Consider the following 144,179-nt stretch of genomic DNA (forward strand, 5'->3'; position numbering starts at 1 on the left):
GCTTTGATTTGCCAAATGAACGTTTCCAACACATTCACGTAGACATAGTAGGACCTTTGCCACCTTCAAATGGTTTCCCATACCTACTGACGATCATCGATCGATTCACAAGAAGGCCTGAGGTCATCCCCAGAAAAGACATCCAAACAGAAACAGTGGCCAGAGAATTGTTTGCGAACTGGATAGATCGTTTTATGTCCAGCTCGAATTACTACGGATCGTGGTCGGCAATTCGAATCAGCACTTTTCAAAAGTTTGGTTCACCTGTTGGGCTGCCAACATCTTAATCATGCCATTTGCTTGAGCATGGTACGGCGTGGTTTTGGATTGGATTTTTGATTTTTTTTGGCGCAAGGACCATCTAGGTCAAGCTGCGCCAGAACAAATGTCCATATAAAATCAATACAAGAATTGTTCTTTTCATGTCAAAAGGTAAAAGTATGCATAAAACGTGAAGCAATGACATGAATTGTAAAACTATAATTTGTTATAAAAACCAATGGCTTTGATGAATTTAAAAATGCGAGATGCATCGCAATGGTCAGATAAAATGTCACGAAGTGAAAGATGATTCTGACCAAAAGCGGTTGTAAAATGATGACGATGATGTGAACAAGTAAAAGCATGGGCAATGGTCAATGGACTTTGACAATGAGGGCACTGCGGTTGACTCTCTCGTAGTAAAAGATATGATTGTGTGATGCGACTGTGTCGTATGCGTAACCGGGCAAGCAGAACTTCCTCCTTTCGGTTAGTTCTGCAGCTCGAACGCAAGCAGCCAAGTGTGGGCTTGATGGAAAATAATTTGTTATTTATCTGATTGTTCCAATGATCCTGCCAGCGGCGATGCATCACTTCTCGGAGGATTGAGAAGTGGTCACTGGCAGGAACCAAAAGGCTACTATCGATGTTACTTGTTGTTCGAGCTGCGTTGTCTGCTTTTTCGTTGCCCGGTATTCCTACATGACCTGGTACCCAGTAAAATTTTACTGTGGTACCATGATGAATGAGGTAATGTAGTTCATGAAAAATGGAATGGATGAGTGTGAAACGTACAGGAACTCAGTGCTTCTGAGAGAGTCGCTATAGATGATGCATCGTCGGTGGCGTTTGCGTCGTATATGACGTAGAGCCTGAAGGATTGCGTACAGTTCTGCCGAGTAAATAGAAAATATGTCGGGAAGTTTGAAAGATGTCTCCTCACAGCAGATGTAGGCACAACCGACATGCCCAGGGCTCTTGGAGCCATCGGTATATATGGGAAAGTACCTATTGTACCTACCCTGTGCCTGAAGAATATCTGTCGATATATGACATCTGCTGTGGTGGCTCTAGGGTATAATGATAACGAAAGAGAGACATCTGGCAGAGACTGCTCCCATGGTGCCAGTTGCCAAGCAACTGGGGCCACACGACTGATGTCTAATTCTAGTTCTTCCACAAGTGCCCTCATACGAAGACCGTAAGATGGAACACATGAACCCGAGAGATGTGAGCTTTTGAATGAGTTCGGCTTGTTTGGGAGTGTTCGTTCAGGAGACATTCTCGTCGAAACTGAGAGCCTTCACTGATTTCAGAGTTCCAACTGCGCCATAGAGAGCTTTATCTATGAAGAATGGCGATACTTTTGACAGCTGTTTATCGGTATCAGAACTATGCAAAAAGAAGAATGAGACAGTAGATAGATTTGAAGAAGCGGTTTCTGTGGCAGTTCTTTGACGTTTTGGTGCATTTTTTGTTTTTCCCATATTTGAATGGGTATTGTTCCACTCTCACCCACCATGCCCACCATGGAGCCCTACGAGGGGACGCGCACACGTAACCGGTGAAGGTTAGTAGCAACGTCAGGTTAGGTGAGAGCTCTACACCACCGAAACAGGCGAGCAGACGCGTTCAAGATCCAAGATCGTCGTGAAGCAACCTCAACGACGTCCGGCCCCTCTACCTACCCAGTAGTGTAACCCCTTCAGCCACCGAGGCGACCACAGCCGATTGACCTGGACGGGGCTAATCCAAGCCTCCCGTTTCGGCTGAATCCGAGGCCAAAGCTAGCGCATCAGGCTAACCAGGATCCCCATCTCCAGCCTTACGGGTCTCCACGCACGGCAAACACGCAGGTAGACAGCGTCCCGGATGGAGCATACGCTAGAAGCAATGCCCCATCCGGGAGGACCCCTCCCCGCCTGAGCGGGGCCCACAATGGGTTGGACACAAAAGACAAAAACATGTACAGGACAAAACGAGACGCGAAGACATGTACTGCAAGATGTGTAGAAATAAACATGTAATTTGGGCTATTGAAGGTGAAGTATAAGAGCACAAAAAGCGATGACAATGACGTGTGATAGATTTGGCGTTACCCAGGGTGCACCACGAGGAGGCCTATCACATTACACCCCCCACATTTGGGGGCTCGCCCTTTCAAGCCAACCATCCCCTAGATAAATGACGAGTGTAGAGACATTTCCTAAAAGCGACGAGAAGCTGTCCAACGCGAGTGTGATACTGTGTGTGTGCATCTGGATTATTTAGCAGACTTTTTGTTTTCATCAGACGGGGTGAGTTTTTTTTTCTCATAATGGAGATTTCTCTCGGAGAAATTCCATCTATTGCTCAAACTCTAAAATTTGCGAAATCATCAACCATAAAGCTCTTAAATGACATCATTTTTGCAGAACCCTTCGATCGAAGCAGCAGAAAAAAGCTTTCAAGGGATTTCCTTGGAATGTTGATGTTCTCGAAAGAAAAAAAATAGTCCTAGAACCATTTAATTCGTCCCAGTTAATTTCAGTCGGAAATGTCCTGCATTTGGAAATTCCCGAAACAAAGGAACAGATTTGCGACGAAATTTTTAATTTTTTGTCGAATGTGCAAGACTTTCACAATTGTAATAGTAATAATAATTCTTCAGAGGATGACAGTGATGATGATGATGACGCCAAAACCTCCATATCGCAGGCTTCAGTTCATGGAAAGAAAAAAGAACACCCCACCACATATCCACCCTCACACTAAGCAGAACAGAGACTCGTTCACCCCACGGAATCCCCTGCATGTAAACAAAAATGCTGTAGTGACGACGATTCCGAACCCTCCCTTCGAAAACCATCGTAGCTGTCAAGACGGAAGTTATTGGCTGGTTTTGAACGACTTGAAAGAGACGATGAGGTCTTTCTCGGGGAAAGATACTTATGGTGTGAATGCTTTCATCGGGGACGTGGAGGAGAATTTTTCGCTTTTTCCCTCCCTAACTGAACAACAAAAAATCATGCTCGTAAGCCCCGCGAAAATGTTCGTGCAATCCCAAAGAGAGCTAACCACTTGGAAAGCATTAAAGGGAGCACTATTTGAGGAATTTAGCATGAAGATAAACAGTGCCGAATTGCATAGACGACTTCAGCAACGGAAAATGCGTCCGTCGGAAACCCTTTCCGAATATTTTATAGCTATTCGAGAATTAGCTAGCCATGGCAATGGTATTATCGATGATTCGTCAATTATAGACTATTGTATAAACGGTATTTCTGATTTACCAGCAAATAAATTTCTACTGTATGGGTGCCAGACGATTGCCGAATTCAAAACAAAATTAATGTATGAAAAAGTCTTTAATGAATCAAGCCGTAGCCGATCCTCAACTGGATTCCCATCATCCAACTAATACTCTTGACGCAAACAGTTGGTTCCACAAGCGTGACCCGAAATTAAGCAGTCAAAAGTCAAACCCGAATTTCGAAAACTTTCATACACCTAGGCAATCGAAGCAGATCACGTGTTTTAATTGCAATGGAAATGGTCATATTTCTAGACTATGTCCAGAGAAACATCGAGGACCAAAGTGTATTTCTTGTTCCGAATTTGGTCATAAATCTGACGCGTGTCCACAAACCATCCAAAAATCCGTGCATGACGCCACTGATGTAAATAATATCTACCAAGCTGCTTCTCTAGATAAAATGTGTAAAGATGTTCGAATCATGGGTGCTAAAGTTAAATGCCTGGTTGATACAGGAAGCCAAATGACTCTTATGAAAGAAAATGCATGGATCCATCTGGGATCACCAAAGCTAACAACGAATATTGGTGCTCTAACTGGATTTGGTTATTCAAAAATTCGTGTCATTGGTTCTTTTCAAACGACGCTTTCCATTGATGATCAGAACCTTACTGCTCAGATACACGTTGTGCCGAATCCCTCCATGATATTTGATATTATCCTAGGATGTGATGTTTGGGGGAAGATTGGCAACGTTCGAGACGTTTTTCATCGCCGAAAGTTGCCCTTGCGGGTGATTCTGTGGGTGGGAACAAATCAGGTAGGAGCGAATATTAGTGAGTCTCTGTCAGAATACCGGGATTTACTATTATCCGCTAGGGAGGGGGGTTCAGATGTGGCAGTGATTCCAGTGCTGCCAAGGGGTAGTAGGGGATATAGGAGTAGGATCCACCAATTCAATATAGGCCTGAAGGACATTTGCTCCTCACTTGGGGTCACGTTCTTGGAGCTTCCCGCATTTACCGATAGGTGGCTTCGTTCGGATGGGATCCATCTAAATAAGAGAGGGGTCTGGGAGGTTTACGATAGTCTTAGGTCAGGTTTTTTACTCCCAGACCACGTAGTCGGGAATGCGGGTTAGTTAATGATAATCACAACAGTACTGACGGGGAATTACCCACCTCTGACTTGGATGGCTTCTCGATTGACAACAAACCACCGGGCAAATTAAAATGTGTGTTAATAAATGCCAGGAGCTTGGGTAACAAGAAAGATTTTTTAGAAACTATGATAGTTGTGGAGGACTTGGATCTTATAGCCATTACAGAATCTTGGGCAAGCGATGGGGATGAATCTTTCTTACACATCTCCGGATACGATACTTTTTTGAGAAATAGATCTGATAGGAAAGGGGGTGGAGTGTTGATATACGTGAAATCATGTTTGAAGGCTAGAGAGTGTAACGTGCAGAGAAGTGATATTGAAACCATATGGGTTGAACTTGAGAACAAAAGACGTCATAAGCTTATTGTTGGGGTTTGTTACAATCCACCGAATAGGGATCAAAACTATATCGCCAAAATGCATGATGAAATTTCCTACATGTGTAAGCGAAAGAGGGTTCTCATACTAGGGGATTTCAATTACCCGGGTATTGATTGGGAGAACCTTTCATCTGGAAATCAGTATGAAAGAGACTTTCTTAAGTTGGTGCTCGAAAATTTTTTGTATCAGCATGTATCAGAAGCCACTAGGGGTACTGCTATTTTGGATTTAGTTCTTACTAGTTCTGAGGATCTAGTTGAACATGTTTCGGTGGGGGAAGAGTTTTCTTCCAGTGATCATCGTATCGTCAGATTTCTCTGTAACTTTTCCTCGGGTAAGGTTGATAACAAAAGACTGGTTCCTTGTTTTCGGAGAACTAACTTTGATGTTTTGCGAAGAAGGTTAGCGGAAGTTTTCAAAGACCGGTTGGAATCAGTAGGGGTGGTAAGTCAATGGGAAGAATTTAGTACGAAGCTGTCCTCTGTTTTGCACGACGTCATACCCTTTGTTCGAAAAAAGCGTGTTTGTACATCACACCCTCTATGGTTCACGGATAGCGTGCGGAACCTTTATCTTGAAAAGAAAAGAGCATTCAGAGAGTATAAAAGTGGACGAGGTGACCTATCATTGTTTACTGATAAAAGAAGACTGTTGAAGAAAGCGATAAGGGATAGTAAAAAGCAAGTTGAATCTAGGTTGGCAGATAACATTGGCTCTGACCCAAAATCATTTTTTCGATACGTCAATAATGGATGTAAGGGGACAGTTGGCCCCCTCTCGATAGGAGGCTCAAAAGTAGAGAGCAATGTAGGCATGTGTAGTGCTTTCAATGACTTTTTCGCGTCGGTTTTTAATGGAGATAATGATATTCGATATACGGGTGTTGCATGGGGTAATAAAACGCTCAACGATATTCAAGTGGAAGACGTGGAGGTCCTAAATCTTCTAAGAAATGTATGTGCAAGCAAAGCACCAGGACCAGATGATATCTATCCCAGGGTTCTCAGGGAAGGTGCTAATGAATTGTTGGGGCCAGTCGCACAGATATACAGGAGTAGTGTTGCTGAGGGTATCGTCCCGAGAGATTGGAAACTGGCTAACGTTGTTCCGATATTTAAGAAGGGTAGTAGAGAAGTGGTGTCTAATTATCGTCCAGTGAGTTTGACGAGCTCCCTCTCGAAAATTTTGGAAATTATCATCAAAAGGCAGTTTGTGAAGTGGATAGACGAGAATAATGTATTGTCGGATAATCAGCATGGGTTCAGGAAGGGGAAGTCATGTGTAACTAACCTCCTTTGCTTCTATGATTACGTGACTAAGGCTTTGGGTAAGAGCAAAAATGTCGACGTTGTTTACCTTGATTTCCAGAAGGCATTCGATCGGGTCCAACATGGCAAACTCTTGAAGCGTTTACACGAGATTGGAATAGGGGGCAACTTGCTGAATTGGATAGAATCGTGGTTAAGAGACAGGTCGCAACGAGTTATGGTGAACGGGGAATTCTCTGGTTGGACAGACGTCACAAGTGGAGTTCCTCAGGGAAGTGTCCTTGGCCCCATACTTTTTTCACTTTTTATCGATAAACTCGATCAGGGTATCGATGGAATTACTAGCAAATTCGCAGATGATGTGAAGCTAATGGGGGTAATCGGGAATGAAAGCGATAGGGAGTTGCTCCAGACCAACTTAAACAAGATTGCAGCATGGGCAAATGAATGGAGCATGACGTTTAGCGTAGATAAGTGCATGGTCGCTCATTTTGGTTCGAACAACCCACGGTTCTCTTACGAGTTGAATGGTGTCACTATCCCGGATGCAACTAGAGTCACCGATTTGGGAATTCTCATTGACGAGCGACTTAAGTTTTCTGAACATTGTTCAGCGGTTGTCAAAAAATCGAATAGAATGCTTGGTCTCATTTTCAAAAAGGTCTCTTCGCGTTCTCCTAAAGTCATTCTTCCGCTTTTTCGAGGCTTAGTTCGTCCTGGACTGGAGTATGCTGTAAGGTTTTGGAGACCATACCTACAGAGGGACATAGACTTGGTTGAAGGGGTGCAGAGAAGAGCTACGCGTGTCCTTATTGGCACACAGGGCTTGAGTTATGAAGAGAGACTTCATTTTTTGAATATGTTTACATTGGATGAACGCAGGTGTCGAGGAGATATGATCGAAGTGTTCAAAATTTTCAATGGGATGGATAGGATGGACCATGAACTTTTAGTACACCGCCAATCGACTGCTTTTACAAGGGGACACCAGTATCGATTGGTGAGGGACAATGCAAGGTTATGGTGTCGCAGGGAATTTTTCTCCAATAGGGTTGTTAATAAATGGAATAGCTTACCCCCGGAGGTAGTAAATTGTAACACAATTGACACGTTTAAAAAGAAATACGATAAACATGTTGGGGTAAATCGAGAAGCTATCCATTCTTAGAATAAGACAACCATAAGTATTCTTTATGGGCATTGTATAATATTTTATCATGTGTATATATTGTTTGTAATTTGTGTTAATTGCATTTTTAATTGGGTTGCTGTATTTTTGAAACATATGACAACCATATTTTTATGGGCATCTTTTTATCAGCCACCTCGTTGGGCATTTTGCCTGTTGTGGCGTTGTATTTGTATTTGTATTTGTATAAACCAAGCCGAACTGACTATTACACCCTAATTACTTTCATATTTATGTATAAGATATTGCATGCACAACACATTCTAGTTACGGAAATGATTTTTGGATTTCATTGGATTGCATTCGACATACAGGCTCTCCATTGGGAACGTCCGGAAAGCTCCTGAACAAATCCAGAGGGCAAGATGGTGGACGGGGTCGAACACACTCAAATAGCTCCTAGGTGCTGACCCATAGTCGAGCTTTGATCTTATTAGAACTTTATATATGTGGAGGAGCGACTAGCGGTCTGCTCCCCACGATGTAGAAAAGATGACCTACCTTCAAAAGGTTCATCGTCTTCGTGCAATATGAGGTTTAAAAATGAGTTTCTTGTCGAATGTGATGCCGAGGAATTTTGTGTTTTCTACAATTGATATTTTACTATTGTTTAGAAACAATTGTGGGTCATCGTGAAGGTCTCGAAGCCGACAAAAGTGCACAGCGACAGTCTTGTCGGCGGAGAAAGAGAAGCCATTATCGTGAGCGCACTTGCCGATCTTGTTGAGAGCGGTTTGTAATTGTCTCTCGGCTGTCCTCATATTCACTGATTGATGATCTGTTGATATCATATCAACGTAAAGTGCACCAGTAACAGACAACGGGAGTTGGTTCAACACCCCGTTGAGTCTTAAAATAAACAGTGTAGCACTTAAAATGCTACCTTGAGGTACACTTTGTTCCTGAAATTGGAGCGCTCATAATGTGCTTCCAATCTGTACCCGGAAGCATGGTCAACTTGCCCATTTTCATTAAGAACTGTCTTGCTCGCCTCCATTTGTATGACACCGGATTATGATAGGTTCTATGTTTTTAGTTGAGTATAATTGAAATTAAATGAATTCGGTTTTCTTTAGATTAAGAGTTAATTTATTGCAATTTAGCCAATTTGAGATCATTGAAATATCAGATTCCGCTGATTTTGAAATCTCAGATTTTGGATGAAGTTGATGAATTGATTCCCGTAGTAAACTTTTGCCATGACTCGCTTCGAGCCTGGCGCCCGATTCTTCTCCCTATCGCCTTTGCTTTTAAAAATACCAACTTATTGTTATGGGTACGATACCACCGGAACCTACTCCATGCTTTCTTTTGTGCTTCCACCAAGGTTTAGGAAGTTTCGAGGAGATTTTCGGAATTGTTTCATTTGCTGCAGAGATGATACAACTGGTCACAATGGTCGACGTCGGGTTGCGAAACCATACCCGCCGTGATTTCTGCCTTGACCGTGAATCCGCCCATCGGACGGCCACAAGCTTCCACCGAGGAGGTCCCTCAGGTATGCTATGGCTTCGATCAAGGCACTTAACCACTAGAGGAAAATGATTGCTCCAGTGGAGGTCCGGATCAACCGACCAGAACCAGTTCGGTTCTGGTCGTATGAGTATGTGAACATAAGGATAGATCTATTGCAGTGAAACTATTGTTTGGGGCATGGAAATGAGTGAAACTACCATCATTCATGATGGCGAGGCCCATATCGTCCAACAGTCGTTCAACCATTTCCTCACGAGGGGTGTTGCTGTTAGAACCCCAAATCATATTACGTGTGTTGAAGTCTCCAAGAACAAAAAAATGGTGGAAGTAATTGTGATCAATCAGATTCTAGATCTCTGTGTAAGTGTTATGGAGAATGGGAAAAATGCAAGGTGTAGTGTTTTTATTTTTGTGATTAGTATTTATTATACTCATTCTTCATATACACACACGTAAATACTCCCTATTCATATGTGGCCCACACGTAAAAACAAACACTACAGTCACTAATTACTCTTATTAATTATATGTTTCAGCGAGGCTGAAAATTTTATTATTTTTTATATATTTTAAAATTGTTAAATCCCTCTTAACCCTGTTCGTCGACGCAGCGATTGGTCTCGTTCGACGGGGAATTTAATCAAGAAACCTAATTCAAGATCTCAGAACTCTCAACTCATAATTTCTATCATGATCGTGTTTCGACATGAAACTTTGCTTGCTCTCCCTTCCCTAGTCCCTCCTCCTCTTCCCCCCCCAGGGATGAGTCACCATTTTCGCGCGTTTCCATCGAGAGGACATGACGTGGCTATCTGGTGACCCCTCCGCCTCTAATCGGAAGGCCGGAAAGTTGAAGGTCCAGAGAAGAGTTGACGAAGACGAGGCTGGGTTTTGGGGACTGAGAGAGGTTGAGGTAGGACGTGCACTCCTGAAGCTGCGTGGTCTCCTCGCCACCTACTCCCCCGTAAGTCCGGACAATCCTCCTGCCCACGACTGAAAAAAAAGAAGCTCCCCTCCCTCAACCATCCGGGAGGAAGTTGCGAAAGCCGGTCTCGCCATGGGCCGTGTCCTTACTACCTGCCAAGACGCCGAGCTCCAGTTCCAGACATTACCAGTAAACGACTGAAAAGAGCGACACATCCCGACGAACGATATCAGCCAGCCACCGGGATATCAACGGTCAGCCACCACCATGGATCCGTCCGTACCGCTCCAGTGAGTGACACCTGCCTTCCAGAGACAATTCGCATTCCTCACGAGAATGAGCTGAGGTCTTCATCCTCCGTGGGACAACAGTTCGGTAAAGTACTCTAAATTTACCTATCTTTCGGATACCCCCCCCCCCTTTTTGTTGGCTCCGTCATCTGACGATAATGTCCAATCCTGGATCTTCGCCCAGGGATGCCGCCGTTCGCGGTGTGTCCATGTACAGCAATTAATATCTCTGTAATTTCGTTCCATAAGGGGCCCCTAGAACCAATGTTCCATTTTTTTAAAATTAAATTCTTAATTATTGAAATGTTGTCTTGCTTGATTCACTGTATCCTGTCATTTGTTGAGATAGCTTTTCTTTTTATTTTTGGTAATAATATAATCTCAGAAACTATAAAAGAACCTGGGTTATTCACCCCTTTCCCCCTCTTATCACGGCATTCCTCTATTTAAATTTGGTAATGGTAAAATTAATGCACTAAGAGTTAATCTAAATAAACCATATAACATAAGATGGTGTCATTTGGTGGCAAATAAATAGAACAGGTGATAATTATCAGGCCTGTAGAGATTTCCACCGCGATGGCTTGCAGGTTCGTTCGCAGCGTTAAAACGCGCGACGACACGTGATGTGGAACCAGCAGAGCAACACCGCGGCAAGCCAACACCTCCTATAACTACAAGGCCTTCCTTCCCACAGCTAGCTGCTACGTAAGTGACGTCATCAAAAGTCGTCGACTCGGTGTGCGTGTAGAAACATGTTTGATCGTGAAAGCGCCGGGTTTGAAAGGCGTCCATGCTTTTGACGGCCTCTCTGAAAATAGTAGAAATATTTGGTCATTTGTTTTTTCGCTAACCAGAATATGCCTCATAAATACGTTGCTCCAAATTGTCGAGGCAATTATGACAAAAGTGTCAACTTTCCAAATCCCAAAAAATGCTAAGCAACGCAAACAATGGATTCAAGCTCTCAAAAGAAAATATGACTTCATACCATCTACAAGTTCGAGGGTAAGTGTGGAATTTACGTTTGCTTGATTTTTTTTATAATTGAGCTAAGATTAATTCCTTAAGTGATTGTAACATTCACAGGTCATATTAGCAAATAATATTAAAATGTATTAAAATAATGAGATATGTGATACATAGCCTAAAGCAAGAGCTTACCAAAGCCGGACATGTTTTGTCAAGTAATGACAAAATTTTGAAATGATTGTTTAATTCTAAATCAATATTCATGTATCCCCAATCATTTCTTATTGGGCTTTGCCTGTTGAGATGTTGATGATTAATAAATAAGCATTTAGACTAGAAATTAACTAACAATTAACGTTTATTTAGATATCTATAGAGAGGATATAAGCCTATATATTATCAAATGATGTGCCTCTGAGTGTCCCTTATTTAGAGGTTCTGTCATGTATATAATATATACGGGGTGATTATAAAAAAACTATCCCGACATATGGGCCCCTAACTATCATACCATTCACAGAAACTGAATGAAATTTTGGCATAAGGTATTTTGAGGTATGCGCTCAAGAATGATATGGAAAACAACAGTGTCACTCTAACAGTTACGGTTACAGTGAGAAAATTTCGAAAATATCAAATGGCAACACCAAGTTTTTTGTATTGGAATGTGATCTCCATACTGAAAAACACTAAATAGCGTTGGAATGGCACCTGTAGCACGAAAATCCCCGGAGCTAGGCAAGGAAAAAGTAAAAAGGACTTTGCCGTGCACCAGAGCATTAATGTTTGTTTCATTCGTCACACCGTTTCTTCGGCTGAGATCCCAGCCTGATTAGTCCTCCACAAAACGAGAAGAAGAAACCAAGAAATGCAAATTTCGGGTTCTACGTAAGACAGTCATGACTGACGTCGTCACGCTAGGTGAAAGAAAAGGCACTGCGAAATGCGAGCCACGTATGTTGCTTTCTGCCATTCCGAACAAGATGCCGCTTTCAGGGAAAGAACGTGGGGAAATCGTAAAGATTTATTACCTGAATGGACAAAATGCCGCAGAGACATTGCGTGTTTACCGCAGAAACCATGGATTACGGCGAGGCCCGTGCACTGTCAAAGCTGTACGGGACTTGATTCATAAATTTGAAGAAACTGGTTGCACATGCGATCGACCTCAGTCTGAACGACCTTCCGTTCCCGTGGAAGCTGTTGCAGAAGTTCATCAGACGATAAGCACAGTTCGTCCCGCAAGTGCACGCGGTGTTTCACGCGTTCTGAATCTGCGAATTCAACTGTCCGCAAGATTCTGCGCTCTGTTCTAAACATGTTTCCGTATCAATTCCAGCGTGTCCAGATGTTGAAAGCGGGAGATTATCAATTACGGCTGCATTTTGCGAATCAATTCCTTATCCGGTACGATGAAGATATGTTAGCTGGCCTTTACGCATTCTGTGGACAGATGAGGCGCATTTCTCGTTAACTGGTAACGTAAATTCGAAAAATTGTGTGCACTGGGCAGACAATAATCCACATGATGTGCTTGCACGTCCATTACACGAGGAAAAAGTGACTGTGTGGTGTGGTATAACGAGTACATTCATCCTCGGCCCTTACTTTTTTGAAGAGGTTACTGCCGGTGATCTGCAAACATGTACAGTAACGAGTGCTCGCTATCTGGACATGTTAACTCGTTACGCGATTCCCGCATTGCAACGGCAAAATGCTCTATCTGAAGTTGTGTGGATGCAAGATGGCGCTCCTCCACATGTAGGGTCTTCAGTCAAACGTGTCTTAAGTCAACAGTTTGGTGACAGAGTTATCTCCCGTCATTTCCCGTTTCCGTGGCCACCAAGGTCTCCTGATCTCACACCAACGGATATCTGAAATCCAAAGTGTATCAGTTTCGTCCGCAAACTGCATTTGAAAGATGCCATCAGAACTGCGATTCAAGAGATTCCTATTGCCATGGTACGTGCTGCAGTGCTATCCACCATCTGCCGCATGCAAAGTGTCATCGTGTGTGAAGGAGGTCATGTGGAAAATTTGTGAAACACAATAAAATGCTTTATTTTATGCTGCTTCTGTCCTTATTGGTTGTCCTCACTTTTAGCCTATCTACCACCGGTGATTTTCATGCTACAGTTGCCGTTCGAACGCTATTTAGGGTTTTTCACAATGGAGATCACATTCCAATACAAAAAACTTGGTGTTGCCATTTGATATTTTCGAAATTTTCTCACTGTAACCGTAACTGTTAGTGACACTTGTTTTCCATATCATTCTTGAGCGCATACATCAAAATACCTTATGCCAAAATTTCATTCAGTTTCTGTGAATGGTATGATAGTTAGGGGTCCATATGTCGGGATAGTTTTTTTATAATCACCCCGTATATAATTATTAATGTACTTGGGGAAAGATTTTTTTGCATGTGTTATTAAAAGGGAGATTTTTTTATGACTTACAAATCTCCTAGAAATATATAAACATTTATGACCTGAAAACAATTATGTGGTCTTAAAGTTTAAAAATATGATTATATTATTTCATATTTTCCCTCATTTTATTGCTCCTTAAATTATTCAATTAAAAATAGAAACTGCATTATAATTTTTAAAATCAAATTTGATTAGAATCAATTATAAAAAAAATCATGTGAACAAAAAAAGAACCAAGATCAAAGATCCCATACTGGTTATTACAATGAAAAAAATTTTTAAATTATTAATTTTAAATTTTTCATAGATACACTTTCAAATATCTTTAAATTAAGACTGTTGGATTTTTATAAGCAGTTTTTATTTGCCTTTCTTAAAATTCCAAAATTTTTCTTACAGGTATGTGAACTACATTTTATTCCATCAGATGTCATAAGGGAAGTCTCTCATTATGATGAATATACTGGAGTGTTATTGAAGGCACCTCTGAAGTATCCAAAATTGAAAAAAGGTGCAATACCGAGAGTGTTTCCAAATACTCCTTCCCACAGAGAAAGCCCGGAAAAGAAACGTTCCAGAGTGGAGATGGCTAACTTACAACAAGCGATAGAGGAGAGCAACACCAGCAAAACTGAATTTGATGTAAAACATAAGTGCTTAGACCTTATAGCTTTGAAACAGAAACTCCATCTCATTGAAGTCGGTATAAGTTAATCCACATTGTGCAAAGAAGAATGTGTCATTTTTTTTCAGATGGATTTTTCCGCTGCTCCCAAAATAGTTCGTTCCTTAGTTGTGAATAATTTAATGGATATTACTTATTATTTTCAAGATGTACCAATAAAATCAATTGGTAAGTTCGAATTTCCTTTTAATATCGATAGCATTTTACTCATTGATGATGTTTTGAAATGTATCAGTTCAGCTGCCATAAATTCCAATACATGCAATGAATTAATTGCTCTTTGAACAAGTTACAAAATTAATTGCGTGTTAAAAGGAAATGTAGTATAAATTTCATTATAGAACAGATAAGATTATTTCTCTTGGAAAAACAAAAATTTACATATTCTCCTGAGTTATTGATGTTTTCTTCTTCGTTGTATTCAATATCACCTCATTCTTACAAGTATTTACGTAACTCAAAATTAATTATATTACCGCATCCTAATACCCTCCAAAGATTATGTAGTTCATTTAATTTCAATCCTTTGTATGAACAGTTCGATGCAAATTTTCATTCTTATACCAAACAACGTTATGGATCTCTCACTAACAGTGATAAAATAATTTCTCTGATGATAGATGAGATACATATTAAGCCACAAGTCGATTACAAGGGAGGAAATATTGTTGGAGCTGTTGGGGAGAATCTGAGTGCAACAAGTGCATTTGCATTCATGATCCAAAGCTTCCTATCTTCTTAGAATGATATTATTCACATATTACCTGTTTCGAGTTTAACTGCTGAGGTTTTGTTTGAAATGATAAAGAAAGTTGTGATTGGTTTAGAAGAAATAGGTTATAAAGTAATAGTAATTTGCACTGCTAACAATGCTATAAATGGGAAAGCGATTTCATATTTCAATGATCCCCCCTAAACTATCTATTGTTTATAAGCATCCATGCAACCAAAGCAGACCATTATTCTTTATATTTGGTCCTGTTCATATAATTAAATGTGTCAGAAACTGTTAAAGAGAGAGGTGCGAACAAGGCGATGTCAGGAAGAAGACTGTTTATTATACAAGAGAAGACACAATATACAAGCACATACACACCTACGCAGATAACTAGAAACGACCGGTTGATGGACATGCAGCGTCATCTATACACATACATATATAACATAAACTAGTGCGATTACATTTCTAACAGAAACAATTGGCTGAACCAAAAGAATGCAGGTAAATGGATGTTCTATTTGGATTGTGACAATTTTACTTGCACCAGAACAGCATCATTTGAAACATTGAGAAAACTTCACTCAGTTGAAAGTGGCAATTTGGTGAAGTTCGCATATGGGTTGTCTGCTAAAGCTCTTTCACCCACTAATTTTGAGAGGCAGAATGTTAAGCTAGTGCTCCAGATTTTCAATGAGCATGTCATGAATTGTATGGATCACTTAGGTGAAATAGAAGGTGTTCTCCATGTTTCAGATACATCAAATTACATAAATATCATTTACAAATGGTGGTGTATCATGAATGTTAAAAGTAGATTCAAAGGGGAGCATAAAAGGGATCCTTTTCAAAAACCATTAACAAATGACAAACAAAAAGAAAACAACCAGTATTTGAACAAATTTTACATTTGGTTGAAAGCCTGGAGGGATTCAAAGTACTCAACTGGAACTCTAACTCGGGAAACATTCATTAGCCTACTACATACAACATATGGTATTCTAGAACTGTCTGAGTATTGTTGTACAGAACTGGGATTTTCTTACTTGCTGACAGGTAAGATCCAAACTGACATTTTGGAAAAAAGATTTGGAAGTTTCCGTCAGCTAGCAGGGTCTCAGTATCTGATTTCTTTCTGAGACAAAATGAGGCTACAAAATTTTTCTGTATTTGGAGAAATTGATGTTAATCATGAAACAATGTGTGCTGACATCGAAGAGTGGAAATACAGGTCCAGAAATGAATCTCACGATTTATTTAAAATGAAAATTGAAATTAATGATAACTATATTGATCAAATTTCAGAAAGCATTCCGGTTTTAACATACATAGCTGGATATTGTGCTTGTGCCACAATTAAAAAATTAAAATGTTGTTTCTGTAAAAATTTTTTTATCTTGTGTGATGTTGACAAACCAGAAAACTACTTGATTAAGAGCATAGATAGAGGTGGATTATCATATCCTCACCCAGATGTGCTTAATGTTATTATTTATATTGTGGTGCAAAAGCTTATTTCAAGTAATTTAGAAGCAATATTTTTAGGAGTGACCAATCAGAGACATCTTGTCTGTGATTTAACCATTGATGTTTAATTAGAAAAAGAGTTGATGCTAAATACTGAATGCCCTGATGGTAACAAATCAGAAAATATTATTAAATATCTTGTGATTGCTGCAGTAAATACTTTTTTAAAAAAATTACTGTCACAAAAAAAATGAAGGATATCTTTTGTTAAAAGCTAAAGAGAAGTCTGTCCGAAAAATAAGTAAAAACAAAAAACTGCAGATGGTGCTTGTTTGAGATTTTTTTTTTGTGAATTATATGTTAGGTTTACTAATGTTTTTAAGCGCATTGATGATTCTGACCAATTGGTGATTCTGTCATAAAATTATGTTTCTTTTCCTTATGCATATGTTTCATGTTTTAATGCAACGATGATTTTTAATACTATTATTTTTGCTGTGAATAAAAGCAATGTTTTCTTGAGTTTCTTTTGATTTTATATAAGATTTTTTTGAGAAGCATTTATTGGAATAAATAGTGGAGTATATAATCACTTGGAAATTCGTTACTTTTAGGTAATTTTTCACAATTAGAATATGTATTGGATTTAAATATAAAAATGTAATGGAAGAAAGAAAAATTGAATTTAACTTTCAAATTTTTAATGTGCTATTATAATAATTTTGAACACTTTCCATTTTTTCTCTGCATGCAATATTATGCAAAAACAAATTAAGTTTTAAATTTTACAGTGAGAAAAATCTATTTTTAAATGAAACAGTAATTCCCAAATTATTTCATCAAGATTTTTTAAGTTTTTGCTGAATTCACCAGTAAAATCAACAACAGGCAGAAAGAAGCTATCGCTCGCATCTGACGACCCTTCATGACGTCAAAAAGCAGTAGGGAGGCCTTCTAGCTATAGATGGCGTTGGGCAAGCCCTACTCTCGTCATCGTAATCAATACGGAACAGGGAATGTCACCTGATGTTCCATGTCTCCGAGGGCTACATAAAAGTTTCCTGGAGTGTCACGCAAAACAGGATGAAATTGATTGATCAAATCCTTGAGATCTTCGTAATTGGATCTAAGACCACGAATGTTCCATTGGATTATGTTGGCCATAAATTAAAGAATTAAGTAGAAGAGGACGGTTCAAGGTTTTTGAATTTCTTCTGGTCTAGTTTATGGCGAGTAGTACTGGAATCGGATTTGCTGTCCAGTTCCGTGTCATCAATTAGTGACACATTCTTCGTGGATAGATATTTCAGCGTTCTCTGTATAGCTATTCGTGAATATCCGGTACTGAATTATTTCCTTTTAGGTTTAGTACCTGTAGACATCTTTGTGTTCGCTGTTGCTTTTCCCGCTGCTTCAGAGGTAGTGGACACCCTCCGGAACAACAGCAGCCAAAACTATTACATGGTTGGTTAGATGAAGTTTTAGTTGATGCGTCAGCTATGGGTTCGGTCTGAGTTGTTACAGATATTTTGGTGACATTGTTAGTCTTATTGGCTGATGATGGATTTGTTGTGTTGCCATATTAGAGCATGATTTACTACCTGTTGGAGCTTGTTAGATGTTATACAACGGCGTGTTTCGATATAAGAAATGTTATCGAGGACCTTGATCTTCTGAATCTTTTTCTTCACTCCATTTCGGCCATTTTCGGTTATATCCAAGGTGTTCGCCACCGCAATTGATGCACTTGAATGGTGAGGTGCAGTTGTCCGAAATGTGGTCCTTCTCACCCCATTTTGCACAGGTGGTTTGACTTCGGCACGCCGTTCGTGAGTGACCGAATTTCTGGCAGTTAAAGCATCTTACAGGGTTAGGAATGTATGGCCGGATTTTGAGGCTGTAATAGCCAATCTTGACATCTTTCGGCAACATTGATGATGAGAATGTGAGAATTATATTACGTGTTGGAGCTGGATTGCCATCTTTGCGGCTCATAATATGCTTGGCAGATGTTACGCCTTGAGATGCCAGCTCTTCTGTTAATAGTCCTTCATCCATGTTAATTTAGTACCTGAAATGACACCACGTGAATAATTCAACGTGGGATGGATTTTTACTGTTATTGGAATGCTTCCATATATGGGAGCTTTTGAATGAGTTCAGATTGTTTGGGAGATATCGCCGTATGGATGAGTCAAAGTTTTCTTGTTCTTGCATGGTCGAAAAGCTTCCTGTACGTGTAAAAAAAATAGGATTCTTTTTTTTTTCATTTCTATATATCTCTCGTCGTTCGTACCCATTGAATATCTATTTTTGAAAAGCCGATTTTTTGTCTACAGCATATTCTGAGTCGATGTGATTAAGAAACATTTTTGAGACCTGTGAGTCTTCCAATTTTAAAATTTAATTTTTTCCCCCTATTCCTTTTCTCTCTACTGTTTCCAATGCTTAAAAAAAAATTTTGTGTTGTAAAATATTGTGAGGGAGAGAAACTTTGTGAAAATGATTGAAATTGATGTGTTGAATTTTTTTAAGATTTTCCTTTGTCTAGATTCAAATTTTTCGGCATGTCATGAAACAAAAATATTTACATATGATGCCGGATATCGTTGGAAAACTTGTTATATTTCCCAAATTAAGGTGATAATTTTAAAATTTTATGATGTAAAATGTGTGATTTAATCAAGGTTTTTGAAATAAAATTATTTCTTTGCTTAGACTACATTGCCTGCACTGTTGTGCAAACAACTTCAAAAGTAGGAATGATGTTTTCTTGCGCATCCAATGGTCGAGTGCGGTTCCTTAGATACTGCCCCCTTTATATAGTCGGGTTTCGAATCGTAGTTTGCGATGGCGGAAATGTCTCGTTTGAAAAAGAAAAAAAAAACAACTATGCCTTCTAAAACTAGGCAGTCTTCACTTTTTTTTAGATGAAGCCCTGACGCCAGTACCACAAATTATGTCTCCACACCATAGTCGATGGATAGTTTTGGGTACGGAAGGCGCTTAAAAAAAGTCTCTCGTTATGACTTTTTCGAAAAAGGTTTCTCCGCTAGGTATTGTCTTCCAATTTCACTCCACTGTGGTTGTCTATGTAAAATTGGACTCTTTCGACCAGGTATGACCAGGTAAATCAACCCGTCCTAGTGATCGCCTTCCTCACAAATTTTCGGACTGTGTAACCGCCTTCATTTCAGTCTTTCGGACAGTGGCAAGAAGTAACCGAACATCCATCGTCAGACCCCACCAAAGTCGACCGGTAGTTTTTCGTTATCTACACTGCTCAAAACAATTAGAGGAGCACATGGTTTTAACAAAATTACGCAAAGATGTATACCGATAAGTAACATAAAATGAATCATCCATAATTTAAAGCCTAGCAGGAAACTGAAGTATTCCCCAAAGTCTGATCGATAAGCTCATCGCATCCATGGCAAACAGGTGTGCAGCAGTCTTAGCTGTTCGAGGAGACCACACGCCCTATTAAAACTCATGCATCATGCCTAAACAGTACTTTTTTTTATCGTTTACATGTAACCAAATTGTTGCCCTAAATCATCTTTTCATGTTTTTTCCATATTTTCAAAGAATTAAAGCTTAATTCCCATTTTTTTACGTCTTTTTTCTGTATTGCGCATTGATACGCGTGTACTATCCATTGTATGCCAATACGTGGCTGTCTCACACGGTTTTTTTCACTTTTTTGCTTGCTCCCCTACTTGTTTAGAGCAGTGTATGTATCAACTGCAGATCCTGTCTGTTATTCCGTGAAAATGGTCATCTAGTTGTCATCCTGATATTCAAGACTTTTCCCATCACTCGTCCAAGTGTGCTTATTTGGTCAGGAGAATTACTCACCGTGGTAAAGAGCTGTTGCGGACATGGCAACAATGCAAAAATTGTATCCCCACTAATATGATCACTAGGCCTAAGTTTATTTTTGATAGCCTTATTTACTCGGTTTTGAACCATTCAGTCAGTCATTACTAGTACTACACACTGAGACTGTCATTTCTCAAATAGTGCGTGAACAATTTTTTTTGATCTGTCACAACTTAAATGGTGATGTTACTTAACCCACCACATAAATGCTGCTGTTCTACTCAAATTTTATTTCACATAAAAAAGAGTGACAAAACACACCTCTTACATTGGTACCCTGTGACCAAAACGGAAAGACTTTGTTTATATATATTTTTTGTAGAGAAGTTTTCAACAAATTCACCCCAACAATGCAAAGTGAAGGAATATCTCTTGATGTTGAGATTTTGTTCATAAAAGATTTGGTGCAAGAGATGCAGCATTGACGAGATTCGTAGGCAACTATACTCCAAGAAGCAAAAACAGTTGCTGAGGCTGTGGGATTGAAAACTAAATTTCCCGATAGTCGAAAAGCTAACGCTGAGCAAGAATTTTGCTCAGTACTTGACTTCATTATCAATTGAGCCGGAAGCTACGGAAAAGACGCTAGAAAGAATAAAACTGTTGCGTTCACTTTCGGCGAAAGCAACATGTGATGCATTCTTGCAGGTGTTCATGAGAACGGGAATCCCACAAGTTATTGCGACCGACAATGGAACTAACTTTACATCAAAGTTGACTTTGGAATTTTTGAAACATTTAGAAGCGGTGCCCAGATTTTGTACTCCAGCTTGAGAGTACATAAGTAACGAGCTAGTTGAAAGGTATAATGGATCAGTCAAGAACATGCTGCACCATGCAATTAGAGCGCACGGCAAAGACTGGGATCGTATCTTGCTATTTCTACTGTGAGCAGGTAGAGAGGTCACAAACGAGATTACTGGGTTTTCGCCATGGCTCCAAGTGGACTTCTAGCACTGCTCAAGACCTGCTGAGAAGGTGAAACAGTAATACCAGAGGGCATTGGTCCCGAAATGACCGTCTACTTAGAGAAATTGAGAGACAGATTGTGGCATCAGCATCTAAAATTGCAGCGTCGATAGCTGATATAAAGCAGTCCGATTATTCTAAAAGATATAATTTAATATCCTCTAATACACACTTTAGAATTGGGGAAAAAATGGTGGTATTAATCCCAGATTCCACTAAAAAACTATGTTCAAGGTGGATGGGACCGGGAACGATCAAGGATCAAAGGTCTGAACACTCGTTTATGGTAGATGGGAGTGTGAAGCCCTTACATCAGAACAAACTTAGATCCTATATTCAACCTGTTGTGACTATAGGATTGGTATACAAAGCAGACGAAGAGTTTGGAGAAATTCAACACACTCCTGAGACCGGGAAGAGGAAAGGTGAGGAGACTGTATCAGATAAAACCCAAAATTTAGAAGGAAAACAAAGGCAGAATTGAGAAGAATTTTGCAAAACCACCAACATTCTCCACAGGGGAAGTGAGACCAGCGAAGTTGGGGAATCATGGTATTAAGCTGAAGCCTGACGTTGAACGGAAGCAACCTCATATATACAGGGGTGTTGAAAGTGGAAGTAAATAGACAAATTGAGGAACTTCTCACGAAAGGGTTGATAGAGCCATCCACTGCGGAGATTGTGTATCCATTGGTGTGTGTGGCAAAGAAAGACTAGTGTTAGATTATGCGTCGATTATAGAGGGTTAACCTTTTAACGGCCAATGTTCCCAATTGGGAACATACTTTTGATTAATTCAAAAAAAATATTTCTCTTTAACGAAAATAGCTGATTTTTTTTCCCTGAACATATAAGGTTCTGAACTTAATTTAGAAAAGACAAAAGTTATTCGATTCAGCTCTTATCATATCAATTTATTGTTCTAAAATCACCCATTTTCAAGGGAAATTATCTGTAAGTTTATGTTTTAATTATTAAAATAGTTTTTGTAAACATACATGCATCTCAATTTTTTTTTAATTGTAGAATATTGCCAAGAATGATAAGAAATGCTCAATGAAAGAAAAAAAAATTTTGTTTGAATTCCAGGGAACTTTTCCTACGATTGTTCCCAATTGGGAACATTGGCCACTACTGACTATTCTAAAGTGCAATGCAGAGGAGTGGCATTCCGAAAAAACAATTTATTGCTTTTTCCTTCTCTCTGGTGTGTCTCAAAAGGAAGGAAAAGTATCAAATTTCACATTCCGATGTTTACATGCAGCACCCCCTTTTTTCTGTGACTGACTTTGCCCCCCCCCCTTAACCTTCCCTCTACGTTTTGAGTAATTTTGTTGGTACGTTGGTCTTTCAGTTCTCAGTTGATATCTGGTCTTGTGACTTTCTACACTTCTTTTTCCCATCTTTTTTGTTATACTAGTAGCTTATTAGACTGAGTTTGAGAGATTCTGATATATCACATCTCTCTGATGAACAATTCGAAATGTGCCAGCTACTGCCTGATGAAAATGAGCGGGCTACAGATGAGGAAGATATCGATGACAACATGCTTGGCCCGGTCGTTCCTGCAGATGTTTGTGGATATCTGTGTTTTAAAATCACCACGTAGTTCATTTGTGGGTGAATTTGTAGATCCTATCAACATGCCTTCTACATCAAAATTGCCTTAAAGATCAGATAATTACCCAGTCAAAAAATAAGAAAACATCATGTGTCAAGTGCCAAAAGACTAAAATTCATGCAACCGAAGTAGAAAAAAAGTACTGCATTCGACAAAAATATAAGTGAACCTACTGGAGCAATCAGTCATAAGTTTCCTGAGCTAAGTGCAAGCCGACTCGATTGATATTTTTTTTCAAATTTTTACCGCAAGAGTACCTCAGTTACTTGGCTGAGATGACAAATATTTATGTCGCACAACATGGATCGAATTTGAAAATTGAGTGGAAAAAAATCGCAAAGTTTTTTGGATTGGTTTTGCTAAGTGGGTATCACAGAATACCAAGTGAAAATGATTACTGGGGTACTTTCAGTAGACACAGCAGTACCGATTGTCCCCACTGTTATGCCAAGAAATAACTTTAGAGACATAAAAAATAACTTCCATTTGATGTCTTCCACTCTTTGTTACAACCCGGTGATAAGTTGGCTATCTATGATGAATTAAATGAAAAATTCACACACATTCGGTTTGGGTTGTTCCATGATAAACGAAGCATCGATGAATCAATAGTACCGTATTACGCTCATCATTCAAGTAAGATGTTTATATGGGGAAAACCGATTCGCTTTGGATTTAAAATTTGGATGATTTGCTCAAACAATGTGGTTTCCCATATAAAATGGAAGTATATGCTAGTAAGCAGTCATCGGAGCCTGTGCCTTTAGGTACCAGAGTTGTAAATAATATTTTCTCTCTCTTTATATTTTTAAATAATATCTTTTAACTTATCAAGGGATCCATACAAAAACCTAAATCCGTATGTATGTATTCTTTTGTGAATTTTAGACCAGCATATCAGCTCATCATAAGCTCTTTATTATAATCCAGATATACATGCCTTTTGAGTGTATTCGAGAGAAATTTATTTCCATCATTTTTAAAATTCTATATGTATATTCTTTAATTTTTAAAATAAATTTATTAAATGATGACGAATTTTGCATCATCCTGTAAGATGGCTTCACTGCGAAAATTATGTTTAGTCAGATCCGGCCAATGTTCCCAATTGGGAACATTCAAGAAAACGCATAGGGAAATTTTTTTTCTTCAATTTCTCGATTGATATCTCTTAACTAAAAAATCAGAAGGAGAAATTAACAAAAAAAATAATGAAAATCACTTGGAATCTGAATTCGGCCGGTAAAAGGTTAAACATAGCAAGCAAGGTAACTCCATTTCCCATGCAGAACGCTACTGATCTAAGGTACAAGGCAGGGACAGCGAGGTATTTAACAACATTAGATTATCCCTATGGAAAATGATAGTAAGGAACTCACCAGTTTTGTTGGCCCGAAGGGAATTTATCAATGGAAAGTAATGCCATTTGGTCTCAACGGTAGTGCCACAACCTTCCAACGGACCATGAATATAGCACTCAGGTCAGCAGAGATTATGCAGACAGCTATATCGATGACATAATTTATTCTAAAACGTGGGAAGAACACATAAGACACCTTGAAGCAGTATTGGAAACACTAGAGCAGTTGAACTTTTCGGCTAACTTGAAAAAGTGTTACTTCGTAAGAGAAAAGGTAATCTACTTGGGTCATGTAGTGAGATCGGGGAAACACGGTCCAGATCCTGATAAATTGAAACTCATAGAAAGTTTACAGTGACCCACAACCGAAAAGGAGTTAAGGTCAGTTTTGGGAATATGTACCATGGTTTGCAGATATTGCAATCCCATTAACTGCAAACAAGGTTCCGAATGACATTCCTTGGTCTAACGAGAAAGAAGCGTTTAGAAATTTGAAGAGCAAGTTATGCAAAGCGGTAGACTTACACACTCCTGATATAGGCAAACCATTCGTTATTGCGTGTGACGCGTCAGAAATGAGAATCTGGGCTTCGCTAGGGCAAAGAAACGTAATGGAGTATAATGCCTATCACTTTCGCAAGCCAGAAATTGACCCCTACTCAAAGTCGCTGGGCAGCAGTTGAAGGCATATGCAGTAATTTGAGACATGGATATTTGGTTCCACCATCCAGGTCCACAGTGATCATAACCCTTTAAGATATATAACAGAGAGTGCTCCACGCAATGCCAAATTGCAACGGTGGTTGTTAGCGTTAAAAAGACACGACGTTGTAATAAATTTTAGACCGGGCTCAGCAAATGCAGATTGTCTGTCTCGTCTGAGAACACATAGTGACGCTTCAAAAATGAAAAAAAGTGATAAAATTGAAAAAACGTAACAATTAATGTGTTATAGGATTGCTATTGTGTGTATATATCTCAGTTTTCTTTATTTTCTTGTTTGGTTTTTTTTTTTGTCAATATAACCATGATGGTTATGAAAGGTGGAATATAGTATTAGCATATATTATTATTATGTATCCTATATATCTTTTGAAGGAAAATAATTGCATTGTGTTGTACTTGCACATAGTATGTTCATATTGGAATGAGTGATGAGTGTAATTTTATTGTTTAAACTATGTATCTTTCATGTGATAGTTCGACCCCTATTGATGGTTTGTAGGGTAAATAGATTCATCAAAACACAAGGAACTGCGGCTGGGAATTTGCATGAAGAACCTGGAAAGCTTCAAGCACTGAGTCCAGAGCAAAATTAGACCGACATATCACAAATGGATGAAGATCCGGCAGTGGAAGAAATAGGAGGAATCATTGTACCTGATGCAGATTCTCAGCCTGTGAAACTTCCTCACTAGAACAAGTTCATCTCCTCTGAAACGGCACATAATCCTCTCAGTCCAAGGCAGAACGCAAAAAAAAACGTGAACAATGACAGACATGGACAAGCTTTTTATGCACTTTGTCCGAGCAAAGACAAAAACACTTACAGGAATTTAAAATAACAGTATTGACAAGAAAAAAATTTTTCTTCTGCGCCTGTTGCTGGATTTAAAACCCATGACGAATGCAGTCATTCAAGCGCAAAGTTCTGGAACTTATTGACACTATCGTGAATTCGGAACCATATGCCAACGAAAATGATACTTCGTAGTCTCATTTGTATTCAAATTGTGTTCACATCGTATAAATTTTTTTTGTAATAATGGGTAGGAGAATTTGACTTACCTCAAAGTAATCAGTAGTCGCTCTTTAGGGCTCATAAATATGCAACAATGAGGGAATGTGTAAGATATGGCGGGAGTTATCAGATTCTTCAATCCAGGTAAGTTTGTTTCTTCATTCTATAGAAAGCGAGGAATTTGGTATCGGATTCTTGCAATTCCTTGGCCGCAACGAAATGTCTACACCGAATGTTTCTTTCAATATAGAGACAAACCCATAGTTTTCTTCTATTTCCTTTTTTTTATATCGAAGGATAAAGATAATATCATCTTCATCTTCGATGGAATTGAACATAACTGATTTCTTTCAAAAAAGCTGTAAATTTTGATTTTTCCAATCCCAGTTAACAAGATAGTACCGGAAGATAAGGAGAACTATAGAGTGCCGTTTTTACTCAGTTTCCCGAGCTTTGAATGTTTTTAGGGGCGCTGTATGAGGGAGAACGGGCAACTTCACTCGAGCTCGATTTTAGTTTTCCCGTGTGAGGAAGGCCTAGTAACTTCAGTTTTATATTATTATGGAGGTTTTTTTCTTTTCCCCGTTCAAGCTCATGTTCCGTTTGATCTTTTTACCTCATCATTGTTATCAGTTGATAATGTGTTTTTCCCTTTTTCTCCCCCTTTTATTTTCAAGCTGGTTCTTTCCATTTTTTAGTCGCTGGCAAGATTCCAAGGTTTGGTGCTTATGTTTAAGTTGGTTTTACTCCCCCCATCTTATCAGTGATCTGTCTTGGTTTTCTTTCCTTATCAAAGATAGATAACATGGTTAATTGCTAAAAAAAAAAACTGACTGTTCTTTCACTTTGTTTTCGCTCAAGTTGGAATTTTTCGCTTCTCTTTCATCAGAGGAGAATTGATCTAGCGATTTTGCTTTAATTTTCGCTGTTCTTATTTGAAGCTTGAGCTCATCTTGCTTTGCTCAGCAGAAGCGCAAGGATAAATAGTTTGTTTCCTTTCACGCTTATCAAAGGATTTTGAAAGTAGTGAAAGATGGAACGCTCACTAAAAACAGGCACACTTTGCAGGACAAGAATAAATGAAATCGTAAGCAAAACCAAATTTACCGAGGTCCTGGACGTGCAAATATTCGTCAAGTCCTCAGAAGAATTTTACCAGGTAATTTATCATCACCGAAAATTATACTTATATTATACCATTCAATGTATTATATAATTTCTTACTAATGTATTTTTTATGTAGGTGGTGTTCAAGACGGCCAAGAAAGACAAAAAAATATTTTTGTAGCTTCATGGCGGACACTACGACCTGATAACATCTCCCAAGGGCTTTCACGCATCAAAATTATATTGTCCAGACTGCGACAAAGCATGTCGCAGTCTGGATTGACTGCACATGATTGCTCATGTCACACTATTATGATCATGTTCAAAAACACAAATGTGCAACGAGATGCAACACCTGTTTCAGCGATGCATATATCCCCATCGACCCACAATTATGCAAGAATTGCCATACGACATGCAGGTCCACCGACTGCTTTGCAAAGCACAAGTCTTGCAGGCAAGGATAGCACCTTTTGTCAACAATTCTACGAGTGCCCGTCCTGCAAGAGGTTTCTTGTGGAAAAAGTGAGACCTCTCTCGTGACAAACACCTCTGCGGGGAAAAATATTGCTGCAACTGCGAAGTTTTCCATCATGACGAACGACACCTATGCTCTCTCAAGACGACGACAGTGAAAGCCTCCACCGACAAGCTCATCTTCAATTTTGAGACAGACCAGTCAACGGGGGAGCATATTGTCAACTTTGCAGTTGCTCAATATGCGGACGGCCAAGAGACGGTCTTCAGTGCATGGCTCTTCCGCAAGGAACACAGAGGATACACCGCAATCGCCCACAACATTAAGGGATTCGATCGCCAGTTCCTGCTCAAGTAAGTTTTTTTTCCCACTATTCGAAAATGTTTACATAAATACCATGTTACTGTTTTTTTATGTGTTGTTCTTTTTCTTTGTAAATATTTCCTAGACCAAAGAGTAAAACCATCAGTTTTGCCGTGCGGATCGAAGATTATGGCTTTGCGGCTGGACACCCTAAAAATCCGGGTTATAGACAGCCTCACCTTTCTCCCGATGGCTTTGGACAAACTGCCAAAGACTTTCGGTTTAGAAGAGTTGAAGAAAGATTCTTTTCCCATCTCTTCAACAGACCAGAGAATCAAGATTACGATGGAGCCCTTCAGGAGAAAGCTTTGTATAACCCGGAAACATTCGGCGTCGATATGAAAACGAAATTCGATAGCTGGTACGAACAGAGAAAAAACGAGACATTCGTGTTCAAACACGAGATGTACGAATACTGCAAGTAAGTCCTTTTCTATTATGTTTCATTTACTGTTCTATAAATTCTTCACTATACTTAACATTTTTTTAATTTTTTTAAGTCAGACGTTACTATTCTTCGACGGTGCTGCTTGCAGTTTCGTGAGGAGTTCCTGGAGCTAACCGGTGTCGACCCATTCTAATACCTCACCACACCATAGCCTCAGCCTGTATGGCAACATTCAGGTTGAAGTACATTGAGGAGGGGTTAATTGGGATGGTGCCCGTCAACGGTTACGAGAATCAAACCAACAGTAGCTACCATAGTATCGAATGATTGTCATACCTGGGTGAGAACAACCTGAACATTCACCATTCCAGAAATGGACCAGGAGAGAAGCGAATTCTCTGATTCACTGTGGACGGCTTCTGTACCGAAACAAACACGGTGTATCTGTTTCACTCATGTTGCTTTTTATCATGAACAGTTTTAGTTTTTGACATGACAAAAGGACATTTTTCTTATTTTTATATTTGTTTTGGCGCAGTTTGACCAAATTGGTCCTTGCGCCAATAAACCCAAAATCCAATCCGTATCTGTTTCACGGTAATTACTTTGCGGATTTTATTTTCAAAACTTATTTTTTCATGTTCCTTTTTTTCTTTTCAGGATGCTATTGGTAAGGCTGCCAGCAGTGCTTTGATAGGGACTTGGTGAATCCTAGTACGCAGATATACATGTGGGAACTCCACAAGAAAACATCAGCACAAGAACAAAAGATTCGTCAAGGCGGATACAGGCTTGAAGTCATGTGGGAGCATGACTTCCATGAAAAAAAACGGACGGGGGTCTGAAAAAGTTCTTGATGGATTTCCACTATGTTGACAGGTTGGCACCCAGGGATGCATTTTATGGTGGTAGAACCAATGCCACCACGCTGTTCTACCAAGGAACACCAAATACATTGACTTTACGTCATTATACCCGTGGGACAATAAATACTGCAATAAATCTTATATTTAAAGTACTTAATAACTTAACAAATATGACTAACATATGAAATGTTTTTAAATGAATTTTCCTTCCGTTGCAGATATCCGGTTAGCCACCCCCGGATAATCACTGAGAACTTTGGGGTGCTGCGGTCATATTTTGGTATCATAAAGTGCAAAGTCCAGCCACCAAGAGGACTATATCTGCCCGTACTGCCATACAGGTAAATGGAATGATTTTTTTCTTATTATTTGTGTTTTCATATCATTATAACGGGTTTTAATGAGTTACATTTTTTTCTAGATCCGGCGGAAAGCTGACCTTTCCCTTATGTCGTTCGTGTGTGGAAATACTGTCTAACGAATGCCACCACAACGACGAGGAAAGGTGTATTACGGGAACATGGGTAACAAAAGAGCTCAAGAAGGCAGTTGAAAAAGGCTACGTTGCGAGGAAGGTTTACGAGGTATTTTTTTAATCATCACTTTAATCTCATCACTTTATTACTCTAGCAATATATTGTGTAGTCATGTTTTAACTTCTGTTCTAGGTTTATTATTTCGAAGAATCTCGGGAAGGTCTTTCTACCCCATACATAAACGCCTTCCTGAAAATCAAGCAGGAGTCCTCGGGTTGGCCGTCTAACTGCATCACAAACGAGAAGAAAAACTCATACGTGAAGCAGTATGACCAGGTTGAAGGAATCCAGTTGGAGCCAGGAAACATTCATATTAATCTCGGATGTCGACAGGTGGCGAAGCTATGTCAGAATAGGTAGCCATCAATTTTTGCAACACCTTTATGTATTTTTTAAAATAGAGTAAAACAAACTATTCTTTTTTTTTAGCTTCTGGGGTTGCTAGGGTATGCAGGAGAATAAGTCGCAATTGACTAAAGCCTCCGATTTTAATAAGATGATGAACGACCCTGCGATAGAGGTACTTTTTTTTAAAATAATAATTATGTGCTATATGATTTTTCATAAAATTTTCTAAAATATTTAAATCACACATTTTTTTGCAGGTCAAGGACTGCCAACTGAGAACGTTGCTGCAGTTGAATGGCAGTAAAAGTCGGATTTCGTACCCCAGACCGACAGGACCAATGTTTTCCTGACTGCCTTTACAACAGCATGGGCTCGCTTGAAGCTGTACTCCGAGATGGAGAAACTAGGCAATGCGCCTTGTTGTACTTTGACACGGACTCGTATCTATAAAAAAAAAATTTATGTGAGCATCACAAGGATGGGTCGTGTGTATTTTGCGGAGAACGAGCGGCAAGAACATATTATGTACACTCATGTCCATAAATTAAGGATAATTCAGAATCACACAGAAATCGAAATCAAAAGTAAAAATTTCACCTGTAGAATTATCACACACATCAGTAAGAATGATATGCAAATTTCAGGAAGTCACCAGATGATGACGATAGTACGTCTCAATGACGAGAATGTAAGAGGGTGGTATATAAGGAATGGTGGCAAAGAAGTAAAACTGTTCACAAGAGTTCTGTAAGGCGCTCAGTGCATTAAAAGAATAGTTATGACACAGAGGACGCATGTGGATGATTTTTTACGTGGTAGAATTATCGGCCGCCTGGAATGTGGGCGTACTCAGATGGAAGTATCCGAGGAACTTGGAATTGCCCAAAGTGTCATCTCTAGGCTTTGGCAACAATTCCAAGATAACGGAAATGTCAGTAGACGTTACAGTACAGGTCGCCCCCGAGTTACAATGCCGAATGAAGAAAGAAGCAGACGGAGACGTCAGCTATCTGCAGCCACGGGTACCACAGTTTCAAGGCAAACCGTGCACAGACGTTTGGGAGATATTGGTCTATATGCTCGCAGGCCATTGCAGAATCATTATTTTTAAAGATAGTAAATCTGTTCTGTTAGCTCTGAAATCATTTAATTTCCGTTCGCACACAGTTCATCTTTTATGCTCATATCCACATTTCGCAAGCTCCTTCCCCGAAAAAATATCACATATCTGGGTTCCAAGCAGGGTTTAAGCTACAGTCACGTTTTTTGCAAAATGCGAAAGAAAATCTTACAATGCGAAAGAAGTGGTAGCCACTTTCGCAAAAATGCGTACAGCAGGTACGAAACGAGTAGACATCCAAACATCAATCATTAGCATTGTAGCATTTTTGCTAAAGATTTTTCCCCCATTTTCGCTTTTTTCCTAAAGGAATTTTTTATCTAGCTTAAACCCTGGTTCCAAGTCACTCTGGTATTACCATTAACAAACTAATTGATAGAAGTGTTAGACTCATAGCTTCTTCATCAAACTCGCCATCACCTTAAAATATCTATCCAGAAGATCTCGTGGCTATTTTACGTTATAAATTCAAGAACTTTGTTTCACTCAATCTCAGAAGTGCATTCCCACATTTCACATGCTTAGACAACTCAAGCAGACATTATTCTAGGCTCTCTTCATCCCGGAAATGGGAAGTAACGTTTTATAAACTGATCGTCAACAGAGCACTACTTGACAAATACCTACATTTTATTATGCTCATCTTCGTAATATAACACTCCACAGATGTGAGCCTCATAAAAAAACTGGAAACCTTTTTGTGCTGTGTCCTGAAAGATCAAAGCTCAAGTTCTCCTCGAAAAATTTTTGTCGTCGTGCGCCGCGCGTTTTGCCCGACGTTCCCTCTTTATTTATGTTCTATAACCTTTTTATTTTTGGACTCGCATTCATCCAGAGACTTCACGTCTTTCTTCATATGTGACCTTCCCATCGCGAGCTTATATTACTAATATTACAAAATTTTTTCATTCCTCTCCAAGCTGACTTAGGCGAAGGTCGTGATTGTTGACTGATCCGGGCAATACTCTTCAAAGACGAAAACTGCACAAATCTGGATGTTGGTGTGGTAGCAGGAGGAAAAGCTTACGTCCCCCCCTCGCCTGCAGCTCTACTGGTCACTCCACGTAGGAACCTGTAAAGGTTGGCGTAGTTGAATATTCGGAGAAATGACGATGGCGGTCTCACGATAATTCACCGGCTCGGCTGATACTGGTAAAAGGTTTTACCCACTTGAAACGCGTTTTTGTCGCATCGCGAGTATCATAATCAAAAGTTTCTTTTGTTGTGAATAAGTAACCTTTACCAGAGGACGCCGATAGGAAGCTGGTGGTAAGTCTTTTGACTGCATGTTTCTCCATTATTTTGGGGGTAATTGACAATGGCTGCCTTAATAGAAATCTAATGTATACTTGGCCCTAAAAGACCCAAGACTGCTGTGATGAGTTGGCAACATGCCAGAATGATGGCCACAGTAATTAATGAAAAGACTCCAAATGGTTTGACCCACTTCTGGGAGACATTGCAAGAGGCAATCACAACGGCTGAAATAATGCATCCGGAAGGAATACTTCTCTTCTTCCCCAAATGTCCAAATGCATTAACATTTCACCAGTTGTATAAAGATTACACCTATTTTTGCAATGAACACCCCGAAGAATTAACCCTAGAGAAAGGGGACTTAATGACTAAAAAAGGCTTAGCATTCTTCAGGTCAGAATGCAACCACACTGCAAATGGCGGTAAGGATAATGTAAAAAAGGGCAGGAAAGGGAAAACCCCAAAAAAGATAACAAAACAAAATAAAAATAACTTTAACTTTGAACTCTCTGAAACCAGCGCAGAAGAGGATGGTTATGACACCGCTCTCACCGAAGAACGCCTAGAATTCCCAACAACACCACCACAAATGACTAAAATAAAATCAAAAAAATAATGAAAAAGACAAAAAAGAAAAAATACTAATGGAATTAAACCAAGAACTAAATATCAGTGAGTCGGATGAAAATGACAATAACAGTGATAACGATTTTAATACGGTTGTCACAAAAAAAACCAAATCCTTACTCAACAAATTTAGAGGTATCCCCCGCTGGTTCTGACAAATGTCAATGACTGGGGGACACTAAACGAAGCACTTGCTGGCATATGCCAGCAAGAGTACTCAGGAAAAAACGCGGGACCAAATTTCAGACTGCAACTTAATTGCAGAGATGACTGGGTAGCAGTCACAAGATACTTCAAAAACAATGAAATTGAATATCACACATTTAACGACGCACCAAGAGAAACCTTTAAAGTGGTAATAAAAAACTTACATGCATCTTGCAAAACTGAATTAATTCAAGAAAAATTAGAAGAGCACAACATAGAAATAATATCTGTAGCACGAATGACCAGCTTCAAGAATAAAAAACCACTCTCAATGTTCATAGTGGAGACTCCCAAAAATGAGACTAATGAAAAAATCTTTCAACTTGACAGACTACTTAACATTGAGGTAACTGTTGAAACCTTCAGAAGAAGGGGACAAACTATACAGTGTTTTCGCTGCCAGAGATGGTACCACGGGCAATCACAATGTTTCAATACACCAAGATGCCTAAAATGTTCATTGCCACACTTCACGTACACGTGCAAGAGAACCAAAGAAGACGGCCCAGCAACATGTGCCAACTGCCTCGGACCACACATTGCCAGTTACGTAGGCTGTCCAGCCCACCCAAGGAACAAGAACACATTAAAATTTAGAACTAATAGACCTATGTCGAAATATGACAATGATGTTGGAAATAATGATAGATACAAAAATCTCAGACAAGCACAACCTCAAATAGGCTTACAAAATAGCCTTGTGCAGAATGAAAGAGTACCGAGTAACTTTTGCAACGAAACAGAAAACATAAATAACCAACATGATCAACAACCAGGGACCTCCGAAACGGCAGGCACACTGAATGAAACCAATAAATCTAAGGAACAAAATAAAAAGGATATAACTGGAGATAAAGAAGAAATTATCAAGATAGCAGGGAATTGTTTACTGGAAATTCACTCAAACACATCATTAGAAACAAAAATTGACGCACTTAAAGAAGCATTGCTTAATATAATACAAATTCTCAAACAATAAGTAAACAACAATTAAATAACGGCCCTAACGGGAACTTTTCAATTAATCATAACACATCAATAAATACTCTCAAACAATACACAAAATATATATATATATATATATATATATAAATAATAATAATAATAAATAAATAAATAAATAAATAAATAAAAAAAATTCAACTGGACAATGGACAACACAAAACAAATAACAATATTCCACTGGAACGCAGATGGAATAATAAATGACTTGCCAGAATTAAGAGAAACTCTCACTGATAGAAAAATTGACATAGGACTTGTCAGCGAAACATTTTTAAAACCAGGTAAGAATGCTAAAATTGCTAATTACACATGTATAAGGAAAGACCGGGTAACTGCAGCTAAAGGTGGTGTAGCAGTCTATATCAAAAACAACCTTAAGTATAATATAGTTCAACTACCTGAATCCAACCATCAGCTGGAATTTTTGGCAATAGATGTTGCCTTCCCAAGATCACTAATAATTAGAGTGGTAGTTGCGTACAAACCACCAAATGCTCAGCATGACTTCGAAACACTAAAGAAAATTTTTGATACACCTACACCATGCATACTCATGGCTGACTTAAACTCGAAACATGAATACTGGCACTCTAGGCTAACAAACAGAAATGGTAAACTGTTAAAAAATTTTTGTGACAAAAATCAAATTCAGATAATAGGCACTAAAAAATATACACATCATCCCAAAAATGAAAATCATAGAGCCGATGTACTTGACATAACACTAACTAAGAGAATTAATCACAACGTTAAACCAGAAGTTCTAGATCTGTTAAGTTCCGATCACCTACCAATAGAAGTCACGTTGGACATGTATGTTGAAACGTTAGCTCAACCACTAAAGGTTATTAACTGGGAAACGTACAAACAAAAGCTCAGGGAACTGCCAATAATTGAAACCAAATACAACACTCAAACAGAAGCAGACGTTCTAACCAAAATACTAACCAATAACATACAAAATGCACTAGAACAAGCAACAACAGAAAAGCCTCGAAACATCAACCCACTAAAGCTCCCATTATGGATCAAAGAATTGATAAAAAGGAAAAACAAATTAAGAAAGTTATGGCAGAACACAAGGGACCCCGAATTCAAAAGGCAATATAATCAACAAAACAAAATTACAAGAGAGGAAATCAAGAAATTTCAAAATGATAGGTTCTCTGCTTGGGTAAAAGAGGCTACTGCCGAAGACGGCGCACTATATGGGATATACAAGAAAATGAAAACATTTAAAAGAGGCATTCCAGTAATACACAGCCAACATAGCGGATTAATATTTGAAGACAATGAAATAGCAGAGGAATTCTCAAAAGACCTTGAAAATCAATTTACACCTAACCCTAGCTCAGCACACAGTAACACGACACAAATCACAAGAGAAGTAAACGACTTTTTAAACGCACCTAGACTTGACTTTGAAGAATTAGAGCCAACAGATGAAGAAGAAATAAACACTGTAATCAAAAAATTAAAGCCAAGAAAAGCGCCAGGCCAGGACGGTATAACATCTCACGCCATAAAAGTAATAACACCTAACGTCATAAAATCGCTAGTCAATATATTCAATCTTCTTCTGAAAATATCATACTTTCCAAACATGTGGAAAAATGCTATAATTAAAATGATACCCAAGGCTGGAAAATCACCAGAATTTACAACAGGGTACAGACCTATAGCACTACTACCACACATCTCTAAGATATTCGAAAAAATTTTCTCAAACAGACTAAACAAATTCACACATGAAAACAATTTGGATAGAAAGGAACAGTTCGGATTTAAAAGAGGACACGGTACCATACATCAACTAGTAAGAATAGTAAAACATCTTCAGGAAGGTAGAACACACAAAGACTACTCGGTTGCAATACTACTAGACTACAGTAAGGCATTCGATAAAATATGGCATGAAGGCATACTACACAAAATGATTCAAAGAGGATACCCCACAGCAATGATTAAATTCTTAAAATCTTACCTAAGTAATCGTACATATCAAGTTAAAATTAATGATAAAACCTCTCAGAAAAGACGTATTAGATCAGGAATCAATCAAGGTTCCAATTTAGGCCCTACCATACACAATATTTTCATGTCCGATTTTCCAGAAGTACCAGTAGGTATACTAGGGAAGTACGCAGACGACATTATTGTAATTTCAACTAACAGAAAAGCTCAAAAAGCCTTAGATAACTTACAAGAACTAATAGATTACATTGAGTTATGGAATCAAAAAAACAGAGCATTACTAAACGTCGAAAAATGTGTCATGATCTGGCTAACGAACAGAAAAATACCTGATGACTCATATGTAATGATTAATGATCAAGAACTCACCCCAGTACAACAAACAAAATATCTAGGAGTCATAATAGACACACAACTAAATTTTCACTCACACACAACACAACAAATGCACAAAGCGCAAATAGCCACAGAAAGTTTAATGAGATTTTGTTACCCCAAGTCGGCACTGAGCCTAAAAAACAAAATGCTCATGTATACTCAAATAATTCGACCAATACTGACATATGGAGCTCCTGCGTGAGCATTTGCTAATAAACAAAATATTTACAGATTACAAGTATTCCAAAATAAAATGCTCAGAAGATTCTGGTGCACCCAGGTTCTTCAGAATAAAAGATTTACACAAGGAACTAAAGGTACCATCCATGTTTAAACACTTAAAAGACCTAACACGAAAACAACTTCACGAGAGAATGGAAGACTCAGAATTTGAAGAACTAAGAGAAATAGCTAACTATAATGAAAACGAGCACTTAAGAGCTCCCAGGCCACGAAATTTCTTAACATACAGATTCCTAAAGGAATTCTAATGTTTTTACCAAGAGGTACAATACAATAAAAATTCAACAATCCCGAGACACAAATAAAATAAACAAACAATGCCTTCCTAAATTTGATAGTTAGGAATAAGTATCCTGACGATACAGACTTAAGCAGTCAATTAAATATTGCAAAAATAAACAATTTCGAGAATTGTTAAGAATAAAAACACTTACCTCAACAGCCAATTCAACGTTATCGATAAAAGTCCCATCAATCATCTCACAAACGTATAATCATATATATATCCAAAACCGTCACAGTTCAAGAGGGCACAGATGCTATAAGACATAAACGGAAACATCAAAATACTTAAACTCACAATGAACTCAATGACTTAAATCAAAATTAACTCAATGGTCAAATTAACTCAATGACATAATTCAAAAAGGGAATAAAAGAAAACAAGTATATTAGGAATAAGTATCTCGCTGATACAGGCTTAAGCAATCAATTAAATATTACAAAAATAAACAATTTCGAAAATATTTAAGAAGAAAAACACTTACCTCAACAGACAATTCAACGCTATCAATAAAAAGTACCATCAATCTTTTCCCAAACGTATAATCTTATATATATCCAAAACCGTCACAGCGCAAGAAGGCACAGATGCTTTAAGACATAAACGAAAACATTAAAATACTTAAACTCGCAATGAACTCAATGACTTAAATCAAAATTAACTCAATGGTCAAATTAACTCAATGACATAACTTGAAAAGGGAATAAAAGAAAACAAGTATATATAACATATTAAACAAATATTACTTGTCAATCTTACAAATATAACACAATGAGAATATTAAGAAAAAAAAAAATAAATAAAATTAAAATAATAATAAAACAATTCTTACATTGGTAGTTACCTAAAACTCATATAGATGGCGCCTAAGGGATGAAAGATACACCTGAGTAGATTCTAAGACTCGTCACGTTTTCATACCACGAGGCATAACCTGATAATTAATTAAACTGTTGAAAACATAACAATACTCCTCTCGATTATTATATAAACTGAAGCTACATAGCAAACAAATTCAAATAAATTTTAAATCATAAACAATAAGCAAAACAAGTATAAAATTACTTACCAAGATCGAAGTTGCTCGCGTATGAAGAATAGTCGAGCATCAATGAGCAACGCAATAAAATAACCTTAATTATATTAAAACCGTGGATGCAATTAATTAAATCCAATTGTATGGAACATAAAACACATCTATAAATTGAAACCGACTGATAACTGAAGACGTGCGGAGCGCGAGAAGAAAGCGAGTGCCTGAAAAGGATGATTTTTCTTATTTTTATATTATCATTTGTTTTGGCGCATTCATGGATCACGTGATATCTCCGTTCAAGTTGGAAATTTAATTTATTTTGAAAATCTCCATGTTATCTTTGGTTTCAAATAAAATTACCTGAAACATATGCCTTTTTGCTGATAACGATTTTCATTTTATTTACTTTAATTGTCTTAAATTTTTTCTTTTCGAGGGTTTTTTTGAATCAAGCTTGGATAACAAGAGTAGTGTAATTTTTTAATTACTATTTTCATTATTTTCTCTTTTTTATTGCCCTTATGCTCGAATTCAATTTTTTGGTTATTTATTAATGTAATTACTTCTCGAAGATCCTTTGAGTTATTGAATTTAATTTGTAATTTATCCCGGAGAATTGTTCCTCGATAAGGAAATTTATCATTTAATTCGGGCCAATCTTTAATATTTTTTAGCAAAATACTTTCATTATTAATATCACTTGGACATGTAGGTCCGTCAGTGTTTTCTGCGTTCTCATTGGCTGATTGGAAATTTTCGTCCAATGGCGTCGTTTCGTTCAGAGAACAATTTTGAAAAATTCTGGAAATTTCATTTTCAGATTCTGATACGGGAACAATGCTCCTTCATTCAGCCTCAATTTATTATCAGTCATTTACTTTCTTTATACTTATACTTTTTTTCCCTATTATTTCCTGCTTGCATTAAACTGCTATCTGATTCCTCTCCTGAGGTAATATTTTCCTTATGTTTACACTGAAATTCTACAATCTGCTTACCATTTTCGATTATGATATTGCTAATTTCAGCTTTAGTTCCCTCATCACTGTTGTTTTCGATCTTAAAAAGATCAGCGTTATGCTTATAAATATTTAGCATTATTTTTTTCTTACCACAATTACTTAAACAATTTTCTTTATTCATCGCCGAAGTTCCCCCGGAAAAATAATTTTTCACTTACCCCGGTACTCCAGAGTCCTCAAGTCGAGTGATAATCAGCTTGGCCCGTCGGCTCTTTGGAGACCACTACAATTGCGACAAGGATTCTCTGAGTATCGAGGTAATTATTGCGAGACCATCATCTGCTTGGGTGCTTCAGCTAGGATTAGCGAAAGTAATCCGTGGCGTGGACATAGTCTTGTGATTCAACTTCCCGCATCGTTGAGAGTTCAACGGCGTTGCGACCACAGCTCGTCCGGGAGGAATGCGTAAAGGTTATTCGGATGCCCGTCTGTTCTCTGCCCTTGCGGAACTCAACCTGAGCGACCTGCTTCTCTGACTTCACGAAGAGGAATGTAGAGAATGCCCTGACAATATACCAATACCATGAGCGTGTCCGGAAAATTCACCGCCATGCAATTCACCTCTAGGAAAATTCACCGACAACAGTTCAATGCGAGGGAGTGAGCGATTGAGTTACTGAGTGAGTCAGTGACCGAGTAAGTAAGTGATTGAGCGGGTGATCCAGTAGTGACTGAGTGAGTAAGTGATTGATCGGGTGAGTGAGTGACCCAGTAGTGACCGAGTGATTGAGCGAGCGAGTAAATTGGTGAGTGAGGGAGTGAGTGAATTGGTTAGTTAGTTAGGTTTTAACCTAGTAGTGTCACAAATGATTAAAAAATCCGATTGTTCCGAAAACGTATTTATGATGAAGTGTAGATTTGAACACACTTGGATCGAGCGTCCTCTTCGTCGTGGTGGTTGTCGTCAGCCGCGCTTTGACATCGACATTCGGAACTGCTTTCAAGGAACGCGTAACGATTTCCCTAATACCAACAATTCTATAGAAGGATGGCATCGAGCGTTCCAACAGCAATTATCTGCTCACCACCCAGATATATGGAAGTTCATCGGTGCCATAAAAAGAACAGAGTTTGAATGAAGTTCGGATGGAGCAAATTGTAAGTGGACAAAACCATCACATCGATTAACGAATTTAGTTGATAAGTATCATCAAGGATGTGACATTAAAGACGATTTGAGAGGTATAGCTCATAATGTATCATTTTAATTATTATATCAATAGTTGTGAGAAATGAATATTTTTCTCCCGTTTTTTCTTACATTTGCGTGTTATCTGTTTTTCTAGATTAGTAGATTGGAACCCTTTAATTATAAATATGTAAGGAAGAAAATCATGTCGAAAATTGTTAAATAAATACTGTATGTTTTGAATGAAAATTATGTCAGATATTACTAATTAAATGTTGCAGGTTTTGATTGAAAATTACCAATTAAATATGTATGTAATGAAAGCTGTGTGAAAATTATCCTTCTAAAATACTCCTATAACATTGCCCAAAAAGAATGCCATTTTTTTATATCGTTTCTTGAAGCAGTGGTTCAGTGAGTTTGTTTTCGAAAGAGTTATTTGTCACGATAATTGCATACGATTTTTGAACTCACGCATATAACTTTAAACAATATGAGGCTATGGCTTTCTTTTACCAGTTTTGCTGATGGAGAAAATCAAACTTATCTTTATATTCACTTTATTTCATTAATTTTTTTTCCAGCATCAGTAGTAGGACATAATTATATGGCCTCTACAAAACGAACTGCGTCGTAGCGAACTAATATGAGGTGGGGATCATACATAATCACCGGTAAATGTTAGAAAATAACTAAAAGAGCTCTAGAACAATATTCTAAAAGTGAAAGCAATACAGCCAGACTCGGTTATAACGCCGAAATCCCGCGGAATCTTCGATGTCGTTATAACTGAGTTTAAAATACTGGTTTTAATAGGTGTGGCATCATCAACAACTAATTTCAATCCACTGCTGGATGTAGGTGTCCTCCTTAGATTTTCCCCTCAAACGAAATGCGATATTTTATGAAATTTTCAGAACTTCTATATGGTAATATTGCAACAACAAATTCAAGAAAACTTCGACTATAAACGAGTAAAACCGTGACATTTTTGAAAAAGTCTGGATGGAGAAAAAAAAACAAAACCGGACTGTCACGGAAAATACGAGACAAAATGCAGGACATGTGGTCACCGATGCTTAGACTAGATTTTTAAAATCACCCCTACCAACAGCGAGCTCTAAATCCACCCCCGTCTTCAACATATAGGCTTGTGTCATCTGCGAATGAAATTATTTTACCGTTCTACTTTATTTTACATAAATCATTAATATAAACTAGAAATAATTATGACCCAAGGGCCGATCCTTGTGGGACTCTTTTCATTTCAAATGTGCTGAGTGGTGTAATGTGATAGGCCTCCTCGTGGTGCACCCTGGGTAACGCCAAATCTATCACACGTCATTGTCATCGCTTTTTGTGCTCATATATACAAATACACAAATACAAATACAAATACAACGCCACAACAGGCAAAATGCCCAACGAGGTGGCTGATAAAAAGATGCCCATAAAAATATGGTTGTCATATGTTTCAAAAATACAGCAACCCAATTAAAAATGCAATTAACACAAATTACAAACAATATATACACATGATAAAATATTATACAATGCCCATAAAGAATACTTATGGTTGTCTTATTCTAAGAATGGATAGCTTCTCGATTTACCCCAACATGTTTATCGTATTTCTTTTTAAACGTGTCAATTGTGTTACAATTTACTACCTCCGGGGGTAAGCTATTCCATTTATTAACAACCCTATTGGAGAAAAATTCCCTGCGACACCATAACCTTGCATTGTCCCTCACCAATCGATACTGGTGTCCCCTTGTAAAAGCAGTCGATTGGCGGTGTACTAAAAGTTCATGGTCCATCCTATCCATCCCATTGAAAATTTTAAACACTTCGATCATATCTCCTCGACACCTGCGTTCATCCAATGTAAACATATTCAAAAAATGAAGTCTTTCTTCATAACTCAAGCCCTGTGTGCCAATAAGGACACGCGTAGCTCTTCTCTGCACCCCTTCAACCAAGTCTATGTCCCTCTGTAGGTATGGTCTCCAAAACCTTACAGCATACTCCAGTCCAGGACGAACTAAGCCTCGAAAAAGCGGAAGAATGACTTTAGGAGAACGCGAAGAGACCTTTTTGAAAATGAGACCAAGCATTCTATTCGATTTTTTGACAACCGCTGAACAATGTTCAGAAAACTTAAGTCGCTCGTCAATGAGAATTCCCAAATCGGTGACTCTAGTTGCATCCGGGATAGTGACACCATTCAACTCGTAAGAGAACCGTGGGTTGTTCGAACCAAAATGAGCGACCATGCACTTATCTACGCTAAACGTCATGCTCCATTCATTTGCCCATGCTGCAATCTTGTTTAAGTTGGTCTGGAGCAACTCCCTATCGCTTTCATTTCCGATTACCCCCATTAGCTTCACATCATCTGCGAATTTGCTAGTAATTCCATCGATACCCTGATCGAGTTTGTCGATAAAAAGTGAAAAAAGTATGGGGCCAAGGACACTTCCCTGAGGAACTCCACTTGTGACGTCTGTCCAACCAGAGAATTCCCCGTTCACCATAACTCGTTGCGACCTATCTCTTAACCACGATTCTATCCAATTCAGCAAGTTGCCCCCTATTCCAATCTCGTGTAAACGCTTCAAGAGTTTGCCATGTTGGACCCGATCGAATGCCTTCTGGAAATCAAGGTAAACAACGTCTACATTTTTGCTCTTACCCAAAGCCTTAGTCACGTAATCATAGAAGCAAAGGAGGTTAGTTACACATTCCGACAATACATTATTCTCGTCTATCCACTTCACAAACTGCCTTTTGATGATAATTTCCAAAATTTTCGAGAGGGAGCTCGTCAAACTCACTGGACGATAATTAGACACCACTTCTCTACTACACTACCCTTCTTAAATATCGGAACAACGTTAGCCAGTTTCCAATCTCTCGGGACGATACCCTCAGCAACACTACTCCTGTATATCTGTGCGACTGGCCCCAACAATTCATTAGCACCTTCCCTGAGAAAGATATCATCTGGTCCTGGTGCTTTGCTTGCACATACATTTCTTAGAAGATTTAGGACCTCCACGTCTTCCACTTGAATATCGTTGAGCGTTTTATTACCCCATGCAACACCCGTATATCGAATATCATTATCTCCATTAAAAACCGACGCGAAAAAGTCATTGAAAGCACTACACATGCCTACATTGCTCTCTACTTTTGAGCCTCCTATCGAGAGGGGGCCAACTGTCCCCTTACATCCATTATTGACGTATCGAAAAAATGATTTTGGGTCAGAGCCAATGTTATCTGCCAACCTAGATTCAACTTGCTTTTTACTATCCCTTATCGCTTTCTTCAACAGTCTTCTTTTATCAGTAAACAATGATAGGTCACCTCGTCCACTTTTATACTCTCTGAATGCTCTTTTCTTTTCAAGATAAAGGTTCCGCACGCTATCCGTGAACCATAGAGGGTGTGATGTACAAACACGCTTTTTTCGAACAAAGGGTATGACGTCGTGCAAAACAGAGGACAGCTTCGTGCTAAATTCTTCCCATTGACTTACCACCCCTACTGATTCCAACCGGTCTTTGAAAACTTCCGCTAACCTTCTTCGCAAAACATCAAAGTTAGTTCTCCGAAAACAAGGAACCAGTCTTTTGTTATCACCTTCAATAGCCCAAATTACATGTTTATTTCTACACATCTTGCAGTACATGTCTTGCGTCTCGTTTTGTCCTGTACATGTTTGTCTTCTGTGTCCAACCCCTCATTGTGGGCCCCGCTCAGGCGGGGAGGGGTCCTCCCGGATGGGGCATTGCTTCTAGCGTATGCTCCATCCGGGACGCTGTCTACCTGCGTGTTTGCCGTGCGTGGAGACCCGTAAGGCTGGAGATGGGGATCCTGGTTAGCCTGATGCGCTAGCTTTGGCCTCGGATTCAGCCGAAACGGGAGGCCTGGATTAGCCCCGTCTGGGTCAATCGGCTGAAGGGGTTACACTACTGGGCAGGTAGAGGGGCCGGGCCTGCCGGACGTCGTTGAGGTTTGTTGGTGCTGCTTCACGGCGATCTTGGATCTTGAACGCGTCTGCTCGCCTGCTTCGGTGGTGTATAGCTCCTACCTAACCTGACGTTGCTACTAACCTTCATCGGTTACGTGTGCGCGTCTCCTTGTAGGGCTCCATGGTGGGCATGGTCGGTAGGGGCCGAACACATTATCTCCAAAATGGGGAAAAATCAAAATGCACCAAAACGTCAAAGAACTGCTATGAGCGAAACTATTGTCACTGATCCTGCTCCTACTGTTTCATTTTTCTTCCTACATTGTACTGACACTGATAAACCGCTGGCCAAAGTGTCACCATTCATAATAGACAAGGCTCTTCGTTCAGGAGACCTTCTAATTGAAACTAACACAGCCAAACAATCCGAACTCGTTCAAAAGCTCACATCTCTCGGAGACATTCCAATAACAGTCAAAATCCATCCCACGTTGAATTATTCACGTGGTGTCATTTCAGATAATAACTTAATTAACATGGATGAAGAACAACTAACACAAGAGCTGGCGTCTCAAGGCGTAACATCTGCCAAACATATTATGAGCCGCAAAGATGGCAATCCAGCTCCATCACGTAACATAATCCTGACATTCTCATCACCGACATTGCCGAAAGATATTAAGATAGGCTATTATAGCCTCAAAATCCGCCCATACATACCTAACCCCGTAAGATGTTTGAACTGCCAGAAATTCGGTCACTCACGAACGGCGTGCCGCAGTCAACCCACCTGCGCAAAATGCGGTGAGAAGGACCACATTTCGGACAACTGCACTTCAACATCATTCAAGTGCGTCAATTGCGGTGGCATTCACCCCGCATTTGACAGGAAGTGTCCGAAATGGAATGAAGAAAAAGAGATCCAGAAGATCAAGGTCCTTAATAACATCTCGTATATCGAAGCACGTCGTCGCATAACATCTAACCAAGCTCCAATAGTTGGTAAATCATACGCCAATACGACTTCACAATCACCGACTACTAACAAGATTAACAGTGTAACAAAAGTTTCTATTACAACTCAGACCGAACCAATTGCTAACACATCCACTCAAACTTCATCCAATCAACCATGCAATAGTTGTGGCTGCTGTTGTTACGCTGGATTCCGGAGGGAGTCCACTACCTCCGAAGAAGAAGCGGGAAAAGCAACAGCGAATACATTCAAAATATCTACTGGTACCAAACCGAAAATTAGTTCTGGAAATAAAACAAAAAAGAAACCTTTCAAGACGGGGTATTCCAAAAAAGCCATACACAGAGCTTTGACACATCCCACCATTAAAAATTTGTCACTTATCGATGACACATCGATTGGTGACATGGATTTTGACAATACTACAGAATCCGGTACTACCCGCCGCAAGATTGACCGGAATAAATTCAAGGACCTTGAACCGTCTACTTCTATTTGAAATTTAAATTTATGGCCAACATAATTCAATGGAACATTCGTGGTCTTAGATCCAATTATGAATATCTCAAGGATTTGATCAATCGATACCATCCTGTTTGCGTGGCACTCCAGGAAACTTTTACGAAGCCCTCGGAGACATGGAACATCAGGCGACATTCCCTGTTCCGTATTGATTACGATGACGGGAGTAGAGCCTGCCGCGGTGTTGCTCTGCTGGTTCCACATCACGTGTCGTCGCGCGTTTTAACGCTGCGCACGAACCTGCAAGCCATCGCGGTGGAAATCTCTACAGGCCTAAGAATTACCATCTGTTCCATTTATTTGCCACCAAATGACAACATCTTACAGAGAGATCTAGAAGATCTGATTGATCAATTACCTCCACCATTTTTTCTTCTTGGAGACTTCAATGCACATAACATGATATGGGGTTCTAACAGCAACACCCCTCGTGGGGAAATGGTTGAACGGCTGTTAGACGACATGGACCTCGCCATCATGAATGATGGCAGTTTCACTCATTTCCATGCCCCAAACAATAGTTTCACTGCAATAGATTTATCGTTATGCTCACCTTCACTCTTGCCCAACTGGTCCTGGTCGGTTGATCCGGACCTCAACGGGAGCAATCATTTTCTAGTGGTTAAGTGCCTTGATCGAAGCCATAGCATACCTGAGGGTCCTCCTCGGTGGAAGCTTGTGGCCGCCCGATGGGCAGACTTCACGGTCAAGGCAGAAATCACGGAGGATATGGTTTCGCAACCCGACGTCGACCATTGTGTCGACCTTGTGACCAGTTGTATCATCTCTGCAGCAAATGAAACAATACCCAAAGTCTCCTCGACACTTCCTAAATTTCCTAAACCTTGGTGGAACCATGAATGTAGTCTCACGATTAAAGCACAAAAGAAAGCATGGAGTAGGTTCCGGCGGTATCCTACCCATGACAACAAGTTGGCATTTTTAAAAGCAAAGGCGATAGCGAGAGAACGAGGCGCCAGGCTCAACGCGAGTCCTGGCACAAGTTTACCACGGGAATCAATTCATCTACTTCATCTAAAGTCATTTGGGACCGGATCCGAAAAATCAATGGTCATTATCAGTCTCATCCGATCACTATTTTAAACACCAATGGCACTATCATCAGCGATGTGAGGGATATTGCGGATACCATCGCCGCCCATTTCGCCACTGTCTCCAGTGATGCGAATTATCCCCCATCGTTTCATCCCATCAAATCATCGGCCGAACGTACATCGTACACCTTCCGGCCTTTTACACCGGAGGGGTACAACTCATTGTTCACCCTTCATGAACTGACGACGGCCTTGCAGCGAAGTCCTGACTCAGCTGTAGGGCCCGATGCCATTCATTATTCCATGATTCGGCATCTCTCATCTGAATCACTCTCACATTTACTTATTTTATTCAATCGGATCTGGGTCAGCCATTCATTTCCTGACACCTGGCGAGCAGCCATTGTTCTTGCATTCCCGAAGCCTGGCAAAAATCCTCAGCAACCTAACAGTTACAGACCTATTGCTTTGACCAGTTGTTTGTGTAAGCTCATGGAACGCATGGTCAACTATCGCCTTATGCACTACCTTGAGGTTAACAATATTTTATCGAAACATCAAAGCGGCTTTAGACGGTTCAGGTCCACAACATGTAATTTGTTACGCCTTGAGACATCAATAAGACAAGCATTTGTGAAGAGGGAGCATATGCTAGCCATATTTTTCGACATAGAAAAGGCCTACGACCGTACTTGGAGGAACGGAATTCTTTCCGACCTCTATAATAGCGGCTTGCGGGGCAACTTGCCTATTTTCATTAAGAACTTTCTCGCTCGACGCATCTTCCAGGTACGGATCGGAAGTACATTATCAGCTCCCCAAATCCAAGAACAAGGTGTACCTCAAGGTAGCATTTTAAGTGTAACACTTTTTATTTTAAGACTCAACGGGGTGTTGAACCAACTCCCGTTGTCAGTCACTGGCGCACTATACGTGGATGATCTGTTGATATCATATCAATCAGTGAATATGAGGTCAGCCGAGAGACAATTACAAACCGCGCTCAACAAGATCAGCAAGTGGGCTCATAATAACGGCTTCTCTTTCTCCGCTGACAAAACCGTCGCTGTGCATTTTTGCCGGCGTCGTGAGCTTCATGATGACCCACAATTATTTTTAAATAATAGTCAAATACCTATTGTAGAGAATACAAAATTCCTCGGCATTACATTTGACAAGAAACTTACATTTAAACCTCATATTTCACAGTTGAGAGCTCGTTGCATGAAGACGATGAACCTCTGGTCATCTCTTCTACATCATGGGCAGCAGACCGTAAGTCGCTCCTCCACTTATATAAAGCTCTAATACGATCAAAGCTCGACTACGGTTCCATTGTATACGGGTCAGCACCTCGGAGTTATCTGAGTGTGCTCGACCCAATTCATCATCTCGCTCTCCGCATTTGCTCTGGAGCTTTCCGAACTTCTCCTATGGAAAGCCTCTATGTCGAATGCAACGAGCCATCACAGACATCAAGACGCCAACAACTTTCTTTGAAATATCATATCAAAATGAAGTCTTTGCCAGGTCATCCACTTCATAATGTCATTTTCAATCCGTCATTTCATAGACTTTTTGCTGCTCGACCTTCATGTGTTCCATCTTACGGTCTTCGTATGAGGGCACTTGTAGAAGAAAAACAAATAGACATCAGTCGTGTGGCCCCAGTTGCCGACCTCTATAATTGCGGCTTGCGGGGCAACTTGCCCATTTTCATTAAGAACTTTCTTGCTCGCCGCATCTTTCAGGTACGGATCGGAAGCACATTATCAGCTCCCCAAATTCAAGAACAAGGTGTACCTCAAGGTAGCATTTTAAGTGTAACACTTTTTACCGTTGAACCAACTCCCGTTGTCTGTCACTGGCGCACTCTACGTGGATGATCTGTTGATATCTTACCAATCAGTGAATATGAGGTCAGCCGAGAGACAATTACAAACCGCACGCAACAAGATCAGCAAGTGGGCACATAGTAACGGCTTCTCATTCTCCGCTGACAAAACTGTCGCTATGCACTTTTGTCGGCGTCGAGACCTGCATAATGACCCACAATTGTTTCTAAACAATAGTCTAATACCAATAGTAGAAAATACAAAAGTCCTCGGCATCACATTCGACAATAAACTCACTTTCAAACCTCATATTGCGCAATTAAGAGCTCGTTGCATGAAGACGATGAACCTCTTGAAGGTCATCTCGTCTACATCATGGGGAGCAGACCGTAAGTCTCTCATTCACTTGTATAAAGCTCTAATAAGATCAAAGCTCGACTACGGTTCCATTGTATACGGGTCAGCACCTCGGAGCTATCTGAGTGTGCTCGACCCAGTTCATCATCTTGCTCTCCGCTTTTGTTCTGGAGCTTACCGGACTTCCCCTATGGAGAGTCTATATCCATCTATTACAACAAGACGCCAACAGCTTTGTTCGAAATATTATATTAAAATGAAATCTTTGCCAGGTCATCCACTTCATCGTGTCATTTTTAATCCCTCATTTCATAAACTATTTGCTGCTCGCCCTTCATGTGTTCCATCTTACGGTCTTCGTATGAGGGCACTTGTGGAAGAACTAGAATTAGACATCAGTCGTGTGGCCCCAGTTGCTTGGCAACTAGCACCATGGGAGCAGTCTCTGCCAGATGTCTCTCTTTCATTATCATTATACCCTAGAGCCACCACAGCAGATGTCATATATCGACAGATATTCTTTAGGCACAGGGGTAGGTACAACAGGTACTTCCCCATATATACCGACGGCTCCAAGAGCCCTGGCCATGTCGGTTGTGCCTACAGCTGCTGTGAGGAGACATCTTTCAAACTTCACGACACATTCACTATATATTCGGCAGAACTGTACGCAATCCTTCAGGCTCTACGTCATATACGACGCAAACGCCACCGACGATGCATCATCTATAGCGACTCTCTCAGCGCATTGCAAGCACTGTGTCCCTTCACTTTTCACACTCATCCATTCATTCATGCCATTTTTCATGAACTGCATCACCTCATTCATCATGGTACCACAGTAAAATTTTACTGGGTACCAGGTCATGTTGGAATATCGGGCAATGAAAAAGCAGACACCGCAGCTCGAACAACAACTAACATTGACAATACCCTTTTGGTACCTGCCAGTGACCACTTCTCAATCCTCCGGGAAGTGATGCATCACCGCTGGCAGGATCATTGGAAGCATCGGATAAATAATAAACTTCATGCCATCAAGCCCACACTTGGCCATTGGCGTTCGAGCTGCAGAACTAACCGAAAGGAGGAAGTTCTGCTTGCCCGGTTGCGCATAGGACACAGTCGTATCACACAATCATATATTTTGTTACGAGAGAGTCAGCCACAGTGCCTACATTGCTCATGCTTTTACTTGTTCACATCATCGTCATCATTTTACGACCGCTTTTGGTCAGTCATCTTTCACTTCATGACATTTTAAATGACCATAGCGATGCATCTCGCATTTTTAAATTCATCAAAGCCATTGGTTTTTATGACAAATTATAGTTTTACAATTCATGTCATTGTTTTATGCTTTACGTTGCTTTTTATCATTTTAGTATTTTGACATGACAAAAGGATGATTTTTCTTATTTTTATAATTTGTTTTGGCGCAGTTTGACCAAATTGGTCCTTGCGCCAGAAAATTTAAAATCCAATCCAATCCAATAGATCACTCACTCACTAGATCGCTCTCACTCACTCACGGACTGACTTACTCGCTCATTGAAAATCAGTAACCCACTCGCTCACTGAATCACTTACTCACTGGGTCACTCAATCGCTCATTCCCTCGCTAACTGACTCGCATCGAACTGTCGTCGGTGAATTGCATGGCGGTGAATTGTTGGTCGGTGAATTTTCCGTAAACCAAGAGGAACGGGGACAGGGAATATTCTCTTGAAGAACTTACCAGAGAATATTCTAATAGAAAATAATAATTATAAATAACATGAGAATATTCTCGAGAACTTTTTTTACATCTCTCTATAGAGCCGTGAGGTTAATTTGAATTAGAAGTGTCTCTCTGTGAGCATCTTTGTCTTATATGTTTTCTTTGCTATACTTCCATGTGCACGTGGAACAAAAAAATGCAGATTATGACTTGGAAAGAAAATTCAAACCTTTGCGTTAAAAAATTAGATTGCAAAAAAATCGTTGAAATTTAGTTTTTGATTCTTTTTACAATAAAAACACAATGGCTCACCTTTGCCTTTTCATTTACAAAAGCTCTCCTGCTTTTCGCACAGCATATTCAGTGACATTGAACTCTTCAGATTTTTTTTCCTTGTTCCCCTTTCCTAAAGCAGGGGGCCAGACTTAAAATTTACAGTTTTCCCCTTGTTGTGGTGGTTAAATTGAGTCTTATTTCTAATTAACTTTATCAAAATAATCATATCATTTGCTTTCTGTTTAATATCTTCATTAAGTGCGCTTTGAGATTCATTTTCTGGTAATTCTTCAAAAACTTTACAAACATTTGATTTTAAAGTGTTGCAAGCAGATTCAACTTTTCTTTTGGCATTGTTTGACTTGCACTGTGGAGCTACCCTATGAAGTTTAATTGGTGAACTCTTCTATGTTCTGTAGAGATGAATTTATTTCTTCAATTGCTTCTTGTTTAATAATTGACATTTTTCCGAGTTACTTATTACTATCACTGTTCATCTATTCACAGTATTCAGTTTTTTCACGTAATTTATTGTTGTTTATATTCACTGTCCTTACAGGCATGGCATATTTTTTGCCCTGGAATCCTTGTACAACCATTTAAAAGGATTAAAGCATTTTTATACTTTGAGATGCTATTTTTATACTAACGAACATTCGATTATGTTGATTTAAATATTCTAAGTCTAAGACTGTAAGTCAAATGTCAAAATTCAATCCCCCTAATAAAGAGGGGGGGGGGGTTTCAAAGGTTAAATCATCACTGAGAGTTGACGCAGAGTCCATATTCTTGAAGAGAATCTTGAGATGATGTATGTGTTCATCAGGATCTTTTGATGCGGTCGACGAATGCGTAAACCCCAGGAAGTCCTCTGGTCACATCATTGATGAATCGCTGGAAGGTTGCAGAAGCGTTGCGCAATGCGAATTGCATCCTGGTACTTTCAAACAATCCAAAAGGTGTGCATATTGCTGTTTTGTGGATGTCGTAGGCTTTTATGAGATCCACATGGCTGAAAATTATAGTACCATGCAGTTCAGCAGTGAAATCAGCAATGCAAGGAATGGGACATTTGTCTTTTAATGTTTGTGAATTTAAAGCACGGAAATCTCCAACGGGTCTCCATTCCAAGGTATCCCTTTTTGGTGGTGAGGCGTAATTACTTCTCGAAGGTCTTAAATGCCCCAGTTGCAGCATGTTGTGAAATTCCGATTTCGCTGTCACATTTACTCATTTTATTTATTCGGATCTGGGTCAGTCATTCATTTCCTGACAAACAGCCATTGTTCTTGCATTCCCGAAGCCTGGTAAAAATCCTCAGCAACCTAATACAGATTTATTGCTTTGACCGTGTAACACTTTTTATTTTAAGACTCAACGGGGTGTTGAACCAACTCCCGTTGTCTGTCACTGGCGCACTCTACGTGGATGATCTGTTGATATCTTACCAACCAGTGAATATGAGGACAGCCGAGAGACAATTGAATTGAGATTTGCTCCAAAAGATTGGCATAATTTTCTCAGAATGGATCAAGATGCCTACTCAAAGCTTTTTTTTTTCCAATTCCTTTCGGAAATTGCTTCGCAAACTGTTTATTTTTTTAACAACACTGTCGCTAGAGGATCAGTTTTCACCTGCCACAAGCATTTCTCATTCCTATGCATTTCAATAAATTCTTCCAAACATTCGCGCTGCCCGTTTCGAAGATCACTCGTCAATGTAAACCTCGAGTCGTGAAAACTAAACTCAGGTGGAGTGTTGAAATCGGTGTTTCCAAAGTAGGACTACTCAGGCTATGGGGGGTGATGGGGGAACGTGAGGAAAACATCAGTTTTCGAAAACTCAGACGATTTTACCAAGGAAGCCTTTGTAAATATGGGCCTTGGGAAAAAAAAGAAAAAAAAAAGCAACTAATATTGCACACAGAAATTCGTACTTGTTTCATCAGAGCTAAAGTGTTTTTTTTTTCTCCCTTCGAATGTGCGCTGTACATTCCAGATGTATTGTAACTGTAAATTGATCGGTAAAGCATACTGTCACAGATCTCCACATCTGGGGTCCTGCATTCCCGGGGGCTGGTTTTACTAATGAATATTGTCATTATTCGAGCCATTTGCCCCAACCCCCACAAAGATGGGATTGGCATCAGGATTCTGGTTTCAGAGCCCGAGACGATTCCAATCATTCTTTTTTCCACGTTAAAAAATTCACTATAGTGGCGGACCCCTGCGGCAGGATGTGGATTGGATTGGATTGGATTTTGGGTTTATTGGCGCAAGGACCAGTTTGGTCAAACTGCGCCAAACAAATATAAAAATAAGAAAAATATCCTTTTGTCATGTAAAAAACTAAAACTGTGCATGACAAAAAGCAATATGAAACAATGACATGAATTGTAAAAACTATAATTTGTCATAAAAACCAATGGATTTGATGAATTTAAAAATGCGAGATGCATCGCAATGGTCTGATAAAATGTTACGAAGTGAAAGATGATTCTGACCAAAAGCGGTCGTAAAATGATGACGATGGTGCGAACAAGTAAAAGCATGGGCAATGGTCAATGGACTTTGACAATGAGGGCACTGCGGTTGACTCTCTCGTAGTAAAAGATATGATTGTGTGATGCGACTGTGTCCTATGCGTAACCGGGCAAGCAGAACTTCTTCCTTTCGGTTGGTCCTGCAGCTCGAATGCCAATGACCAAGTGTGGGCTTGATGGCATGAAGTTTATTATTAGTTTGATTGTTCCAATGATCCTGCCAGCGGCGATGCATCACTTCCCGGAGGATTGAGAAGTGGTCACTGGCAGGTACCAAAAGGCTATTATCAATGTTAGTTGTTGTTCGAGCTGCGTTGTCTGCTTTTTCGTTGCCCGGTATTCCTACATGACTTGGTACCCAGTAAAATTTTACTGTGGTACCGTGATGAATGAGGTGATGCAGTTCATGAAAAATGGCATGAATGAATGGATGAGTGTGAAAAGTGAAGGAACACAGTGCTTGCAATGCGCTGAGAGAGTCACTATAAATGATGCACCGTCGGTGGCGTTTGCGTCGTATATGACGTAGAGCCTGAAGGATTGCGTACAGTTCTGCCGAATAAATAGAGAACGTGTCGTTAAGTTTGAAAGATGTCTCCTCACAGCAGATGTAGGCACAACCGACATGCCCAGGGCTTTTGGAGCCATCGGTATATATGGGGAAGTACCTATTGTACCTACCCCTGTGCCTGAAGAATATCTGTCGATATATGACATCTGCTGTGGTGGCTCTAGGGTATAATGATAACGAAAGAGAGACATCTGGCAGAGACTGCTCCCATGGTGCCAGTTGCCAAGCAACTGGGGCCACACGACTCATGTCTAATTCTAGTTCTTCCACAAGTGCCCTCATACGAAGACCGTAAGACGGAACACATGAAGGTCGAGCAGCAAAAAGTCTATGAAATGAGGGATTAAAATTGACACGATGAAGTGGATGACCTGGAAAAGACTTCATTTTGATATGATATTTCAAAGAAAGTTGTTGGCGTCTTGATGTCAGTGATGGCTCGTTGCATTCGACATAGAGGCTTTCCATGGGAGAAGTTCGGAAAGCTCCAGAGCAAATGCGGAGAGCGAGATGATGGATTGGGTCGAGCACACTCAGATAGCTCCGAGGTGCTGACCCGTATACAATGGAACCGTAGTCGAGCTTTGATCTTATTAGAGCTTTATATAAGTGAAGGAGCGACTTACGGTCAGCTCCCCACGATGTAGAAGAGATGACCTTCAAGAGGTTCATCGTCTTCATGCAACGAGCTCTCAACTGTGAAATATGAGGTTTAAATGTAAGTTTCTTGTCAAATGTAATGCCGAGGAATTTTGTATTCTCTACAATAGGTATTTGACTATTATTTAAAAATAATCGTGGGTCATCATGAAGCTCACGACGCCGGCAAAAATGCACAGCGACGGTTTTGTCAGCGGAGAAAGAGAAACCGTTATCATGAGCCCACTTGCTGATCTTATTGAGTGCGGTTTGTAATTGTCTCTCGGCTGACCTCATATTCACTGATTGATATGATATTAACAGATCATCCACGTAAAGTGCGCCAGTGACTGACAACGGGAGTTGGTTCAACACCCCGTTGAGTCTCAAAATAAAAAGTGTCACACTTAAAATACTACCTTGAGGTACACCTTGTTCTTGAATTTGGGGAGCTGATAATGTGCTTCCGATCCGTACCTGGAAGATGCGGCGAGCAAGAAAGTTCTTAATGAAAATGGGCAAGTTGCCCCGCAAGCCGCAATTATAGAGGTCGGAGAGAATTCCGTGCCTCCAAGTACGATCGTAGGCCTTTTCTATATCGAAAAATATGGCTAGCATATGCTCCCTCTTCACAAATGCTTGTCTTATTGATGTCTCAAGGCGTAACATATTGCAAGTTGTGGACCTGAACTGTCTAAAGCCGCTTTGATGTTTAGATAAAATATTGTTAACCTCAAGGTAGTGCATAAGGCGATAGTTGACCATGCGTTCCATGAGCTTACATAGACAACTGGTCAAAGCAATAGGTCGGTAACTATTAGGTTGCTGAGGATTTTTGCCAGGCTTCGGGAATGCAAGAACAATGGCTGCTCGCCAGGTGTCAGGAAATGAATGACTGACCCAGATCCGATTGAATAAAATGAGTAAATGTGACAGTGATTCTGGTGATAGATGCCGAATCATGGAATAATGAATAGCATCGGGCCCTACAGCTGAGTCAGGACTTCGCTGCAAGGCCGTCGTCAGTTCATGAAGGGTGAACAATGAATTGTACCCCTCCGGTGTAAAAGGCCGGAAAGTGTACGATGTACGTTCGGCTGATGATTTAATGGGATGAAACGATGGGGGATAGTTCGCATCACTGGAGACAGCGGCGAAATGGGCGGCGATGGTATCCGCAATATCCCTCACATCGCTGATAATAGTGCCATTGGTATTTAAAATGGTAAGTGGATGAGACTGATAATGACCATTGATTTTTCGGATCCGGTCCCAGATGACTTTCGATGAAGTAGATGAATTGATTCCCATCGTAAACTTTTGCCAGGACTCGCGTTGAGCCTGGCGCCTGGTTCTTCTCGCTATCGCCTTTGCTTTTAAAAATGCCAACTTGTTGTCATGGGTAGGATACCGCCGGAACCTACTCCATGCTTTCTTTTGTGCTTTAATCGTAAGATTACATTCGTGGTTCCACCAAGGTTTTGGAAATTTAGGAAGTTTCGAGGAGACTTTGGGTATTGTTTCATTTGCTGCAGAGATGATACAACTGGTCACAAGGTCGACACAGTGGTCGACGTCGGGTTGCGAAACCATATCCTCCGTGATTTCTGCCTTGACCGTGAAGTCTGCCCATCGGGCGGCCACAAGCTTCCACCGAGGAGGACCCTCAGGTATGCTATGGCTTCGATCAAGGCACTTAACCACTAGAGGAAAGTGATTGCTCCCGTGGAGGTCCGGATCAACCGACCAGGACCAGTTGGGCAAGAGTGAAGGTGAGCATAACGATAAATCTATTGCAGTGAAACTATTGTTTGGGGCATGGAAATGAGTGAAACTGCCATCATTCATGATGGCAAGGTCCATGTCTTCTAACAGCCGTTCTACCATTTCCCCACGAGGGGTGTTGCTGTTAGAACCCCATATCATGTTATGTGCATTGAAGTCTCCAAGAAGAAAAAATGGTGGAGGTAATTGATCAATCAGATCTTCTAGATCTCTCTGTAAGATGGTGTCATTTGGTGGCAAATAAATAGAACAGATGGTTATTCTTAGGCCTGTAGAGATCTCCACCGCGATGGCTTGCAGGTTCGTGCGCAGCGTTAAAACGCGCGACGACACATGATGTGGAACCAGCAGAGCAACACCGCGGCAAGCTCTACTCCCGTCATCGTAATCAATACGGAACAGGGAATGTCGCCTGATGTTCCATGTCTCCGAGGGCTTCGTAAAAGTTTCCTGGAGTGCCACGCAAACAGGATGATAACGATTGATCAAATCCTTGAGATCTTCATAATTGGATCTAAGACCACGAATGTTCCATTGAATTATGTTGGCCATAAATTAAGTAGAATTAGACGGTTCAAGATCTTTAAATTTATTCCGGTCTAGTTTACGGCGAGTAGTACCGGAATCTGATCTATTGTCAAGCTCCATGTCACCAATTGATTTGTCATCAAGAAGTGACACATTCTTCATGGATGGACATTTCAGCGCTCTCTGTACAGCTTTTCGTGAATATCCGGTCTTGAATGGTTTCTTTTTTGATTTGTTTGCAGAGTTGATTTTTGGTTTAGTATCTGTAGTTATTTTGAATGTGTTAGCCGTTGCTTTTCCCGCTTCTTCTTCGGAGGTAGTGGACTCCCTCCGGAATCCAGCGGAGCAACAGCAGCCACAACTATTGCACGGTTGGTTAGATGATGATGTTTGAGTTGATGTGTCAGCTATTGGTTCAGTCTGAGTTGTTACGGATGCTTTGGTGACAACATTGTTAGTCATATTAGCTGATGATGGATTTGTTACCATATTAGAATATGATCTATTACCTATTGGAGTTTGGTTAGAGGTTATACGACGGCGTGCTTCGATATATGAGATGTTGTTAAGGACCTTGATCTTCTGGATCTCTTTTTCTTCATTCCATTTCGGACACTTTCTGTCAAATGCGGGGTGAATGCCACCGCAATTGACGCACTTGAATGATGTTGAAGTGCAGTTGTCCGAAATGTGGTCCTTCTCACCGCATTTTGCGCAGGTGGGTTGACTTCGGCACGCCGTTCGTGAGTGACCGAATTTCTGGCAGTTAAAGCATCTGACAGGGTTAGGAATGTATGGGCGGATTTTGAGGCTATAATAGCCTATCTTAATATCTTTCGGCAATGTCGGTGATGAGAATGTCAGGATTATGTTACGTGATGGAGCTGGATTGCCATCTTTGCGGCTCATGATATGCTTGGCAGATGTTACGCCTTGAGACGCCAGCTCTTCTGTTAGTAGTTCTTCATCCATGTTAATCAAGTTAGTATCTGAAATGACACCACGTGAATAATTCAACGTGGGATGAATTTTTGCTGTTATGGGAATATTCCCAAGAGATGTGAGCTTTTGAATAAGTTCGGATTGTTTCGGTGTGTTAGTTTCAATTAGAAGGTCTCCTGAACGAAGAGCCTTCACTGATTTTAATGTGCCTATTGCGCCGTAGAGAGCTTTGTCTATTAAGAATGGTGATGCTTTGGCCAGAGGTTTATCGGTGTCAGTAGAATGCAAGAAGAAAAATGAAACAGTAGGAGCAGGTTCAGTGACAATTGTTTCGCTCATAGCTATACGTTGACGTTTTGGTGCATTTGTATTTTTCCCCATTTTGGAGATAGTTTGTTCGGCCCCTACCGACCATGCCCACCATGGAGCCCTACGAGGGGACGCGCACACGTAACCGGTGAAGGTTAGTGGCAACGCCAGGTTAGGTAGGAACTATACACCACCGAAACAGGCGAGCAGACGCGTTCCAGATCCAAGAGCGACGTGAAGCAGCACCAAGAAACCTCACGAAGTCCGGCAGGCACGGTCCCTCTACCTGCCCAGTAGTGTAACCCCTTCAGCCACCGAGGCGACCAGCCGATTGACCCAGACGGGGCTAATCCAGGCCTCCCGTTTCGGCTGAATCCGAGGCCAAAGCTAGCGCATCAGGCTAACCAGGATCCCCATCTCCAGCCTTACGGGTCTCCACGCACGGCAAACACGCAGGTAGACAGCGTCCCGGATGGAGCATACGCTAGAAGCAATGCCCCATCCGGGAGGACCCCTCCCCGCCGGAGCGGGGCCCACAATGAGGGGTTGGACACAGAAGATAAACATGTACAGGACGAAACGAGACGCAAGACATGTACTGCAAGATGTGTAAAAATAAACATGTAATTTGGGCTATTGAAGGTGAAGTATATGAGCACAAAAAGCGATGACAATGACGTGTGATAGATTTGGCGTTACCCAGGGTGCACCACGAGGAGGCCTATCACATTACACCCCGCGGCAGGATGTGGGTGGGGAGGAGCGGGGTGACGCCCAAGAGCCGCGACGCACACTTTGAGGAAGACTACTGTAACGGAAGATGTTTATTTTGAATCTACAACATAAGTAAAATGATGTATTTTTTTTTTTTTTTTACTCCAAAATTTTGATGTTACTAAAACCTCTCATAATGACCGATTTTCATGACTTATGAGTAGGCAGTAGTGCCTTTTACTTGCTTATCAAGAAGGCTATCCATATCTACAATATAGGCAATAAAAGAGAAATTTTGGTATCACAATCGACGCCCGATATAACGACCCCTTCGTCCCGTCGAGAATGGACGCTATATTTGGAGCAAACTCGTAGCGAGGGGGAGACTCGGGGTGTGGTCGGGCCTGATTGGGACGGTCGTTATATAAGTAAAAAGCATTTGGGACTTACCCTACCAGTCGTTGTCGCCATAATGTGAATGATCGCTATAACGTGAAGTTGTCAAAACGAGCGTCGACTGTATCTTCGAAAACAAGCATCGTTTCTCCTCTGAATATACAGATAGGGTATGATAGCATTTTCTTTTCGCGATAGCGTCAATTTAAAAATAATAATTTTTTTGACTTGAAATTACGTGGTGTTTTTCCTTGAAAGAAAACTGCATTTTCAACCGACCTCTTCCGATTAATTCAACTCAATTAGAAATTGACTTATTATTAAGCATAGTATGCATATTCATAGTATTACTCAATGATACAATTATATTAATTGCAGTGATTTTTGCTTGCTGTTTTCGGTCAAGAAAGGAGCGGGAATCCTGCGTTTGAAATTTTAAACATTAACTGACTCGTATAAACACCTGCTTGATTCCTAGGAATCTTGATTTCTAAAGTAAGTACATGTGAAAGAATACCAAAATGATCTGATGTCACGGGGCCCCTAAAATCTCCAAGAACCCTGGTTAAAAACCTCTTCTCTAAAATCCATAAACAATTAATAGTCATAGCACATTATTTGAATATAGAGTTTGTGAGTTTCGGTGCATAATTTCGGGCAAATTTATTGAAAAGAGTGATCTCAACAATGGTCGAAATATTTCTAAAATTTTATTTCGATTTTTTTATTCGATATGAAATTGTAAGAAAATATCGTGAAAATTACGCCATTAGAAAAATTTCTTTTAATTAAATAGAATCCCTCTCCAAAAAAATTTATTCAGTTATTATTGTTCTATTACATTATCAGTGAAGAAAGAAGGGCGAATATAAGAAAGCGGGAAAAAATAACTGCACAGTTATACCTGCGCAGGCCGTTATACCGAATCGAAAAACCATTCCCTTCAGGTCGCCTGTGCAGGTCAACTGATGGCCCCTACACACGTTATGCCTGCCTGCACAGCATAACTGCGCAGGTATAACTGAGCGTGTGTAGGGCCCTTTACTCCTATCCCTTTTTTATATATTATAGGTTGACGGTGCTTTTTAACCATCATTATGAACTGGGTAATGAGGTCTACGTAAAGGTGTGCAAGTTCAGATGTGATGTATTGGATTGGATTTTAAGTTTATTGGCGCAAGGACCAATTTGATCAAACTGCGCCAAAACAAATGGTTATAAAAAACAAGATTGTCCTTTTGTCATTTCAAAAATTGAAAAAGCACATGATAAAAAGCAACATGAAACGTAAAACTATAATTTGTCATACAAACCAATGGCTTTGATGAATTTAAAAATGCGAGATGCATCGCTATTGTCATTTAAAATGTCATGAAGTGAAAGATGACCAAAAGCGGACGTAAAATGATGTGAACAAGTAAAAGCACGAGCAATGGACTTTGACAATGAGGGCACTCTGGTTGACTCTCTCCTAATAACAGATATGATTGTGTGATGCGACTGTGTCCTATGCGTAACCGGGCAAGCAGCACTTCCTCCTTTCGGTTAGTCCTGCAGCTCGAACGCCAATGGCATGTAATTTGTTATTAATTTGATTGTTCCTGGTCCTGCCAGCGGCGATGCATCACTTCCCGGAGGATTGACAAGTGGTCACTGGCAGGTACCAAAGGCCTATTATCAATGTTGGTTGTTGTTCGAGCTGCGGTGTCTGCTTTTTCGTTGCCCTGATTTTTATGTGCCTATTGCGCCATAGAGAGCTTTGTCTATTACGAATGGTGACACTTTGGCCAGCGGTTTAGCATTATCTGAAGAATGCAAGAAGAGAAATGATAGGATCCGGTTCAGTAGCAATTGTTTTCACAAAGTGTTTGACGTTTTGGTGCATTTGAATTTTTCCCCATTTTGGAGATAGTTTGTTCGGCCCATGCCCACCATGGAGCCCTACGAGGGGACGCGCACACGTAACCGGTGAAGGTTAGTAGCAACGTCAGGTTAGGTAGGAACCACCGAAACAGGCGAGCAGACGCGTTCAAGATCGTCGTGAAGCAGCACCAACAAACCTCAACAACGTCCGGCAAGCCACCGAGGCGACCACAGCCGATTGACCTGGACGGGGCTAATCCAAGCCTCCCGTTTCGGCTGTATCCGAGGCCAAAGCTAGCGCATCAGGCTAACCAAGATCCCCATCTCCAGCCTTACTGGTCTCCACGCAGGTAGGCAGCGTCCCGGATGGGGCATACGCTAGACGCAATGCCCCATCCGGGAGGACCCCTCCTCGCCTGAGCGGGGCCCACAACGAGGGGTTGGATGAGGTGTATGGAAATTAACATGTAATTTGGGCTATTGAAATACACTATCTACCAATACGTATTTGGACACCAATGCATATGACGATATCTGCGGTCCTGAGATACGTCACGCCCTCCGCCGGTATATATCGTGTAGGAAACAACATCGGCATGCAAGATGCCGCGCAGTTCGGAGCTCTCTGATTTCGAGAAAGGTATAATTATCGGGTATCACAAAAATGACCGATCCTTAAGGGACATATCTAGCGAGCTGAAGTACCCAAAATCGACAGTGGCCTATGTGATTAAGAAGTGGAAGGTGAGCTGTGATTGTCGGAATTTGCCCCGAGTCGGCAGACCAACGAAACTGGGAGATATAGACTGACGGGTGCTGTCCAGAGAAATTCGAAAGCAGGGTCTGGCGTCTGCATGGAGATCTCCTTCCAGAATGCATTGTGCCAACAGTCAAGTTCGGCGGAGGTGGAATTATGGTCTGGGGGTGTTTCTCCTGGTATGGACTGGGACCCTTGGTCCCCATTCATGGTAAGCTCAACGCCGATGCCTACTGCACTATTTTGGATGACAATGTGCTTCCTACGTTGTGGCAGTTTTACGGGGTGGACCCCTGTTACTTCCAGGACGACAATGCCAGCTGTCATACTGCGAGGTTAACCAAGGCTTGGTATGGTGCCAATGGGGTTCATCGAATGGACTGGCCTGCCCAGACCTGAACCCCTGGGACGAGTTGGATCGCCGAATTAAGGAGTGCCCTACCCGTCCAAAATCGGTGAAGGAACTGACATGTCTTCTCCAAGCCGAGTGGAAGAAAATACCACTAGCCGTCACACAAGGACTTGTGGAAAGTATGCCCCGGAGGGTTCACGCTGTAACTGCCTCTCGTGGAGGCTCTACCAACTATTGATTTTGAATAAAGTTAGTTTTTCTTTTCTATCACAGGTGTCCAAATACTTATTGGTACAGGGTTCATACTCATTTTCGTTAAAAAATTTCCCTGATATTTCCAGGTTTTCCAGTCAAATTTTCAAAAAATTGATATAAATTAATTATATTATAAAATTAATAATTTTAATTTATCATAATGACATCATAATCGTAGATTTTTTTACACACATTTATGCTTTTCAAATACACCTGATGGAGAAGAAAAATGGAAGATTTCCCTTTTCGGCAATTTCAATGCCTACAAGATTTAAGCCTTTACAGTTGTTTCCTTTGTGACATAATTAGTCAAAGATGTAGTTGGTTTCATTGCAACAAAATTCTATACAGTTGGCTTGCACTCGCGTAAGCGCTAGAACCGAGAAGTTACGCAATCGGGGGTTGTTCACTGAACTCTGATTTCACGTACTTGGCATAGTTTTGGATAACTTATCTGGCCATGTTGCGAGTTTTACCGCAAAGCTGCCACCACGCTTTATAAGAGTCATTTTTGACTGCTTCGATCCAATCAGCATACTGACGATCCGCTCAGACAAGTTTTCTTACAACGTATTGTTTTCAAATAGAAATACCCACGTGGAAAATCAAAACATACCCGTGCGTCATCTGTCGTTCCTAACTGAAGTCAACTTACGAAATTATCGCAACTGCGCTTTGTACCCATGGCTTTCTACGATGCGAAGTTATATTTCTGGGGAAGCACTGTTACGATAAAGTCGTAGCAATACGATTTTCTGAGCGGACTTACGAAATCCTCGTTCCTCCTTGCAGTATCTAACGTTTTTTGCGATATATTGCAATATTTACGATGTTATCGGAATTCCCTTTTTCATCCCGACGGTCTTTTTTCCCGATCAGACGACAATCGTGACGATTTTCCAGGTCATTGTCTGAAATTTCCAGGTTTTAAAGCAAAAATGGGCCATTTTCCCTGACTTTTCCCGTCACCCTGACCCGTACGAACCCTGTGGTAGATAGTGTATGAATGATATGAGCACAAATATGCGAAGACAATGACGTGTGATAGATTTGGCGTATCACATTACACCCCTGTGATGTATATTGCCATTTGAGAAGATATGGACAAAAATATTACCCAACGAAAGATGGTATCACTCTCACATTATGTAACAGTGATGAGATGATCCGCCGATCTCTAACATGCGATAATGGTGAGTACGAAAATTCAATTAACGATCACGTAAAAGTGCGCGTTCTCGGTAAAACTGTTTTCATAGAGAAAGTCAGGGGTGTCTCCACATGTATAGTGTTAGTGTTGTCTGAAGATTAGTGGAACAATTTGATTGTTACTGAAAATAACATACTTTCTACCTTGCTAGTGCATAATGACACCGATTTATTATCGGTATATGACCCCCCACATCAAAGTTTAGAACTTGCAGAAGACCAGATTTCTATCCTCCACCAATTTGTGAAAGATGCGTTCTGTGATATTTTGTTTTTCGTATCTTATTATTCGGACACGTTGATTGGAATGATTTCACCCTCGGTGCTTCATCGAAAGACTTTTATCGTGCACGATTTCGCTTCCAAGCTGAAGGACACTATCATATCAAACAATGATGAAAATGATATAGTTGAATTTTCTGGTGACATACATGTTGCAGACTATATCGATCCAGATTTGATTAAGTAGGCTGAACGACGATTTGTCCTAGCACTGTATTCGCTCGTGTATTGATTTCATTGTATAACCTTTTTTTTACCAACCATGTGTTAATAAATGTTTTCTTATTTTCAATTGGTCGTGTTCATTTGCGTATTGTTTTTATTAAATAACCCACGGACAATTTTTTTTTTTAAGACTGAATACTTCATTTTTTGAACATTAATCGTACAGCAAAATTTTTCTTTATATATTGATAAACACCAAAATCTTTTTTTTTTTTGTTTAGTTTCTCAACAATGATTTCTACTTCTCTGTATAACAAAGAACACAGCGGATTGGATTTTAAATTTATTGGCGCAAGGACTAATTTGGTCAAACTGCGCATGATAAAAAAAGCAACATGAAACGTAAATGTTCACAAATAATAGTTTTTAATAAGGATAATGACAAACGTATGGTTGCGACTATAGCACGACAATAAAGAATGTCATTAATACGATGACCAAAAACGGCACGTTTTGTGATTGCTACGTGTGTGGTTCTTTTTTTTTTATTATACAAATGAGAAAGTAGCGGGAGAATTCCTCTCTCATCCTTCGATTGTGTTGCGTGTGTGATAATCTTACAATAATGGTTGGTCGTTGATTTTTTTTCCTTATACTGGCCCACACAAGAGCTCTCTCTCTGTTGCGTCGTCGCTTTGTTACCGAAATCCAGTATTCACTTGAATCATCTTTGTGTGTGTGTGGAGTATTCTTGCCTGAGGGTGCTGTTGGTTATAATCTCTCTTGTTATCCCATTAGTAAATAAAGTGTCAGTTACCCCTTGGAGGTTTTCTTTTTTGGGGGGTGATGATGACTTTTTTGAATAGACGACTAATGGACTAAACTCGTTGATCGTGATGTTAGTAGTTTTTACGAAGATATATTTTTTCACTCTTGGTTCCTCTTATTTTTGATTGTTTACATTTGGTTGTCTTTATTTTTATTTTTCAATAAATAATCCGAAAAATCAATGGTCATTATCAGTCTCATCCGATCACTATTTTAAACACCAATGGCACTATCATCAGCGATGTGAGGGATATTGCGGATACCATCGCCGCCCATTTCGCCACTGTCTCCAGTGATGCGAATTATCCCCCATCGTTTCATCCCATCAAATCATCGGCCGAACGTACATCGTACACCTTCCGGCCTTTTACACCGGAGGGGTACAACTCATTGTTCACCCTTCATGAACTGACGACGGCCTTGCAGCGAAGTCCTGACTCAGCTGTAGGGCCCGATGCCATTCATTATTCCATGATTCGGCATCTACCACCAGAATCACTGTCACATTTACTTATTTTATTCAATCGGATCTGGGTCAGCCATTCATTTCCTGATACTTGGCGAGCAGCCATTGTTCTTGCATTCCCGAAGCCTGGCAAAAATCCTCAGCAACCTAACAGTTACAGACCTATTGCTTTGACCAGTTGTTTGTGTAAGCTCATGGAACGCATGGTCAACTATCGCCTTATGCACTACCTTGAGGCTAACAATATTTTATCGAAACATCAAAGCGGCTTTAGACGGTTCAGGTCCACAACATGCAATTTGTTACGCCTTGAGACATCAATAAGACAAGCATTTGTGAAGAGGGAGCATATGCTAGCCATATTTTTCGAAATAGAAAAGGCCTACGACCGTACTTGGAGGCACGGAATTCTTTCTGACCTCTATAATTGCGGCTTGCGGGGCAACCTGCCCATTTTCATTAAGAACTTTCTTGCTCGCCGCATCTTTCAGGTACGGATCGGAAGCACATTGTCAGCTCCCCAAATTCAAGAACAAGGTGTACCTCAAGGTAGCATTTTAAGTCTCAACTGGGTGTTGAACCAACACCCGTTGTCTGGCACTGGCGCACTCTACGTGGATGATCTGTTGATATCTTACCAATCAGTGAATATGAGGTTAGCCGAGACAATTACAAACCGCTCTCAACAAGATTAGCAAGTGGGCTCATAATAACGGCTTTTCATTCTCCGCTGACAAGACAATTGCTATGCACTTTTGTCGGCGTCGGGACCTACATGATGACCCACTATTGTTTCTCAATAACAATCTAATACCTATTGTAGAATTTACTAAATTCCTCGGCATCACATTTGACAAGAAACTCACTTTCAAACCTCGCAATTAAGAGCTCGTTGCATGAAGACGATGAACCTCTTGAAGGTCATCTCTTCTACATCGTGGGGAGCTGACCGTAAGTCGCTCCTCCACTTATATAAAGCTTTAATAAGATCGAAGCTCGACTACGGCTCCATTGTATACGGGTCGGCACCTCGGAGCTATCTGAGTGTGCTCGACCCAGTCCACCATCTCGCCCTACGGATTTGTTCTGGAGCTTTCCGGACGTCTCCAATGGAGAGCCTGTATGTCGAATACAACGAGCCATCACTGACATCAAGACGCCAGCATCTTTCCTTGAAATATTTTATCAAAATGAAGTCTTTTCCAGATCATCCACTTCATCGTGTCATTTTTAATCCCTCATTTCATAGACTATTTGCTGCTCGCCCTTCATGTGTCCCGTCTTATGGTCTTCGTATGAGGGCACTTGTGGAAGAACTAGAATTAGACATCAGTCGTGTGGCCCCAGTTGCTTGGCAACTGGCACCATGGGAGCAGTCTCTGCCAGATGTCTCTCTTTCATTATCATTATACCCTAGAGCCACCACAGCAGATGTCATATATCGACAGATATTCTTTAGGCACAGGGGTAGGTACAACAGGTACTTCCCCATATATACCGACGGCTCCAAGAGCCCTGGCCATGTCAGTTGTGCCTACATCTGCTGTGAGGAGACATCTTTCAAACTTCCAGTATTCCACATTCACTATATATTCGGCAGAACTGTACGCAATCCTTCAGGCTCTACGTCATATACGACGCAAACGCCACCGACGATGCATCATCTATAGCGACTCTCTCAGCGCATTACAAGCACTGTGTTCTTGTACGTTTCACACTCATCCATTCATTCATGCCATTTTTCATGAACTGCATTACCTCATTCATCATGGTACCACAGTAAAATTTTACTGGGTACCAGGTCATGTTGGAATACCGGGCAACGAAAAAGCAGACACTGTAGCTCGAACAACAACTAACATTGACAATAACCTTTTGGTACCTGCCAGTTACCACTTCTCAATCCTCCGTTAAGTGATGCATCACCGCTGGCAGGATCATTGGAACCATCAGATAAATAATAAACTTCACGCCATCAAGCCCACACTTGGCCATTGGCGTTCGAGCTGCAGAACTAACCGAAAGGAGGAAGTTCTGCTTGTCCGGTTGCGTATAGGACACAGTCGTATCACACAATCATATCTTTTATTACGAGAGAGTCAGCCACAGTGCCCACATTGTCAAAGTCCATTAACCATTGCTCATGCTTTTACTTGTTCATATCATTGTCATCATTTTACGACCGCTTTTGGTCAAAGTCATCTTTCACTTCATGACATTTTAAATGACCACAGCGATGCATCTCGCATTTTTAAATTCATCAGTCATTGGTTTTTATAACAAATTATAGATTTTTACAATTCATGTCATTGTTTTATGCTTTACGTTGCTTTTTATCATGCATAATTTTAGTATTTTGACATGACAAAAGGATGATTTTTCTTATTTTTATAATTTGTTTTGGCGCAGTTTGACCAAATTGGTCCTTGCGCCAGAAAATTTAAAATCCAATCCAATCTTATTGGGTATAATGGTTATGCATGTCGAACCTTCTTGCTTACACCGTTCATCAATCCAACTGCAAGTGTTGAGCGATAAAAGTTCTAACATCCTTCTTGTGCTGTTTTGGTAAATATGTCAAGAATGAGTAAATTTAAAATACTACCCATAGCTCGGTTCAAGACACCAGCAACTCAAAAGTCCATTTGTTTGAGATAGGTCTATCAGCACGTTTCGAAGGTTAACTTTGTATGAAAGTTCACTTACATTTAATTTGAACGCAGCGTATAAGCAGTCGGGGTCTATAGTTATTTTCCACCATTTTCATGGTGTGCATAATTTTGAGTTGTTGCTGTCGAATCAGCCTGTCGATATGTTTATCAAATATAGGACCTGAAATTGTACACGTCATTCATACTATGAAAAGGCCTCTTAAAAGTGATGATACTAATCCAACACTACAAAACTGCTATGAAAAGTCTCAGTTAATCTTGTAATTATTTTCGTGTTATTTGTTTAAGCAAATTCTCAGCCTGGAAAAATTGAATTTGAATGCCTATGTTTTGTTTGTTTTACTGTGAACATCCGCAATAACCACACCCTCTGCAACTACCTGGAGGATAAGGAGATAGACTTGAAAGCCTAAGGGGCATGATGATGTCTATTCATGTGTATACATTAGATCAGTCGGCTCTACCTTTGATGCTATTACTGTTTTAAAAAACAGATCAGGTCACTAGAAATTCATGCTCGACATTAGATGTGCACTCCAGGGTATTTGGTGCACTTCTGGCTCAACTGATCCGGTAATAAATTGCCCATGGTGATAGATTGCGGTTGTACCCTGAAAGAAAATTGGGGGGGGGGGGGGGGACAGAAATATGCCCCCACTTACAAAAAAATTGCTATTTCCCTGGCGTGAGGTCTAGGGGTTACTGTGTATGTGCCACTCTACATGCATATATATATATATTTCTTGAGGCGTTGCACTTGCGATTTCTTTCTGATGATGAAATTGTGAGCAAATATGTTTTTTTGCAGGTTCACTTTCCAGAGCAAAAATGATGTAGAGCGGTCATATGGAGTGCGGAAGCAAAGGTTTTCATGCATGTCTACAGGTTTGCGCTGCTCAATGGACAATGTGATGGTCTATATTGTAGCTACTGCAATGCTGCACAACATCACTCGAAAATTGGTCCTTGCGCCAATAAATTTAAAATCCAATCCAACATCACTCGATGTATGGGCGATACGGACGGGGAAAATGTTCATCCCGTTGATCATAGGTATGATGCCTTTAATAACGGTATTGAAGAAATGCCAGAGAGAGACAGACCTTCCAGACACACATGGTCTCTAAGAGAAAATCCATATTGGCTCATTTTGTCGCAATCAACAATTGAAGATGGGTGATTCTCACGAAATCTGTTAAAATTGTGTAAGAATTTTTTTGTCTAATTGATAGTTTATTTTTGGTAATTTTGTGCGAATGACCCAGACATTAATCTCCGGGATATTGCCACTTGTTAGCAAATCATCTACTATCATTGACAGGATTGGATTGTGTGAGGTATGAGGGAGACAAACCACCCCCCTCCCCCCCACCGGAAGGTGAAAGAGATGATGATGCAAGGAACTGAACGGTGATGGGAGAGAAAAGAAAAAGAGAGAGAAAGGGGATGAGAGAAAAGGGGCAGTTGGTGTCGGGATCTGCCTGGGGCGGACGTAGGAAAAGAGAGGCTACTGGAAGTAGCGAGAAAAAGGGAAAGGCGATGGGCAATGAAACTGTGTGGTAGTTTTTTTTGTACGTATGAGTTTTGTTTTGTTATGTGGTCTGAGTTATTAAAATCTCAAAGAAAAGTACAGCGTGTTGGTGTGATGAAATAGAGTATTTTCTCTTATTGAAGAAACGGTTTCGCAGACGAACAATAGCGAAACTTTACAGATTGGATTTTGTGTTTAATGGCGCAAGGACCAATAAGGTCAAAATGCGCCAAATATCATTGACAGAATTTGCTCGGCAGTGCTAAGATTAATGAAATACACTTTCGTTAAAATCATTGTTTGATAAAACATCCATACCTACTAATGTGGTGTCATTAGGGATTAGAAAATTCGGATTGCGAAGAAAAGGCACTCATCAGGAAAGCAGCCTACAAACAAAAAAATTTTTAAATCATCATAGGACTGAACTTTAAATACTGTGTATTTAAAGTTCTTAACTTTATAATGTGTATCATGTTCCTTCAATGCATGTTGCAGATGTTCTTTACGGAAATGGCCCATCAATGGCTTTTCCATTTCTGATCATGTCGACTGCACCAATGTTTCTGCTGCAGTGGCTGACCCTGGTATGCTCAAGACAGGACGCAACTGACCCACAGGCCTTTGGAGGAAGTGCTCGCAGAGGAGGATGCTGGAATCAATGCAGAGGTGGATGGCTGCTCTATTATATACCCATTCTCCAGTACAGAGGTGGGGAGCCTCTCTGTTGAGTTTGAAACATCCTGTAATAGAACGTTGAGAGGATAGCTTGACATTTATTTGGAGACAAGATATACATATATAAATTGCCTGCATAAAAGAAATGTGTGGCTAACACAGGAATAGATACCAACACAAGTGTTCTGGAATCCAGAGGGATAACTCGAGGGGTGTACCAGATCAAAATGTCCACCCCGCTATCCTGCCATCCCACCACTGCCTGCTAATGCACCGGTGGAAGCCGAGGATACTTTGAACACAAATTCTTGGTCATCACGTTCAGACCAACTGCAGAAAATAAAGGCGATCTTCTCTAATTTCTTGCAGAAGTACGAAGTGAACTATTCAATACACTGATGGGTGAAATACAAAAACATCGGGGGTTGAAGTGGTATGTTGCAGTGTAGGTGCTTTTTTCCAGAGAAAAAATCTGGTGAAAAGGAGTATTCTGCCATTCTTTCGGTCTAAGTGTGTGATTACCCTGGCACCTGATAATGTAGATAAGATCGACCTTGCTTATGAGAAGATTTTGTGAATATGGGCAGCGGGTGGGTGCTAGAAAATGTTATAAAACTCTACTTTACATACCTCTGCCACCTACGATCATTGCTAAAAAGGCAATGATGAACGTTCAGAATGATGACATTGAAAGAGTATTTTGTAACTTCAGATTTATCCATTCAAAACATCATTTAGGTGTAGAAAAATGTGCAAAATTAGTTACATGTTATTGGATGCTACGTGGAAAAAATGAAGGAAACATTCTAATATCAAAGTTTTTCATCATTACGTTATATCCCTGTTCTATTTTAAAACATCCCAAAGCATTCATTTAGGGTTTTCACAGTTTAAACCAGTTTTTGACGTCAAAAACCCAACTCTGCCCAGAGCAGAATATAATCATATGGATGCTATTAGCATTTATGCATAATCTTGGGCATACAAAGTCATTGATGTCATAATATCCTGAAATCTCAGGGAAAATCTAAAAAAATTCCGATCTTAATGAAATCGAGAAAAAAAATTTCTTCCAAAATCTGGAGAGCCGGAGCAAGGGCAAAAACAATCTGGAGTCTCAGTCCTAAATCTGAAAAGTTGACAGGTCTGAGCATCGTTTCTCATTTGAAGACATATTTGTAATGCATTCTTTGTAAGACCAGTTTTTAATGGAACAGAAGCTGGTGAAATAAATTAATCTTTTTTATTATTTCTTTTCAATTTTTGCAGTAACAGGTTCGCAGATTTTTATACGTTGTGGGGTGGTGTGAAGGTTCAGAGTTCTATATTGAATCATACCAATACACATAATGTGAATGAAAAATTAAACATCTGATGGATATATGAAATTATACAACATGACCTAACAAATCACAAATTTATATAAATTAAATTTGTATCAAGTATTTTGATTAGAATTTTGACTCGTTATGTGCTTTATCCTATATAATTTTGAGGCACAAAATAATTTAGTAAATTTTGCAACCAATAAAATTTTTATTTACTGCCCAACGAAATTTTCTTGAATTTTGCAGTATTTCCTCTCAAACAATTTGATATGTATTTTCTGTCAAGACTTTATTTTCATCTAATTGTGCAGGAGCGGGAAGTGACAAAGTCCATTTCGGAGCAGCAAATTTAGGATTCAGAGCAGATATCTATAGATTAGAGCAGCGAAATTAACAAGAATATTTTTGTTATAACCATCATCTCTTTCCAAAATAAAACTGCACTGTCTTTTCTTACCAAACATCTTTTCATCAACTTGTTTAAGGCTTTCGACACCTTGTTTGAAAGCGGCTGTCATAACATTTTTCACACTAGTCTGTTTAAGATGACACACTTTTTGTTTACTGAGGGCACTATTTGTTGTCTGTTCCAGACAGCAAATAATGCACAGAGTTCCCACCTCTGAATTGTGTCTACCTTCGAGATCGACATTTAAAAATGATTTTTGAACATGCAAGATCCAGTGTGATGGTGCCCCGCCCTGCTGGAAAATGAAGTCATCTGAATTGATTTCTAACTGTGGGAAAAGCCAATCTTTAAAACACTGAGGTGGCAGCTGGAGGAAGAGCGATAGCGCTAACTACTGGCAACTGCGTGAAACTCAAGATTTTGCTCTTTCTACCTATACATTATTCTATCAAAATGGATTAAAAGCTGAATAGAGTTACGATTTCTTTAAATCGGATGATTGTTTTAGAAACACCCTGTATATTAATTTCTGTTTCTTTAAATCTAGATTTGTTTCTTTCATGAGTCGCGCAGGAAGCCACCATATTGGTTAATTTATACATGGTTTGTATGCCCCTCAAAGGATATATCATGTGATCCAAGAATCCTCATTGAAGAAAACCCAGGCAGCGCCAGGTATTATAGCTGGCACATATATATTCTTCCAGTGGTCCGATACAACACTACATACAACCCTTTTGTTGTATATCTCAACTTCAAGAAAAATGAAGACTGATCTAAACCTCTATCAAGATTTTATTTCCTGGTCAAACTGTCTGATGAACTAGTGTTTTCTTGGATGCTTGAAAGGCTTCAACTCCCCACATGCCTAACACAGTCAGAGACAGTATTGGAAGAACTTTAAAAATTCCCAATGCTGGACGTGTAATTGATTATGTATGACAGTCTCAACATCGGGCAAACTGATGTTTTGGGGTCAGATAAACTTAGTTGAGAATTACAGCTCACTTATATTTACATACTCACATTTAAAAATCATAGTACCCCAGATCTCATTGTGTACGGATCTCACTACTAACGGATATGAAACCCCGGGTCATGTTCACGCCCATAGGTTAACATAGGGCTGTGTTGCATTTTGAAAATAGTGACATTTCCCCTTCCCTATATTTTACTTGAAAGATTTAATTCTTCAGAGCTGTCTGTTGCCACTTTTACCACTCCTCATGGGCAGAGGCACTAACATGAAGAAAAGTTTGGGAGGGTGGGGGGTTGAAAGTTTCTGGTCGTCCCATATATATGAGACTCAATCGCATACGCAAAATGTGGGATACATTGCATTGTTTTTTTCCTAAATTATTGGGGGGGGGGGGGGAACAGCAGCAGCCCTCAAATGACCTCAGCCACTAGTTTTCCTGATCAAAATAAATATTTTGTCAAACATGTTTTTATACTCCCCCCCCCCTCCACCACAGAGGATCGCAACCCATACTTTGAGACCCTGATATACTGTATTCGTCGTTTCTACTGCTCTCTTGGTAAGTCCCACTGTTCTTTCCCCGACAAGGCTCAATACCATCCATTGTATGGAATATATACGCAGGTCTATATATTTATAACATTCCAGGGGCATATGTAAATGTTATAAACTTGCAATATGTGAACAAAATTTATCAAACTTACTAAAATGGTTTGTGATTATGCATATTTATCGTAACATATACATAGAACAGGATGTGCATTAATAGAGAGCAGTGGTTGAGAGCGGACCGCAACTAATACTTTGTAAGCTGGGGAAAACACGCATTTTGACACTTCCCTCGGGTATTGTAAAAAAGAGTAATAAACGGGGGTGAATTTCGTGCCCTCTCAAATCTAGTGACCGGAACTCTCTCGAAATGGTATGGTACCCATAGCTGACGGAATTGTCACGGTGGGAAAAGTAGGACACTTTCCCCCCCTTTGACAAATAAGCCTGACATATTTTCAACCTAGAATTGTCATGTCAAATAAGTGAAATTTGCTAAATGTAAATATAATTGTGTTTCAAGGAAACAGTTATTTTCCGGATATTATGCTGAGGTGAGCTCGGAAAGAAAAGTCATCACGTCTCCGCCAGGACTCGAACCCAGGCCCTCTTGCATACCGTCATATGTCTCCAGTGGTGTAGATGGTAGCATGCTTGCCCGGTATGCAAGAGGGCCTGGGTTCGAGTCCCGGCGGAGACGTGATGACTTTTCTTTCCGAGCTCACCTCAGCATAATATCTGGAAAATAACTGTTTCCTTGATATCTCTGGCTGAGAAAAAAGCCATCTATATCTCTCTAAATCGTCCCACCCGGGGGCCATTTCCTGAAGTTAAGAGAGGCTACTACTGCCTCTACTTCAGCGCCTCACGACACAGTGCGTGAAATTAGGAAGGCAGATTCATATGTCTCCAGTGGTGTAGATGGTAGCATGCTTGCCCGGTATGCAAGAGGACCTGGGTTCGAGTCCCGGCGGAGACGTGATGACTTTTCTTTCCGAGCTCACCTCAGCATAATATCCGGAAAATAACTGTTTCCTTGATATCTCTGGCTGAGAAAAAAGCCATCTATATCTCTATAATTGTGTTTGTCGTGTGGAAAATATTTGAGCTTCTGTCTTTATTTTATTGTGGAAGGCTGAGCTGAATCTCATGGTTATCTAGTTCCTTCCCTCTTGTGTTATCATTCCGTCTGATATTCATAAAATGCCCAAGATCTGAACCTCAGATCGTTCATGATGATACAGGGAAATAAATTGTGATAATATCCCTGCTCAATTTAACCGTAACTGCAAGTTGTTATGTGGGAACGCTACGCTGTTTTGGCGCACAAGAGGGTGTCGGTTGGCGCACAATAAGGTGTTTGGCGAGATAGGATGAGACCTTCAGGAAGAAGCCGTAACACAGAGACAGAGTGACAAGAAACCTTGAAGCGCACGGACACCTCTGCCTGACGACGGTAAGTTAATTACTGACTCCTTCCTCCTCTTCTGCTTGCCACCTCGCGTAATTAAATGAACGTGTAATTTTTAATCTGTTGAACAGTGAGATGGATACGGAATAAATGTAAGGAAAATGAGTCTGGAGTTATATGTAATTATTTTATTCATGTCTAAATTTAATTGATACAACCGGCCTTCGTATCAGTATAGAGTGGACACACACTCTTTATGCATCACACTGTATGTGTTTGTCGGAAAATATTAAATGCTTTGCTTTGACATCTCAATCATTTGAGCTCAACAACAAATTCCTTGAATTTTTCTGATTCTTCCTGTAAAATCTTGGGAAATTCTGAGTTAAATTGAACAAGAAAATGTGTGTTCTTTTGAATAATATATTCTTTCTTTTGTGAGAGAGACACACCTAATGATCCACTGATAATCAAAGATATTATCGCCATCTTGATGAGTCCGTTTTTCTTGTTCTCACACCGTTCGGTACGTGTAAAAGGAAGATAAGATTCCTTTTCTTTTTTTCTCTTTCTCTCTCACTGTTCGTAATCTGTTGTATATTTTTTTTTATACTTGAAAAGCCGATTTTTCGCTTTTTGCATATTCTGAGTCGATGGTTTTTTTTAAATAAGGGAAGCAAACATTTTTGTTCATCAAGAGTTAAATAATTTTGAGACCGTGTGAGTATTTTAATTTTAAAAATTTATATTTTTTTCCCCTTTTTCTCTCCACTGTTTCCAATGCTTTGAAGAAAAAAAGAAAAAAGGATTGTGTTGTAAAATATTTTGAGGGAGAGAAATTTGAAATAATGTTATACGCTTGAAATTATTCTCTGTCATCGAGAAAGTGTTGAATTTGAATTTTTTTAAGAATTTCCTTTTTTTGGATTTAAATTTTTCGGCATGTCGCGAAACAAGAATATTTATATATGATGTCGCATATCGTTGGAAAGCTAATTTCCCCCCCCCCCCACACAATGATGTTAATGTTTTTTCATTTTGATGAACATTTGTGCATTTAATCCGGAAATCTTATATTGAAAATTATTGTTGTCATTATAAACTTTGCTGAAAGCCGTTCATTTTCTTAAATCGACCCCGTATTGAGAGAAGATGTTTTTCTTTTGGTTTCATGTTTGTGTTCGCGCCTCGTGATACAATTGGGTAAAATTTTGGATGACGCAGTTTGCGCAACGAATTAGAGGGTGCGCTTTCTCAAGCCCCGCCCATCACTCAATTTACATATTATCACTGAAAAACTTTGGAGGCGTGCAGTTCATGGGGACCAGTTGCACGAGAAAGAGCGGTCCCGCCGTTGAAGAATCCCCCCCTCCCCCCACACGTAGCTTGAAGGTTCCTCCGAAACTTATAAGTCCCAAGTCACTCAAACCCCTATTTAGTTCTGAACTGCCAAAAGTCTTAACATTTTACTTGAAGATGTAAGCTCAAGAAAAACAGTATGAAGCATCGTCTCGTCATATCAGTTGCTCCCAACTGATCCAGGAAGGAAGGTTTATTGTCATGCCAGAAAGATGAAGCCCAGCAGCTGTCTCTTGCAGTCCAGTCCAAGGATGGTACTTCGACCACACTACCCCGAGTGGTAGTACAGATGGAGAACTTTGATGCTCCTACATCGTAAAGCATGTGCACGGACCGTCGCTTCAGCTGATACAGAGGACATTAATCGTTCAATTGGCCAAGCAGATTCGCCCGTCTAAGGATGACATGAAATAACGAACTGTCCAAATTGAGTGTTCAAGTTAAAGGGAACTGTTCATTGAAATCCGGTTGTCAAGAATGAAGTGACCTTAATATGGGAGATAGCGAGTAAATTTTCTCATTCAAATTTTGTTGAGTGGTTGGCAAAAAAAACCAAACTGCAGCGATATTTAGTTTTTTGTGTTTTGCACCAAAATAATTTTTAATTTTTCGATAAGTAAAGTAAGGTATTTCAGCATCGTTTTTTTTCTTTCTGGTATTTTGTTTATGGCAATATGAATTAAGAATTAAAGAACCTAATGTGCATTTAGACCTCTGTGTGTTGACATATTATTTTTTTTTTTTGTGACTTAATTGTTTGGGTTAAAATGCTGTAGTACATATTTATTCAGAAGAATTACTCACTGACACGCAAAGGGTTGTTGCGGACACGGTAACAACTCAAAAATGGTACCCCCACTAATATGATCACCAGGCCAAACGTTTTTTCTTGGAGTACTGTCAACTTAAATAGTACTCACCAATTTTGCACCACAACAGAATTCGAACGGATTCTAAAGAAAAATTGAAACTGGTAGTTGAACATCTTCAGTCAGAGATCCACAAGAAAGTCACAGAGCATCATGAGCTGGAGAAAGAATGGTTCCACAAAACATTTCATGGATGAAACAATTAAAAACATTCGGCAGAAGTATTAGGATTTCTTATCAAGCTCGCTTTTGATGCTTATTCATATATATAGTTTACTCTTACGGTTTCTCTCTGATCAGGCCACACACCCTCTTGCTTTTTACCTGTTTAATGTATTTTTTGCATATCTTCATGTATATATTTTTGCAAATAGTTATATTCTCCTGTTCTGCATATGTAATTTCACCTTGCTTCATTTTGTACATGCAATAATTTTCTATCTCACATTTTTTTTTCAATATTGTTTTGAATCAATGCTAGCACAATGTGTCAGCATACTTTTTGATTGCAGCACACCCTGTAAACTTCTGCTAGATTTCTTGATATGATTAATTTTAAGTTTTAAATCTCTGCCCTCCCTTCCCTGTTTTGCACCAGGGTTTAAGCTGGATAAAAAATTCCTTTCGCAAAAAAGCAAAAGGGGGGGGGGAGCTTTAGCAAAATACTACAATGCTAATGAAATGATTGATGGTTGGATATCTATTCGTGTTGTACCTCCTGTACGTATTTTTGCGAAAGTGGCTACTACTTCTTTAGCATTCTACGATTTTCTTTCGCATTTTGCAAAAAATGCGACCGTAGCTTAAACCCTGTTTTGCACATGTTATGCAATGTTTGCTCCGATTTTTTCTCTAGTATATATCATTAATATTCAAGTCAATGGGACTTATAACTCAACTGTAAGACCAGTCGTAATCCAGGCTCTGTCCCAAGAGGGATATAAGCCTTTTACCCAGAGGGTTGGACCACGGTGGCATGGAGCTTATATAGCCGTGGTGACTGAACCTAGTTTTTTTGCTCTGTTCTATTTGCTACCGATGGTGAATCATGAAAATAGTTCTTTTATTCCTTTGGACATCAGTATGAAATAAACTTAATAATTTTGATTAATTAATAATAATAATAGAGTATTAATTTTTAAAATTGAATCATTAGCAAAATTTAATTATAATTAATGAGTTTAATAACTAATAACTTTATTAGTCAATACTTTGGTAATTAATAACTTATTAATTTCACCAGCTATATCATTTGTACGAACACAATGGAACTTATTCCGCTTCGAGTGTCCTTTTTTCCTAGTGCCCCACCAGTCCAAATTTCTTAAAAAATGGACTGCAATAAGCTTACCGTTAGTAAACGATCAGCATACACTAATGTTGTACAGATCTCTCTTCAGTAAATTTGCTCAAATATAAGCCCATCCTTGAGAAAAATTAACTCATAGTTTTGATCTTGTATCATATTCACCAGAGGGCACCAAAGACCTAAAAATCATAATAAATAAAAAAATAAATAATTACCTTGTAATATCACAACAAATTAAGAAAAATACAGTACTCACATAATAACCTAGCATATTAAAATTCTATCACCAGGGAAAACGGATAGAAGTGAGTAAACAATAAAAGGAACTACACTAAACATATACAAATATAGAAAGACTACTCACACTGGAAATACCTTGAACGTGTACCAAATAAAAAGACATCAGATTAAAATAGAAAGCACAGATAACTAAAATATAATATCTTAAACAATAGCACTAATCTCTAAAATGTACAATGGAATAATTCATAAATACACACCCATTTAGAAAATTAAATTTTTTTAAACTATCTCCGACAGATGGCAACAGAGACATATCTCAATCATAATTAGCTTTATTCTCACACAAGATGAGAGCACCACGATGCAAACTTTTGCAAACAGCGCAGCTGGACTTGTTGATTATTACTCTGGAATTTCGCAATTTATATTTTATATACTCAAAAAAAAAACCCAGAGAATTATTTCATCACCTTATCTTACTCGCATCTTAATCTCAATACCTTTTTAGGACGTTAATTATGAATACAAACAGTATGAGCTACCGCCTACCATGACAATAAAAGCAGATTCATGCAACGTACATAGAAATTCAATGGTAATCATCATAATTTTATATTTATTTAATCCCCATTTACTCAAGAATTATAATATCAACTTGTAATTGCTAGTACTCATTCTATCCCCACTAGATGGCATCATTATTTCACAAACAGAATTAGCTTTTGCTTCTCGCCCAAGAAGCGAGCTCCACAATATAAATATTTGTAAATAGCACGGCTGAACTTGTTAATTATTTACTTGCATTTTCTATTTTATCCAAAAAAAAAAACCCAGAGAATTTTCTTACCCTCTCAACTATTACTCTAATTCTAATCAAGTACTATTACAGTATACTCTATGAACGCAAATAGGAGCAATTGCTTACCATGACAATGAAAGCAGATTCTCGCAATATACATAGAATCTAAATTGTTATAAAAAGAATATTTTAGTTACAATATTTAATCAAGATCATCCACTTCCTTGTCCTTCCCCTTTTTTTAAATCTATGCCCTTTTAATAATTATCAATGGTATACGGGCATGTTGATAGCCTTAAAAACTCATTTGAGTTCCAATGATGGAGAAGATGCGGCGAAAGCCGGCGCTTCGTACACAAGTTACGGTAACGGTGATTTCAATGTCAAAATACACATTAAAAAAACCTGGATTAGACGGAACCAGTGATGGTAACCTCGTCAAGCAAAATTTCCCTTTTGACTAAATTTTTCCCACACAATCCGAAAGTTTTGCTGCCATCTATTGGTGTAAATATATAGTCAATTATTTTACACTAGAAAAGCATTGTGTGTGTGTGTGTGTGTTTTGCATTTATATATTTTTTCAACAAAAATTCTTTTGTTTGATGACCTCTCAAAATTTCCCACAAACGCCGAGAAATTTTCCATGTGGACCAATTTCGGCCAATTTTTCCCACGAATATGGGAAATTTCCCACGAGTTACCATCACTGGACGGAACCTATCTTAAAGCAGTGTTTTCCTAGGAGCAGGTTTCCTGCCCCGCGCGCAACGTGATTCACCCAGCGCGACACGCCGTCCATCCACCAATAAGAAAAGCAGTACGACTGTTTTCCTACAGACCGTAATATGGCTCACGACGGCGCTTTACGTCGGGCGTGATTGGCGGACTACTGGACGAGTCAAATGCGCCGCGCGTTTCGCCTATGTTCTCTTCACCAAAGCGTATCAATAATAAGTCTTTAATACGCTTTGCCAACGGCAGTTTCGGAAGTTCCGCCCTCTGCCGACGGTGTCGCATGCCCTTGAAAGGATTGACCTTTCATCTCCGAGGAGTTATATATTCTAGAAACCTTGGAGAGGACCGGTTCCTTCATAGGAGAGAAAACGCTTGTCTTTAATACGCTTTGCTCTTCACTCTCGTGTGTTTTCTTTCCCTTCAAACAGGAGCATGCAGACAACACAGGGTAGCTGATACCAAGGCCCATATACTACAATATAGCCGTCCTGACCTGATGCGCCACGCTAGGAAAGCACAAACGCTTAGCGTGATTACGTAACACGTTTCTGACGGCGCAAAAAAAAGAACAATTTCTAGGAAAACCAGACTTTCAACGCGGAAAAGAAAATTTCACACGAACACTGCGTCCCACGACCAAAGGATCATGCAAAATGTTAAACTAATTAAATTTGGACACCATTTTCAAACTCACCTCGAACGTGTCGCGTGATCAATTAGAAGCCCACGTGCGGCGAATACGACACTGTCTTTGTTTCCAAACATCAAAGTGAGCTCAGAGATGGCTTCAGTTCTATGGTCTCTCCGCCACTCGACACTTTTCTGCCTCTCGTCCTTAGAGGAAAAATAAAATGGTTCCAACTAAAACGCCTTCATATCTATATATATAAAATTGATTTTCTATGTGTGTGTATGTTCTCTATGCAAATCTACAATTTTAGATCGATCGTCGCCAAATTTTGCATATATACCAAACTAGCTGATACACGGCGACGTTGCCCGCCCCGTAAAAAAATTATATATGTATAGCTTATTAATTATTTCTTAATCAAAAAAATTTCTGCATCAAGTGAGAAAAAATTACTTTTATTTTTAAATATTTTAATTAAAAACTTCAGGCAATCGCTTGTGGATACACAATATTTTTTGTTTTTCCACCTGGTGTGTAGATGTACAAATTTTTGGGATTACCAACAGGTGACGAAAAGCTGTCCGTGTGAAAAACAGGGCTAAAGTAGGTTGATACCAAAGCGTCCTATACAAAGCTGCATTAAGAGTACTTACAAGCGGCTTTGGTCCTATACATCGAGCTTATATTACTATGTGTACAAACCATAATGTATCACTCCGCCGAAGTTCTGACGTCGCAATCCGGTTCCTTAGCGTGGCTATTTTGGATATTTTTAACGAGGCACGCCACGTGCATTATCATATTTATTTAAATTCTTCGAGTTTTTAATATTTATTTTACTATTTACTTATTGTTACTGCTTTTTTATTTGTTGAAACACATTAGCGGAAGAAATTTCGTTTAAATAGTTGTAAAAAGGAGCCGAGAACTTCGATAATCATCTGACGACGGGCAAAAAAAAAAGGTGTAGATAGCTATTTGTACACAATTCAGTCAATACATCTGAAATATTTATTTTTTCTGACTATTTTGCGTAATTAATGTGAAACAGATATGTTCGCTGCTGTTTCGTGTCGAAATTTTATTTCCTCCTGCATTGAGAGCAGTTTTTTATCCACATTGTTTATTCATTGGAGCAAGGGCGTAGCGAGGGGGGGGGGGACTTGGGGGTCTGGTCCCCCCCCCCCGAAATGTGAGAAAATGACCGAAAAAAGGGAAAAAGACGGCCAAATCCATTGTTCTGTCACTTTGGTCCCCCCCCCCCGAACGAAATTTCTGGCTACGCCCCTGCATTGGAGCACATTTTTCATATCTAATATATAAACATTTTTTTAATATTGAGTAAATCACATTTCTCAGGTCTGTAATTAATTAAAAATGCAAATATTAATGTGCCGAGTGACGTGAAATTTAATGAAGGGATAGGCTACTTTTTAAATAAATATAAAATAGTTTGCAAGTTCAACTTGCATTTTAAACCATCAAATTTGAGTCATCTCCCTATGTAAGCATTCTTGCACAATTCAGAATAGTTTATAATTCAATCATTTTGTTGCCTATATGCTGTATATTATAAATACCACACCTATAATATTTTACATTTTCTTGTAGGTGTCTCGGTGCTACTGTGTTTGCAGCGGTAAGTCAAACTGCAAGGGGAAGCGAAAGACCGATTGGAATCCTCATCGTACTGAGAAAGAAACGACAAAAAGTTACCAATTAAAAGAAAGTCACCAGAGGAAAGAAATAATGAAATCAATGAAAAGCAATTCAAAGAGTGTCACTGTCTCGCTCGATAATCATCTTGTAGCTCAATCTTCTTATGAGTGGTTCCTAGGAAAAAACTCGGCGTATTTCATGGTAGAATAAGTGAATTTATCCTTTCTGCATGAATAGTTGGAACTGAGTTTTATGAAAGCTGCTCGCTATTCCTCAGAAATGATATTATGGACATTAATATTTTATTTCACCAATCCAGCTTCATATCGTTTTGTGAGAAATTCAAATAAACTGATACTACCTCATGCATATTACTTCAAGTATTGTTGCAAAAAGTAGGTGTCCTAGCGTATGGTACAGAATTCAAACGTGAAACATCTAACACGAAAAGTGCAGAAGTTGTGAACTTCTTGAAATCGAGAAGTTAGTTGGTTTGATAATGGCCAAAATTTATGTAATTATTATTTTAAGCTTGGAACATTTTATAAGAAAGCTTAAATTAAAAGTTTGACATCAGTATAATATTCAAAGGTAAAATATTCAAGGTAAGTCTCTCATGATCGTGTCAAAATAATATCTAAAGTATTCCTCAATAATTACATAAACTAAAAATGTAACTTTAACACCAAATCTTCAATTAAGGGGTCTCGTACCTTTTAACATTGTGGAAAACTATGCTCTAATAGAAATATCATTAAAAATACTATTTATCCATCGATTTATTCCAAATTTTTTACACATGTTCTTGATTGTATGTGCTATCCTATGCTGGTATAAAATTTTACATATCTTAGATTATTATTTTTTTTTTTTTGCAAATTTACAAAAAATTATCATTAAACCAGCTTGCATGCATGATAAAATACCATGACATCAATGTAATTGATTAAAAATAAAGGAAACTGTTTAATTCATGAAATAAAGCGAAAGGTTGAGATTTCATTGACTCGATATTATTTAAAATTAAATTTTAACTATAAAAATTTTCGGAATTTGAAATTTAAGTTTTAAAATTTAATTTTAAATAAGATTGAGTCAATGAAATCTCAACCTTTTGCTTCCTTTCTTGAGTTGAACAGTTTCCTTTATTTTTAATCAATTTTTATTCAATTACATTGATGTATTTTACCATGCGCGGAAGCTGTTTTTAATGAATTTTTTTTGAAAATTTACAAAAAATTAAGTATCTAAGATACGTAAAACTTTATACCAGCATAGGATAGCACATATAATCAAGAACATGTGTAAAAAATTTAGAATAAATCGATGGTTAAATAGTATTTTTAATATTTCTATTAGAGTATAGTTTTTTGGCATGCTAAAAGGTATGACACCTCTTAAAACACATCTTCGATTAAAAGAAACTTGCTTCTATAAAACAATTTTAATTGCAATGAATAGTTTATTTTTTAAATTTGAAGTATTTTCAAAGTGTGTGTGTGTGCATTTTGAGTAGACATATGAAAGAATGTTTTGCATTTTTCAGGAGATATGTCTTTTTCATTTTGAAACTTAATATTTAAGAAAAACATTGATCCCATGTTAACATTTTATTTTCGGAATTTTAGTTGAATATTTAGTTCTAAGTGTCCACAATTCACCATTTAAAATTAGAAACTAAAATTTATTTTATGGAAATTTTATAAATGAGTGCAACACACAAGAGAGTAAGACTTTTCATAATGTGAAATCCCATCAGAATTTTGATATGTGTTTTCGAAGTTACCCTCATAGATTAATAAATTTGAACATTTACAAAAATTTTATGTTTAGAGCAGCAGCTAATTTCCCTTTGAATTAGAATTGATATGAATGTAGCTCAGTGAATAAAAAATATTTTAACGACATTGTTCTTCTTTTTATTTTTGTACATTGCCTGTGTATCCTTTTACTTTAAATACAAATTCTAATAAGTCATATATTTCAGGGGCGTAGCCAGAAATTTCGTTCGGGGTGGGGGGGACCAAAGTGACAGAACAATGGATTTGGCCATCTTTTTCCCTTTTTTCGGTCATTTCGGGGGGGGACCAGACACCCAAGTCCCCCCCCCCCCGCTACGCCCTTGATATATTTGACTTTTCATTTTTTTATATATATTGCCTGATTTTTCAAAAATATTTGCTTGGGCGCAAAGAAAAACACCTAGAAATACGTGTTGGCAGAGAATTTGTGAAACCTCTATATTTTTTATATAATTGTTAAATTACCTCTTTTTATAATTTTATTCTTCATTAATTTAGCATTCAGTGTTTTCCGTATATAATACTAGGTAATAATTGCAATAAAGAAAATCGCAAATTTTTCTTTCCAATTGTCAAAAAATACATGTTGGTTGCGTGTTTTAAATGTGAAGTGTGTACGCGGTAGGACCCGGGTTGTGACGTCAAGAAAATATGTTTGAATCATTTTTGTCGCACCACGGTCATTTTCTGCACTCGAGGGCTAATTAGACCGGGACCTACAATTTATTGCCGATTCCGAACGGCAGGCTTGTTTTTTACACTCATCGAGGGGTTGGTGCGCTAACCCCTCGATTGGGGACTCCCTGCGGTATCAATTTTTTCTGTGGTCATGTCGCCGTTTCTGTTGTACCACTGTGTCAGGAAAGTTTTCTGACAAGGACGAACCGGGTATCGAACTCGCGACAAGTCTAAAGAATTTGTCTCCTTGTTCTTGAACTGAGTTTAACAACTGGTAAAATCCATGTGGGAACGTAATCATTGTAAAGTCATATATACACGTCTGAAACGCATTGTTGGAAACCACGGTAACCAAAGTTAACGTTCCAAAAGTAATTGTTGAGGCCCGAAAACCATTGTTGCCCGACAGTTTTTCGCTCATTTCGGGCATTTGTCCAGCTCTGACGAACTTTTAAAGTAGCCTACGGTTCAATCCCGGACCTGTTTGGTATATATGTAAAATTGGGCGATGATCGGTCCAAAACTGTAGATTTGTATAAAGAACATACATACAGACATATTTACACATCTATATATAATTAACATCTCAAATAATAAATATCTTCACAACATCCAGTCTTCCGTATATCTTATATATAAAATTGATTTCCTGTCTGTGTGTGTGTATGTATGTTCTCTATACAAATCTACAATTTTAGATGGATCGTCGCCAAATTTTGCATATATACCAAATGGGACCCGACTTAAACGATAGGCTTCTTTAAATTTTTGTCAGAGCAGGGTAAGTGCCCCAAATGGGCAAAAAACTGTAGGGCAACAATGGATTTCGGGCCTCAACAATCATTTTCCGAACGTTTACTTTGGTTACCGTGGTTCCCTAGCAATGCGTTTCAGACGTGTCTATGCCTTTACAATGGTTTGTCACTTCTTTAATCCTGTTAGTATATGTATATGTATAATAGTTTATGCCTTTATAATGGTTTGCCAATACTACACAATACTACTATTCAATACAATTACATTTCAATACTCTCAGTAATGAGACTTTTTGAATAGACGTCATAATCATCATCAGCATCGCTTTGAGGGTCAGGAAAAGGGTGAGACTCATAGAAATCACTGTTAAAATTGCCGATTTTACTGTAGAAATGCTGAAATTTGGTGGGGTTTTCCGCCACATCAATAATTTTAAAAATTGTATAGAATTCCCGATTTCTGAAATATTGTGTTTGCTTAGAGATATACGAAGCCCAGGAGATTGAATATGAAGTAATTAGCCGGACCTAATTTTGAGTTGAATATCCAATGCAATAACATTGATTTCAACTTTTTATTTATCTCTTCTCAAGCATGAAAAATTAATGTCTCCGTATTATCTTTTGATATTCAACTGCATCAATTCATACAGTTTAGGTTGTTTTAAAATTAATTATGGGTCAGTAAAAAGTACATCGAAAAAATTCCACAGCTTTAATTAAGCATTTTTGAAAGCTGAAACAGGCAGATAATTAACTTGAAGTTTGGAGGGGGGAATAGAAATACATAGTGCCCCTTAAAAAAGGAAAGAAAAGTATATATTCATTTCTATGTTTCTTTAAATCTAGATTTGTTTATTTCATGAGTCGCACAGGAAGTCGCCATATTGGTTAACTTGGACACGATTTGCATGTCCCTCAAAGAAAGAGGGAGGTATCACGTGTTTCTAACAGCCTCATTGAAGAAAACCCGGGCAGCGCCGGGTATTATAGCTAGTTTATATATAAGATGGGACACGACTTGAATGCTACTTTAAAATTTCGTCAGAGCAGGGCAAATGCCCCAAATGGGCAAAAAACTGTCGGACAACAATGGTTTTTGGGCCTCAACAATCACTTTCCTTACTGTGGTTCCCTAGCAATGCGTTTCAGACGTGTATATGCCTTTACAATGGTTTGTCGCTTCTTTAACGCTGCCAGTGTATATGTATAATAGTTTGTGCCTTTATAATGGTTTGCCACTTTTTTCAATAGTCGTCAGAATCTCATCATCAGCATCACTTTGAAGGTCAGAAAAAGGATGATCCCCATAGAAATGTGTTGAAATTGCCGATTTTACTGTATGAATGCGGAAATTTAGTGGGGGTTTTCTGCCACATCAATAAGTTAAAAAATTGTATTGAATTTTCGATTTTTGAAATATTGAGTTCGCTTAGAGATATACGAAGCCCAGGAGATTAAATATGAAGTAATTAATTAGCCGGACTTACTTTGAGTTGGATATCCATGCAATAACATTGATTTCAACTTTTTATTTATATCTTCTCAAACAAGAAAATTAATGTCTCCGTATTGTGTTTTGATATTCAACTGCATAAATTCATGTGGGTTATAGGATATTTTAAAATTATCTATGGGCCCGTAAAAAGTACATCGAAAAAATTCTACAGCTTTAATTAAACATTTTTGGAAGCTGAAACAGGCAGAAATAGATAACTTGAAGTTCAGGGGGGGGGGGAGACCAAAATAATTATCGCTCCTTAAAAAGGGGGGGGGAATTCATTTATACGTTTTTTTAAATCTAGATTTGTTTATTTCATGAGTCGTGCAGGAAGTCGCCATATTGGTTAACGTGGACACAGTTTGTATGTCCCACAAAGAGGGAGATATCACGTGATCCAAAAAGCCTCATTGGAGAAAACCCGGGCAGCGGGTATTATAGCTAGTCATAAATATGATTGTAAAAAAATTTAATTAAAAAAATAATTAATTTTCACTTACTTCGCATAGGGAAGCTCCGTTTCCGTGAGGAACTTGGCGCTCTAATGCACAGTTCGCGATTCTTGCATTGGTCTTTATAAAACTCTGGAAATCCTTTTTTTTTATCCGAATTTTAACATTCTGGAACCAAAAATCACAGAATTTTTGCAGTAATTTCGAAAAAAATTGAAAAAAAAAAGATTCAAAACACTCAAATAATATTAAAAATCATTTTAAAATTTACTATTCACTTTAGGAACTCGATTTTTTCCCCTCAAATTCTTTGGATATATTTATACAATTGAACGAGAGCATTTACAATTTTAGTTGCTATTTGTTTTCGAATATTAACTTCAACAACATGGAACCTTTTGCAAAAATAACCAAAATTTACCCATATCTTGTGTCCCAAAATTCCTTCTCGGCATTTTAATTAAAAAAAAATTATGCCAAAGCATGTAACACCTCAGTGCTGAGAGAGACACAATGTTTAAAGACACTTGAACAAGCGGTGTTTGAAAAAAATCTTACTTTTTTTTTTGCGAAAAATGTTATGTATGCAAAACATTAGTATATATAATGCCTTTCAGCTGTTTATATTAAAATATTGTAGAAATACTTCCAGTTCAGGTAGAACAACAAAAACTCGAGCACAGACAATTTTAGATTTCAAATTCAATTCAAAACTGTTTTTTGTCAAATTTTCGTACACATACCACTTTAAAAGCAAAGTAATAGGTACAAAATGAAGAGGGGGAAAAAAACAGCCCAAGTGATTATTTTCCTAAATACTATAGGCTATAGGCCAGAAAGATGACTTATCGCAGCTCGTAAAAAAAGTTTTTTATTTTTAATATTTTTTTTCTCAATACTACATCTACATAGCGGAAGGTTCGGAAGGGCGGCATATATTTCAATCATACATATTCAAGAATATGAGAGTGGAACGGAAGAAGGGTGGCGAAATTTGTACAGCCTACCGGCAGCAAAACCATGAATACACAGTGGCGGAGGACGCTCGAGTTCTTCCAGTACTTTGAGGCACGGGGGCGGCAAAATGCTATTTGCCCCGGGTGCCAAAAATCCTAGCTACAGCCCTATCAGAAGGTACTCGAGTACCTCAAGATTCAGAATCAGAAATTAAAATTCCTCATGTAAAGCTTAAGACGAGCGCCCACGGGCCTCAAACACTTTCGAAATGTCCCGGATCTATGATAATGATGAACGAAACAAAAGGGCAAAATAAACAGTTAAAAGAAAAAATTATGAAAATTGCATTTTATTGGAGCTTCATATTATTTTAATTAATCATATTTTCATAGACATTAATGTGATACATCGAATTTTTAAAATAACTTGAAGGCACTGAACGAAAAACGTATGACGAGTTGAGAGTGAGAAATGATCTTCCCCCTTCAAAATTAAATTAAAAATATAAAAACCCCTTATACAAGGATAAACTTTTATCTTTCCCCTTTATTGGATCATGTAGATTACCTGAAGACGCATTAAACAGTCATGGTTCTTAAATTTATTTAGTTATTAATATTTTAAGAGAATTCGATCCGGCCAAACACGTGTTAAGTATAGGGAAAAGAGCGGTTCGTTTGGGCTTACTTGTCAGCCCATAAGGTTGACACAACGGCTTCAATTTTCGTGCCTGATGTCACCTTCTTGTATTCTTTCCTCCATGGGGTATTACAGCTAGTCATAAATATGATTGTTAAAAAATTTAATTCAAAATACAATTAAATTTCACTTATTTCGCATAGGGAAGCTCCGTTTCCGTGAGGGACTTGGCGCTCTAATGCACAGTTCGCGATTCTTGCATTGGTCTTTATAAAACTCTGGAAATCCTTTTTTTTATCCGAATTTTAACATTCTGGAGCCAAAAATCACAGAATTTTTGCAGTAATTTCGAAAAAAATGATTCAAAAACATTCAAATAATATTAAAAAAAGAAAGACGTCCTACGGATCCTACGGTAAGATAGCAAGGATTGAGCAGCATGCTACCACTTAACTATAACGAAAGGCTTATAGATCAGTGACGCTACCAAGGACCTAAAATGGCGGATGCGTCGGCCTGTGTATTAAGGAGTTCTAGTTCCAACGGGAGACTCGCGTGAGGAATCGAGTGACGTCACTTGATTTTTCGAGAAAAGAGTAGTTAGAAAACCGGTTATAGAGGGCTCCCCTTCAAGGTTTCTAGAATATATAAGGTTAAGTATTAGCAAGCGCGCGCTTCGGAATGAAACTGGTTTTGACGTCACCCGATTCCTCACATGACCCACTCAAATGGGAGCATAATGTAAAATTGTTGGTTTTTAATTAATTTTTTCGCATAGTCTTTACGCTCAGAACTTCATCATTTTTTTTGAGCGGATGCCACAAAAACCGCTTATTGTCAAGATATTTTTTTTTAATTTTTAAAAAATTTATTTGATTTTTAATGAATTTTTTTCCCAACTCATGTATGCAATGTTATTAAGTCTATGGTAGCAGCTTCTCTCTTCTACGAGAGGGAAATTATCAGGAACGCGTCTTTACGGAGAAAAAAACATACAGGGAAAGAAAAATATTAGATGCATTTGAAAGTGTTTAATAATTTTGGTTGAATTTAAAAAAATTTCTTGGTAATAACAGTTATTATTTATTATTATTATTAATTATTATTAATTATTAATTATTATTTATTATTAATTATTATTTATTATTATTAATTATTATTTATTACTAGTTATTTATTATTATTTATTATTATTATCATTATTTTGAACTCGCCTACACCTGAGCTTGTTTAAACAGTTATAATGTAGTGAAATTGATTCCCAAACAGGATGCCACGGAACCGTGGGTATGGGGCAATAACAAGAGGAAGGGGTTTTCGTTCGTTTTTTAACTGCATTAAAAAAAGTAATCGCGCTCTTTCCTAGTGTAGTCTTAACGCATGGGCCCACCCGGACACGGCCTGGGGGTCTCACGCAGAGGTGGCCCACATGATAATGAGATATCGTTCGAGATTCAGCATGCAAATTGGTAAGCAATCACGGGGCCGCAAGGAGGGGGGAAGCAGTAATGTCTGGTGCACTGGACGCTGAACCAGAAGGGGTGCAAATTTCAACCTTTAACCATAGGGGGAGATTGACTTGGAAGTCTGGGGGGGGGGCAAGGTCATTATTGCCGGGGGGGGGGCACGATGATGATGACGCCAATTCATATGTACATTAGATCAGTCAACTCCACCTTTGACGCTGGGGGGGGGGCATTGCCCCCCACGCATCTCCTCCCATGCCTTTAACCTCTCCTTCAATATTAAAAGGAGGCACTAAAATGCGTGCTTGTCCCGACTGACCAATCATCTAGTTGCGGCACTGTGTAACCATTTCTAGTTAGGTAGGGAGGTCTTAAAAATCAATTTTTCCGGGGACCCCAAGATTGCTCTTAGGACGACTCTGCTCTTCTCGCTGAGTACGGCAGTGCCGCGAGATATGTTAGGGATTATATTGAAGACAGTGAGACGGGGGGCTGTGATTCCCGAATAGTGAGCCTCATCATCTTGAGATGTCATTGCTATTTGTACCACAAATATTTAGATATTCTGCTGATACTTTTATTGAAAATTGTCTTATTACTACACATAGGCGTACGCAATATTTTCTCAAGGGCTGGGTTTCATTTTTTTTCTGATGGGGGTGTGGGAGGCCTGTCATTTCAATATTTTCTGGGGGGGGGGACAAAGAACTTATACTCAATATATGTATACACATATATCGCTTCTGGTGCATTTTTTGACGAACCCTGCTTTATAATACGTTTGGTTAAACCTAGCGTGCACAACTTCAGGTCCCCCATGGCCGAAATTAGGCAGCTGTAAAACTTGAAATTTTATTGAATCCATTGATGAAAACTACGTCGATTTATTAAAAGACACACACACATATGGTAGTGAATCTGCAGCACCCCACATCCTTGGATGGGGGGCCTTAATTTTTGAAAGGACCCCCAGACTAAGATTTTTATCTGGCTTTCTTGGTTGAAATTCAAGAAATTTTATATTTTTATATATTTACTAGGGGCGGCCAACCCCCCCCCCCCACTTCTCTCCCGGACATATCTTGTTTATTTCGTCCCACTTCATCAGCGTACTATGGAAAAGGGGAAAGGGACGTGTGAAAGCACCAGCCTACCGAAGAAGCGAATTTTAATGAAAATAATAATAAAGCAACAAAAAACAAATGAGATTCATCAAGTATCCCCAGAAAACTTCCCCATGGGGGTCCTCAGATTCAATTCACTGAATTTCAGTGGGGCCCTACACTGGATATATCTTGGGCTACCGATGTGTTGCAAATTTTACAATGTTAAACCACAAAAATCAATGAGATACATTCAGGGGCACCGAATTACAACCTGCCAACATTTCCATGAAGCCCTGACCTGCAAGCTTGTCGGACACCCCCCTGTGAGAATTTTTCATTTTTATCAATTTTACAACGAATAAAATCCAGGGCCCCCACATCCAGTAGCGGGGACACAATACGCAGATTTTTAGTGGGGCCCCAGACTGGCTATATCTCGGGTTTCGGCTGTGGCAAATTCTACAACAGAAAAGAATGAGATTCATCCAGGGCCCCCAAAATGAAACCTGTAAACATGGGGCCCCCGACTTGGAAGCTTGTCGGTCATCCCCCGGTGCGAGTGCTATGAAAAATTTTCATTTGTATTCGTTTTACCAACGAATAAAATCCAGGGCCCCCAAAATGAAACCTGTAAACATGGGGCCCCCGACTTGGAAGCTTGTCGGTCATCCCCCGGAGCGAGTGCCATGAAAAATTTTCATTTGTATTCGTTTTACCAACAAATAAAATCCAGGGCACCCAAAATGAAACCTGTAAACATGGGCCCCGACTTGGAAGCTTGTCGGCCATCCCACGGAGCGAATGCCATGAAAAATTTTCATTTGTATTCGTTTTACCAACGAATAAAATCCAGGGCCCCCAACCAATTACCCGGGACACCAATTCGCATACTTTTGGTGGGGCCCCAGACTGGCTTTATCTCGGGCTTCCGCTGTTGCGAATTCTACAACAGAAAAGAATGAGATTCATCCAGGGCCCCCAAAATGAAACCTGTAAACATGGGGCCCCCGACTTGGAAGCTTGTCGGTCATCCCCCGGTGCGAGTGCTATGAAAAATTTTCATTTGTATTCGTTTTACCAACAAATAAAATCCAGGGCACTCAAAATGAAACCTGTAAACATGGGCCCTGACTTGGAAGCTTGTCGGCCATCCCACGGAGCGAGTACCATGAAAAATTTTCATTTGTATTCGTTTTACCAACGAATAAAATCCAGGGCCCCCAACCAATTACCCGGGACACCAATTCGCATACTTTTGGTGGGGCCCCAGACTGGCTTTATCTCGGGCTTCCGCTGTTGCGAATTCTACAACAGAAAAGAATGAGATTCGTCCAGGGCCCCCAAAATGAAACCTGTAAACATGGGGCCCCCGACTTGGAAGCTTGTCGGTCATCCCCCGGTGCGAGTGCTATGAAAAATTTTCATTTGTATTCGTTTTACCAACAAATAAAATCCAGGGCACTCAAAATGAAACCTGTAAACATGGGCCCTGACTTGGAAGCTTGTCGGCCATCCCACGGAGCGAGTACCATGAAAAATTTTCATTTGTATTCGTTTTACCAACGAATAAAATCCAGGACCCCCCAACCAATTACCCGGGACACCAATTCGCATACTTTTGGTGGGACCCCAGACTGGCTTTATCTCGGGCTTCGGCTGTTGCGAATTCTACAACAGAAAAGAATGAGATTCGTCCAGGGCCCCAAAATGAAACCTGTAAACATGGGGCCCCCGACTTGGAAGCTTGTCGGTCATCCCCCGGTGCGAGTGCTATGAAAAATTTTCATTTGTATTCGTTTTACCAACAAATAAAATCCAGGGCACCCAAAATGAAACCTGTAAACATGGGTCCCGACTTGGAAGCTTGTCGGCCATCCCACGGAGCGAGTACCATGAAAAATTTTCATTTGTATTCGTTTTACCAACGAATAAAATCCAGGACCCCCCAACCAATTACCCGGGACACCAATTCGCATACTTTTGGTGGGGCCCCAGACTGGATATATCTTTTGCTTCCGCTATCGAAATTTTTCAACGTTAAAGCAGCAAGAAAACAATGAGATCCATCAAGGGCCCCTGGAAATGAAAACTTTTTACTTATACGTGAAATCTTCCCCGGGTACCCCGACCCTGTGTTGGGAGCACTGCTGTTGTGTGTGTATATTATACATATATATACCTCTCGGCATGGACCTCCCCCCCCCCCCACAAAGGAAGGGCTGACAGGGGCCACAACGATTCTTATCACTTTTTGATTTTTCACACTGTAAATTAATCACAGAGGGCCCCTGAAAAGCTGGTTTGGGGGCTCGAAATCTAAATTCCAGCCTAAGGGCTCTGCTGTAGGATGTAGGAGCCTCTTGGTACATGCACATAACATGGTCCCGATGGGTCAAATGAGTCCCGATATGTGAATATCGATCCAATATCGATATATGATATATGATATCATATCGATATATGAATAATATCGATATATGAATCGAAACCGACTTCCGTAACAGATTTCCGTCACTCAAAAATTTCACCCACTTCCGTCACTCGGTTGCCTAGCAACAGGCCCTTTTCGAGTTTGTTTGTGATTTTATATTATAGAATAGATAAACATAAGACCGATAACTACAGCCCGGTCTGCCTTTCCCATAAATTGGCCATGCCACTGTGATGAGCCCGCGGTGCAAGGGACTCACCCTATCAGACTTAGAGCGCCAGTTATCCCGATTCAAAATCTTATTTCACAGTATTAGACATCAGGGTCGCAACTAGATGCTTGGTCAGCCAGGGCAAGCATGCATTTTGGCGCCCCCTCATAATGTTGAAGGAGAGATTAAAGAGTGAAATTTGCGCCCCCTCTAGCACAGCGCCCGGGGCACCAGATCCGCCTGCACCCCCTCCCCCAGTTGCAGGCCTGTTAGACATTATATTGTTTTACATATTTCCATAGGCGTAAACTTCTATAGGGCCCATGGGCCCGAGCCCCCCCAACATTTTTGAAGACGCGGCTCAGCCCCCCCAAAAATTCGTATGAATATGGCTTATTCATTTTGCAATGATGAAAAAAATTTTTTTAACCAAAAGTTGTCCTAATTATGAATTAGTTAATGGAAACAATCTGCTCAAAATTTTAGTTCTTTTAAAAAATCTGGATGGTCATTGGCTTTCTTGTTCCATGACAATACGTTTATCTCATTTCTTCCCTGCCGTTCAATCCCCAATTGCACCCTCCATCGGTTCCAATCCTTACTGCCAGAAGGCACGGCTGAGAGGAAGATTCTTTGAGGTGTTGAGGGGGCTCTTTCTTCTTTTCACTGCGACCGGAGGACGGCCATGGCGCCGACATGAAAATAAGCCCAAAGATGCATGGTGGGGGTGAGGGGGAGGTTGAAAATTGGGAAGCAATGATATTGAAACCGAAATAAATTACACTGTATAAAGAATAGGCGCCAGAACCTAGAGGCTGAGGCCATTTGAGCCCCCCCCCCCGCAATAAATTTTGTAAGGGGACCGAGCCTCCCCAGTAATTACTGAAAAAAACCATTGTGCAATGCATTCTCCCTCAATCAAATAAACAACAAGTGAATTATAATATTGATTTTAAAAAAGGAAATGAAAACTAAATGATAATTTTTCAAAGGTCCAAGACCAACCCCTCGACCGGGCTTTATTGGCCCATTCGTTAAGTCACCACTACATTTTAACAATGAATACAAAATATTATCTTTATAACTAAGGGATTCCTGAACTATTTACGTTCGCAGCACTGATGGAAATTTTAAATGTTGCCCAACACCTCGGCCAACGTCTTCCTAAAGAGTGTAGTCAACACCATAACCCTTGTTTTGTGGAACAGATTTGCGCCCTCCACTAATATAATTTGACTGGCTCTTCGTTTTCGTAAGAATGCTCATTTAGGAAAGAAAATTAGAATTTTTTTTTTCAATTTTTGAGTAGGAAAACTGAACATCCTAATCTAAATTGTGCATGTGTATCAATAAAAATTGTACAAACTGTATAATTTTTATTGATGAGGTGACTGAAAAGGCAGTGACAGCAACGCCAATGAGGTATGTGATATCCCCGCCCCCTCAACGTTTTCTCCCCATCTGGTTGGGAATTTCGAAGATGAGAAACGAAACTAAAACTAATTCAATAAAAAGTTATCAATTAGGTCATTACAAAGATGGCCTACTGCACATTATCGGTGAGGGGGGGGGGGGAAGAAGGGAGATAGCCTACAAGTTGGCTACAAGACTCATTCATTCATAAAAAAAACATCGCTCACAAATTGAAAAGAATTTCTTCAATTTAAAAAGTAAAAATTAATCTTCAATTACCTAAGGAAGCAGGTTGGCCACCCCTTTATAAATTGTGAAATGCATGCACAATATCGGTATGTAAGTGCCGCAAAATGTATCTATTTAAAATTCAATAAATCATAAATAGTCAGTCCTCGGTATAACGTCACTCGGGGACCAAATAAAAATGACCGGAAGCTGCGATAACTTGATAACGAGTAATCCCATTTCACTAATTTTGTTGGCAAGGACTATAAAAGAGATGTTATAGGCATCCCCTATCCCGAATCAGGGCCTCAGGCTGGGGCCTTTGGTGGATATAGTGAATTTTTCGTGTGAAAAACAAAAAATGATAGGGGGGGGGAATCGTCCCCCCGCACTGGAGCCCTGTTAGTCCAATACCTTCTAAAGCAGCTTGCTCTAGAAGGTGTTGGTTAGTCCCACCGTTGAGCGGGGGGGGGGGCATGTTTATAGTGCAATGTATGTCTGATGATGTTAATAGTTATGACTTTACAACGAGATCTTTGGACGAGAGATCTTTTCCAGACTCTCTCTCGGTCATCCGTTTATAAGATTTCAAATTGAAAATTAATTCAACAAAGAAAAAATTATACATTGATAGGTTTCCTTTCCATGTTTAGCGAGAAAATTCTTTTTCTATGAACACAGGACCATAGCGTGCCTTTTCGGGGCCCCCAGGGCACACTTTTTCTGGGGGCCCCTGGAAAGGATTATTATTATGCAAAATAAATGTACATTATTTTGTGGCGCCCAATTAGGCATGTGGCCCTGGTGCAATGCCCTGGTTGCCCCAGCCTAGTTAGGGGGCCTGTATGACCATATAGTAGTTATTCCAGACAACCAGCTTTCGCGGGTAGATAGGACAAGGCAAATCGCTTTGGGACAAGATCAAAGAAAAGCGTTGGGTCGCAATAGGCAGGATTAACCATTGAGGACAACAAAGCACGTACTTCTGACACGGGCATCAGAAAAGAGCAATCATTAATTTATTTTTTCTTAGCTGAGGATTGTTTACTGTCACTGTAGATCGGCTGGCGACAGAAGTAGAAAATGCCATCAGTGAATCCTCTTGAATGCACTTCTGTACTATGCCTGTGACAGATACCCATTATGAGTTAGAAAAAAAAGGAGAAAAGTGTTCAACAGAATACACCCCCCCCCCCCCCCACTTGTTAACTTGGGAACTGGTTGACGGGTCTATATCGCTTCCTGTACGATCTCCTTCCTCGTTGTTTGTACACCCCTCTGGAGGTAGCAATGTATTATATGATAGCAATAATGAGATGGATGTTGTAGTTTTCCTGTCAGTGGCGCTTTGACTATTTTTGTTCCACTGTAGAAATTTAGTAGCCTTTCTAGAATACAACTGCCCTGAAGCGAGGCGGAGCATACACAAACACACACATATATATAGGCGAATTCCGAACAAAGACGCACACGAATGGGCAGCCAGATGTATTGGAAATTTTTCCCTGAGGAAGCGTGAGAACTTTCCCGAAATTTTCAGTCATGATACCGCCATCTAACTGAATCATGTGTTTATAGGTGTTTAAGTAACACACATCTCTGTGTCCCTCCTTCAGGAAGCTAGCACAGTGTTACATTTTTATGTTGTCCAGATGTACTAACCATGAGAAAAAAACGAAGAATAAGACATCCGAAATGTTCACAAAAGATGAATTCGGCTGGTCAAATGGTGATTTGACCAGCCGAACTATAGTAGTTACAAAAGGTAATTGCCAACAAATGGTTGCGCACGAAGACGTGAGAAATTTTTCTGTACAGAGTTGACAATACCGAAAACAGGATTGTCATATTAACTATAGCATATAAGAAGAGGAAGAAACATCCAGTTGTTTTTGAATCCAAGTGTCATCGTTGAGTGTTCATGTTACAAATTTTCAAGTCAACGCTGATCGATCGTTGCATCCTTACTCATCCTTCATGATGAAGGAATCATCATCAAAGCCCAATTTGTAGCAGAGCAACAATAATCTTGGTAAGTACAACCTCATTAGCAGTTTCTCTAATTTTTTGGGAATTTTGCGATTGCACAAAATGTTTATACAGATATTCTTGAGGCCAAAAGCTTTTACGACAAACATTGTTTGGAACAAGATTATTAAAGAAATCTAAAGTACAGTAGAACCTCGATTATCCGAGGGTGGATTATCCGGAGTTCAGAAATTACAAAACTACGGAAGGTGAAAGAAAACCGACCATGAAATTATTGATCAGACAACACAAGAGATTTTGGTAATAATATTCGGTGATAGTGATTAGAAGAATGGGAACAGAGATTGTTATTGAAGTTATGATCAGTTAGATCAGAGTATCCTATAATGGGCAATATCGCCCCTTGGGGGCATGGAAAGGTCCGAGGGGGGGATGAGAAAAAAACAAATTCTGAAGAGGAGGACGATGAAAAAAAAGTTTGGAAAACTGCGAGTTGGATTATTCAAATTTGTTTTGCTTAAACAGTGGTCTCTAATAACAAGGAACAAAATAAGTCGAAAATAATTTGTGTAAAAAAACATCTTATGACACCCACATTTTTTGGTTTTTCTGCAAGTCAGGACCTTTGACTTGAAGTGCCCCTAGAAAAAAGTGGACAATTATAACCCTGCATAAATAGGGTCAAAGATGCTTAGTTTATTAGCGAATAGAGTAAATACTGTGCTGTTTAAATTAAATGGGCCACTTCATGCAGAAATTAGGACCGGTTCAGAAACTATATAATTGTATAACTAGGTTCTTGTGTGTATTTTTTGCGTAAATTTAAATGTGAGTATTTGACATGAACAACATGAGGATACAATAAATATTTATTTTAAATCAACGAAATGTATAAATATGCGTTTCATTCGAACTGTTTGCTATTGCTGCTATGTTTAGTTATTCCTGGTGATTTAAACCGTGGTTTTCGATAGGCCGTGGTCAGCATTACATGATTGAAAATTTTTATATCGTTAGATTATTAAGTTATTTTTGTTAAAATTAATTTTTAGGATAAAATATGAATGGCATATCTATCACGTGGGTGTTTATGGTCAAAACTGATACCAATTGATTTATTGAAAATGATTGCAAATAAGATAATGCTTGACCAAAAATAATTACCGGTCCTGCAGGTCCTTCAACGTTGAAATGTTTTACATACATCAGTAGTATATGAGCAAAAAAACACTAAAATTTCGGTTAATAAGCACTCGCTCAGACGTATATTATATGTAAACAAAGATTTTCCCCCCTTCTGATTTATGAATTAAAAAAAAAGTATTTATACTTTTACTGATATCAGTATGACTTCAGTATTATACTAATACTGAAGTGTGTGTTTGTTAAGAAAAATAAGCGAGCTGCTATGCCAATGGGTTTTTAAACGTTTGCTATCTGCGGCGCACCTTAATATTAATAGCAACTGATCACCTATGTTGGCCAAATAAAATCGAAACCAATGTTTTTATACCCTCTATGGTTCTCCTCCATAAAACGTATTGAAAATTATTTTTTTTCCAGAAACCGATGTAAATTGGCACTGTTAGCATATTTTTAACTGAAACAATACATCATCACAGCAATTTAATTAATTATACTGGATTTAACTAGCTAAAATAATTAATTAAGGGTAAAATATAGTCTGCCTTAATTTTAATGTTATCTATAAACAGATATAATTTTGCTCAGCAAAGTTGAATAGTTTCGTCCTTGAATTTCATTTCCATTTCCCTCAATTTGGTGCTATAATATAAATCTCTGGGCACGTAAAATTGGGACAGCTCTCAAATATGACACCAACAAGGAATCAGCTTTTTCTAGATAGATAAAAATTATTGTACTTATATAGCTGTACCTTGTACTGAAATGACACTAAAGGATGTACTTTCTGAAATACCAAAAAACCTGTTTGTAGTTTTTTGACCATTTACCATGTCTATTCAAAAATCAACGGGACTATATAGGGTTAATGCGCAAAAAAGTTGCTCTTCCTTCACATTTTTTTAATTGATGCAATAAAATTATTGCATCATTGATTTCATAATGAGATTATCAGCATATCAGATATTATCTACACCGAACTTTTGTCATTAATTACGCAATAATAATTTTCTCATTATTAATACGCGAAAGAGCTCAGTATGGTGTTTGTTGCATTTTTCCTCTCTTTAAACACTGTACTCACTCAGACATTTTAATATTTTTGTTTTGTTTGTTTATATTGAATTTTTTGCAAATCAAATACGGTACTCCTGTACTATATTGAAATGCACATTATTGAACACAAATGAAACGAAATGAAGTATTTCTGCTCGAAGAAATGCCGACCAACAAAAAACCAAAATATCAAATCGTAATATTTTCAGTGATTTTGTCCTCTTCACCCCCCCCCCTCTAAAGAGAAAAAGAAATGAACATGAAGTAAAATCATTTGTCAAACATTTTATAGGATAGCGGCTCTGGCTGCATAAGCCTATATGACCATGCCTTTTGAATTTTTCATCGAGTATAAATTTCAATACTGTTTTAAAACATTGAATGATTTCTGTTTTGATGTCATTTGAATATAGCCGATCTTGACAAATCAAAAACTATGTAGGAAACAGCCATATTCCTGAGGAGCCAAGCATGGTTTTTGCTGAAGAAGTTTTTTAGATTTTTTCAGGACTTACGGAGACCCCCCCCTCTCCCATGTCGAAGGCCACACTGTTTTCGTCATCCTATGATTCCACTCCAGCAATCACATGCAGAGAATGTTTGGTGCCGATATCGATTTTCTAGTCGCCATGGTGACCTGGAGCCCGAGATTTGTCAAGCCCTGGTATATAGGGACAGGGTTCGTACCCTCCTTGAAAATCCTTAGAGAAAAAGTTCATTTTCAAGTCTTTAAAAGTCCTTGAAAAAGTTATAATCATTTTCAAGGTGTTTGGACCCCCCCCCCCTCCGCAATCCCCGCTAAACTACTTTCTGCTGAGATGGAAACGAACTGAACAACAACGATCATATGAGTTACGTCAGTGTTTCTCAAAGTGTGCGTAGTGGCTTCTAGCGGTGTAGCTAACCTTTGTCAGGGGCGGCGCGACAAGCTGGAATATTGATTTGTATGCTTATTTATTCTTTGAAAAGTGGTTCTTTTATAAGTAAAAATATCTACCAAGCTATTCCGTGGAGTCGCGGATGAACCATGAATTGGGCAAAAAGCCGCTGCTGACAAAAGTCAGAACCTTTGAGTTACGGGACAATGTTCAAAACAGAATACATGGTCACGCATATCTGAGGTATTTCTGAGCTTTAAAAGGTGTTGCTCTTAAATCTGACAGAAAAATACTGCACTTGAGATATTGCTCTGAAATTATTTCAAACTATTAAATTAATGAATGTCAGTTGCAAACAGGACCGCAAGTAGTTGCTTGGTCGACCAGGGTGAGCACGCATTTTGACGCCCCTTTGTAATGTTGAAGGAGAGGTTAAATGGTGAAATTGGCACCCTCTCTGGTCCAGCGCATGGTGCACCAGAACCTTTGAACAGACTTTCCTGTAGGAACCGGGTATAACATATCGATATAACATATGTACTGAAAAAGTTCTTGGGGCCAGGCTGGTCGTTGATCGCCTGCGGATGTGACCACGGAATGGAGGTGGCTTCAACAATATCTGTTGCAAGTTCCGAAATGAACTGACTGCTAACGGAGGTTGATTGTTGACCGTAGATGCACGCAAAAACAGTTCTTTGAAGCAGAACTGATTTTTTTTCAAAAGAGCTGAACTCTATGCTTTATTGACTTTTTTCTTGAATATAGAAATCGAACAACACAGACGAATTTTTTGTTTAAGTTTATAAATAACGCATTTTTGTATTTCAAATCTTGAAAGGAACATCATAAGAGTGCTTGAGGTTTATGAAACAGCAATGTTATGTCAATCTTAGTGCTGTATTTCGAGTAATTTTTTTTCTGTAATATAATTTTTTCTTGATTTCAATTTCATGAACTATGGTTTTGAATTACAATAATTTTTAGTTTTCTTAGGGAAATTTTTGCGGAAGAGTAAGGTAGAGATAACGTTTCAGTTATACGGTTTTTCATTTATACGACGCTTTGACCCGACTGTTCGGCGACGTGCTTAAAAACCTCGTTTATACGACGCGACGAATAAACGAGGTTCAATTGTATGGGGCTTGAGCCCCCCCAACATTTTCAATAACTTTACGCCCTTGCATATTTCTCGTGAACGTGAAGCTTTGTACCCACCTGCACTGCCCATACCCAGTCTGCCCATGCGCTAGAACGGCCCTACTTACTGGGGCCTCCTCCTAGGAAATATTTTTTACGGATCCAAATTCGAAGACCCTCCCACGCCCCTAAAAGAAATTTCGGTGGATTTATAGAGCAAAGATTAGTTAACCTCTGGGCCCAACCCCTATCACCAGGACAGCAAAACTGTTCTTGCACCGGGCCGCTGAATGACTAAATCCGGTCCTGCCCCCGGGTCATAGGCACTGGAACCTGGGGTTGAGGCAGTTCGACCCCCTCCCTAATAAATTTTACAAAGGGGCTGAGCACCCTCCCCATAATTAATAAATATACAATGCAACAACCACTGCCCCACCCGCATAAGGGCTAGAGTCCCGTATATATGGGACTACCAGTCCCCCACCCATAGTGGTGGGATGACAAGAGATTCCATACGGCTCGCGAAAAAGTGTTGTTAAGAAAGTACCTAGTGCTTACAACACGATAATTGTATCAGAGAGAGTTTGTGGCCAGCAGCTAAAAAGTACACGCCTGGGTAACACATATGCAAAATCGAATTATATTATATAATGCAATAATGATTGTGATGCAGTAGTAACTATGCAGAAATTATTCGAGCATCAATTAAACATTTTGAAATTAATTTTATCCCTGTTTTCATTGTCATATGGCCCGCAAACCGAAGAGTTTGAACATCTATGCCGGGGCCCAAATCAGACATGGGGGTTATCCGTGACCTGGATCAAAGACGTTTTGTTAATCAGTGAACGCATGTTGTTTAAATGTTGGAGCTAGTAAGCAGGACCGTAAACGGGAGGGGAACGGGTGGGTCTGGTGCTCCGGATCCTGGGCTAAATTTTATCCTCTGACCTTTCTTTCGACATTACAAGGGGACGCCAAAATACTTGCTTGCTCCGACTGACCAAGCATCTATTTGCGGTCCTGTCCCAGGGCAAATGCTTCACTTCCCCATGCGGAAATCAGGCCCTGTTCTCTATGTTCAATAAGTAATGTGGGCAGAGCCGCAACCGATGCTTGGTCAGCCAAGCAAGTACATATTCTGGCGCTCCCTTGTAATCAGGGTCGCAACTAGGGGGGGAGGGCAGGTGGGTGTCGTGCCCAGGGCATGCCCCCCACAATGGGTGGGCTGGCAAGGCTCCAGCCCTGGGGCCCCGGCACGATTTTCATTATTTTTTTTTTTCACGCTATAAATCCATCATAAAAGGGCCCGTGAAAGTCTGGTCGGAGGGCCCGCAAAAGATTCCAGCCTAGGGGCCCCACTCCAGGATGTGAGGGCCATGACCCAGGACCAGAGGGGGAGCAAATTTTCTTCCCAAACCTCTCCTTCAATATTACAAGGGAGCGCTAAAATGCGCACTTGCCCTGGGTGACCAAGCATCTAGTTGCGGCCCTGCTTGTAATGTTGATTGAAGGAGAGGTGAAAGGATGAAATTTGCCCCCTCCCCAGACCAAACGCGCCTGCTCTCCCCTAGTTGCGGCTCTGAATGTAAGGCCGAGTTATAAAAAAAAGATGAAAATTTATTCCAATTAATACATTCCCACTGAAAGTTGAACATCAAAAGGCCATCATTTATGGGGAAAATATTTTCCCCCATTCTGATAATTCCCTTTTCGATTTTACAAACGTGCATACTTCCCATTGATTTAACATTGCATACATGGGTCGAAAAAAAAATCTGTCAAAAATAAAAAAAATTTAAAAAAAATAAAAAAAATAAATTTTGATAATTAGCGGTATTTGTGGCATCTACTCTGAAAAAATGATAGAGTTTTGTGAATTAGAACTATGCAAAAAAAATTATCAAAAAACAGTAATTTTACTCAGTGTTCCAACGGGAGACGGTCGCGTTAAGACGCCTTCATATTAAGGAGTTCTAGGTCGCGTGAGGAATCGGGTGACGTCACTTGATTTTTCGAAAAGAGTAGCTAGAAAACCGGTTTTACAGCACCCCCTGGCTCCCCTTGACTATCATCAAAAGCAAGCGTATTAATTGTTGCTTTTGCTTGAGCTCGTGAATATCGTCTGAAGGTTGATTAAATGTAAGTTTCATATTCCTCTCTTCATAACAATTTCAATTGATATAAATTATAGTTTCCGATTTAAGAAATTCATGCTTAATCATTCAGCACATCCTTGTGATGTAATGGCGTCGTCTGTTTTGCCAAATTCGTTATCAATTGAATTTTCAGAGCTCTAAGGCCAGGTTTTCCTAGGAGCATGTTTTCTGTGCAACGTGAATGGCACAGCGCGACATGCCGTTCATTCACCCAGAAGAAAAGCAGTATAAAGCCGGATTTTCCTAGGAATAGGTGTTTTGCGCCGCGTGAACCGAACAGTATAATTTCGCGTCGGCAGCAACGTGATATATAATCACGCTACGTGTTTGCGTTTTCGTAGCGGTGCGCATCAGATCAGGGCGACTATATTATAATATATAGCCTTTTGGCATCAGTTACTCTGTCGTCTGCATTGCTCCGGTTTGAAGGGAATATCGGCAAAACCGCGGCGCACGACGCATTTGACTCCTCCAGAAGCAGTCGGCCAATCACGCCCGACGTAAAACGCTGTCTTGAGGCGTATTACGGAAGGAAAACAGTCGTGCTGCTTTTCTCATTGGTGAGTGGACGGCGTGTCGCGCTGGGCGAATCACGTTGCGCTCGGCACAGGAAACCTGCTCCTAGGAAAACCCGGCTTAACTGTGTTCCTACTGCTTGAAAAATTGACATGAATCCCCCCCCCCCCATATGATTTTCTTTTACAGATACTTGCTTGGAAGAACTTTTCAGGTTAAAATTAATAACTTTCATCAACCAAATCTGTAAGAGCATCTGTGCCACAGGGAAGCGTGTTGGGGCCCCAGCTGTTCTTGATATATATTAATATCCCTCATCGCTGATGACTGTTCTGTCTGTACTTTGCAGTAGTAGAGATGCTAATCAGAAAAGCATCTGCATTAAAATAAAAAAAATATTTCAAATAATTTGTTTAATGAACCCAGAGAATTTTCTATAAAGTTAATAAAACGCCAAGAAATTTCCCATGTTGACAGATTTTTCCTGCGAATGAAATTTCTCTGCTAGATAACCATGTCCTCTCCCATAATCTTACGTAATACATAATTTGAGTTCAATCAATATTGCATGATATCTCTCTGATCACAATTTTTGTAAGTTGTACCGGATTATCTTCATGCATTGTTACGGAAGCTGAGCTGTTATTAAAAAAAAACCTCTCTGAATGCCGGGTGTTAAAAATTATTACTATTATTTTCCCACGCAATGTCTCTCCCTCTATTGATTTGAGTAGAATGTAGCACGCATGTGCCAGTTGCGCTAGACTCAGTAAAAATTATCCAATGAGCATCTACTTAATTATCGTGTGGATACTTCTGAACAATCAAGGGAAATTTGCCAAGACCATGACTTACTACAGATGGCGAAAAAAAAAAAATAGTGTAGAAAACATAAAAGCGAAAACCAACAATAAAAAAAATATTACAAAAAATAGTACAAATATTCTCAGTATGAAAAAAATAAAACCTGGACTCTTTTTGAATTAATAAATTGATACATGCATAAGTTTCTCTGGGTATCCAGACTCTTTAAAATAATAGTAAACTAAAATAATGATATTTCTTTACGGCATTGAAAACGGAAAGGCAGAAGTTATAAAAAATAATATGAATAAATATATCTGGAAAACACAACCTGACGGAAACATAATCCTAGTGAGACAAAACGACATGTTTAGACAACCGAAAGTGAAATAACGTTATGTCAAATATTATTACAGAAAGGGAAGCACCATTTGAATAGCCTGCATTACTAGCGTTACCTGGAATAGAAAATCTAAAAATATTACATTAACCTGGGCACCATTACGCCTGCCGTGGCGATCTGGATTATATTGTATCTGTACCATTTATTTTCCGGACATTTTTGGAATTTTTCTTTCGCTTTTCCCAAAAAGACAGACCTTAAATTTTTAGACTTTTTTTCATATTATTTTAAAAATATTTTCTCCCATCAATTGCTCGTTAGGATTTCACAAAGTGGTTTCAAACGCAACCACTGAGTCTTGGCATGGCAGATATCACATTGGTTTTTGGTAAACCATAATCATTGGGTACCTGTTCTTTCATATGCATTTGAGTTGCAATCTGTTACTTTTCCGGTAGATCAAACTAAAGCGCCTTCATGCCTATATTCTAGACATTCTAGATTGAACCACAAATGGTGGCTCTAGGCTGTGTGGCCTATGCAAAAGCAAAAAAAAAAATTGTTTTTAAAATGGTTTTTATGCACAATTTCAAACTATGAGCGTACTGGACTGAATGATTCTCGGAGAAACCAGTTTTTACTTTTTAACGTGATTCTCCCAAGAGATTTATTGGATCTGTCCAGGAAATTTGTTAGTGTCAGTTAGACATCGAAGTACCGGGATTCGAACCCAGACTTGCTCAATCAGAGGCTAGATCTCTAACCACTGGACTACCAGGCGATAATTTTTGATGATTTTCATCTGTCTGGGAACACAGCAAATTTTTCTGGGTTATTTTGCTGGTGCGACTTATATGCCAGAGAGGTGCCAAAACTGTCTCGCACGGGTTATAAAGTAATTAACTAAAATGAAACCAAGGTTGAAGCTGGGGAATTGGGAGTTCACATCCCTTCCAAAATGTAAGAAAATGACTGAAGAAAGGAAAAGATGGCCAAATCTATTGTTCTATGGTTCCCTCTGAACAAAGTTTCTGGCTATAGGCCTGGATAAAACTCCTGAAATCAAGCAGTTGTTCCACTAATGACTCAAAGAGCTAATCATTTTTAAATTCGCATCCTTATTCTGTAGAACTTGGCTGAGGCTAGTATTACACTACAAAATTTTAATAAAAATTCTTTTATATAACTTGAAGAATAACCAATAAGCACACATCTGTTATATTCGAGCGAATTTGACTGATCTGCCTATTGGTTGCATTTTTCAAGTTTTACAAACAAACTTCTATAGTGTAATGCCGGCCTTACTCTTAAATTTGTCATCTTTGTATTGATTTAATATTTACTATATTGGTTGACCCGAGGACCTCGTGACAAGTAGATCTGCAAGAGTTAGTATGCAAATTGGTAGGCAGGAATTTTTAGCTAGTAGGAGAGGGTCCCCCAGAAAAATCAGTTTGTCGAAGGGCCCCCACGATGCTGTTAAAATGGCTCAAGCTAACATTATAGAAATTGCACTAATAGTTTGCGATATGATCAGTTTTTCTATATTTGTGCCATCATTTTTGATGAATATCCTATACAATCAATCAAGAATTTTAGGATTTTCTGCCGGATAGTGGAAAAAATTGTACATAAAAATTTGGCAAATTTTTGTGGTGCACGTGTTTATTTTGCTTAATGGTTAATCCGGTCCGTAGGCGTACTTGAAAGATTGAGGAGAGGTCAAGTGGGTTATAGTGAAGGGCGGCAAATTCAAAGAAAGCATTAAGAAAATTGGACTATAATTCGGGAAGGGTGGTAAAATTCATGTAGCGCACCTGATTTTCGTGGTAGTCTATATAGCGATAGATAGTATTAGAGCTGCGCTTTGTATGCATGGCTCCTACGTCTTGCATTTGACTGGGATCTTTGTGGAGGCCACCAAACCCGGTTTTTTTTTCCGGGGGGGGGGGGTACTTTTATAGTGAATTTACATTGTGATAAAAAATAACTTGAATTGTTCTGGGGCTCAAGCGATGTCAGTGTCACCCTTGTAGGGTGGATTCTGGTATTTATCATTGCTACTATAGGTACAGTGCTTTATAAAAATTACATTCGTTATAAATGTATGAGAGGTATAATTTCGTTAATGTTATGGAAGCAAATAAAAATTCTCATTTGTTCGTGGCTTGACAAATCTTTGAAGGTGGTAGCCAAACTTTTGAGGAGCCGTGCAATGTGTATGTTAATGTCGAAGTTGGCCATTTCATGAAGTGGACAGTCCAGTTGACCCGGCAAATGTTCGAAATTCTGGCTTTCCTCAGCCCCCGTATATTGATCCCTATGATTCGGGGTGATTGCCACATTGCCATATTTATTTGTGGTAATTATGGGCATTTATAATTAGCCGTAGCTAACCATGATTATTATGGGAACAGCTTTGGTATGAGGGGCCACTTGACAATTTTTTGGAGACTTTTTTTTTCAGCACCAAACATGTTAAATGGCCCGATGAAAAGTCTCCAATGCCGTTGGAAACTGCAGGCACCAAAAAAAAAGTCGCCAGCATAGAAAACAAAAACATTCAATATAATATGAAAAATATCATGAAAAAGAAAACTGACAGTATAAACATAAATAAGTTCTGGATTATAAATGATTTTCCTGTTGGATTGGATTATAAATATAATAGGAGGCCGTTGGATGCTATGCTGAAACAAACAAGTGCATAGTGATAATAAAAATATCACTGACATATGCAAGAGTTGGGCACCCCCCATTCTGAACAACACAACCAAAGCTCAATAAAATGAAAATGCTCAAAATATTAATGCAGCAAAAAAAAAAAAACTCAACTGGCATTGTAGGGTCACACATTTTGACCCCCCACACACTATTTTTGTTGCCACCCCTTGTGAGAAAGAAATGCATCTGGACCATCCTATTTTCCAGTACCTTTTGAAGCTGGTGGTTTACACATGTTTGACAAATTCATGATGTTATTCTATTTTTTCTTCCTTTTACATCATTGATTTATCTTTGACCTCATCACACCACTTGCGTTAGTCTTTTTTTTTTTTTTTGTCTGACAGCTGTAGTGTTTAGATCGAAATGGCATATCGTATCAGAAGACTGCCAGTTTTCTTGATAATGTCATGAAACATCGAACAACCAAGGTGAGCATGGGGATAGTGTTGTTAGTGAATTGTACGTAAGATCTGTGCGATCAACAAGTCATGGTGTTTACTATTTAGATTAAGACTAATATTGGAACTTGTGAAAATACATCAAATATTTTAATTTGTAAATCATATTTTGAGTATATTTCGATCATTGGATTGGATTGGATTTTGAATTTTTTGGCGCAAAGACCAATTTGGCCAAACTGCGCCAGAACATGACATAAAAATAAGAAAAATGTCCTTTTGTCGTGTTAAAAAACTAAAACATATAAAAAGGAAAACAAACGTAAAACAATGACATGAATTGTAAAACTATAATTTGTTATAAAAACCAATGGCTTTTATGAATTTAAAAATGCGAGATGCATCGCTATTGTCATTTAAAATGTCATGATGTGAAAGATGACTCTGACCAAAAGCGGTCGTGAAATGATGACGATGATGTGAACAAGTAAAAGCATGAGCAATGGTCAATGGACTTTGACAATGTGGGCACTGTGGCCGACTCTCTCGTAATAACAAATATGATTGTGTGAGGCGACTGTGTCCTATGCGTAACCGGGCAAGCAGAACTTCCTCCTTTCTGTTAGTTCTGCAGCTCGAACGCCAATGGCCAAGTGTGGGCTTGATGGCATGCAGTTTATTATTTACTTGATTGTTCCAGTGCTCCTGCCAGCGGTGATGCATCACTTCCCGGAGGATTGAGAAGTGGTCACTGGCAGGTACCAAAAGGCTATTATCAATGTTGGTTGTTGTTCGAGCTGCGGTGTCTGCTTTTTCGTTGCCCGGTATTCCTACATGACCTGGTACCCAGTAAAATTTTACTGTGGTACCATGATGAATGAGGTAATGCAGTTCATGAAAAATGGCATGAATGAATGGATGAGTGTGAAAAGTGAAGGAACACAGTGCTTTTAATGCGCTGAGAGAGTCGCTATAGATGATGCATCGTCGATGGCGTTTGCGTCGTATATGACGTAGAGCCTGAAGGATTGCGTACAGTTCTGCCGAATAAATAGAGAATGTGTCGTGAAGTTTGAAAGATGTCTCCTCACAGCAGATGTAGGCACAACCGACATGCCCAGGGCTCTTGGAGCCGTCGGTATATATGGGGAAGTACCTGTTGTACCTACCCCTGTGCCTGAACAAAATCTGTCGATATATGACATCTGCTGTGGTGGCTCTAGGGTATAATGATAATGAAAGAGAGACATCTGGCAGAGACTGCTCCCATGGTGCCAGTTGCCAAGCAACTGGGGCCACACGACTGATGTCTAATTCTAGTTCTTTCGCAAGTGCCCTCATACGAAGACCGTAAGATGAAACACATGAAGGGCGAGCAGCAAATAGTCTATGAAATGACGGAATGAAAATGACATTATGAAGTGGATGAACTGGTAAAGATTTCATTTTAATATAATATTTCAAAGAAAGCTGTTGGCGTCTTGTTGTAATAGATGGCTCGTTGCATTCAACATACAGACTCTCCATAGGGGAAGTCTGGAAAGCTCCAGAACAAATGCGGAGAGCAAGATGATGAACTGGATCGCGCACACTCAGATAGCTCCGAGGTGCTGACCCGTATACAATGGAACCGTAGTCGAGCTTTGATCTTATTAGAGCTTTATACAAGTGAATGAGTGACTTACGGTCTGCTCCCCATGATGTAGACGAGATGACCTTCAAGAGGTTCATCGTCTTCATGCAACGAGCTCTTAATTGCGCAATATGAGGTTTGAAAGTCAGTTTTTTATCGAATGTGACGCCGAGGAATTTTGTATTTGCTACTATTGGTATTTGACTATTGTTTAGAAACAATTGTGGGTCATCATGTAAGTCTCGACGCCGACAAAAGTGCATAGCGACAGTCTTGTCAGCGGAGAATGAGAAGCCGTTATTATGTGCCCACTTGCTGATCTTGTTGAGTGCGGTTTGTAATTGTCTCTCGGCTGTCCTCATATTTACTGATTGATATGACATCAACAGATCATCCACGTAAAGTGCGCCAGTGACAGACAACGGGAGTTGGTTCAACACCCCGTTGAGTCTTAAAATAAAAAGTGTTACACTTAAAATGCTACCTTGAGGTACACCTTGTTCTTGGATTTGGGGAGCTGATAATGTACTTCCGATCCGTACCTGGAAGATGCGTGGAGCGAGAAAGTTCTTAATGAAAATGGGCAAGTTGCCCCGCAAGCCGCAATTATAGAGGTCGGAAAGAATTCCGTGCCTCCAAGTACGGTCGTAGGCCTTTTCTATGTCAAAAGATATGGCTAGCATATGCTCCCTCTTCACAAATGCTTGTCTTATTGATGTCTCAAGGCGTAACAAATTGCATGTTGTGGACCTGAACCGTCTAAAGCCGCTTTGATGTTTCGATAAAATATTGTTAACCTCAAGGTAGTGCATAAGGCGATAGTTGACCATGCGTTCCATGAGCTTACATAAACAACTGGTCAAAGCAATAGGTCTGTAACTGTTCGGTTGTTCAGGATTTTTGCCAGGCTTCGGGAATGCAAGAACTATGGCTGCTCGCCAGGTATCAGTAAATGTGAGAGTGATTCAGATGAGAGATGCCGAATCATGGAATAATGAATGGCATCGGGCCCTACAGCTGAGTCAGGATTTCGTTGCAAGGCCGTCGTCAGTTCATGAAGGGTGAACAATGAATTGTACCCCTCCGGTGTAAAAGGCCGGAAGGTGTACGATGTACGTTCGGCTGATGATTTAATGGGATGAAACGATGGGGGATAGTTCGCATCGCTGGAAACAGTGGCGAAATGAGCGGCGATGGTATCCGCAATATCCCTCACATCGCTGATGATAGTGCCATTGGTATTTAAAATGGTGATGGGATGAGACTGATAATGACCATTGATTTTTCGGATCCGGTCCCAAATGATTTTGGATGAAGTTGATGAATTGATTCCCGTCGTAAACTTTTGCCAGGACTCGCGTTGAGCCTGGCGCCTGGTTCTTCTTGCTATCGCCTTTGCTTCTAAAAATGCCAACTTGTTGTCATGGGTAGGATACCGCCGGAACCTACTCCATGCTTTCTTTTGTGCTTTAATCGTGAGATTACATTCGTGGTTCCACCAAGGTTTAGGAAATTTAGGAAGTTTTCGAGGAGACTTTGGGTATTGTTTCATTGGCTGCTGAGATCATACAATTGGTCACAAGGTCGACACAATGGTCAACGTCGGGTTGCGAAACCATATCCTCCGTGATTTCTGCCTTGACCGTGAAGTCTGCCCATCGGGCGGCCACAAGCTTCCACCGAGGAGGACCCTCAGGTATGCTATGGCTTCGATCAAGGCACTTAACCACTAGAGGAAAATGATTGCTCCCGTGGAGATCTGGATCAACCGACCAGGACCAGTTCGGCAAGAGTGAAGGTGAGCATAATGATAAATCTATTGCAGTGAAACTATTGTTTGGGGCATGGAAATGAGTGAAACTGCCATCATTCATGATGGTAAGGTCCATGTCATCTAACAATCGTTTAACTATTTCCCCACGAGGGGTGTTGCTGTTAGAACCCCAAATCATGTTATGTGCATTGAAGTCTCCAAGAAGAAAAAATGGTGGTGGTAATTGATCAATCAGTTGTTCTAGATCTCTCTGTAAGAATGTGTCATTTGGTGGCAAATAAATGGAACAGATGGTAACTCTTAGGCCTGTAGAGATTTCCACCGCGATGGCTTGCAGGTTTGTGCGCAGCGTTAGAACGCGCGACGACACGTGATGTGGAACCAGCAGAGCAACACCGCGGCAAGCTCTACTCCCGTCATCGTAATTGATACGGAACAGGGAATGTCGCCTGATGTTCCATGTCTCCGAGGGCTTCGTGAAAGTTTCCTGGAGTGCCACGCAAACAGGATGATAGCGATTGATTAAATCCTTTAGATCTTCGTAATTGGATCTAAGACCACGAATGTTCCATTGAATAATGTTGGCCATAAATTTTAAATGGATGTAGACGGTTCAAGGTCCTTGAACTTATTTCGGTCTAATTTCCGGCGAGTACCACCGGATTCTGTGGGATTATCGAGATCCATGTCACCAATTGATTTGTCATCAAGCAGTGACATGTTTTGTACTGTAGGGTTCTTCTTTGCTCTCTGAATGGCTTTTCTTGAATATCCGGTCTTGAATAGTTTTATTTTAGATTTATTTCCACTATTGAATTTTGGCTTAGTAGCTGTAGTTACTTTGAATGTGTTCGCTGTTGCTTTTCCTGCTTCTTCGGAGGTGGTGGACTCCTTCCGTATTCCAGCAGAGCAACAGCAGCCACAACTATTACATGGTTGGTTAGATGATGTTTGAGTGGATGTATCAGCTATGGGTTCGGTCTGAGTTGTCACAGATGCTTTGGTGACATTGTTAGTCTTATTAGCTGTTGATGGATTTGTTACCATATTAGAGTATGATGTACTAGCTATTGGAGTTTGGTTAGGGATTACACGACGGCGTGCTTCAATATATGAGATGTTATTGAGAACCTTGATCTTCTGGATCTCTTTTTCCTCATTCCATTTCGGACATTTCCTGTCAAATGCGGGGTGGTCGCCACCGCAATTGACGCACTTGAATGGTGAATTAGTGCAGTTGTCCGAAATGTGGTCCCTCTCGCCGCACTTTGCGCAGGTGGGTTGACCACGGCACGCCATTCGTGAGTGACCGAATTTTTGGCAGTTGAAACATCTTACAGGGTTAGGTATGTATGGCCGGATATGGAGGTTATAGTAACCGATTTTGACATCTTTCGGCAATGTTGGGGATGAAAATGTCAGGATTATATTACGTGATGGAGCTAGATTGCCATCTTTGCGGCTCATGATATGTTTGGCAGATGTTACGCCTTGAGACGCTAGCTCCTGAGTTAGTTCATCTTCATCCATGTTAATTAAGTTAGGGTCTGAGATGACACCACGTGAATAATTCAGTGTGGGGTGGATTTTGATTGTTATGGGAATGTCCCCGAGAGATGTGAGCTTTTGAATGAGTTCGGCTTGTTTAGGAGTGTTAGTTTCGACGAGAAGGTCTCCTGAACGGAGAGCCTTCACTGATTTCAGAGTTCCAACTGCGCCATAGAGAGCTTTATCAATCAAGAATGGTGATACTTTTGACAGCTGTTTATTGGTATCAGAGCTATGCAAGAAGAAGAATGAGACAGATGACAGATTTGAAGAAGCGGTTTCTGTGACAATTGTTTCACTTAGAGTAGTTCTTTGACGTTTTGGTGCATTTTTTGTTTTTCCCATATTTGAATGGGTATTGTTCCACTCCCACCCACCATGCCCACCATGGAGCCCTACGAGGGGACGCGCACACGTAACCGGTGAAGGTTAGTAGCAACGTCAGGTTAGGTGGGAGCTATACACCACCAAAGCAGGCGAGCAGACGCGTTCAAGATCCAAGATCGTCGTGAAGCAGCACCAACAAACCTCAACGACGTCCGGCAGGCCCGGCCCCTCTACCTGCCCAGTAGTGTAACCCCTTCAGCCACCGAGGCGACCACAGCCGATTGACCTGGACGGGGCTAATCCAAGCCTCCCGTTTCGGCTGAATCCGAGGCCAAAGCTAGCGCATCAGGCTAACCAGGATCCCCATCTCCAGCCTTACGAGAGATGTGAGCTTTTGAATGAGTTCGGCTTGTTTGGATGTGTTAGTTTCGATGAGAAGGTCTCCACCGATTTTAAGGTACCAACTGTGCCATAGAGAGCTTTATCTATTACAAATGGTGATACTTTGGCCAGCGGTTTTTCGGCATCTGAAGAGTGCAGAAAGAAAAATGAGACAGTTGATGAATTTGAAGCAGTTACAGTGACATGTGTTTGGTTTCAAGCAGTTCTTTGACGTTTTGATTTTTTCCCATATTTGAATGGGTATTGTTCCACTCCCACCCACCACGCCCACCATGGAGCCCTACGAGGGGACGCGCACACGTAACCGGTGAAGGTTAGTAGCAACGTCAGGTTAGGTGAGAGCTGTACAACACCGAAACAGGCGAGCAGACGCGTTCCCAAGAACGTCTTGAAGCAGCACCAACAAACCTCAACGACGTCCGGCAGGCCCGGCCCCTCTACCTGCCCAGTAGTGCAGCACCGAGGCGACCACAGCCGATTGACCTGGACGGGGCTAATCCTCCCGTTTCGGCTGAATCCGAGGCCAAAGCTAGTGCATCAGGCTAACCAGGATCCCCATCTCCAGCCTTACGGGTCTCCACGCACGGCAAACACGCAGGTAGACAGCGTCCCGGATGGAGCATACGCTAGAAGCAATGCCCCATCCGGGAGGACCCCTCCCCGCCTGAGCGGGGCCCACAATGAGGGGTTGGACACAGAAGACAAAAACATGTACAGGACAAAACGAGACGCAAGACATGTACTGCAAGATGTGTAGAAATATACATGTAATTTGGGCTATTGAAGGTGAAGTATATGAGCACAAAAAGCGATGACAATGACGTGTGATAGATTTGGCGTTACCCAGAGTGCACCACGAGGAGGCCTATCACATTACACCCCATTTATCAAGTGCTAAATGAGAGCCTTTGCACAGGTGAGTGTACTAGCTGTACACACTGATACATGGTGCTGCTCCCCACATTTGTCACAAAACTGAGCCCTTGCTGGGCAATATTTTGCAATGTGTGTGAATTTGAAGCATAGTTTACATTGTCGCGGTCTATCAATTAATAGAGAAACTCAAGAGGGATTATATTATTCCCTTGGATTTCTTCTGCTAATTCACTAACGGGGATGTCTGATTCTATGTTTCTGACGAGGAGGGAGGGACCTAGCTAGTGAGCGAGTATCCTGGTGAGTCACAGAATAAGCAACTTAGTGAGTGAGCAACCTGGTGAGTTGATGATTGAATGAGCAACCAATTTAGTGAGTTAAAGAATGAGTGAACTAGTTAGTGAATAACAAAGTGAGCAACCTACTGAGACAGTGATCGAGTAACATAGTGAGCAACATTGTGATTGAGTGAGCTAGGGAGTGAGTGACTTAGAAAGTCAGTGATACAACGAGCAATGTAGTGAGTGAGTGACAATAATGAACAGTCTAGAGAGGAAGTGAGTGAAACAGTGAGGCGATAATTTAATGAGCTACTCAGTGAGTGAGCTCATTTTCATTCGCTCAATCGACCATTCACTCGGTTTTTTTTCTTATTAATAATTCAAAACAGCACACATAAATACATGGACACAAATATACAAAATAAAATAAAGACGAGAACAAAAGACAAAACATACACTATGCAGCTCTTAGGGACCCATTTGGTCCGTCCTAGAGCTTAATAAATATTATGTATAATAAATGGCACGCTCGATTTATATTCATTTCATTCATTTTTTTTTTATTATAGATATTTCAAATTTTTCCTTGGTTACCTATTTATATTTTCAATAAACCTTTCAAAATTCGTTATAGAGTTTGAGAATTGAAAATTTCTTTTTGAGATGTTTATCTAAGGTCTGATAATTTTTTTCAGAATTTGTTACAAATAGTTGGTCCTAGGTAATTTATACTTTTTGAACAAGGTATTTATTTGTTTTTGGAGTTATATACAAGAAGTTGTATCTATTTGAGGTTCTATCGTTATTAGTTTTAAGAAATAAATTATGGTTTATAGTCATAAAAATTATCATTTTATACACATAAATTTGTCTTAGATCAAGTATTAAAATTTCTGATTTCAGTAGATCTGGATTATTATATAATATTACCTTACGTTTTATGCGATTATAGATGTTATTTAAGTTCTTAATATTGTCGTGATAGGCACCTCCCCACACTGTAATAGCGTAAGTTACTCTTGATTGGATCCAGGCGTAGAAAATTGTTTTAAGGAGTTCCAGACTTAATGTTTCTTAATCTATATAAAGCTGCAATTTGTTTTCTTATCGTATTACAAACATTGTTAGAATGGCTATTCCATTTTAGGTCGTCTTGTATAACTACACCTAAATAACTATATTCTCTTACTCTTTCTATGTGACTGCAAGAACAAATTTGGGAGGGGTATTTACAAACGTGTAATCTTAGTGATATTGGAGTTTCTGGTTTAATATCTCTAATTTTTAGACAGATGAATTTTGTTTTTTCTACGTTTGGAAGTAATTTATTTTTTGTTAGCCATGTGTTAATCTGTCTAAGGTCATCTTCTACTTCAGTTATCAAATGAGAAATATTTTTACCTTCAACATATAATACGGTGTCATCCGCGAAAGACACTATTCTACCATGCAAATTTAGAAGGCATAATTTATTTATATATATCAGAAAAAGTGTGGGGCCAAGTACTGTTCCCTGAGGTATTCCTTTTTTTATTTCAAGGTAATCACTTTTTTCATTTTCTATATAGACTGCCTGTATTCGTCCATAACAGATGTTGAAGTTGGTGAATTGTTTATAGGTGAATTTTTCATTCTGTGAATTGTTGGTCTGTGAATTTTCCTATCAGTTAATTGCTGGCGATAAATTTTCCACACATGCAATCATGCAGTGGTAGTTGGCTGAAGATAGTTATTTCTGATTTTAAATTGTGAATGCGAGTCAGTTTATGTTGAAAAAAAAATTGCAGCAAGCAGCAGATACAATAAATGTTTCAATTGTCATCGTGCCAAATCTAGATGAAATGTTTAATTTTGAGAGTTGTAGAGCTATTGTGCCAAATAACGAGTGTTAAATTGTCAATTTTGCAGAGGAAAAGCTGCAGCGGTGCTGTTCCATTATAACCGTACTGGCCTGGCGCCCTTTTTGTCTTGAAAGTTACATTAAGATGTCAAAATCCGGGGTGGTGAAAATCAAGAATTTAAAAAAAAAAAAAAAATTTTCAATTTTCACCTTAAAATATTAACTTATGGCAAATAAAACTTAAATCTCTTTACTTTGTCAACAGTGTAAGGGCAGGAAGATGTTCTCAAACTTTTCCCCATGTGCAGCACTCCCTTTTCCGTATTCAATGCTTATCCGGTGGCTACCCAGAGCTGTTTAACAAAGAATCTCTGAAAAACTTTTGTCAGGGGTTTCACTGAGTTGTGACCCTGATAAAGGCTGGAGGTGCACAGTTTGAAAATCCTTGAGTTCAGGGTTCAAATATTATGTCTTTGAAAATATGACTGAACAGTGTCAAATTCTAAAGGTAAGTATGCTATGTATAGAAATTGGATCAACACTAATTTTTCAGGCAATATTGAACTTCGAAGATTTTGACAGGTGTTCGATGTGAAGATAAATCTAGGTAAAATTCAACTGCCTTACATCCTCTCACTTGCTGGGTGAATGCACTAGACTAGAGATGTGAGGTGAAGATATTCTTGGAGAACGAGAATATTCTGAGAATATTCTCCTGGATGTAAAAATTGGAGAATAATCGGGAATATTCTTTTTTCTTTTGAATAATTAAAATTTTTTACTAATTTTGTTTATATTGTGAAATATAAATCAGTTTTCATTGCCTGAAGCATTTACAACAAAAATGTTTTTGGTATAATCGCCCTCTAATGACAACTTTAGTTCGAGGGTCATGATGAGAGGTTTTAAAAGTTTGGTTTTAAAGATTTTAGAAACCTTTAGATTAAATCCTTAAAAAATTAATTTAAAAGTACATAAATTTTCAGAAATAAGTTCACAACAAAAGAAATTAAACCAAAGTTGATTTTGATAAAGGAAGCTATTCTTATACAATTACCTTCATTCTAAGATACAGAAGTATTTTCTTCAATGCACATTCACTTAAATTCTGTATCACTCCCTTTTTTTAATCAGCCCTGTTGGTTTAATTTTCTTGCTTTCAAACTTTAATATTGTGGTCTACAAACTTCAGTATACCCATCTTCTTGATGGGAAGAGAGACAGGGACAGAGAATATTCTCTCACTATTATAAATTAATAGAGAACTTCGTATGAAAAATAATTATTATACAAAAATAATAATTATTATTCTCAAGTTATTTATCGAGATTATTATAATACATATTATTAAATATATTCTTGATAATACTCTCTGGAAAGATTTCGTTAACTGAAGAATCTCATCGAGGATAATATTCGAGAATATATTCTGGAAGGACTATAATAACTTCAGAATAATTCTTATTATTTTCTATAAGAATATTCCCCAGTAATTTATGAAAGTGGTCCTTCTAGAGAATATTCTCATGGATATTATATATGTAACTATATTATAAATAAGAGAATATTCTCATCAAGAACTTATAAGAATATTCTCAAGTTATTTATAATAGTCCTAGTAGTCCTCCGAAAGATTATTCTCGAGAATTTTACATCTCTACACTAGACCACACACAAAGACAACTATTATAAATAAGATTTTAGGAACTGGTTTACGTACTATTAGTGAGATTATTTACTACTCTTTAGATGGAGATAAATAAAACTATAAAACTGGAGCGAACATGCTCATTAGTATCAGTTGCTGTAAAATAGAGCATAACTTCAAACACTTATTTTCTATTAGTTTCTAATCATGGGTTTTCTTTTCTATTTGCAGGAATGACGGGAAAACAGGCAGATCGTAGAGCTCTAAGCTAGTCTGCCGTCGGATGCAAAGATGACTCGAAGCATGAGAAGCTATGACTACAATATAGAATGTTTTCCTTGCTCACCATAGTCAGTATGCATTTCATAACTTGCCGATCATAAGTGTTGAAGTCGTATCGGACTGACTGCTAACTTAAGCTACATTCGTGTTCGATTGTTGATTGAGGCTGCATCGGTCTTGGATGACCGACTTTCAGATGAATCACTCTTGTACGATGAATGGCTATCACTAGAAGAATTGCTTTGATCTGGCTTAAGTGGCAAATTTATTTTTATTTTCTTCCCACTTAGATTTTTTCACCAGAGGAAAAAGTTGAAAAAAAAATATATAAAAATAATAAATTTTTTATTGTCAATTATCGGCATGTTGTGAAATGCATATTAAGTGTGGCAGCTCAAGCAACACCTCATGCATTGCTGCCAGTGGCTCCTCTTCCTGTGGACTCCCCAGAGCACCAGTTTCATTTGCTTTTTGCTGGAAGTTGAAATCAGCAGATGCCTTGTCGGTGTCTGTTTGATATCTGATATGCTCTCAGCAGATAGCGTCCAGTCTATTGGTAGGGCCTCCTTGGTGGTCAGATTTATTAACATTCATCCCGGGGCCGTAATATTTGTATCCAGGAAAGTGCATTATAATAGTAGTGGCGAGCAATTTTCTTTATCGTCGAAGCGGCATTTGAGAATTGAAAGCCAAGCTGGGTGTAGGTCTGCTGTAACGTCTTTGAGGAATGGTGCGGCTTGTATATTATCGTATAGATAAAGTAGTCTAGCCCTAATGGCGTCCTCTGAGTTCGGGGCCATATTCCAAAGGTAGGTGTTACTGGTTATGATAACGAGTGTAGGTCGCCGCCATTTATCCATGATAGTTTTTTATGAACGAATGTACCTTCTAATAAGAGTTTTAACTGTTCTACCATACAGTTGTTGATGCACGGTTTATTTAGAACTATCAATCTCTTATTTACGGAATCTTGCCACACGAAACTGTTGCCAGGTATGCCTTGCGATACTTCTGAGTAAAAGCGTGCGGCTTTTTCCATACTATTAGTTATGAAAGTTTTCCCACTCTTAGGGGCACTTTTCAGCATAAGGGAATTTTTTTTTTCCTGTACGTTTTGTCCATGACATCTATGATGTTTTGGACGAACATCTGACAGTCTATTTTTTGGAAATTACACTAGCATTCGATTAGATTGACAGATCTGTATGGGCTCATGCGTAATAGCAGCTTGCTCAAAATCTCATCTCTTCAGGATTTCAGTGGGATTTTGTTTTCAAAATTTGGAATAATTTCTCATAGGCATTTCCGTGTCTTGCTTTTGAGAAGGGTGAAGACAACTAGCATGGCACTGATTACAGAAGTCGTGCTCCCAATATCGGCATGTATCGCATATAATTGTGAAAAGTGTTTTGGGCAGCTTTTAAAAGTCCCATTGGCAAGCAATAAATGACTTTGAATTTCTCATAACCTCCTTGCCTTTGGCACTAGCAAAAATTAGAATTCGTCATCAGTCTGTATTATCTGCCAGTAAAAAGCTCGAGCCATCTGGCATCTTCAAAACATCGGCATTCGCTGGCTCCATGCATTCCCAGTGTACATTTCTTCGTATTCGATTTAATGTACTTTCCATTGATGAATATGTGGGTAGTTCGTAATAAAATCAATAGCCTCGCCTTATTAAGGGCATAATTTCTTCACTGTACACTTTTGAAGCCTTCTTGTCGGATTCTCTTATGTTTTTTTCGCACTAAAAATGTTTTTTAACTTCTGCACCAGCTATGTTCGGTTTGCAGGAGTGCTCAAAAACAAACAGAACATCTCCATCTTTTAATTTCAGCATCCCTCTGCATTTCTCGCTTTTTTCCATGTGATATTATTTTTGTTAACTCGAGTTATGTTAACTGTCTGTATTTATGTCCTTTGTAAATGGAGTCTCCTTAGAGGTTTCAATAACTTCTATACACCCGGAAATATACACCCCGGAATAAATTGCAAATTATTTCAAAATACTTGAGAAATATTCACCACAACCAAGCTCAGGTGAATATGGCTAGCAATGAAGAGATTCTGAATTCCACAAAATCTTGGTACGTTTCCTTTTTCTTTCTGCAAGGAAAGTTGTCTCCGCCAGAGCCTTCATTGCCAAACGGCAATGTGTTATAAAATGACGCTTCTCAAAGCACATTTCTGACAAATTCAAGTTTGTCAAGATTGTGGTCTCACATGCATCGACACTGGTGCGACGTGCTTGGTTGCAGGGGAACTGTTATACAAGATTTTCCTAAGTAAAAATTTACCAATGAACAGTGCCACCACGACTGCCTGATTGATGGTACCCAGTCTATCAGCAAGGTCTATGGAGTCAAAGTTCCTGTACGAGTTGGAAATCAAACTATTGATATTTTTAATGTTTCCGAAGCAAAGGGTAACCCAAAGCTGTATTAAGAAATGTTCTTATACCGTGTATCAGAAAGGGAAGCCGATTTGACTCTACTACACCACATGGTGGTGCTAGAAGCCGATTTGACTCTAGCACCACCATGTGGTGGAGGGCTTAATTCGAACGTTACTCCAGGTGCCCACATTAATGATTTACAGTTGAAGCAGAAAGAATTTCCCTTCCTGCTGCTAGACAGCTTTGCTCTTTGAACATTGCGAAATTATACCACAACAACCTCTCGTGCAATTTTTTTTACCACTAATATTCAAGGATGGAAAAAAAAAAATCACGGTCGCATCCAGAACAGATGTAGACTAATATATATTCCAAAGTAAAGCGGAATGATAAAAATTGGGTGAAATTTTTTTTTGAATTAAACTATAGAGTTCAGAACTACGAATCAAAAATTTTGATTATTTTTTCCCCCGGGAAAAGAATAATTCTATTTTCCGAGATTAGTCTCTTAACCCCCCTGAAGAATTTGATACGGTGGCATGCGGGCCAAGTCAATTTCACTCATCTTTACAAACAAAATGATATTCTTGAAAGTAAACAATTCTTCACATTTCATATAATTGCAATTTTAAATCACAAAATATTAAATCTCTAAGCTCATTACAGGCACTGTGTTCCTTCACTTATCACGAAGTGACATTTTACCGTTTTACTTGTGACAATAATATCATCAACATATGTTGCTATGCTAAGTGGTTTTATGCCAGACAAAACTATCTCCATGAGACGTTGAAAACTGTTAGGGGAATTTCTCAACTCAAAGGGAACACGCTTCCATTCATACAAGCCTTGTTCTGTGATGAAAGCCGACTTATGCATGTCGTCAGGGTGTATTTGCATTTGGTAAAACCCTGAGCATAGGTCCAAAGAAGAAAAGACAAGTAACCCTGCGAGCATGTCAAGTAATTTTGTCATGTTTGGAAGAGGATATGAGTCTGGAATTGTTTTTGTGCTTAACTTCCTCATATCAACAAAATCTATCAGGTCCATCTGATTTTCCAACCAAAACTACACGAGCTGAGTATGGTGAGGAACTAGGCTGAATTATGTCAGCTTCGAGTAGTTCATTTATCTGAGACTGAAGCTCATTTTTCAACTTGTATGGAACCTTATATGGACGTTGTCTGACTGGAATGTCATCTTCAAGGAAGGTGCTGTGTAGCAGTGTGTCACAAGTGCCTAGCTCTGATACTGAACTAGCAAAAACGTCCTTGTATTCAACAATTAAATTTTCAAGTTTTGTTTTATTTACATGTGACAAGTGGGACAGATCAATGTCAGAAAAAGAATAAAAAGTGTCACAAAAATACTGAGTGTGGAAGTGAAAGTGGTTCCACTGTAGCAATTTTTGTGCCTGGTTCAACCAAACCTTCCTGAGAGAAAGGGTTGACTACCTTGAGTAAATACTCATTTTCTGGAAGAGACTCATAAACAGCATTCGCTATATGAAATACTTGAACAGGTGAACAATTTCTCTCAAATACCAAAAGATTTGACGAGGATACCATCGCCGCTGTCTCCAGTGATGCGAACTATCCCCCATCGTTTCATCCCATTAAATCATCAGCGGAACGTACATCGTACACCTTCCGGCCTTTTACACCGGAGGGGTACAATTCATTGTTCACCCTCCATGAACTGACGACGGCCTTGCAGCGAAGTCCTGACTCACCTGTAGGGCCCGATGCCATTCATTATTCCATGATACGGCATCTCTCATCTGAATCACTCTCACATTTACTCATATTATTTAATCGGATCTGGGTCAGTCATTCATTTCCTGACACCTGGCGAGCAGCCATTGTTCTTGCATTCCTGAAGCCTGGCAAAAATCCTCAGCAACCTAACAGTTACAGACCTATTGCTTTGACCAGTTGTCTATGTAAGCTCATGGAACGCATGGTCAACTATCGCCTTATGCACTACCTTGAGGTTAACAATATTTTATCGAAACATCAAAGCGGCTTTAGACGGTTCAGGTCCACAACATGCAATCTATTACGCCTTGAGACATCAATAAGACAAGCATTTGTGAAGAGGGAGCATATGCTAGCCATATTTTTCGACATAGAAAAGGCCTACGACCGTACTTGGAGGCACGGAATTCTTTCCGACCTCTACAATAGCGGCTTGCGGGGACACTTGCCCATTTTCATTAAGAACTTTCTTGCTCGCCGCATCTTCCGGGTACGGATCGGAAGCACATTATCAGCTCCCCAAATTCAAGAACAAGGTGTACCTCAAGGTAGCATTTTAAGTGTAACACTTTTTATTTTAAGACTCAACGGGGTGTTGAACCAACTCCCGTTGTCTGTCACTGGCGCACTCTACGTGGATGATCTGTTGATATCTTACCAATCAGTGAATATGAGGTCAGCCGAGAGACAATTACAAACCGCTCTCAACAAGATTAGCAAGTGGGCTCATAATAACGGCTTTTCATTCTCCGCTGACAAGACTTGCTATGCACTTTTGTCGGCGTCGAGACCTACATGATGACCCACAATTGTTTCTCAATAACAATCTAATACCTATTGTAGAAAATACTAAATTCCTCGGCATCACATTTGACAAGAAACTCACTTTCAAACCTCAAAGTGCGCAATTAAGAGCTCGTTGCATAAAGACGATGAACCTCTTGAAGGTCATCTCTTCTACATCGTGGGGAGCTGACCGTAAGTCGCTCCTCCACCTTTATAAAGCTTTAGTAAGATCGAAGCTCGACTATGGCTCCATTGTATACGGGTCGGCACCTCGGAGCTATCTGAGTGTGCTCGACCCAGTCCACCATCTCGCCCTACGGATTTGTTCTGGAGCTTTCCGGACGTCTCCAATGGAGAGCCTGTATGTCGAATGCAACGAGCCATCACTGACATCAAGACGCCAGCAACTTACCTTGAAATATTATATCAAGATGAAATCTTTTCCAGATCATCCACTTCATCGTGTCATTTTTAATCCCTCATTTCATAGACTATTTGCTGCTTGCCCTTCATGTGTTCCATCTTACGGTCTTTGTATGAGGGCACTTGTGGAAGAACTAGAATTAGACATCAGTCGTGTGGCCCCAGTTGCTTGGCAACTGGCACCATGGGAGCAGTCTCTGCCAGATGTCTCTCTTTCGTTATCATTATACCGTAGAGCCACCACAGCAGATGTCATATATCGACAGATATTCTTTAGGCACAGGGGTAGGTACAACAGGTACTTCCCCATATATACCGACGGCTCCAAGAGCCCTGGCCATGTTGGTTGTGCCTACATCTGCTGTGAGGAGACATCTTTCAAACTTCCAGTATTCCACATTCACTATATATTCGGCAGAACTGTACGCAATCCTTCAGGCTCTACGTCATATACGACGCAAACGCCACCGACGATGCATCATCTATAGCGACTCTCTCAGCGCATTACAAGCACTGTGTTCTTGTACGTTTCACACTCATCCATTCATTCATGCCATTTTTCATGAACTGCATTACCTCATTCATCATGGTACCACAGTAAAATTTTACTGGGTACCAGGTCATGTTGGAATACCGGGCAACGAAAAAGCAGACACTGTAGCTCGAACAACAACTAACATTGACAATAACCTTTTGGTACCTGCCAGTGACCACTTCTCAATCCTCCGTTAAGTGATGCATCACCGCTGGCAGGATCATTGGAACCATCAGATAAATAATAAACTTCACGCCATCAAGCCCACACTTGGCCATTGGCGTTCGAGCTGCAGAACTAACCGAAAGGAGGAAGTTCTGCTTGTCCGGTTGCGTATAGGACACAGTCGTATCACACAATCATATCTTTTATTACGAGAGAGTCAGCCACAGTGCCCACATTGTCAAAGTCCATTAACCATTGCTCATGCTTTTACTTGTTCATATCATTGTCATCATTTTACGACCGCTTTTGGTCAAAGTCATCTTTCACTTCATGACATTTTAAATGACCATAGCGATGCATCTCACATTTTTAAATTCATCAAGGCCATTGGTTTATATGACAAATTATAGTTTTTACAATTTATGTCATTGTTTTTTCCTTTCTATATGTTTTAGTTTTTTGACATGACAAAAGGACATTTTTCTTATTTTTATGTCGTTTTGGCGCAGTTTGGCGAAATTGGTCCTTGCGCCAATAAATTGAAAATCCAATCCAATCTGACAACATAGCCACGATATCCACAATAAAAGCATGTCACTGTATGCTTATGAGATTCACCATAGGGTAATTTTCTAATTGGAAATTTTGTGGACAACCACTTTGAGTAGACGAATGAAAATTTGGTGAACGAGTATTTAGAATGCTAGCATGGCTCGAGAGTGACAAATCTTTCAGTGACTTTTCAAGTGACACTGGGGAACTCACTTGTGACTATACCTGTGCGAGACATGTTTGTCGCTGTTCCAGCCCAAGCTGTGGAATTTGTCATGTTCGTTACTGACTTGATTCGGTGAGATATCTGCACTGCAGCTTCAAATGTTGTGGGACCTTGTGTTGCCATCAACTGTCTAATTGTGGGATTGACACCATGAGTAAATCTAGACAGGAGTGAATTCCTCTGTACTCATTTTCACACAAATGTGAAGCTACCTTTTCTGCACACTTTTGCAGTACAAGCTGATTTTTGTGTGGGGTATTCCACCCTGCCAATGCAGCAGCATTGTCAATGCAATGAAACAATTCACGAGCTGAGGGTTCAACTGTGCCAGAAAATATGGCCAAATTGTTGTATGCACCCATCAAAATAGGCCACAGAGCTTGTTGATCCTGCGCTTGTGTGCCATGGTCACTGTGTATGTATTTATTAACCAATGGAAAAAGAACAAGCAGTAGAACCAAAACAATTGTATGTCAAGAGAGAGGTCACCCCTAGAGAATTCGATCAACATACGATATACATGTATATACCACAATATACCTTGAATATATCAGCTTTATACCAAATTCAAAATTTTCAATCATAGGCACACCAATATTCATATATATCATAAATAACCACCAAAACTTTTTACCTTGTGTGTGTGTGTGTGTGACATTTAATTAACTTAACAAGAGACCCAAATATTTTCGTTCAACACAAATACACTTGTAATAGTCTCAGAAGAAAAAACATTTACTCTGATTCGAATAGGTCAAAGGCACCAAGCACCTGACTAGCAGCATGATGGTTGCTCTTCCTCCTCTGATGGAACAAACTATGAACCAAACGACAGTGAGTGGAACGTGAACTTGTCACCATCTGGTTCACAATTCGTGAATTTGCTGGCTCCACATGCATTGACTGATTCCAATTTTGAACGCTGAGCGAAACTCGTGGGCAGTCGGATTGGTGTGATTCCATCGCTGCCTCTCACTCTGCTGAGAAAATTCTCGAGGCAATCCTGTGGCATGAAGAAGTGCAGCCCTGACAGAACCTCTTCAGCGCAGCCAACATGGCCAATGAAGTGAGGGTCAGAGTTCAACCTTTGGTTTGCAAGGCGGCTTCTTCGTGCTTGCCAGGGGATCCACAAATCTCCACGATTTAATGGATTCGCAAGTGTCCTTTCACACCTGAATGTGTTGGGTCTGCGGATACTGCATAATTGCCTTATATGCATCCAGAAAGTACTTTGTCTAGCTAGACACTGAATTTGACTAGAATCTGTTATTCTTAAATAAAATAAGATAGTGTGGGTTGAGGGAGATGTTGCGACAAATTTTAAGTAATTTGCAGCAGAATTATGCTTTTATTCTCGTGATGGGATTGAACTGTGAATAATTTTGATACATCTTCATTGATGGTCTCTAAAAGATCGTCGATGACAATCAAATCTTGAACGTGTCTGCTCGCCTGTTTCGGTGGTGTGCGCCATACTATTCCATTTATTGATGAATACCCACGCCGCTGCCATGTTCCTTCGACAGACACACGACATCATTTGTCGTTGCTGTTTCGCAATGGATTACGTCTGCTGGAGTATTCATGGAATTAATGGCCACTTTTGATACTGCATGTAAAATCTTTTTTTCTTGATACCTGAATGATTGTTTTGAAAGAAACTAAGGTAAGTTCAATGTAGAACATAAAACCTTTGCTGCCGACAAGCCTTTTCCAATTAGTCTCAGACCATATATAAACCGTGTATTGATTTCATTATTTTTGTTTTGCGATGACTCCGGCGAAGATGTTGCCCAAAATGCCCTCTTTACTCGCTGCTTCTTGGAATCGTAGGTCTGCGGTGGACCTGTCGGTGTGTTCTGCAGATGGTGTCAAGTTCTGAGATAGGACCTCCTTGCAAATCAGGTTCTTTGATGTTAGCTCCACAGTATCGGAACCCGTGGAAGTGCATTCGTCGGTGGTTATCGGTGAAATGTTCTCTGTTGTCGTATTTTCGTTTTAATATAACCAGCTCGGATGTAAATCGGCCGTTACATCTCTCAAGAAGGGTGCGGGTCGAAGGTTATCATATAGGTTGAGAAGTCGAGATGTTATCGGTTCTTTAGCGTTTGGAGCCATGTCACCGGGGTTGGTCTAAGCCATTTGTCCATAGAATTTTTTTTATGGACAAATGTTCCGGTGCCTTCTAGAACGAGTTTTAATTGTTCTATCATACAATTATCGATAATTGTTCTCAACGAACCATACAGTCTTTTGTTGACGCTATCTTGCCACATAAACGAATAGCCTGCTATGGCTTACTTCACTGTAGAATCGGGCGGCTTTTTCAATGCTTTTGGTGATGAATGTTTTACCGCTATTCGGTTCTCCTTTTAACATTAAGCAGTTTTTTTATGTATGTGCGGTCTATTATGTCTTGGACGAATAGTTGGGTGACAATGTTTTGGTATTTACACCATCTTTCTATTAGACACCTGTCTGACCAAACCTGGTAAACAAAATTTCACTTTTTCGCGTTTCTTTGATCAAATAGGGTCATTCATATAACATTTTCCGCACTGAATCCGCTTTTCGAATTTGTGTCAGGTGCAGTTTTTGCGTAACAAGCATTCAAAATTTTGAAAAACGTATATATAATTTGCATTTGCATGCAACTTAAACTTAATTTCTAATAATGGAAGTTCAAAATGTATTTTTTAGCAGGAATATCTCTTTAATGTCCAACAGTAATCGGCCCACATATTTAGACTCCACTTACCTTGATGTAACGCGATTCCACCTAGGTTTTCTGGGAAAAAATGCGTCTTCAGTGACACATTGCAACAAAGAGCTTTATATAGTTCTGAAGTAATTTCTCCACAAGATCTTTGTACACTGCTCAAAACAAGTAGGGGAGTAAGCAAAAAAGTGAAGAAATCCGTGCGAGACAGCCACGTATTGGCAAATGGATAGTACACGCGTATCAATGCGCAATACAGAAAAAAGATGTAAAAAAATTTGGAATTAAGCTTTAATTCTATGAAAATATGGAAAAACATGATTTAGGGCAACTATTTGGTTACATGTAAACAGTAAAAAAAAGTACTGTTTAGACATGATGTATGAGTTTTAATAGGACGTGTGGTCTCCTCGAACAGCTAAGACTGCTGCACACCTGTTTGCCATGGATGCGATGAGGTTATCGATCAGACTTTGGGGAATACTGTTCCACTCCTCAAGAAGTGCAATCTGCAAGTCTCGGACAGTAACAGGCGGCCTTGGTCGCGCAGCAATGCGTCGTCCGAGCATGTCCCAAACATGCTCGATCGGATTCAGGTCAGGAGAGCACGCTGGCCATTCCATACGCTGTATTGTTTCAGCTTCAAGCATGTTCTCCACCAGACGAGCTCTATGCGGTCGGGCATTATCATCCTGGAAAACAAAGGAATCTCCAATGGCTCCAGCGTAAAGGGATGACATGAGGTCGCAGTATCTCGTCTGCATACCTTCGGGCCGTCAAAGTGCCATTCCGAATGATATGCAGGTCCGTACTTCCGCCTATGCTGATTCCACCCCATACCATCCAACCAGCTCGTCTGTATAAAGCGGGGTTATTTCGAGTGCCCCTGTCTCTCCATACCAGAACACGTCGGGTGTCACACTCCAGACTGACTCGTCTGTAAACAGCACTTGGCTCCAATCATGTTGCTCCCAATCTCGATGTTCAGCAGCCCATCTTCTTCGGGCCGCACGGTGGCGTGGGGTCAACGGAATGCAGACCATTGGCCTTCGTGCATAGAGCCCTCCCTCATGAAGCCGATTACGTACTGTTTGGCTGGACACCCTTCGTCCTGTTGCCAAGAGCAACCGTCTTTGCAGCTGCGTAGCATTCTCTGTTCTGTTTCGACGGGCTGTTAACCGTATATACCGGTCATCAGTTGCTGTAGTGGCGCGTGGCTAAATCACGTTGTTGAGACATCCTCAAGTCACCTTGTTTCAAAAAAAAAATACTGCGCAATCGAATTTCACAGTTACGGCAGTAAAACAGACGTTTCTGCAACATCCCGATTTCTGCCCTTATCTCCTTTTTCTGGTTTTTGACGTCATGAACTTTGATTTGCATATGAAGTTTTCTTCTTCCGTTTCCTGCTAGGCTTTAAACTATGGATGATTCATTTTATGTTACTTATCGGTATACATCTTTGCGTAATTTTGTTAAAACCATGTGCTCCCCTAATTGTTTTAATTCTCGAATTTTAGGGCCAACGAATATGAGTAGTATGAGCATGACTATGGCGCTTTTTTCGGCACGCCCCCTGTGCTGTGGACCCTCCGTCTCAGGTGGGCGTGGTCCAAGGAGGGGGCGTGGCCATATTGGATGGTCGTGTTGTTGGACGGTGGTTTTCTTTATGTGCTGGCTGTCGTTGGGTCACGTGATGTGAACACTCCTGGGGGCGTGACGGCCATATTAGATGGTCGTGTTGTTGGACGGGATTTTTTTTTGTGACGTCATGTTGTCGTTGGGTCACGTGATGTCCCCCTCCTGTAAAGGTGGCGTCTCTCTCCTACAGCGATCACGTGGCGCTCATGTTGATGGTGGCACTATGATGCCTCCAATTTTCTACGCTAGATGGCAGTACTACTGATGTATTTTCTCGGGGGGAAAAAAAAAACTTTCCGCTAAATTGTGGTATCGAACCCAGGACGATTGCGTTATGAGCGCGTACTCTAACCACTGTACAACAGAGCAGTTATCTTGTGACGTGTTATTATGACTTATATAAAAAATATCGTGATGATTTTTCTTTATCGTAATAATTATGACTCGCCCTGACTAGTTCATAGATGTGACCTGCGTATACCGCTGGTTATGTTGATTGTATATTGCACATTCCGATTTGGAATGTTTGAACCGTCCATTTGTGGAAGACGCGGACAAGTCCACTGGAACTTTGCAACTTCGTCGCCAGCTTGCTTCCACATGTAGTGGACACAAGCGGCTACGCGTTGCCCTGATGGAGAATACAAATTCTCCATTAGGTCGTCCTCTGAAGGACAAACCTTTTCAGGTTCAGGAGGTTTCACCTCCGTCACCTTCTTCTTGGGCTCTCCGGTTGATTTTACTCGCCCTCCAGCGAGTAAATCATCCCGGATCTTCTGGCTTTGTTGGCCCTTGCCTTCGCTCGCCAGTCAGAGGGATACGAAAAATCCATGACAATGGTTCATGCTCGGTATGAACTCGTTATTTAAAGGATCCTGGACCCTAGGAAGCGATGTGATATGTCTGACTCCGCCCCCTTCCGCAATACAGTACGTACTGGCCTATCCTGTTGGTTCTCCGCTCATGACTTGACTCGACTTGTGGGTTTTGAAAAGTTTAGAATTTGTGCGTTCGCAACACGTCAAAAGACGATTCTATTGGCTCTTTGTGACCACGTGACAACATTCGTCCAATCGCGAAGTTGTTTGGTCTGACTGCGCCCCTTGTGTACGCACTGGTATTGCATTTTGATTGACAGCTTAACCCCCTTTAAATAGCAAGATGTCCAGAGCTTCAGTCCGTTCTTTGATCGTTCATCTTATCGCTCGTTCAAGGCTCTCTCTCTCTCCCTCCCTCCTGAGATTTCTCGCTGTTCTTATAATTTTCCGTTTGTCACTGATAAAAAATGGAAAAAAAAATTATTAAACGGTACATGAATGATGCACAAATTACCTGTGTATATAAGGTTTTAAAAGAAATAAACCTTCATTTTATCGCTATGAGATTTAACCTTACCTTTGAATTGGTACACGACTTGTGATGCCTCACAGAAGCCGTCAACGTAATGACCACAAATTTTCTTTTCCCCTATACCATTCCTAGCATGCAGGATATTCTTATCTTCTTTGAAAGAGATGTAGTCGAGCCACTGGATGCTTGACACACTGTATCTGACGCTGGTAACATACCCATGTTGAGGTACCATTGCTATGGTATCTTCAGGGATAAAATTGGCTCTGTACGAAGCCATACAGGCACTTGCTATCGTAGTGTACGCAAAAGGATCCACTTTGGCAGCAGCAATAAATTCAGCTTGGAATTTCAGACAACACTGACGAAGGACTTCAACATCGGATCTGAGAAAAAAAGGTAAATGTAATCAAAATTAATATATTTATGTTAATGAATAAACAAGATAGAAATATTAAACTAAATATGATTTCCGAAAAAAAAATAATAAGTGAAATGCGAAAATAATCTAAAATAATACTTTGATTACTCACCTACAATACTTCAGCATCTCTTCCTGAAAATTAAATGCATCCCGTCTTCTTTCATCATACCATGTATGAAAGTATTTTCTCATATCGACGCGCATCGAATCTGGGCTGAAGAAGTGTCTCTCCGGCAATGGACCTTTATAATCTTGATTTTCTGGAGTATTGAAGAAGTGTGGAAAAAAACCTTTGGCCACAATGTGTTCGAGACCAAATGTTTTCTTCATGTTGCTTAACGACATGGCCAGAAAATTGAAGGAATCTATCATTCGGATGGACAGAGATTCCAACTCCAATGCCATAATTTTGGAGCCGTTAGGGATGATTTTCGGTTTGAGACCCTGATCAAGCAAATACCCCAAAACAAATTGTCCATCAAAACCTTTCATATTATGTGCAATTGCCACATAACCCTTATGCTTTGGACTAAATAAGAATTTGCAAAACTTTTCGCAAGAGTCGTATCCTTTAAAAACGAACTCTGTACCGTCAGAGTACATGGCAACACAAAAATTCACCACATGTGTTCCACTGCTCTGATCTGTTTCGAAGTCAAAGAACAAGATTTTTGACACAGGAGGTTTTGGCTCAACTCTCTTCAAAAAGCAAAAATGTTGCCCGTTATGAAAATCCTTACAATTCGAACAGAAAATTTCACCGCATCGATGAAGAAGCATGGGCCTCTTATTTGATTCCAAAAACCTTCGGCACTTTGAACACTGATAGAATTGTTCGCAGTAAGACCGAATCTTACTTCCACTTGATTTGTGACGATCAAAACAATCGTTTGACCTGCACGTTCTATTGCAATCCTTGCAGAGCACTGGGGTTCCATGATCGCAATTTTCAAAGCACACGTTGCATCTCGTCACACATTTGTGGTATTGAACATGGTCGAACTTCACTTCGCAATCTGAGCAGTAATAGTTAGAGGAATAGAAAGCATTCATTTTGCGTATTAGGTCATAATGGTCATCGTGCAGGTACAAGTATATTTTTTTCTCTCTGTTCGGGCCCTTGTATGTAACCTTAAAAAATAAAAGAGCATTTAAATTTTAACAGAAAAATAAAGGAACAAATAAAATAATAATAATAATAAATATATATTACGGATAAAAATAACCAGACATATAAGACGTATAAAAAAAAAAAAAAAAGACTTGCTTTGTTTCGATGATCAGCTGAGATTACGTGCACTTGCACGTCGAGATGATCTTCAAAGGCTCGGATTTGTATGAGTCCACAGGGACCTAGAGGAACACCCGCGCTGACATGCAGCTCTTCAGCCATAGTTCTCTGCATAGGCTTTCTACCATCTCTAATAGTGTTCAATTTGGGATCTTCTTCCAAGTACGCTTTTCCAACAATGATGGCACGAGCGCAGCATAGATTCGATTCATCTATTGGAATAGAAACTATAGACCTCTTTTTCAATCGATCCACCGAGATGTTAACAAGCTTTCTCTTTCCACCTCCATCTGGAACACGAACCGTAATAACTTCTATCCTCAGCGTTGGGTCATCCATGGGAATTTTGTCTTTGCTCTATGGAACAAAATGAATGAGAATTAATTCATAAGCAACCGAAAAATAAATAAATAAATATTTGTTCAATATATATTATTAAACTCAAAATGAGATTGGGCGGAAAAATGTTTTACCTGTAAAACTTTCAAGATGACAGATAATAAATATTCAATGGTCATTTCTTTCACCGTCCTCAAAATTTGTCTTCTTTGGGCAAAAATTTTCCATCTCCTTTCACCACTTTGGCCTTGACGTACAACAGGGTTTGTGTGAGATCCAAGTATTCTTCTCCACTGCCAGAAATGTAAAATTCTATGGGACCTCCATCTGATACATTTGCTATTGGGTGATAAGTTACCCATTTGCCACCTTCTATTACTGTTTGCGTGCCAGGTAAAGAAAATAAATTTAGCTCGGACTTCACAAGTTCAGGGGAATCTTTGAGTCGGTAAGTCATCACGAATCGAATATGTCACGTGTACTCCGTTTGGGTTTCTTTGCAAAAATGACGCGTTGAGCCTTTCGACGCTTCCTTTTATGGCCTTCACCAAACATGGTTTTTGTCTTGTTCAGTGCTTTATCGGCCAAGATCTTTCCAGCTTCCTTGAGACGACGCTTGGCAGCAACTTTTATTTTATCCCCTTTGATTACGTCACCCACAATGTCCGCTCCAGATCTTAGTACTTGTTTTCCAACAGTTCTGGCTCCTTGCTTCAAAAATGGTAACGCGACTCTGAATAAACTCCCGAATATATTGCCTAATCCATTTCCTCGCTGCAACGTAACTCCAGAATAGTATGGTAATCCTCTTCCTGCTTGCTCCAAATAATATTCGAACGATTTTGTACAGCAGTGATATGGAACCTTCATCTTTACAGTTTCGTATCTCACTCGAAAATGATCTTGAACTTGTATATTTAACAGTTTTATAGTATTTGTCTAATGCGAAAATGCAATACTGCAATGGCTTTACCTCTGTTGAAAGGTATGCGTTTACCAGAACTTGATCTTATCTCCATTTCGATGGTTTGAAATACTCGTCGAGAAAGAGGAAAGTAGTGTGGTCGGTCATAGTATGCACTAACTATTTCGTTGTCTCTTCCTTTAACTCTTACTACGCGTAGGAGGGGTGCTTGAACGTCACCCACCACTTGTGGTTCTATTATATCGGTGTAAATGTACAAAACAGGATAAAATACATTTGTGTCTGCTACGAAAGGACTCTCTGTAGTTTCTTTTAGAAGTGTGGGCTCAAAACCTAATAGTTCAGCAATACCAGTGTTCAAAATTAATCTTGCCCCATCGTTCAGGATAATTTTTACTTTCTTGGAGCTGTGGTTGTAGTGGAATGTAATTCTGTTTTTGAAAGATTCAATTTCAATACCTTTTATTAGATCGGGCACCGTTTCATAATTCCCAGCTGGAATATGTCGTCCTTGCAGTTCACCATCACCCAAGTCAAATCCAATAAGATTGCAGTCTTCCGTCACGTTGTACCAGCAATGAGGGTAAATTATTTCAGATAGTCCACATTCCCAATCTCCGGACAAATGAATCGGTTTTGGCAGTTGGGTAATGTAATGAGATATCGTGTTACCTGGGTAGTACGCAGCTGAGCTATCGCTAGGAAGTGTTAGGAAGAAAGACATTTTTCCTAATGAGTCACAAGTTATGGTTACTGTCTTTTTATATCCTTTTTAACTCTCGGACCCAGGCGTTGAATTTATTGGGGTAACCTCTGAATTTCACAAAGTATTCGATTTTCCCTTTAACTTTACGCTTTTTCAAGATCTTCTCAACCTGGTAATATTCACTAGGTATCACTTTTTGCAACTCGTGCTCGTAGAAAGTTCCTTTTATAGGTTCTCCATCAGCATCATCTATCTTGTAAACAGGGGGATCTCTGCCTATTCTTTGCTTTATAGTAAATATTTCGCGAGTCCAGTTATGTTCATAACCCTTTTCAAAAATCATCTTTGATCGACTTATTCGAACAGTGTCACCGACAGAAAACTTGAATTTTATATTTTTCTCACCAAGGATGTCTTTGTATAATTCTTGCCATACCCGAGACTGATTTTTCTCTGTCACCATGATGGGTTTCATTTTGATACTACGATGCCAAGTGTTATTATAACTCTTGATCAAATGATCCAAAACATCGATGTATCTATGAGTATTTTTGAACGTGAAATATTTGAACATTTTCTGTTTCAACGTTCTGTTGAACCTTTCCACGACTGAAGCTTTCTTCTCGCTTTCACTAGTGAAAAAATTCACGTTTTTTGATTTAAAATATCTTTGTACTACCCTGTTTTGGAATTCTGTTCCTTTGTCACTTTGCAAGTTTTGACAAATTCTGTCTGAATATTTTTTTAAATGCTTTAGTTACCTCTTCTCCAGTTTTGTCTTTCAGAGGGATAGCCCAAGCATATTTTGACAACACGTCGATGCAGGTAAGAATATACTTATACGAATTATTCTCTTTTTTCAGAGATTGCATGTCTACCAAGTCTGCCTGGAACTGTTCATTTATACCACCAACAATTACACGATTCCTGCGAAAATTCTTCCGCGCTGGCTTATGTAATGTATAAGCTTCATTACCATCTAACCATTTTCTAACTTCATTTTGCGAAACGTTATAACCTTGTTCTTTTAAATTTCGATGCAAAGAATTTATTCCTCCAAAACTACCTGGTTCTGTTGGATCTGTATATTTTTCCATTTCACAGTATTTATCCAGATCTTTTCAAATTCTAAAACTCTGTACTTAAATCTCGCAGCGTCCTCAGCCCAGAACCCGCGCCTGCAATAACTTTCAACTTCAAAAACGGTTACTGGACCGAATGAAACTGCCTTAACGCCATCCATAAGTATAATGAAACTTTTGTTGAGTTACACTTAAATAAATAGTAAAAACACTCAAAAAATATAAATAAAATACGAACACAAAAATTTAATTCAATGGATTTATTTCACATACTTCTAACAGATACAAATTAATCAACCAGGCGACGTTTTGCGTCCATAACAATATCAGTGAATTTTATAGACTTCATGAAATCGCGACTCACTAGGTTTAACAAACTCGGATTACCATTGGTTTGTGGTAAAGCTGAAATAAATTCGTCTATAACATCATAAATACGAACGAACTGCACAGCACTCACAAATTCCGGGAGAGAGTTAAGATAGTTTGTTTTTTCAATATACCTCTCCGGCTTCAAGTCCCCTTTCTTCACGATGTGCGTACGAAATGCAGTATGGAGACACTCCTTCATGGACTCCTGTTCTGGCATGGTTGGCTCTCGAGGGTTGTCGAAACACACATATTGTCCATATCGTCCAACTTGAAACATTCTACACTCAATTGAATGTGCGGCACTTGTTCCATCAAATTCTCCCACTGAGTTTTGCTCAACTCGATAGATGTCTTCTTTGTCAAACTTTTGTAGGTAGTTTCTTTGTTGAGCGTGACCGTCTTTCCTGCAGGGTTGACCGTTGCTTGGATGCTGTTCGAAGAATTCACGTAAGCCACTGCAGTAGCGAAATCCAGCTCGTAGGTGACCTTGTACGAAGATGCCAAAAAAGAACTGAACGCTTCCTGGTTCATAGCTATACCAAGATCAGTAGGATGCCAGCGACCGTTGTACCAGTTGAATTTTCGGACGTGCACTAAAATCTTTCCTTTGTAGGTGCAGACGTTTGCCATTACGGAGTCTCCTAGCGAATAAAAATGAACTGGTAGCGCCATTTTTTCTTGGTCAGCCTGAAAAATATAAAAAAGAAATCATGTTAGAGCGTGAAAAAATACGATAGTTGCTAAATGCGAGATGAAACCCTACGAGACAGAAAAATATCTATTACAATATTCTAAACTTAACGTATATTAAATATTAAGTAAATCTTAACGTTTTCATAATATTAAATAATTATATCACAAATTATTAAAATTAAATTATTTGTTATATATATATTTTTTAAAGCTAAAATAAACACAGTATGCAAAATAACTTACCTCTGATCTCATTCTCTTTGCTGGAGGACTAGCATCGGTCATGACGGACGTCTTGCACCAACGGCATTCAAACAGGAAAATGACGAAAAGCAAAGACCACGAGCAAGGTTTCAATGAAACGGGGTCGTCACTTGACAGAACTGCATCCAATACGTGCAGACGTAATCCGGTTTTTGCGAAAACTGGCTGATGATCCTCAAAAAACTTGGTCCTCACGTAATTCGCAGAATCGTTCTCTGGATTCAGAAAGCACAATTCTGTCGCACAATCCTCCGAAATGTAATAAGTGACTTTGTGAGGCAGGTTGTATGAAGACACACGGAATTTTAAAATCCAACCTGCGTCCGAAACGATATCGAAGATTACGTAATCGTCGCTGACGCAGTCATCTCGGCGAACCGCGCAGACAGATGGTCGACGAGTTGACATGTTCAGAAAAATAGAAGTATGTATGCTGAATAATGGTATTACTCCAATTGCAAGAAAACCGCAAGGAATGAGTATATATTGCGCTTAGAAATTCTGACATTCTACATCCAATCAGTCAAGCAACTGTGACGTCATAAACACAAACCCCGCATTTTTTGAAACATCCCATGTCATTAAAGAAAATCCTTGTTTCTTCTGACCCCGAATTCTTTGAAACATCCCAAAAAATTTCTTCTGACCACGCATTTTTTGAAACATCTCATTAAAAAAAAACCATTTTTTGAAACACCCCTAAAAGAATTGCATCTGACCCGAAAACACAGCTTTAATTCAACGGTTCCAAAACAAACGGCTCGAAAATAACCGACCAAGAAGTATGCGTAAATCCTTTATTAACAAATATGATGGATATTACGTACATCTTTTTTCAAGTTATTGTTTCTCTTGTAGGTTTTGAAACAAATAATGCGCTTGAACGGTCTTTCGTCAGTGTGAACAATTTCGTGCTGAATCAGAGTATTGCAGTTAATGAAATTTTTATCACAAATCACACATTTATGTGGTCTTTCACCCGAGTGCTTCATTCTGTGATAGGTTAAACTTTTTTTACTTGCGAGTTGTGTTTCGCACTTGTATAGTTTTTCTCTCGTGCCGTCGCCACAAATACCGCATCGTTTTTTTCTTGCACGGTGCCCACAAGCATGACCTAAAATCGAAACAAAACATATATTCACATTTGAAGATGTATCAAATTTAACTTTACTTGATTTCATATGCAAAATACCGTTTATCATGTGATTTTTTTTTTTTTTTTGTCACCGCAAGCTCTTTCATTAGCATATTGTTGTACTCTTCAGTTACCATATCGTTGAAAGCTTTCGTTGTGCAGCTCAAGATAGCCTCATCGCCCGTCGTGTAGCTGAACGTAGCCTCATCGCCCGAACAACACAAGATACAATCTAAAATAAACATAAGTTCCATTAGAAATCTATCCAATTTTGATAAAACTTGTATTTCATATAGGGAAAAAAAACGAGTCAAAACTTGCTCCATCATCGGTCTCAATAACAAAGTAGTACTAAACGAACGGAAAGAAAACTCGCCATTTTAAAGGATTTCAACGATAAGAACTTTTTTCTCTGTAGTTAAAATGATTGCCAGTTTTTCATACTGGAATAGCTATCTTAATTACAAAAAAAACTGAGATTCGTCGACGAACCCGTGGGGTGAAAACGAACTGAATTAACGCTTCACAAATCAACTGTTTTAAAGAGAATGTGGATTCCTCAAAAAAAGAAAAAGAAAAAAAGATGTGTAAACATCAAAGCGGCTTTAGAGGGTTCAGGTCTACAACATGCAGTCTCTTACGCCTTGAGACATTAATAAGACAAGTATTCGTTAGCCATACTTATTCAGTTTTAGCAGTTTTATTTTCACTGTTCGTGTTAATATATCACTTCATTCTACCTGATGGAAACCTAAAATATTATGAATTTTAGTGAGATCATATTCCTTTTTTTAAATATTTCAAATTACGGTAATAACCAATATAATTTTTTTTTCATTAAAATTTTGGAATGAGTTTTTTTGTTTCAGGCAGTTTAATGTTAATTTTTTTAACCATAACCGATATGGTGATAACATGTTTTCTGTGATTTCTAAATGATCGACAGCCAATGGATAATTATCATGTAACTCATGATAATTCACAGGATAAAATAAGTCAACTTCCAAAATGTATCCATAATCGGAATTATCACTCACCGATAAAACATTGAATTGATCAATTTCGGATTTTTTTAGAAACCGATATTCTGAGAGGTAATTTTTCTGTTAAATATTTACTGTATAAACCATTTACATCTAAGTTTAATATAAAAACGTTTTTTTTCTTTGCAATTAAATTTCTGTATACTTATTTGCTTGAAAGTATCTATGACCTGTAAAACAATCTCCACCTCTAATACCTCTTTCAATAAAATTAAACACATTAACATTGGTAAAGAGCTCCAGTCTGACAGAATAATGTTTTACCACCGCGCTCCATGTCAACTGGGGAAGGGATAAAAACTGTATTACATCCAATTCTCGAAAGAAGATAGCACTGCAGAGCGGAAATTAAGAAAAACGTCTGCTAGTAATACAACTTCTGTTATTTGATAGATTTTTAAGTAATCATGAAAAGTTGAGCAGTTAAATGATTCCCAAACTTTTTTTTGCGTAATAATAATCAGTCAGTTATTGATTGTCCTGTTAGTAAATTATGAAAAATTTTATCAGGTAAATTTTTATCTTCTAGTAACTTTATGCTATTGAAATAGGAGTATGGAAAGTATTTGTAATCATCATTCTCCTCAAGATGATACATTTTCACTTTTTTTAGTAAAATTTTTGGTGCCTTCGTTATGATATCAATAAAATGTTGTGCTGCATTCTTTCCACAATAAAACTTTTATATATTACTAGGTGGGCAAAGCCCCGACTCCTCCAATGGAGCTAACTACTCGTCACATCTTCTTTAATTATAAAGCAAAATATTCCTCAGGCACTGCAAATGCCTGCGAAATGGTTATTCATTGCCAGTTTCCCATTCTGATTTCGATAAGCAATGCACTGCCATCAATACAACAGAATACTCGATGCACCGCAATACATACGTGATACACCACGATAGGCGATACGGGGTGTAATGTGATAGGCCTCCTCGTGGTGCACCCTGGGTAATGCTAAATCTATCACGCGTCATTGTCATCGCTTATTTGTGCTCATATCCTTCACTTTCAATAGCCAAGATTACATGTTTTTTTTCTACACTTCTTACAGTACTTGTCTTGCGTCTTGTTTTGTCCTGTACATGTTTATGTCTTGTGTCCAACCCCTCATTGTGGACCCCGCTTAGGCGGGGAGGGGTCCTCCCAGACGGGGCGTTGCTTCTAGCGTATGCTCTGTCTGGGACGCTGTCTACCTGCGTGTTTGCCGTGCGTGGAGACCCGTAAGGCTGGAGATGGGGATCCTGGTTAGCCTGATGTGCTAGCTTTGGCCTCGGATTCAGCCGAAACGGGAGGCTTGGATTAGCCCCGTCCAGGTCAATCGGCTGTGGTCGCCTCGGTGGCTGAAGGGGTTACACTACTGGGCAGGTAGAGGGGCCGGGCCTGCCGGACGTCGTTGAGGTTTGTTGGTGCTGCTTCACGACGATCTTGGATCTTGAACGCGTCTGCTCGCCTGCTTTGGTGGTGTATAGCTCCCACCTAACCTGACGTTGCTACTAACCTTCACCGGTTACGTGTGCGCGTCCCCTTGTAGGGCTCCATGGTGGGCATGGTGGGTGGGAGTGGAACCATACCCATTCAAATATGGGAAAAAATCAAAATGCACCAAAACGTCAAAGAACTGCTTCAAACCAAACACATGTCAATGTAACTGCTTCAAATTCATCAACTGTCTCATTTTTCTTTCTGCACTCTTCCGATGCTGAAAAACCGCTGGCCAAAGTATCACCTGGCACAGTTGGTACCTTAAAATCGGTGAAGGCCCTTCGTTCAGGAGACCTTCTCATCGAGACTAACACATCCAAACAAGCCGAACTCATTCAAAAGCTCACATCTCTTGGAGACATTCCAATAACAGTCAAAATCCATCCCACGTTGAATTATTCACGTGGTGTCATTTCAGATAATAACTTAATTAACATGGATGAAGAAGAACTAACACAAGAGCTGGCGTCTCAAGGCGTAACATCTGCCAAACATATTATGAGCCGCAAAGATGGCAATCCAGCTCCCACACGAAACATAATTCTCACATTCTCATCACCAACATTGCCAAAAGATATCAAAATAGGTTATTATAACCTCAAAATCCGGCCATACATTCCTAACCCTGTTCGATGCTTTAACTGCCAAAAATACGGTCACTCACGAACGGCGTGCCGCAGTCAACCCACCTGCGTAAAATGCGGTGAGAAGGACCACATTTCGGACAACTGCACTAATTCACCATTCAAGTGCGTCAATTGCGGTGGCGACCACCCCGCATTTGACAGAAAGTGTCCGAAATGGAATGAAGAAAAAGAGATCCAGAAGATCAAGGTCCTCAATAACATCTCATATATCGAAGCACGCCGTCGTATAACCTCTAACCAAACTCCAATAGGTAATAGATCGTATTCTAATATGGTAACAAATCCATCATTAGCTAATATGACTAACAATGTCACCAAAGCATCCGTAACAACTCAGACTGAACCAATAGCTGATACATCAACTCAAACATCATCATCTAACCAACCGTGTAATAGTTGTGGCTGCTGTTGCTCTGCTGGATTACGGAGGGAGTCCACTACCTCCGAAGAAGAGGCAGGAAAAGCAACAGTGCACACATTCAAAAAACCTACTGTTACTAAACCCAAGATTAATTCTGGAAATAAATCTAGAAAGACCGGATATTCAAGAAAAGCAATACAGAGAGCAATAAAATGTCCCACCCTCAAGAATGTGTCACTAATTGATGACAAGTCAATTGGTGACATGGATCTTGATAATATATCAGAATCTGGTGGTACTCGCCGGAAACTAGACCGGAATAAATTTAAAGACCTCGAACCGTCTACTTCTACCTAATTTATGGCCAACATAATCCAATGGAACATTCGTGGTCTTAGATCCAATTATGAAGATCTCAAGGATTTGATCAATCGTTATCATCCTGTTTGCGTGGCACTCCAGGAAACTTTTACGAAGCCCTCGGAGACATGGAACATCAGGCGACATTCCCTGTTCCGTATTGATTACGATGACGGGAGTAGAGCCTGCCGCGGTGTTGCTCTGCTGGTTCCA

The 144,179-nt window shown here is 39.6% G+C and overlaps 2 protein-coding genes and 1 long non-coding RNA gene across 3 annotated transcripts; all 3 read right to left on the bottom strand.

The window, feature by feature from the left end:
• Positions 1–27,572: 27,572 nt before the first annotated feature.
• Positions 27,573–81,387, bottom strand: LOC149067948 (uncharacterized). Its single transcript, XR_016195263.1, has 3 exons — positions 81,296–81,387; positions 78,864–79,000; positions 27,573–30,566 (listed from the first exon to the last, which is right to left on the bottom strand). It is a non-coding gene; the product is annotated as an uncharacterized LOC149067948 (long non-coding RNA).
• Positions 81,388–136,580: 55,193 nt separating this feature from the next.
• Positions 136,581–137,099, bottom strand: LOC149067949 (uncharacterized). The gene has a single exon (XM_089252129.1). The coding sequence runs from the start codon at positions 137,097–137,099 to the stop codon at positions 136,581–136,583; it is 519 nt and encodes a 172-aa protein (XP_089108255.1).
• A 613-nt stretch (positions 137,100–137,712) lies between these two features.
• On the bottom strand, positions 137,713–140,626 carry LOC149067950 (uncharacterized). The gene is made up of 2 exons (XM_089252243.1): positions 138,916–140,626; positions 137,713–138,666 (listed from the first exon to the last, which is right to left on the bottom strand). Exons 1-2 carry the CDS (start codon positions 139,342–139,344, stop codon positions 138,175–138,177), a joined length of 921 nt encoding a protein of 306 aa, XP_089108369.1. The 5' UTR covers positions 139,345–140,626; the 3' UTR covers positions 137,713–138,174.
• Between the last annotated feature and the right edge of the window lie 3,553 nt (positions 140,627–144,179).

This window comes from Pholcus phalangioides, unplaced genomic scaffold (genome assembly GCF_987345545.1).
Source record: "Pholcus phalangioides strain wild (caught in Gottingen) unplaced genomic scaffold, Ppha-v1.0 ptg000028l_1, whole genome shotgun sequence".
Lineage (NCBI taxonomy): Eukaryota > Metazoa > Arthropoda > Arachnida > Araneae > Pholcidae > Pholcus > Pholcus phalangioides.

Excerpts from the sequence above, each read along its gene's own strand:
- LOC149067949 (XM_089252129.1), bottom strand. The coding sequence starts at position 137,099 with ATGTTCAAATATTTCACGTTCAAAAATACTCATAGATACATCGATGTT.
- LOC149067950 (XM_089252243.1), bottom strand. The coding sequence starts at position 139,344 with ATGTCAACTCGTCGACCATCTGTCTGCGCGGTTCGCCGAGATGACTGC. Across the intron at positions 138,667-138,915 it reads CAAAGAGAATGAGATCAGAG|GCTGACCAAGAAAAAATGGC; the intron begins GTAAGTTATTTT and ends TATATTTTTCAG.